The 144179-nt window shown below is 45.0% G+C and overlaps 2 protein-coding genes, 1 long non-coding RNA gene, 2 other non-coding genes and 1 pseudogene across 10 annotated transcripts; 3 read left to right on the forward strand and 3 right to left on the reverse strand.

Annotated features, from left to right (window-relative positions):
- Positions 1-7834: 7834 nt before the first annotated feature.
- Positions 7835-8021, reverse strand: LOC112208890 (U2 spliceosomal RNA). Its single transcript, XR_002943437.1, has one exon. It is a non-coding gene; the product is annotated as a U2 spliceosomal RNA (small nuclear RNA).
- A 7936-nt stretch (positions 8022-15957) lies between these two features.
- LOC134809512 (uncharacterized) lies at positions 15958-21685 on the forward strand. The gene is made up of 2 exons (XM_063806475.1): positions 15958-16980; positions 19455-21685. The coding sequence occupies exon 2, from the start codon at positions 20011-20013 to the stop codon at positions 21124-21126; it is 1116 nt and encodes a 371-aa protein (XP_063662545.1). The 5' UTR covers positions 15958-16980; positions 19455-20010; the 3' UTR covers positions 21127-21685.
- On the forward strand, positions 17071-19020 carry LOC107973023 (serine/threonine-protein phosphatase 4 regulatory subunit 2-like; annotated as a pseudogene).
- A 20073-nt stretch (positions 21686-41758) lies between the features above and the next one.
- LOC107970886 (uncharacterized) lies at positions 41759-59096 on the reverse strand. Of its 2 annotated transcripts, none has more exons than XR_001713893.3 (3): positions 58609-59096; positions 50752-50875; positions 41759-43745 (listed from the first exon to the last, which is right to left on the reverse strand). It is a non-coding gene; the product is annotated as an uncharacterized LOC107970886 (long non-coding RNA). The 2 variants fall into 2 exon arrangements; XR_010155417.1 differs by having other exon boundaries at positions 41759-47555.
- A 2481-nt stretch (positions 59097-61577) lies between these two features.
- On the reverse strand, positions 61578-105790 carry TFRC (transferrin receptor). Of its 5 annotated transcripts, none has more exons than XM_063806476.1 (19): positions 105671-105785; positions 100652-100710; positions 98729-98930; positions 97496-97691; positions 95569-95718; positions 94962-95064; positions 93008-93121; positions 91587-91685; positions 91073-91212; positions 88998-89155; positions 87876-87995; positions 86422-86507; positions 86149-86212; positions 83761-83828; positions 82153-82211; positions 81863-81944; positions 78688-78909; positions 77027-77167; positions 61578-62731 (listed from the first exon to the last, which is right to left on the reverse strand). In XM_063806476.1, the coding sequence occupies exons 2-19, from the start codon at positions 100685-100687 to the stop codon at positions 62678-62680; spliced, it is 2094 nt and encodes a 697-aa protein (XP_063662546.1). In that variant the 5' UTR covers positions 100688-100710; positions 105671-105785; the 3' UTR covers positions 61578-62677. The 5 variants fall into 5 exon arrangements, with proteins under 5 accessions (XP_063662546.1, XP_063662547.1, XP_003310238.2 ...); XM_063806477.1 differs by having other exon boundaries at positions 105455-105718; XM_003310190.5 differs by lacking the exon at positions 61578-62731 and adding an exon at positions 72898-75797 and having other exon boundaries at positions 105671-105790.
- On the forward strand, positions 96385-96446 carry LOC112208793 (U7 small nuclear RNA). The gene has a single exon (XR_002943353.1). It is a non-coding gene; the product is annotated as a U7 small nuclear RNA (small nuclear RNA).
- Positions 105791-144179: the final 38389 nt, after the last annotated feature.

Raw genomic sequence — 144179 nt, forward strand, 5'->3', positions numbered from 1 at the left:
AGCTGGACACGGTGGCTCACACCTGTAATCCTAGCACTTTGGGCGGCTGAGGTGGGTGGATCACTTGAGGTGGGAAGTTCAAGACCAGCCTGACCAATATGGTGAAACACTGTCTCTACTAAAAATACAAAAATTAGCCAGGCATGGTGGCAGGTGCCTGTAGCCCCAGCTACTCAGGAGGCTAAGACAGGAGAATTGCTTGAACCCAGGAGGCGGAAGTTGCAGTGAGCCGAGATTTCGCCAGTGCTTTCCAGCCTGGGTGACAGAGCAAGACTCCGTCAAAAAAAAAAAAAAGAAAAAAGAGCTAAAGCCACATTTCCTGTTGCAGAAAATCAACAGGTAATATCTAAAACTGGAAACATTTTAAGTTATTTAGAAATAAAGAGATAAATGCCAAAAGAAACTGCTAAAAGAGTTGAAAACCATGGCTTCTAAGGACTGGGGAAAGTCAGAGCTATCCTTTATTATAAACCTTGAAGACTATTTGAGTTTTTAAAACTATGCATAAGTATTTTATTGATAAAAATCAAAATTAATTAGAAAAACAAATCTTTTTAGCTTGAAATAACTGGCATTAACATTAAAAAACAGTGGTCAGCCGCGGTGGCTCACGCCTGTAATCCCAGCACTTTGGGAGGCCGAGACGGATGGATCACTTGACCTCAGGAGTTTGAGACCAGCCTCGCCAACATGTTGAAACCCCATTTCTACCAAAAATACAAAAGTTAGCCAGGCGAGGTGGTGCATGCCTGTAATCCCAGCTACTCGGGAGGCTGAGGCAGGAGAATCGCTTGAGCCCAGGAGGTGGAGGTTGCAGTGAGCCAAGATTGTGCTACTGCACTCCAGCCTGGGTGACAGAGTGAGACCTTGTCTCAAAAAATAATGCTGCTTTCTGCCTGCATACTGAGTCCTTCTCATTTAAAAACCAGTTATGTATAACTATGAATATATGACACTCTTTTTACATGTTCTATCATGCAAATGGATTTTTAATTTGGCATGTTGAGATCTATCGTTGCTGAAACATAGTTCATTTTAACCTCCAGAGATACACGATTGCATGAATATACAATTTTTCTCAATCCTCATTCAGGGACATTTTGAGTGTTTCCAATTTTTTGCTAATACAAACACTTCTGTGATGAACATCTTGTATACACATCCCCTTGTGAGAACACGGACGGACCTCTCTTCCAGTTTAACTAGGCCGCAGGCATAATGTGCACTTTCAGATACCGTCTGCAATGCCAAACTCTTTTTCCAAAATGCGTATATCAGTTTTCACTGTCACCATCAGCGTTTATGAGTTTGTGGGAGATTCTTACCTTCTTTTTCTTACATTGATTAAATTTATTATGATGATTTTTTTAGAAACGGAGTCTCACTATGTTGCCCAGGCTGGAGTGCAGTGGCTATTCACAGATGCGATCCCACTACAGTGAGTTTTGACCTGCTCCATTTCTGACCTGGGCCACTTCACCCACTTTAGGCAACCTGGTGGTCTCCCCATCCTGAGAGGTCACCATATTGATGCCGAACTTAGTGCAGACACCCAATCAAAGTAGGGCACAGCTGCCCAGAGCTCCTGGGCTCAAGCCACCCTCCTCCTCAGCCTCCCAAGTAGCTGGGATTACAGGCGTGCACCACCTCACCTGGCAAGATTCTCAGCTTCTTTGAGACCGAGATTGGTGTTTTTCCTTCAGAGCTATTAAAGGCGGCTGTGCTTCCTCTTTTATAGACATTTTTCCTGCAGCCTGAGGCCATTAAATTGGCACTGAGAGTCTGACGCCATCCTTGGGCCTGGTCCTCACTGGTGCAGGGTTTTCCCCAGAGTTTATGCCACCCGGTAAGAGATGGGGTGGTGGGAATCCACGCCCATGGGGTGATACCCTCGGGTCTCTAAGCCTCCCGCATGCACTGACAGACAGCATTTCTGACATTCAGCTCTATTGTTCCCTATTCCTGTTTCTCGTTAGTTTCCTAGAAGGCAGAAAAGGTTGCCCTTCTCCAATGGGAACGCTCAGCGTTTTGATGACTCATCATTTTGCCTTTCATGGGCCTAACGGCACAACCTCTTTGCTACACTGCATTCGTCTCCAGAATTTTCTGTTCCTTTCCTTGAAGGCCACTCTGGAAAGCTTCCAGCATCAAGTTGGACCTGCTCGTGTGATCGGTTCTGATGCTGCTCCCCTGCCGGGCGCCACCCACCTCCTCATCCCGGTCAATTTCGCGAGTTGGAAGGGAGCTCGCCTTTCAGCCCTCCACCTTACCCTGGAAGCATTCTGCATGTTAATTATGTGCCCAGACACTTAACAAATCCTTCCTTCTACAAAGTGTATGCAAAACGCTGCATCCACACCCAGAAGCACTTGCCACACATAACAGAGGGAGCACTTCCGTCACCCAGGAACACGGCTCTGATCAAGGAATTCAAGAACCCAACAGAAAAATACAGAACAGAAACTACTGCGATAAAGCTCTAATACCTTGATTGGAGTGACAGTTACTCTTACATTTTTCAAAATTCATAAAGTTTACATTTAAGATCTGTTGCGGGGGGAGGGGGCGAAGCGGGGGAGAGCATCGGGACAAATAGCTAAGGCGTGCAGGGCTTAACACCTAGGAGACGGGTGGATGGGTGCAGCAAACCACCATGGCACATGTTTGCCTGTGTAACAAAACCTGCGTGTTCTGCACATGTATCCCAGAACTTAAAAAAAAAAAAAACTGTTCATTTTGTTGTATGTAAAATATACTTTAATTTTTTTCTTAATGCAGTAAGGTAAAAGTAGGCAGCCCTAGTAGTGGCCATAGTATAAAATGATAAATAACTGTCAATTTCCTTCCTTCCAGGTGTAGGAAGGTACATAAAATCAAAGATACAGGACAATCCTAGGCATTGGAGGAATAGCAAGTAAAAACCTAATGCTAAATGACGAGTTAATGGGTGCAGCACACCAACATGGCACATGTATACATATGTAACAAACCTGCACATTGTGCACGTGTACCCTAATACTTAAAGTATAATAATAAAAAAAGAGATAAACTTCATGATACATAAAGCATATCTCAATAAAGCTGTTGAAAAAAAGGTAAAAAAGAGCAAGTAAAAATAACAGTTATAATCTGAAAATGTTATATATATCAGGCATTATAATAATGCTTTTTACCTGCATTATTTCAATTAATCCTTGAAACAGTTTTTTGAAGTAGATACTTCTCATTCAATACATATTGACTTTCTTCTATGCGCTCAGTATTGGGCTGGCTGGAAATCCAGGAGTGAGCAAGTCAGATATGGTAGCTGCTGCTTTTTTTAAAAAAGTTTTGAGATGGAGTCTCGCTCTGTCGCCCAGGCTGGAGTGCACTGGTGCGATCTTGGCTCGCTGCAACCTCCCCAAGTTCAAGCAATTCCCCTCCCTCAGCCTCCTGAGTAGCTGAGACTACAGGCGCATCACCACACCCGGCTAATTTTTGTATTTTTTTTTAGTAGAGACGGAGTTTCACCATGTTGGCCAGGTTGGTCTCGAACTCCCAGCCTCAAGTGATCCACTTGCCTCAGCCTCCCAAAGTGCTGGGATTACAGGTGTGAGCCACCATGCCTGGCCTATAGGAGCTGTTTCTAGGAAGCTTAAATTGTTTATTTTATAAAAGAAGAAACTGGCTGGGTGTAGTGGTTCATGCCTGTAATCCTAACACTTCGGGAGGCCAAGGCGGAGGATTGCTTGAGTTCAGAAGTTTGAGACTAGTTAGCCTGGGAGACATAGTGAGACCACGTCTCTATAAAAAAGAAAATTAGCCAGGTGTGGAGGTGCATTCCTGTAGTCCTAGCTCTCGGGAGGCTGAGGTAGGAGGATCGCTTGAGCCTGGGAGGTGGAGGCTGCAGTGAATTGTGATCGTGCCACTGCACTCCTCCTGGGTGACAGAGTGAGACCCTGTCTCAAAAAAGACAGAAGAAACCATGAGAACCTAAGTAAGTTGCCCAAGGACACACCACGAGTTGATGGCAAAGTCTTTTTTTTTTTTTTTTTTGACAGAATCTCACTCTGTCACTCAGGCTGGAGTGCAGTGGCGCCATCTCAGCTCACTGCAACCTCTGCCTCCCAGGTTCAAACGATTCTCCTGACTCAGCCTCCCGAGTAGCTGGGACTATAGGCATGTGCCACCACAACCGGTTAATTTTTTTTGGTTTTTATAGTAGAGACGGGGTTTCACCATGTTGGCCAGGCTGGTCTTGAACTCCTGGCCTCAAGGGATCTGCCTGCCTCAGTCTCCCAAAATGCTGGGATTACAGGCGTGAGCCACCGCGCCTGTCGCAAAGTCATTATTTTTTGAACCAACCTCCTTATAACTTCAAATACTTTACTCTTAACCACCGTACTAAAGCAGTGCTATTTAAATATCCAATATTCCACCTGCTCCTTCACGGTGTCCAGCTCCCTTGCAGTCAGACAGGGCCACGGGACTAGTTCTGGCCAATGAATTGTGAGACATGACATATGTCACTTATTTGGCTGAGGCAATAAAGAGCTCTGGGTGATTCTCCAATCTCTTTTTCTCTCATGATGATGGAGAGTGCTGCATATTCTAGATGCTGCTGTCACAAAATGTGGGAAGTTCAGTCGTCAATGACCCCGCTTAACAATGTGGACAAGAACTCCTGCCAGCTCCGAGAGGAGGAGGTAGCGTGAATGAAAAACAAGCTTCTGTTCTGTTTGGCCACACAGTGCATTGATGAGCCTGGGGAAGAAACGGAAATCTATTCATACGTTGCTGATGGGAGTATAAGTTGGTCCAACATCTTTGGAGGTCAACCTAAAAGTTACCTAACAAAATTCTAAATGCATAAGCCATTTGATCTAAGAAATTCTATTTCTAGGTATTTGTCCTATGGAAAAACCCCCTACTTGTGCACAAAGATAGATAAATAAATAGATAGAAACATACACACGCACACACACAAATCATAGGTACTCTGTTAAACATAACATGCAGTAGCAAAATAGTTCAACCTACTTAGACGTTCTTTAAAAGGGGAATGATTTGTAAAAAGATACCACATATCTATGGAATGTCTAATATCCAGTATTTTTAAAGAATAGATTTATTCATCTAGATATGAATCAGTCAAGATCTGTAATTAAGTGAACAAAGCAAGATGCTATGGTGTATATGTACACTTTTAATTTTACTATTTTATTGAGGTATAATTGATGTGCACTGCACTACACAATTTAAAATAACTTGATGGATTCGAGAGGGGTGCACACTGTGACACCATCCCATCCCCACTATCACATGTCCATCACCTGCAAAAGTTTCTTTGTGCATCTTGGGCGTCTCTCCCTTCCACCACTGCTCACATCCTCCAGTGCCACTACCTGTCACCAGGCAACCAGCGATTTTCTGTCACTATCAATTAATTTGCATTTTCAAGAATTTTATATAAATGGAACCAATAGTTCATTTTCATAGCTAAGTAGTAGTCTATTGTATAGCTATAATACATTCTGATAGCTATCTGGGTTGTTTCCACTTTTTAAAACATATATATTTAGAGGGTACAAGTGTAGGCTTCTTAGTGCACACATTCCATAGTGGTGACGTCTGGGCTGTAGTGCTCCCATCACCTGAATAATGAACATTTTACCCAAAAGGTGGTTTTCCAGCCCTCACCAGCCTCCCACCCTCTCAACTTTTGGGGTCTCCAGAGTCTGCCACTCCATCTGTATGACCATATGTACCCACTGTTTAGCTCTCACTTATAAGTGAGAACATGCAGTATTGCACTCCCTCCCTCCCACCCTCCCACCCTCCCGCCCTTCCTCTCTTCCTCCTCCTCCTCGTCTTCTTCTTTCTTCTTCCTCTTCTCTCTCTCTTTCTTCTTTTCTTTGACTGAGTCTCACTCTGTCACCCAGGGTGGAGTGCAGTGGTGCAATCTCGGCTCACTGCAACCTCCGCCTCCCTGCAACCTCCGCCTCCCGGATTCAAGCGATCCTCTCGCCTCAGCTTCCTGAGTAGCTGAGATTACAGGTGCACACCACCACACCCGGATCATTTTTTTATTTTTTGTAGGGATGGGGTTTTGCCATGTTGGCCAGGCTGGTCTTGAACTCCTGACCTTAAGTGACCTGCCCGCCTCATGACTTTCTGTTTCTAAATTAGTTCATTGTTCCCACTTTTGAGCTATTGCAAATAAAGCTTCCATGAACCTCTGAGCGCAAGCGTTTGTGTGGATGCAAGTTTTTGCTTCTCACGGATAGCCCTAGACATAGCATGGCTGGTCACATATTGGGTATTTATTTAACTTTTAAGGAAACTACCAAATTGTATTCTAAAGTAGTAGGAACAGTTTATATTCCCATCAGCAGCATGCAAAATTCCAGTGGCTCAACATCCTCACTAATACTTAGTATAGTCTGTCTCTTAAATTCTGGCCCTTTTAACGAGCACATAGCGGCATCTCGCTGTGGCTTCACTTGCATCTCCCTGACCACTAACGACGTTGAATATCTTCCATGCACTTAGTGCCCACTTGTGCATCTTTTGTTAAGTCTTTATTCAAATATTTTAAAAATTTAAAAAATTTTGCTTGTCTTATTATTGAGTTATAAGAGATCTTTACCTATTCTGGATCTACATTATTAGATATATGATTTGCAAATATTTTCTTCCCATCTGTGGTTTGCCTTTTCGTTTTTTAAATAGTATCTTTTGAAAAGCAAGTTTTTCATTTTGATGAAGTCTAACCTTTTCTTTCTTTCTTTCTTTTTTTTTTTGTTTGAGACAGAGTCTCGCTCTGCCGCCCAGGCTGGAGTGCAGTGGTGTGATCTCGGTTCACTGCAACCTCCGCCTCCTGGGTTCACGACATTCTCCTGCCTCAGCCTCCTCAGTAGATGGGACTACAGACGCCTGCCACCACGCCCAGCTAATTTTTTGTATTTTTAGTGGAGACGGGGTTTTGCAGCGTTAGCCAGGATGGTCTCGATCTGACCTCATGATCCGCCCACCTCAGCCTCCCAAAGTGCTGGGATTACAGGCGTGAGCCACCGCACCCGGCCGAAGTCTAACCTTTTCTTTTTTTTTGTATTCTACCTAAGAAAGTTTTGCCTACCCTAAAGATTTTCTCCTATGTGTTTTTAATGGAAATTTCATAATTTTAGATTTTACATGTAGGTCTATGCCTTTTTGAATTAGTTTTTGTGGATGGTATGGGGTAAGGGTCAATGTTTACTTTTTTGCCCCTATAGATATCCAGTTGATCCAGCACCATTTGTTACAAAAACTTATCTTTCCCCATTGAATTGCCATGGCACATTTGTCAAAAATCGATTGGCCATATATGAATGGGTTTGTACCTGGACTCTGTTACGTCAATCTATATATCTATTTTTTTATTTTTATTTTTATTTTTGAGATGGAGTCTTGCTCTTTCGCCCAGGCTTGAGTGCAGCGGTGCAATCTTGGTTCACTGCAACCTCCACCTCCCAGGGTCAAGTGATCCTCCTGTCTCAGCCTCCCGAATAGCTGGGACTACAGGTGCGAGCCACCACGCCCAGCTAATTTTTGTATTTTGTTTTGTATTTTTGTTTTACCATGTTGGCCAGACTGGTCTTGAACTCCTGACCTCAGGTGATCCACCCGTCTTGGCCTCCGGAAGTGCTGGGATTACAGGCGTGAACCACCGCACCCAGCCTATACATCTATTTGTTTGCCTGTACCAAACTGTCTTGGTTGCTGAGAGTTTATAAGCTTTGAAATCAGGTAGGTAATACCTCTAGCTTTGTTCTTCTTCTTCTTTCCTTCCTTCTCCTTCTGCTCCTACTTCTCCATCTCCTTCTCCAGGCACCAGATACGGCAACATCAGATTAATGAGTGGAATGGACAGAACAAGCTCCTATTCTATTTTCTTGCTCTAAACGCCCATTTAATATATTGTCCTCAGATAGAGGACATATCAAATACTAAACTAATAATATAGACTACACTTAATCTTTGCCGAAAGGCTGAGAAAGAATTGTTCTTCTTTAAAAAAGAAAAAAAAACAAACAAAAAACACAACTGTTTCTGGCCGGGCACGGTGGCTCACACCTGTAATCTCAGCACTTTGGGAGGTTCAGGCAGGCAGATCAATTGAGGCCAGGAGTTCAAGGCCAGCCTAGCCAACGTGGCAAAACCCCATCTCTACTAAACATACAAAAATTACCTGAGTGTGGTGTCAGACGCCTGTAATTCCAGCTACTCGGGAGGCTGAGGCAGGAGAATCATTTGAACCTGGGAGGCGGAGGTTCCTGTGAGCTGGGATTATGTCACTGCACTCCAGCCTGGGCAACAGAGAAAGACTCCATCTCAAAAATAAATAAATAAACAAACAATACAAAATAAAATAAAATAAAAAATTGCAACCAAGCGCAGTGGCTCATGCCTTTAATCCCAGCACTTTGGGAGGCTGAGGTGGGTGGATCACCTGATGTCAGGAGTTCAAGACCAGCCTGGCCAACATGGCAAAACCCTGTTTCTACTAAAAATACAAAAATTAGCCAGGCCTGGTGGCAGGCACCTGTTATCCCAGCTACTGGGGAGGCTGAGGTGGGAGAATCTCTTGAACCCAGGAGGCACAGGTTGCAGTGAGCTGGGATCACGCCACTGCACTCCAGCCTGGGCGACAAAGCAAGACTCCATCTCAAAAAATAAAAGCTTCTCTAGGCCCTCCATATTTCCATATAACTCTTAGTATCACTTTGTCAATTTATGTAAAAAAGCCTTGAATTTTGTATGGAGTTGTGTTAACTCTATAGATCAATTTGGGAAAATTTGACATCTTAACAATTGTTACTGATTGAATGTCTTTGCCCGCCTCCCAGATTTACATGTTGAAACCTGATACCTAGTGTGGTGGTATTTGGACAAGGGGACTTTGGGAGATGATAAGGCCATGAGGATAGATCCCACATAAATGGGATTTGTGTCCTTACAACAGAGACCCTAGGGAGCTGCCTCCCTCCCTCTGCCATGTGAGGACACAATAAGAAGACAGCTGTCTATGAACAGGAAAGCCAGTCCTCACCAGATACCAAATCTGCTGCCTCAATCTTACACTTACCAGCCTCCAGAACATGAGAAATAAATGTTTGCTGTTTAAGCCACCTATATTGCTGTAGCAGCCCAAACAGATTAAGACGATCATACTGAATCTTCCAATTCATGAGATATATTTTTGCCAATTCAGAAATGTGGTATATTAATTGAAATCTTTAATTTCTCTCAGCAACATTTTGTAGTTTTCAGCATTAAAAATTTTAACATCTTTTGTTAAATTTTTTCCTAAGCATTCCATGTTCTTTAGCACTATTGTAAATTAATTTTTAATAATTATTTGATGCCGTTACATAATACAAATGATTTTATTTATTTTTTTTTTTTTGTAGAGACAGGGCTTTGCCACATTGTTCAGGCTGGTCTTAAACTTGTGAGCTCAGGCATTCTTCCTGCCTCTGTCTCCCAAAGTTCTGGGATTACAGGCATGAGCCACGGCTCCCAACCAAGAATACAAATCATTTTAATATAGCAATCTTGTATCCCGTGACCCTGACAAATTCATTTATTCATTTTAGAAGTTTTTGTAAATTTCTTGGGCTATTATATAGGAGCAATCATAAACTTTGCAAATAAAGATAATTGTACTTATTTCTTTTTTTAAAAAATTTTACTTTAAGTTCTGGGACACATGTGCAGAGCGTGCAGGTTTGTTACATAGGTATACACATGCCATGGTGGTTTGCTGCACCTATCAACCCATCATCAAGGTTTTAAGCCCTGAATGCACGAGGTATTTGTCCTAATGCTCTCCTTCCCCTTGCCCCCAACCCCCGACAGGCCCCAGTGTGTGATGTTCCCCTCCTTGTGTCCATATTGTTCAACTCCCACTTAGGAGTGAGAACACGCAGTGTTTGGTTTTCTGCTCCTGTGTTAGTTTGCTGAGAATGATGGGTTCCAGCTTCACCCATGTCCCTGCAAAGGACATGAACCCATTCTTTTTCATGGCTGCGTTTAATTAATTAATTAATTAATTATTGAGACAGAGTCTCCCTTTGTCACCCAGGCTGGAGTGCAGTGGCACAATCTTGGCTCACTGCAACCTCTGCCTCCTGTGTTCCAGTGATTCTGCTGCCTCAGCCTCCTGAGTAGCTGGGATTACAGGTGCCCACCACCAAGCCTGGCTAATTTTTGTAATTTTAGTAGAGACGGGGTTTCACCGTGTTGGCCAGGCTGGTCTCAAACTCCTGACTTCAATGATCCCCCCACCTTGGCCTCCCAAAGTGCTGGGATTACAGGCGTGAGCCACGGCTCCTGGTCCAATTCTAACTGTTTCTGATCATTATAGCTTTTCTTTCTTTTTCTAATCTTATCACATTGGCTAGGGCTTTCCCAACAATGTTGAAAAGGTGGTGAGAGGAAAGTGGAGCAAGATGCTCAAGTAGGGCCCTCCAGCAATCACCCCCCACCCCACCCCACCCCTGGCCCCACCCACCCCCACCCCACCCCTGCCCAGGACCACTAAACCGAAAACTCTCAAGATGAGAAAGCACCTGCATAAGAACCGAAAATCAGATGAACAACTGCAGTATCTGGTTTTCATATCATCTCAAGAAAAGCACTGAAGAGGACAGGAAAGACGATCTTGAAATGCTAACATCACCCATCTCCTACCCCACGGCAGCAGTCCCACGGCACGGAGAGAGAATCCGTGTGCTGGGGGAGGTAGAGCACAGTGATGATGGGACTTTGCACGGCACGGAGAGAGAATCCGTGAGCTGGGGGAGGTAGAGCACAGTGATGATGGGACTTTGCACGGCAGGGAGAGAGAATCCGTGTGCTGGGGGAGGTAGAGCACAGTGATGATGGGACTTTGCACGGCAGGGAGAGAGAATCCGTGAGCTGGGGGAGGTAGAGCACAGTGATGATGGGACTTTGCACGGCAGGGAGAGAGAATCCGTGAGCTGGGGGAGGTAGAGCACAGTGATGATGGGACTTTGCACGGCACGGAGAGAGAATCCGTGAGCTGGGGGAGACAGAGCACAGTGATGACGGGACTTTGCACGGCACGGAGAGAGAATCCGTGAGCTGGGGGAGGTAGAGCACAGTGATGATGGGACTTTGCACGGCAGGGAGAGAGAATCCGTGTGCTGGGGGAGGTAGAGCACAGTGATGACAGGACTTTGCACGGCACGGAGAGAGAATCCGTGAGCTGGGGGAGGTAGAGCACAGTGATGATAGGACTTTGCACGGCACGGAGAGAGAATCCGTGAGCTGGGGGAGGTAGAGCACAGTGATGATGGGACTTTGCACGGCACGGAGAGAGAATCCGTGAGCTGGGGGAGACAGAGCACAGTGATGACAGGACTTTGCACGGCACGGAGAGAGAATCCGTGAGCTGGGGGAGACAGAGCACAGTGATGACAGGACTTTGCACGGCAGGGAGAGAGAATCCGTGAGCTGGGGGAGGTAGAGCACAGTGATGATAGGACTTTGCACGGCAGGGAGAGAGAATCCGTGTGCTGGGGGAGGTAGAGCACAGTGATGATGGGACTTTGCACGGCACGGAGAGAGAATCTGTGAGCTGGGGGAGACAGAGCACAGTGATGACAGGACTTTGCATGGCACGGAGAGAGAATCCGTGAGCTGGGGGAGGTAGAGCACAGTGATGATGGGACTTTGCATGGCAGGGAGAGAGAATCCGTGAGCTGGGAGAGGCAGAGCACAGTGATGATAGGATTTTGCACAGCAGGGAGAGAGAATCCGTGAGCTGGGGGAGACAGAGCACAGTGATGATAGGACTTTGCATTGCCACTCGGTGCTGCCCAGTCACAGTGGAAAACAACACAGGGCAGCACTCACAGACCCAGCATTTAAACCAGCCCTAGCAAAGACAAATCCTCAATCTCAGTGGTGTGAACCTGAATTCTAGCAAGCCACGCACTGCTGGCTAAAGGGCTCTGGGATCCTAAATAAATTTGAAAGGCAGCCTAGGCCACAGGGACTGCAATTCCTGGAAATACCCTGGAGCCAGTGGACTTGGGGTGCACATGACCTAGTGAGACACCAGCGGGGGCAGCCCGGGGAGTGCTTGTGTCAACCCTCACCCACCCCCAGGCTGTGCAGCTCACAGCACTGGGAGAGACTCCCTCCTTCTACTGGATGAGAGGAGGGAGGAGGATAAAGAGGACTTTGTCTTGCCACTTGGGTACCAGCTCAGCCACAGTAAAATAACTCACCAAGCAGAGTCCTGAAGCTCCCCTGTTCTAGGCCCCAGCTACTGGACAACATTTCTAGGCACATACTGGGCCAGAAGGAAACCTGCTGCCTGGAAGGAAAGGGTCTGTCCTGGCAGCCTTCTTCACCTCCCGACTAAATAGCCCTTGGGCCTTAAATAAATATCAGCAGTAGCCAGGCAGGCAGCACTCACCACAGGCCTTGGGGGAGACTCAGAGCCTTACTGGCTTTAAGTGTGACCCAGCACACCTCCAGCTGTGGTGGCCACAGAAAGAGGCTCCTTCTCCTTGAGAAAAAGGGAGAGAAGAGTAAAGAGGACTTTGTCTTGCACTGGAGGTACCAGCTCAGCCATAGTAAATAAAGCAGCAAGCAGATTCCTGAAGTCCCAGATTCCCAGCCTTAGTTCCTGGATGGCATTTCTGCACCTGCTCTGGGCTGGAAGGGAATCTGCCGCCCTGAAAAGAAAGACACAAGCCTGGCTGCATTTGCCACCTGCTGACTAAAGAGCCCCTGGTGCTTGAAGAAACATCAGCGGTCACCAAGCAGTTCTTGCCACGGGCCTGGGGTGGTAGCGGCCATGGGGAGAGACTCCTGCTTGGGGAAAGGAGAGGGAAGAGTGAAAACGACGCTGTGTTTAACTCGGGGGTCAGCACAACCACAGTAAAATCAAGCACCAAGTAGATTCCAAAAATTCCCAATTCTGGGCCCTAGCTCCCGGAAAGCATTTCGAGATTCACCCCGATTTCTAGACCCACCCTGGGCCAGAAGGGAACCTGCCACCCTGAAAGGAACAAGACAAGCCTGGCTGCATTCACCTCCTGCTCACCAAAGAGTACTTGGGCCCTAAAGAAACATCAGTGGGAGTGAAGCCATAGTTGCCACAAGCTGTGGGAGAGACCCAGTGCTGGGCTGGCTTCAGGTCTGACCCAGCATGGTCCTGAGGAGAGAGGTCATTTCTCTTACTGTCTCCTGTCTCTGAAGAGAAGGAGGAAGTAAAAGCTGAAAAACAACAGGAATGAAGTCAGTGGCAAGACCAGCCGGCGCACTGATGACCAGGCCTGAGGTTAAAGATTAACCCCCGACTCTAACCAGATGTGCTCTCTATAGGTCTCAATCTATCATGACCCTTTCACGTGGACCCCTTAGAGTTGTAAGCCCTTAAAAGGGCCAGGAACTCTTTCTTCTAGGAGCTTCGTTCTTGAGATGCAAGTCTGCCGACGCTCCCGGCCGAATAAAGCCTCTTCCTTCTTTAACCCGGTGTCTGAGGGGTTTTGTCTGCAGCTCATCCTGCTACAGTCCCAGTGCTGGTGGCCACAGGAGTGCTTGTGTCGCCCCTCCCCTAACGCCAGACAGCTCAGCATGGAGAGAAAGACTCCATTTGTTTGGGGTAAAGTGAAGGAAAAGAACAAGAGGCTCTGCCTGGTAATCCAGGGAATTCTCCCAGATCTTACTTAAGACCACCAAGGTGGTCCCTCTATGAGTCTGCAAGAGTCATAGTGTTACTGGGCTTGAGGTGCCTCTAATGCAGATGTGACTGCAGTGACAAAAGACTTAGGTCACAACCCTCAGTTCCCTTTGAATACTGGGAAAGCTTTCTCAAGAAGGACGGGAGGCCGGGTGCGGTGGCTCATGCCTGTAATCCCAGCACTTTGGGAGGCTGAGGTGGGTGGATCACCTGAAGTCGGGAGTTCGAGACCAGCCTGACCAACATGGAGAAACCCCATCTCTACTAAAAATACAAAATAAGCCAGGCGTGGTGGTGGGTGCCTGTAATCCCAGCTACTCAGGAGGCTGAAGCAGGAGAACCACTTGAACCCAGGAGGTGGAGGTTGCAGTGAGCTGAGATTGCACCACTGCACTCCAGCCTGGGCAACAAGAGTGGAACTCCGTCAAAAAAGAATAAGAATAAGGAGGAGGAGGAGGAGGAGGAAGAAAGAGGAAGGAGAAGAAGAAGAAGAAGAAGAAGAGGAAGAAGAGAACAAGAAGAAGCAGCTCAGACTTGGTGGCTCATGCCTATAATTCCAGCACTTTGGGAAGCCGAGGAGGGAGGATCACTTGAATCCATGAGATCAAGACCAGCCTGAGCAGCACATTGAGACCCTGTGTCTACAAAAAATACAAAAATCAGCTGGACATGGTGGCATGTGCCTGTAGTCCCAGCTACTTGGGAGGCTGAGGTGAGAGGATCGCTTGAGCCCAGGAGGCGGAGGCTGCAGTGAGCCATCATCATGCCATTGTACTCCAGCCTGAGTGGCAGAGTGGGACTCTGTCTCAGAAAAAAGAAACAAACAAAGACAGATGGGTACACACAAGCACAGACTGTGGAGATTACAATAAATAACTAATTCTTTAATGCCCAGGCATTGACCAACATCCACAAGCATCAAGAGCATCCAGGAAAACATGACCTCACAAGATGAACTAAAGGAGGCAGGAGTGACCAATCTCAGAGTGATGGACATGTGAACTTTCAGAGAAAACGCTCAAAATGGCTGTTTAGAGGAAGCTCAGGGAAACTCAAGACAACACAGAGAAGGAATTCAGAATCGTATCAAATATATTTCACAAAGAGATTGAAATAGTTTTTAAAAATCGAGCAGAAATTCTCGACCTGAAAAATATCACTGACATACTGAAGAATGCATGAGATCTCTTACCAGCAGAACTGATCAAGCAGAAGAAAGAATTAGTGAGGTTGAAGACAGGCTATTTGAAAACACACAGTCAGAGAAGACAAAAGAAAAAAGAATAAAAAACTATAAAGCGAGAAATAAAATAAAAACAATGAAGCACACCTACAAGATCTAGAAAATAGCCTCAAAAGAACAAATCTAAGCATTAGAGGAGGTAGAGAGAGAGAGATCAGCATAGAAAATCTGTTCAAAGAGATAGTAACAGCTTCCCAAACCTAGAGAACTATATCAATATTCAAATGCAAGAAGATTGTAGACCACCGAGTAGATTTAAACCAAAGGAGACGACCTCAAAGGCATTTAATAATCAAACTCCCAAAAGTCAAGGATGAAGAAAAAATTCTGAAGGCAGAAGGAGAAAAGAAACAAATAACATATAAGGAGCTCCCGTATATCTTGGAGCAGACTTTTCAGTGGAAACATTATAAGCCAGGAGAGAGGGGCATGGCATATTTAAAGAACTGAAGGAAAAAAAACTTTCATCCCAGAATAGTATATCCAGGGAAAATATTCTGAGGTCAGGAGTTTCAGACCAGCCTGGCCAACATGGTGAAAACCCATCACTAGTAAAAATACAAAAATTAGTCGGGTGTGGTGGCACCCATCTGTAATCCCAGCTACTCAGGAGGCTGAGGCAGGAGAATCACTTGACCCAGAAGGTGGAGGTTGCAGTGAGCTGAGATCGCGCCACTGCACTCCAGCCTGGGTGACAGAGTGAGACTCTGTCTCAAAAACATAATCATAGGAATAATAAAGGAAAAGGGCAAAAATTCAAACAACTTAACAGAAACTGGGCAAAAGAGCTGAACCGGCCCTCCACAGAAGAGGAAATGTGGAGGAATGGCTAATGAAAACATGAAGAGGGGCTCAGCCTAACGGGGAGATATCACGTGACACCCACCAGACGGGCAAAAATCCCACAACCCAATCCATGCCAGCGTTGGGGAGAATGGAGAGAAGCAGGAACACCAGGCACTGCTAACGCTTGTGAAGTATATTTCTGCTATGCTTGTATATGAAAGAGTGTGTGTTGTGGGTTATGAGGAAAATTACATTTTTACCTGGGATGAAATTTTAAAACTTGAAAGCTACTGACCAGAAGAAACTTGCGCTTGTGTACAAAAGAAATGCCCAAGAACGTTCCCAACAAAACACAGTCCTAAGGGCCCCAACCTGGCCAAACACTCATCCACGGGAAGATGAAGACATTTCCCATGCTCCCCTCAGACGACGGGAGACCATGCAGCAATGAAAATGAGCCATGTCAGTGTGGGTGGGTCTCAGGGAGAGAATGGAGGACAAAAATAGACATAGAGCAGGTGCTCAGAGCCATGCAGTGTTAGGAGCAGCCACGCAGGAGAATTTCCTCACGTCAAAGTTCAAAACTACAGCCGAGGCAACAGAGCAAGACCCTGCCTCAAAAAGAAAACAGAAAGTTCAAAAACTAAATGGCATATCTTTTAGGGATGTACACACACGGTGAAAGAAACATACTATGAAGGAAAGTGTGCAAATAATAAAGACGAAAGCAGGAAGTGATTCCCTCCGTAGAAGGGAAGGGACTGGGACTCAGGCAGGGCCTCCAGGGAGCATCCAAAGTTATGTCTCTTCAGATTCTACTCCCTAAACTTGGTGCAGGTCCTCTGTGTCCAATGTGTCAATATTCTTTATCTTACCCATACTGTACAAATGCTTTATTTCTATTCAATATGTAGAAGACAGTTATAAACAAGATGCATTCAATAGCAAGGTGGCAGATGAACATCAGGAAGGAACATTCATGAGCTTCCATCCACGGAACCTCACCATGGATACGCTTGTGATCAAGGGCCTGGTCTCCCCTCAAGACACGGTCACAGATCAGAGGCCACACCATCCTAGCAGTGGAGCAGGACCAGCTGGGACAGGGTCCTTCTGTGACACCTGCTGCATCACCAGGCTGGGTGAACGGACACAATTGCCAGAACTCACAGAATAGAAGTATCAGCACCGAAACCTCACAGGAAAAATGGTAAGTTCTAAGTTTCTCCATTAATAGTAACTCTCAGATTAATCTCTGTCATCCATAGCTTCTCCAAGAAATAACTTTTTAGGGTGACGTGCCAGGCGCCATGTTGGAGGGCTGGTGGTAGCGGCTTGGGGAGGTGCTCACTCTGTCGGTCTCACTCTCTCACACGCTTCCCCTGGCTCCCTTCGTTCCCCCCCACCCCACTTGGCCTGCGTGCTGGAGGGTGTGCGAGGGAGTGGGAGGATGTCAGGGGGTGGGGGGAGGCGTTCCGGTCCCCAAGAGACCCGCGGAGGGAGGCGGAGGCTGTGAGGGACTCCGGGAAGCCATGGACGTCGAGAGGCTCCAGGAGGCGCTGGAAGATTTTGAGAAGAGGGGGAAAAAGAAAGTCTGTCCTGTCCTGGATCAGTTTCTTTGTCATGTAGCCAAGACTGGAGAAACAGATTCCGTGGTCCCAATTTAAAGGCTATTTTATTTTCAAACTGGAGAAAGTGATGGATGATTTCAGAACTTCAGCTCCTGCGCCAAGAGGTCCTCCCAACCCTAATGTCGAATATATTCCCTTTGATGAAACAAAGGAAAGAATACTGAAAACGGTCACTGGATTTAACCGTATCCCTTTTACTATTCAGCGATTATGTGAATTGTTAACAGATCCAAGGAGAAACTATACAGGAACAGACAAATTTCTCAGAGGAGTAGAAAAGAACGTGATGGTTGTTAGCTGTGTTTATCCTTCTTCAGAGAAAAACAATTCCAATAGTTTAAATCGAATGAATGGTGTTATGTTTCCTGGAAATGCACCAAGCTATACTGAGAGGTTTAATATAAATGGGCCTGGGACACCCAGGCCACTTAATCGACCAAAGGTTTCTTTGTCAGCCCCCATGACAACAAATGGGTGGCCTGAGAGCACAGACAGCAAAGAGGCAAATTTGCAGCAAAATGAAGAGAAAACTCACAGTGACTCTTCGACATCTGAATCAGAAGTTTCCTCAGTGAACCCTTTGAAAAATAAACATCCAGATGAAGATGCTGTGGAAGCTGAGGGGCATGAGGTAAAAAGACTCAGGTTTGACAAAAAAGGCGAAGTTGGAGAAACAGCCAGTCAAGCGACTTGCAGAGAAATTTCTTCAGTTATGGTAGAAGAAACAGAAGCATCACCTTCATCTCACGATAAAGACAAAGAAAGCCGTGGTACCCGGCAGCGCGTTCAGAAGAGGATGAAGAAGATGAAGAGGAAGAAGAAGGGATTGAGAGACCATCTGTAAAAGGGAGGAGTAATGAGATCCTCAAATTCTTGCATTCGTTGTTTTCGTGAAAGAACTGTACATCATGGAACTCCTTGTAATGCCGACGCTGGGCTTTTCTCCCACCTGTATGCAGTTGCTGCTGAATTTCAGGGGATGTGATTTGAACTACAGAACATCAGAATTCACGAAACTTAACTGTGGAGGTATTTTGAATATAAAATTTAAGTACAACAACATTTGCTTATTTTTAGAGTCTTTTATGACATCAAGAGAAATGATCCCAGAAAGAAAAAACCAAGAAAAAGAATCTGATGATGCCTCAACTGTGAATGAAGAGACTTCTGAGGAAAATAATGAAATGGAGGAATCTGATGTGTCTCAAGCTGAGAAAGATTTACTACATTCTGAAGGTAGTGAAAACGAAGGCCCTGAAAGTAGTGGTTCTTCTGACTGCCGTGAAACAGAAGAATTAGTAGGATCCAATTCCAGTAAAACTGGAGAGATTCTTTCAGAATCATCCATGGATAATGATGACGAAGCCACAGAAGTCACCAATGAACCACTGGAACAAGACTATTTAGAAACATTTACATGCAGTATTTTACACACAGTTCTGGTTTTAACACTGTATAAAACTTTTATGTAAAAAAGTGCACCTTTAGTTTTACAAGAAAAGCAGGTTGTAAAATAAAGTACTTTATGGATAATTCCTGAAAGAGTTGTCCATGTAAGAACTGTGAATATCAGCTCCTCTGGGTCCTGCTTACCTTACCGCTGATTTCTCTTTCTTTCTTTCTTTCTTTTTTTGGTCTGGGCAAATCAGTGGTTTGTATATAGATTTTTTTTTTTTAATTTAGGATTACAGTTTTTAAACTGGAAAGTAATTATAATTTTGAACAGTTTTTTGAGATTATCACATTTAGTTTATACATATGCAAGAAGCTTTTTGTCTTCTGTCTTTCTGATAGCTCTAGCAGTTTTCGTATTTTGGTCATAGTTTCAACATTTTAACATGTGAATAATAGGGTTTCATGCTGGTTTCCAGATTGTATTGTTCGGCTACATACAATGGAATCTTAATATATATATATATATATATATATATATATATATATACACATATATATATTATTCTAAGGGGGAAAATGTTATATTTTTCTGTTTGTATAAGAGATGAATACAGTGGATACTTTTTCTATTGGTAATGATTGAATTCACCTCTTTCAGAAGACATTTTCTTTCTCTTCTGAGTAACTGAAATAAAATCTGGCCTTTGTGAAACCCTGGAAATACCACGACCCTCAACTAGAAACACCAATACCAGCTCCTCCGCGAGTTTCCAGCTCCACAACCTAAGACATCAGAGGCAGCATTGGCTCCTCACGTAGAGTCCAGCTCCGGGACCCTCATATTTGAACCGCAGGACCATCTCACCCCTGGATCTCCAGCTGCACCACACTCAAATTAGAACAACATCAGCTCCTCCCCAGGTCTCCACCTGCACAGCCCTCGAACGGGAACGTCAGCTCCTCCCCGGGTCTCCAGCTGCAGGGCCCTAAAACTAGAACATCAGCTCCCGCCTGGGTCGCCAGCAGCACCACCCTCAAACTGGAACATCAGATCCCCATGGGTCTCCAGCTGCAGAGCCCTGAAACTGGAACATCAGCTCCCCACCAGATCTCCAGCTGCATGGACCTCAAACTGGAACATCAGCTCCCCGCCGGGTCTCCAGCTGCACTGCCTGCAAACTGGAACATGAGCTCCCCGCCGGGTCTCCAGCTGCATGGCCCTCAAACTGGAACATCAGCTCCCCACCAGATCGCCAGCTGCACGGCCCTCAAACTGGAATATCAGCTCCACCCCGGGGCTCCAGGTGCACAGCCCTCAACCTGCAACATCAGCGCCCCACTGGGTCTCCAGATGCACGGCCCTCAAACTGGAACATCAGCTCCCTGCCAGGTCTCCAGCTGCACAGCCCTCAAACTGGAATATCAGCTCCACCCCAGGGCTCCAGATGCACGGCCCTCAAACTGCAACATCAGTTCCCCCCCGGGTCTCCAGCTTCACGGCCCTCAAACTGGAACATCAGCTCCCCACCAGATCTCCAGATGCATGGCCCTCAAACTGGAACATCGGCTCCCCACCGGGTCTCCAGCTGCATGGCCTTAAACTGGAACATCAGCTCCCAGGCCCTCAAACAGGAACATCAGCTCCCCACAGGGTCTCCAGCTGCACGGCCCTCAAATTGCAACATCAGTTCCCCCCGGGTCTCCAGCTGCACCGCTTCAAACTGCAACATCAGTTCCCCCGGGTCTCCAGCTGCACCGCTTCAAACTGCAACATCAGCTCCCCGCTGGGTCTCCAGCAGCAAGGCCCTCAACCTGGAACATTAGCTCCCCCGAACCTGGGTCTCCAGCTCCACAGCCCTCAACCTGGAACATCAGCTCCCCGCAGGGTCTCCAGCTGCACGGCCCTCAAACTGGAACATCAGCTCCCCACCGGGTCTCCAGTTGCACGGCCCTCAAACTGGAACATCAGCTCCCCACCAGGTCTCCAGCTGCATGGCCCTCACACTGGAACATCAGCTCCCCACCAGATCTCCAGCTGCACGGCTCTCAAACAGGAACATCAGCTCCCCGCAGGGTCTCCAGCTGCACGGCCCTCAAACTGGAACATCAGCTCCCCACAGGGTCTCCAGCTGCACGGCCCTCAAACTGCAACATCAGTTCCCCCCTGGGTCTCCAGCTACACCGCGTCAACCTGGAACTTCAGCTCCCCCCCGGGTCTCCAGCTCCACGGCCCTCAACCTGCAACACTGGCTCCCCACCGGGTCTCCAGATGCACGGCCCTCAAACTGGAACATCAACTCCCCACAGGGTATACAGCTGCATGGCCTTAAACTGGAACATCAGCTCCCCGCCCAGGTCTCTAGATGCACGGCCCTCAAACTGGAACATCAGCTCCCCGCCGGGTCTCCAGCTGCACGGCCCTCAAACTGGAACATTAGCTCCCCACCAGGTATACAGCTGCATGGCCTTCAACTGGAACATCAGCTCCCCACCCAGGTCTCCAAATGCACGGCCCTCAAACTGGAACATCAGCTCCCGGCCAGGTCTCCAGGAGCACGGGCCTCAAACTGAAACATCAGCTCCCTGCCAGGTCACCAGCTGCATGGCCCTCAAACTGGAACATCACCTCCCCACCAGGTCTCCAGCTGCATGGCCCTCAAATTGCAACATCAGCTCCCATCAGAGTCTCCAGCTGCATGGCCATCAAACTGGAACATCAGCTCCCCCGCGGGTCTCCAGCTGCACAGACCTCAAACTTGAACGTCAGCTCCCTGCCGGGTCATCAACTGCACGGCCCTCAAACTGGAACATCAGCTCCACCCCCGGGTCTCCAGCTGCACAGCCCTACAACCGGAACATCAGCTCCCTGCCGGGTCTCCAGCTGCACGGCCCTCAAACTGGAATATCAGCTCCCCGCTGGGTTCAAACTATTCCAGTTTGAGGGCCGTGCAGGTGGAGACCCGGCGGGGAGCTGATGTTCCAGTCTGAGGGCTGTGCAGCTGGATACTCGGTGGGGAGCTGAAGTTCCAGTTTGAGGGCCATGCAGCTGGATACTCGGTGGGGAGCTGAAGTTCCAGTTTGAGGGCCATGCAGCTGGATACCCAGTGGGGAGCTGAAGTTCCAGTTTGAGGGCCGTGAAGCTGGAGACTCGGGGGTAGCCGATGTTGCAGTTTGAGGGCCGTGCAGCTGGAGACCTGGGTGGGAACCTATGTTCCAGTTTGGGAGCCATGCAGCTGGAGGCACTGCGGGGAGCAGATGTTCCAGTTTGATGTTCCTCCCTGGGTCTCCAGGTGCACGGCCATCAAACCGGAACATCAGCTCCCCGGCCCGCAAACTGGAACATCAGCTCCCCGCCGGATCTCCAGCTGCACAGCCGTCAACATCAGCTCCTCCCCGAGTCCTCAGCTGCACGACCCTCAAGTTAGAACATCAGCTTCTCCCCAAGTCTTCAGCTGCGTGACCCTCAATCTAGAACATCAGTTCCTCTCTGAGTCTGCAGCTGCAAGGCCCTGAAACTACATCAGCTTCTCTCCAGTTCTGCAGCTGCAAGACCCTCAAACTACAACATCAGCTTCCCTCCAGGTCTCCAGTTCCGTGACCCTAAATCTAGAACATCAGCTCCTTCCTGAGTCTCCAACTGAAAGACCCTCAAAGTGAACAACATCAGTTCCTCCCCGAGTCTTCAGCTGCACGACACTCAATCTAGAACATCAGCTCCTGTCTGATTCTCCAGCTGCACGACCCTCAAACTACAACCTCAGCTCTTCCCCGAGTCTTATGCTGCATGACCCTCAATCTAGAACATAAGCTCCTCTCTGGGTGTCCACCTGTAGGGAACTCAAATTAGAACGTCAGCTCCTCCCAGAGTCTTCAGCTGCATGACCCTCAATCTTTAACATCAGCTCCTCTCCGGATCTGCAGCTCCATGACCCTAAAAATACATGAGCAGCTCCTCCCTGAACCTTCAGCTGTACGACCCTCAAACTACAACATCAGCTCCTGTCTGCACCTCCAGCTGCAGGGCCCTCAAAGTAGAATATCAGCTCCTCCCCAAGTCTTCAGCTGCACGACCCTCAAACTAGAACATCAGCTCCTGTACAGATTTCCAACTGTAGGGCCCTCAAACTAGAACATCAGCTCCTCCCCGAGTCAGCAGCTGCAAGACCCTCAAATTGCCACCTCAGCTCCTCCCGGAGTCTTCAGCTGCACGACCCTCAATCTCGAACATCAGATACTCTCCGGGTCTGCAGCTGTAGGGCCCTCAATCTAGAACATCAGCTCCTCCCGAGTCTTCAGCTGCATGACTCTCAAACTAGAACCTCAGCTCCTCCCCGAGTCTTCAGCTGCACAACCCTTAATCTAGAACCTCAGCTCCTCCTGAGTCTTCAGCTGCACGACCCTCAATCTAGAACATCAGCTCCTCTCCAGGTTTGCAGATCCAAGACCCTCAAACTAGAACATCAGCTTCTCCCTGAGTCTTCACCTGCATGACCCTCAATCTAGAACATCAGCTCCTCTACAGGTGTGCAGCTGCAAGACCCTCAAACTAGAACATCAGCTCCTCTCCAGGTCTGCAGCTGCAAGACCCTCAAACTAGAACATCAGCTCCTCTCCAGGTCTGCAGCTGCATGACCCTCAATCTAGAACATCATCTTCTCTCCAGGTCTCCAGTTCCGTGACTCTAAATCTAGAACATCAGCTCCTCCCTGAGTCTCCAACTGAAAGACCCTCAACGCGAAAAACATCATCTCCTCTCCAAGTCTGCAGCTGCAAGACCCTCAAACTAGAACATCAGCTCCTCCCCAGGTCTGCAGCTGCAAGACCCTCACACTAGAACATCAGCTCCTCTCCAGGTCTGCAGCTGCACGTCCCTCAAACTAGAACATCAGCTCCTCTCCAGGTCTCCAGCTGCACGACCCTCAAACTAGAACATCAGCTCCTCTCCGGCTCTGCAGCTCCAAGATCCTCAAACGAGAACATCAGTTCCTCTCCAGGTCTGCAGCTGCACCACCCTCAAACTAGAACATCAGCTCCTCTCCGGGTCTCCAGCTACAAGATCCTCAAACTAGAACATCAGCTCCTCTCTGGATCTGCAGCTGCAAGACCCTCAATCTAGAACCTCAGCTCCTCCCCGGGTCTTCAGCTGCATGACGCCCAAATTAGAACCTCAGCTCCTCCCCGAGTCTTCAGCTGCACGACCCTCAATCTAGAACATCAGCTCCTCTCCAGGTCTGCAGCTGCAAGACCCTCATACTAGAACATCGGCTCCTCTCCAGGTGTGCAGCTGCACGACCCTCAAACTAAAACATCAGCTCCTCTCCGGGTCTGCAGCTGCAAGATCCTCAAACTAGAACATCAGCTCCTCTCCGGGTCTGCAGCTGCACGACCCTCAATCTAGAACATCAGCTCCACCCCGGGTCTTCAGCTGCACGACCCTCAAACTAGAACATCAGCTCCTCTCCAGGTTTGCAGATCCAAGACCCTCAAACTAGAACATCAGCTTCTCCCTGAGTCTTCACCTGCATGACCCTCAATCTAGAACATCAGCTCCTCTCCAGGTCTGCAGCTGCAAGACCTTCAAACTAGAACATCAGCTCCTCTCCAGGTCTGCAGCTGCAAGACCCTCAAACTAGAACATCAGCTCCTCTCCAGGTCTGCAGCTGCATGACCCTCAATCTAGAACATCATCTTCTCTCCAGGTCTCCAGTTCCATGACTCTAAATCTAGAACATCAGCTCCTCCCTGAGTCTCCAACTGAAAGACCCTCAACGCGAAAAACATCATCTCCTCCCCAAGTCTGCAGCTGCAAGACCCTCAAACTAGAACATCAGCTCCTCCCCAGGTCTGCAGCTGCAAGACCCTCACACTAGAACATCAGCTCCTCTCCAGGTCTCCAGCTGCACGACCCTCACACTAGAACATCAGCTCCTCTCCAGGTCTCCAGCTACAAGATCCTCAAACTAGAACATCAGCTCCTCTCTGGATCTGCAGCTGCAAGACCCTCAATCTAGAACCTCAGCTCCTCCCCGGGTCTTCAGCTGCATGACGCCCAAATTAGAACCTCAGCTCCTCCCCGAGTCTTCAGCTGCACGACCCTCAATCTAGAACATCAGCTCCTCTCCAGGTCTGCAGCTGCAAGACCCTCATACTAGAACATCGGCTCCTCTCCAGGTGTGCAGCTGCACGACCCTCAAACTAAAACATCAGCTCCTCTCCGGGTCTGCAGCTGCAAGATCCTCAAACTAGAACATCAGCTCCTCTCCGGGTCCTCAGCTGCACGACCCTCAAACTAGAATATCAGCTCCTCTCCAGGTTTGCAGCTCCAAGACCCTCAAACTAGAACATCAGCTTCTCCCTGAGTCTTCACCTGCATGACCCTCAATCTAGAACATCAGCTCCTCTACAGGTGTGCAGCTGCAAGACCCTCAAACTAGAACATCAGCTCCTCTCCAGGTCTGCAGCTGCAAGACCCTCAAACTAGAACATCAGCTCCTCTCCAGGTCTGCAGCTGCAGGACCCTCAAACTAGAACATCAGCTCCTCCCTGAGTCTTCACCTGCATGACCCTCAATCTAGAACATCAGCTCCTCTCCAGGTCTGCAGCTGCAAGACCTTCAAACTAGAACATCAGCTCCTCTCCAGGTCTGCAGCTGCAAGACCCTCAAACTAGAACATCAGCTCCTGCCCGAGTCTTCAGCTGCATGACCCTCAATCTAGAACATCATCTTCTCTCCAGGTCTCCAGTTCCGTGACTCTAAATCTAGAACATCAGCTCCTCCCTGAGTCTCCAACTGAAAGACCCTCAACGCGAAAAACATCATCTCCTCCCCAAGTCTGCAGCTCCAAGACCCTCAAACTAGAACATCAGCTCCTCCCCAGGTCTGCAGCTGCAAGACCCTCACACTAGAACATCAGCTCCTCTCCAGGTCTCCAGCTGCACGACCCTCACACTAGAACATCAGCTCCTCTCCAGGTCTCCAGCTGCACGACCCTCAAACTAGAACATCAGCTCCTCTCCGGCTCTGCAGCTCCAAGATCCTCAAACGAGAACATCAGTTCCTCTCCAGGTCTGCAGCTGCACCACCCTCAAACTAGAACATCAGCTCCTCTCCGGGTCTCCAGCTACAAGATCCTCAAACTAGAACATCAGCTCCTCTCTGGATCTGCAGCTGCAAGACCCTCAATCTAGAACCTCAGCTCCTCCCCGGGTCTTCAGCTGCATGACGCCCAAATTAGAACCTCAGCTCCTCCCCGAGTCTTCAGCTGCACGACCCTCAATCTAGAACATCAGCTCCTCTCCAGGTCTGCAGCTGCAAGACCCTCATACTAGAACATCGGCTCCTCTCCAGGTGTGCAGCTGCACGACCCTCAAACTAAAACATCAGCTCCTCTCCGGGTCTTCAGCTGCACGACCCTCAAACTAGAACATCAGCTCCTCTCCAGGTTTGCAGATCCAAGACCCTCAAACTAGAACATCAGCTTCTCCCTGAGTCTTCACCTGCATGACCCTCAATCTAGAACATCAGCTCCTCTACAGGTGTGCAGCTGCAAGACCCTCAAACTAGAACATCAGCTCCTCTCCAGGTCTGCAGCTGCAAGACCCTCAAACTAGAACATCAGCTCCTCTCCAGGTCTGCAGCTGCAGGACCCTCAAACTAGAACATCAGCTCCTCCCTGAGTCTTCACCTGCATGACCCTCAATCTAGAACATCAGCTCCTCTCCAGGTCTGCAGCTGCAAGACCTTCAAACTAGAACATCAGCTCCTCTCCAGGTCTGCAGCTGCAAGACCCTCAAACTAGAACATCAGCTCCTGCCTGAGTCTTCAGCGGCATGACCCTCAATCTAGAACATCATCTTCTCTCCAGGTCTCCAGTTCCATGACTCTAAATCTAGAACATCAGCTCCTCCCTGAGTCTCCAACTGAAAGACCCTCAACGCGAAAAACATCATCTCCTCCCCAGGTCTGCAGCTGCAAGACCCTCAAACTAGAACATCAGCTCCTCCCCAGGTCTGCAGCTGCAAGACCCTCACACTAGAACATCAACTCCTCTCCAGGTCTGCAGCTGCACGTCCCTCAAACTAGAACATCAGCTCCTCTCCAGGTCTCCAGCTGCACGACCCTCAAACTAGAACATCAGCTCCTCTCCGGGTCTGCAGCTGCATGACCCTCAATCTAGAACATCAGCTCCACCCTGGGTCTTCAGCTGCACGACCCTCAAACTAGAACATCAGCTCCTCCCTAGGTCTGCAGCTGGAAGATCCACTAACTAGAACATCAACTCCTGTCTGGGTCTCCAGCTCCATGACCCTCAATCAAGATTATCAGCTCCTCCCTGAGTCACCAGCTGAAAGACCCTCAATGTGAACAACATCAGCTCCTCCCCGAGTCCTCAACTGCATGACCCTCAAACTACAACATCAGCTCCTCGCCGAGTCTTCAGCTGCATGACCCTCAATCTAGAACATCAGCTCCTCTCCGCGTCTGTAGCTAGAAGATCCACTAATTAGAACATTAGCTCCTGTCCAGGTCCCCAAATCCATGACCCTCAATCAAGATTATATCAGCTCCTCCCTGAGTCTCCAGCTGAAAGACTCTCAATGCAAACAACATTAGCTCCTCCCCAAGTCCTCAACAGTGCGACCCTCAAACTACAACATCAGCTCCTCCCCGAGTCTTCAGCTGCATGACCCTCAATCTAGAACATCAGCTCCTCTCCGGGTCTGCAGCTGCAAGAACCTAAAAGTAGAACATCAGCTACTCCCTGGGTCTGCAGCTGGAAGATCCACTAACTAGAACATCAGCTCCTGTCCGGGTCTCCAGCTCCATGACCCTCAATCAAGATTATCAGCTCCTCCCTGAGTCTCCACCTGAAAGACCCTCAACGAGAACAACATCAGCTCCTCCCCGAGTCCTCAACTGCATGACCCTCAAACTACAACATCAGCTCCTCGCCGAGTCTTCAGCTGCATGACCCTCAATCTAGAACATCAGCTCCTCTCCGTGTCTGCAGCTAGAAGATCCACTAACTAGCACATTAGCTCCTGTCCGGGTCTCCAGCTCCATGACCCACAATCAAGATTATCAGCTCCTCCCTGAGTCTCCAGCTGAAAGACTCTCAACGCAAACAACATTAGCTCCTCCCCGAGTCTTCAACAGCGCGACCCTCAAACTACAACTTCAGCTCCTCCCCGAGTTCAGCTGCACGACCCTCAATCTAGAACATCAGCTCCTCTCCGCGTCTGCAGCTGCAAGAACCTAACAGTAGAACATCAGCTCCTCCCCGAGTCTCCACCTGAAAGACCCTCAATGAGAACAACATCAGCTCCTCCCCGAGTCCTCCACTGCATGACCCTAAAACTACAACATCAGCTCCTCGCCAAGTCTTCAGCTACATGACCCTCAATCTAGAACATCAGCTCCTCTCCGGGTCTGCAGCTGCAAGAACCTAAAACTAGAACATCAGCTCCTCCCTGGGTCTGCAGCTGGAAGATCCACTAACTAGAACATCAGCTCCTGTCCGGGTCTCCAGCTCCATGACCCTCATTCAAGATTATCAGCTCCTCCGAGTCTCCAGCTGAAAGACCCTCAACGCGAACAACATCAGCTCCACCCCGAGTCCTGAACTGCACGACCCTCAAACTACAACATCAGCTCCTCCCCGAGTCTTCAGCTGCATGACCCTCAATCTAGAACATCAGCTCCTCTCCGGATCTGCAGCTGCAAGACCCTCAAACTAGAACATCAGCTCCTCTCCGGGTCTGCAGCTGCAGGGCCCTGAAGGTAGAACATCAGCTGCTCCCCGAGCTAGAACACATGTCCCACCTGGATCTCCAGCTCCACGACCCTCACAGAAGAACAGCCACACTGGCTCCTTCATTGTCTTCAGCTCCACAACCTAAGACGTCAGTGGCAGCACCGGCTCCTCCCTGGACGTCCAGCTCAACAACTCTCATAGACTTAAAAGGCAGCACCCGCTCCTCCCCAAGGCTCCATCTCCACCACCCTCGGATTTGAACAGCGGTAGCAACAGCTCCTCTCCAGGTCTTCAGCCCCACGACACTCCCTGAACAATCCCTTCTCGTGAAATTCAGCAGTCAAGAAAACTGCAGCGAAAGTAAATGAATAAATGTTTTGTTTTCAAATCAATGTCTCTTTTATGTTCAGGCAAGTCAGTTAACTATTCTACTTTCCATTAATCTTGCAATCTACTTATGTCCAATGTGAGATAGAAACACACCATTTGAAAACACGTTTAAAAACTTAGTAATTTTTAAAATATGATCACACAGCTGTAGACACGATCTTATTTCTCTCTGCCTGTGCAGAAGTCTTATGAAAATTCAAACTATGAATTAACTTTGTTGAGATTCCCAGAATACACATTAATCCCAACTGTTACTCCCCTCCTTAAAATCTTTTAACACATTCCCATCACCTGAGCATAAATGCCAGCTCCCATCCACAGCCCAAAGTGCCCAGCACGGCCCTGCCCTCTGCCCTGGTCTATGGTCTCCCCTCTTAAATGCCAGCACCATCCACAGCCCACAGTGCCCAGCACGGCCCTGCCCTCTGCCCTGCCCTCTGCTCTGGCCTAAGGTCTCTCCCCTGTGCCGTTCCCTTCCTGACGGACAGGCCTCTGTCCGTTCCTCAAACCACACAGGCTCAGGCTTCACTCCAGGCCTTTGCCCTTCTGTGCCCTCTGCCTAGGGTGCCTTTCCCGGGCTCTGCATCCTCCTCTCAACCCGCTGAGCTCCAGCCTGCTGGTCGCCCCTCAGGTGGATGAACACACGGTGTCCTCTCGCCCCACCAGCTTTTGCACAGGCTCTTCTCTGTGCCAGACACACACCCTCTCTATCGGGGTTTACTCTCTAAATACCATTCATCCTTACAGTCTCCACTGAAATATCGCTCCCTGCCCACCCCCCTCACTTGGACTTAACCTTGATTAGGTTGCCAACCCCCGTCTCCTGACTCCGGGAAGCTAGATGCTCTCCTAGCACTCGGAACTTGCCCATCGCCACATTTGCACACCTGTGGTTACTGGGTTAGGTTGGTGCGCAAGTCATCGCGGGTTTTGCCATTACTATTAATGAACTGCAGCACCGGCTCCTCCCCGTTTCTTTTGTTTTTTTTTTTTTGCCATTACTTTTAATGACTGCTGCACCAACCTATTAGAATCATTTATATTTATCCATCCATCATCTGCCTTCCCCTCTAGAAAGGAAGCTCCATGAGAATAGAGGCCAAATCTACTCAAATCACTCCACCTTCCCAGCACATTGTTTGTCAATAATCATTTACCAGCTGACTGATAGAGAAATGCCTTCCCTGTTGCTGGGATGAGGCACATGACACGCCCCTTTGAAAGTCAATTCCATGGACAGTTAGCATTTGCTCTTCACTCCTGCACCCGTGGCGTGGCTGGGCTTAGGCTGATCTAGTCTGGCTTTGACTCCAGGCTGAGGATGGGAACCATGCCTGCTCCACACGCCTCTCATCCCACAGCCAGAGCCGCCGTTCCCTGGGGCACGTGCATCTCATGGGGAAAATCAAGAGCCTTAGAGGGCAGGCTTGGCAGTGCCCACACATTCCAGGCTTCTGCTTGTGCCGTGTCTGTGAAAATCTCGTTGGCAGAAGCAAGTCACCCAGCCACGAGCAACACCTATGGGATGGATAAGTCCATCCACCCTCCCTCGGGCCCTGGCAAGGTTGTGGCTATGTCATACTCTTACGGGGGGAGTGAAAAATTGAGGCCCAACATTAAATCACCCACGCAAGAAATGTCAGCCTCTGTCCCCAAGCTGGAATCATTCTTCACCAGCGGGTTTGCCTGAGCTGAATTCCCTTTGTAATGGTGTCTGCAGGTTTAGGCCAATGCTGTTCCCCATGGAGGACAGAGAAGCCTCAATGGGCCTCCGTCTGTTGGGAAGAACAAGATACTAGCTTGGTGCAAAACCACCGCAAGCCCCAGGGGGCCCTTGCGCCATGAAACAGGAGAGGGGCAGAGAACTGTGGGAGCTCAGGAAAGCTCACATCCCCAGCCCCTCCCGTGCGTCCCCAGCCCCCTCCCCAGCATGCCCCCATCTCTGCTTCCTTTCTTTCTTTCCTTCTCTTTCTTTCTTTCCTTCTCTCTTTCTCCCTTTCTTTCTCTCTTTCTTTCTTTCTTTTTCTTTTCCTTCCTTCCTTCCTTCCTTCCTTCCTTCCTTCCTTCCTTCCTTCCTTTCTTTCTTTTTCAGGGTCGGGCTCTGTCATCCAGGCTGGAGTGCAATGGCGTGATCTCGGCTTACTGCAACCTTCACCTCCTGGGCTCAATCAATCCCCCCTCCTCAGCCTCCCCAGTGGCTGGGACTACAGGTGCACGTCACCACACCCAGCTAATTTTTTTTTTTAGAGACAGGGTTTTGCTATGTTGCCCAGGCTGGTCTCGAACTCCTGAGCTCGAGCAATCCTCCCACCTCAGCCTCTCAAAGTGTTGGAATTACAGGCGTGAGCCACTGAGTCCAGCCTGCTTTATTTTTCTTTACAGTACTTGGAACCTTCTTTTTTTTTTTTTTTTTTTTGAGACAGAGTCTCACTCTGTCTCCCAGGCTGGAGTGCAGTGGCGCGATCTCGGCTCACTGCAACCTCTGCCTCCCTGGTTCAAGCAATTCTCCTGCCTTAGCCTCCCGAGTACCTGGGACTACAGGCATGTGCCACCACCTCCGCCTGCACCTTGATCTCAGAGACTTCTGGCCTCCAGAACCATGAGACAATAGGTTTCTGTTGTTGAAGCCCCAGTCTCTGGAACACTGTTAAGTAGCCCCGGGAAGCTGGCACAGAACCCGGCCGGCCCTCCTGGGCGAGCTGCTTTCTGCCAGGCTCTGGGGGTGGTGGGTGGCCTTTCACTGATCTCCTCCAGCACTTGACCCTGTTCTGACTTGTATTTTGGGAGTGTCTTTTGTCTTCCTAATGTTGATAGCCTCACACACGTGGCATTGTACTGGCACCCGAGAACCAGCACTCATGTATGCAGCACTTTCAGAAATTAGTTATATTTATGCATGGTCATGGTCATACTCATAAATCTAATTGGACTTCTTTTTTAAGAAAGTGAAACAAAGCCTGAATTCTCCATTGTCGTGTCGGCCTCAGTTCCCGGAGCTGTCCTGTAAGTTCCTTGAAAACAGGTGCACCCAACCTGTACGTGGGACCTCTCAACAGCTGCCTCATAGCCTGGGCCCTGGACAGCTCTGAAGTCAGAGGAGTGGGGCTTCAGTAGGTTGCGCTGGGGTTAAATCCTGGCCGTTACCCACGAGGAAAGACCAATGCAGCAGAACTGTCCCTGAAGCAGCGAAACGTGGTCAGGAGCCATCCGTCAGTGAGAGCCATCCCTTTGGAAGTTCTTCACGGGACAATACGTCTTAGAATTTTTAACACATAGTGACGTGCCACGAGGTGGCTCTCCCGCCCCATTCCTACTGACATACGTTTATATTCAAAGTAGAAACAGAAATCATCTTCTACATAACAAAGTCCTGAAAATCCTCACCGCTCTTAAGCCACGTGGTTCCTCAGCACCGCCTGAGCTGACCCGTCCCAGCTCATGATCACGCAGACAAAGACATAACTGTAGAAGTGTTGGTATTTCATATGTATCAAATTTCATTTTTAAAAGACATTTTTAGGGGGCAGAAATGTTCTAGAACAACTTTTAATGTTCCACAAAAGTATAAATAGTAGAAAAGGAAACTAGTGCATGTGAACTAGGACTCCATGAAAAGTACCCAGTAGTTGAAGCTCCACGACTCCGTGGACAGAAGTTTGCATAAATATTTAAGCGATGTTAATTCCTGAACATATAAGCAAGCCGTGGCAGGTCTGTGGTCAGAGCCCTCTGGAGTCCTTGCTGGGAAGGCGCAGCTCAGGGGGCTCCTGTTACTGGTTGAGGAGGGAAGACATGCCACTCACCTCTCCCAGGGAGCCCCCGGCCACGGACTCTGGCAAGAACAATGGAGCAGAACATAAGGAGCAGTGGCCAGGCAGCAGGTGCACCTGTGTCCCCTCCTGCATCCCCCCTGCATCCCCTGCCCGCATCGAGGCAGCAGGGTCCACAAGCTCTCAGGGGCCACGTGCAGGACACTCCAGGAAGGACCACACAGCCTGAGCTGGGGGCCACAGAGAGAGGACTTAAGGGGAAGGGCAGACACCCCACCCCTCCCCACACCCTGCCCCCTGCCCTCTGCCCCCTGCCCCCGGCAATCACCTGGGTCTGTGGCAGCAGCTGTGGGGACAATGGTAGACGGCAGGACCCAGCCCCATGGGGGAACTTCCTCTCCATGTGGGGTTCCAGCAGGATGGGGCCAGACCCACTGCTTCTTTCTCCCACGTCTTCCCAGCCCTTGGCCCAGGCCTGCCACAGCCATGGGAGTGCACAGCTCAGCAGGTAACTAAATCCCTGGCTTTCTAGCTAGAGAATGAAAATGAGGGTTCCCAGGGAGAAAGGACATTTTAGGGAGATTCAGGAGAGGGAGAGTCTTGGTAAGTGGCGTGTGGCCTCCTGGGCTGCCCTGAGCTGTTCACATGTGGATTTGAGCTCATGGGCAGACCTCAGCCTAGACCCTGGCGGTGCACACACTGGGCACATGCAAACAGCATTGAAGGCTTTGAGAAAGGAACTGGCTGGGGAAATCCAGACCACAAAATGTTAGTTGAAACTTACAGCCTGAATTTAATCGGGTTAATGCTCACTAAAACAAACCAATACAAAATCAACACTCTTCATTGGAGTGAAATAAGATGCAGAGTCTCCTAACATAATATTCATGGTGTCCAGAATGCAATTCAACCTTACTAGGATACGAAGAACCAGGAAAATGGCAACTCACACTGGAACCAGCCAGCCCATGCCCGTACCAAGATGACTGAGATGTTGTGATCTGCTGGCAAAAACCATGAAAATAGCTGTGATAAAACCACTGCAGCCCTAGTCACAAACACTCTTGAAACAAATGAGAAAGGAGACAATCTCAGGAAGGAACTAAAAGATGTAAATATAAACCAAATGGACATCTTAGAATGGAGGGGCAATAAGTTCTTTTTGAAAAAAACCTCACTGGATGGGATTATAGAAGACAGTAAAGAAATATCAGAATGGAACAAAGAGTCTGTGGATTTGAATATAGGTTAATGGAAATTATCCAATCTTAACAACAGAGAAAAACACGAGAAAGGAATGTTTTAAATGAGAGTATCTTCTCATGGAGACTCAGTGTGCAGACCTAGCTTGTAACTCTCCTGCCACTGGAGGGGCAGGTGAAGGAGACCTACATGAAGATGGATTCACAAATTCCAACTAGCAAATATGGGTTCCAGGCAAAGTGTGAAAAGTTAACTATGTACATTTTATTTCCTAGACAGTGATGCACTGTGTAAAATTAAATCACCCCAAATATAATGATAGAGATAGAATAAAAATCAAAAGGCAAAAAGTGAAGCAAACGCCATGCAAACCCTCATCGAAGACAGTGGGATAAGCCACGTTAGTATCAGGCAAAGTAGGCTTCGAAGGAAACAAAATCACCAGGGATAAAGAGAAGAAAAAAATGATGACAAAAGGGTCAAGAAAACAACAATCCTAAATGTGAATTCACCAAATGCCAGAACTCTAAAATACTTGAAACAAAAATTTAAAAACCCAAAAAGAGAAATAGACAAAGTCCACAGTGAGGAATGGTAACACTGCTCTATTAATAAAGATTATACTAAAAAGATGGAAAGTTCTCAATAATGTAGGTTTCGACTTTTTAAAAGGTAGAAAAAGGAAACCAAAATGAATAAAAACCAAACAGGAGGAGGGAAATAATAAAGGTAAGATCAAAAAACAACAAAATTATTTTAAAATACAATAGAAAAATGAATGACACCAAACCTAATTCTTTGATTAAATTTGAATAAAATTGGTGAACTTCTAACAATACCATTGAATAAAAAAGGAAAGGAGGGAGACACAGTTTACCAACATTGAAAAAGAAAAATGGGTCATCATTATAGACACTGCAGACACTAAGGGATAAACAGGGAATAATATGACAACTCCATACACATGAACTCAACACTCAGGTAAAATGGATGGATTCTTCAGAAAACACAAACTCACCCCATGTGAAAGCAATAACCTCAGAGGGTTATTTGTATTCCCAAACCTTTTAACAAAGAAATCTCCAGGCCCATTTTTTTGGCTAAGAAATTCTAATAAATATTTCACAAAGAAATGCCATCAGTTCTACATAATGTCTTCAAAAAATAGAAGAGGAGGACTCCCCAAATTATTTAATGAGGGCAAGTCATCAGGATACCAAATGCAGACAAGGAGCATTCAAATAAAGAAAGCTACAGATCAATACTCTTCATGAATATAGACATAACAGTCCTCATTAAAATGTTACCAAATTAAATCTGGCAATAAACAAAAAGAGTAAAGAGTACCATGCTAGAGTGAAGTGGTGCTATTTACTCCAGGAATACAAGGGTGGTTTGATAGCTTAAAAAGTAAAATCGACTAATGCAATACATCATATTAACAGTTTAAAGAATAAAAATGACATGATAATATCAATTGATGCCAAAAGGCAGTTGACAAAGCAATATCAATTTATGATAAAAACTCAGCAACAAAGATTAGAGGAGAACTTCTCCAACCTGAACAGGGCATCAGCAGAAGGTCTATGGCTGGCATCACACTCAACAGTGAGGGACTCATGCTTTCTCAGTGAGATCAGGCAGAAGATAGGAATGCCCAGATTTTCTAATCCTATTGGACATCACACTTAAAATCCCAGTCAGTACAAGGCAAGAAAAAGAAATAAAATGCATATCGATTGGAGAGAAAACAGCAGTGTCCTTAGTTGTAGATGACATGATTTTACACACAGAAAATCCCAAGAAACACAAAAACTAAATAAATAAATAACTCTCAGAAATAATGAATGAATTTAGCAAAGTAGAATTTATGATCAACAAATCATATTTCTACATTTACGTAGAAAGCCAATCATATTTTTACATAATAGCAATGTATAATTGGAGACTCAATTTTTTAAAAAATGCCTTTGTATAACAGGTCCAAACAATGAAACATTTAGGTATGAATCTTTCCAAACATGTATAGGATCTCCAAGTTACTACAAAAGACCTATGAAGACAATTTTTGCATATATGTATATATGTATAAATAAATGGAGAAACAACATGTTCATAGATTGAAAGACCCAACATGGTAAATACATCAGCTCTCCCCAAATTGATCTGTAGTTTAATGCAATTCCAATTAAAATCCCACAAAAATGTTTAAACCGAGCTGATTCTAAACTTTATATGGAAAGGCAAAAGACAGAGAATATGCAACTTGATACTGAAGAAGAACAAAGTTGGAGAAAACATAAAATTAAAACTACTTTATTTTAAGACTTACTATAAATCTGCAGTCATCAAGACGGTGGCATTTGCAGAGTAGCAAACGTATAGATCCTTGAAACAGAATACAGTGTCCAGAACACAAACATGCCAAATATGCAAAAGGAGTCAATGGAGGGAAGGAGTCTTTCCAACGAACGGTTATGAATCATGTTGACGGGCATGTGCAAATATCTGCAATCTAAACCTCACATCTTATGAATACTTAACTGAAATTAATCATAGATCTAAAATGAAAACTACAAAAGTGTAAACATTTTAGAAGAAAATATAAGGAGAACTCTTCATGACCTATTATTAGGCAAAGAGTTTACTATAATCAGGTTAAAAAATTGATGTACTCCACAAAATGTTTAAAATTAAACTTTGTACTAAACGATATCTCAATTCAATTGCACCCTGGTAAAAAGCCAAGTCTACCTGGACATCTCAGAATCCTCTGCACCAATGTGGAAGGATGCTGGCTTCCCACACCTGCTGTAGTCAGTTACCAGAAACCCAGGGGCTTAAAGCAATCGAAGTTTCTTCTCTCACAGCTCTGGAGGCATGAAGTCCAAAACCAAGGTATGGGCAGGGCCTGCTCCAGTCAAGGCCTCTCAGGTCTGTGGGGTGTGGCGGGCGGAGGAGGCACCTCTGGGACGGTTGCCACATCAGTCACAGCAGAAGCACCCGTGCTTCCCCCAGCATCCTGAAGAAAGTTGAGGAGGAGCAGTCAGCAGCTGTGCCCTGTCTGTTTTAGCAGGAGCCTGAATAAAGGCACAGGTGGCTGCAGCTGCGTCCAATGCCACCAAATGGGGCCTTTGTGAGCCATGGACATACCGAAGGACCTCAGCATCTTCAAAGCCCTCAGACGTGGCAGAAAACCAGTTGGGAGGAATATTTGCTCCCGCACCGACGCGCAGACAGCCTGACGTGTATGAATACAGAGACCGGGGGGTTCCTTCCGAAGGCTGTGTAAATTCCCATCGTGTTTTCAATGGGCATTCATTTAGCAGTCTTGGCTTTATGAATTATAAAAATAAATGCTCTGTTTGTTTTTGTCCCTCAAATGCACTCAGTTAACCTGCTCCTGTCCCCAGAAGGCGATTAACAAACACTTAAACTGCTGGGCAGCTTGGTCATTACTCCAACCCTGCATGACGATGGAACCATCAACACAACTTACTTTGATATTTTTTCCTCCCCAAGCACCAGCTCAGAGGAGGCCAGCAGGCCCGGGCCCCAGGAGCTTCACCTCCTCCTGATGCGATGTGTGACTCTGGGACCTCCTCACACCCCTGGCCCCGCAGCCCCTTCCCCTGCATGCCCCCTCCTGTGAGAGTCTCAGTGACTGTCCAAGAGCACACCTGGCCTTCTCTCTCCATGACCTTCTCCTGGGCTCAGACCAACACAAGGAGAGCCAGGATGGAGAGTTCAGGCCTCAGCTTCCCCTCAGTGTGGCCCCAGGGCCTGGGGTGGTGATTGCCCAAGCCTCCTCAAGTGTGGTGGGCGGGTATTGCTGCTGGTGTTGAGGTGGGGGGGTGTTGGAGTGGATGGGTGTTGATGGGTGTTGTGGTGGGGGAGTGTTGACTTGAGTGTTGTGGTGGGTGGGTGTTGTGGTGGGCGGGTGTGGACTCAGGTGTTGTGGTGGGCGGGTGTTGTGGTGGGCGGGTGTGGACTCAGGTATTCTGGTGGGTGGGTGTTGACTTGGGTGTTGTGGTGGGTGGGTGTTGTGGTGGGCAGGTGTGGACTCAGGTGTTGTGGTGGGCGGGTGTTGTGGTGGGCAGGTGTGCACTCAGGTGTTGTGGTGGGCGGGTGTTGCCACGGGTTTGTCACCTCTTCCTGTCCCAGGAAAGTGCTGGTTCCCAAGAGCACTCCCAGGTAATGGGTTGAGGTTTTCCACTATGGGCCCCAGCACCAGTTCTGGGCCCCAGGAAATTCTCTGTGGACGCTGTGCTCTTACCCCGTGCATGGACATTGAGCTATTGGTAGGTCTTTACAAACAATCCTGGGTCCACTATTCTGAGAGGAGCTGAACTCCTGTGTGAGACGCCACATCGGAAACACCAGGGCCAAAAGCACAGATGGAGTCTTCTTTTGCTTCCCCAAAGGAAGAATGCACAGGAGCCTGGCACTCCTGGAGCTGAGGAAACCCTGAAATGTTGGCATCTGCAGATCCTCTCCAAAAAGAGGTCACCAGTCTCCTAACTGCAAGTCTGACCCCAGCATTCTGGGAGCCAAGAGGGAGAAAGAGTCTGTGGATCTCCCTGCTCAGTAAATTGGCTTTCACTAAATCCTCTCTTTGCATAAGCAGCATTACCCAGTGTCCTGGAGCTTAGAAAAGTCCTGTTTCAATGTCTGAAGAAAATAAATTGTTTCTTTTTCCAAAGTCAGGGAGGAGTATTTGACTGCCAGTGTGGACTGAGGGGTCTTGGGATCACACTCTTCCCAATGTGCTTTGAACCGACCCTCTGTGTCTGCCTCACCATCTCCTCTGCTTATCTAGACACTTGGGAACCCTAACACAAATCCTTCTAGGAGTCTGTGGTGTGGCTCAGCTGCCTCTGTAGGCATCTCTTGGGGTTAAACATTTTCCACTCTGCTAAGGCAGTGCCATCTATTCTTCTGCTTCATCTTCAGAAGACACTGAGCCCTTCCCCACCCTCCCTTCCCCACCCCCCACACCAAGTCCGTGGTGCCCTTGAGGCCACAGGGTTACTGCCATAAGATTTTTGTACTGAGTGTTCTCTCTCCAAGCAACTGTGAGAGATTTCTATGGGCAAGGCCTCCGGGTTCCTGTTAAATCAAATTGTAGTTGAGTGTTGGGTGCTATTCAAGAAGCATCCACCTTTCTCCTTCCTAACAGAGCCCTGAGTTATTCAGTCACATGGTTTGAAACATGGGGTGAGTGCTGGTTGACTTAACCTAACCAGCACCGTCTCACCCTATGTCACAGTTACTGGTTCCAAGGTGGGTGCATAACTGAGGCTCATGCCAGGTGCCACACAGCACTCCCTTGGTCCCCCTAATGGACTTGGGGATGGGCAAGGGCCTGCGTTGTTCCAATTAGAGTCAAATACACGTTGTGCTAAGAGTGTGCTTGTTCATGCTCCCTCTTTGATGAAGAATGCAGCCTCAGAAATTGTTCCTGGAGATTTTGCCACACTCAGAATGATTCTGACTTCACTGAAGGCAGAGCAGAAAATTGGGAAGAGACTGAGTCCTGGGTAGCATCCATGAGCTTCTGTGCTCAGATTCACCCTGAAGCCTGGCCTGCTTCTGAACTACCCACCTGAGTCAATAAATTGCCTTCCTATTAAAGTCAAATTGAGCTGGATTTTTAGTTACTTGCACCTGCAGGTGTTCTGTGAAGCTGGTACTGTGAGTTTGTATCTGAGAATATTTACAGTTTCTCTCATGGTTGAGTCAATCATTTCAAGGATGCTTTGAGGGTAAAAAGAATGATCAATTGTGAAGCAGTGAATTGTGCTGCCAGGCACAATTCATTGGGCAATAGAAAGCCTCATTTCCTGGGCAGTAGAAAGTTTCATTGTACATTAGTTACATATCTTGTTTCTGTCTCAACCTCCTATTTTTTCATATGCAAAGGAGGTAAGGAAGTCCACATAAGTCCAGCAGCTAATATGCCTCTCAGGCATGATCCAAAACAGAATTGAATTATGCAAGCCTTGTTAAAATTCATTGTCGTCATTCATATTTCTGAATATTTAAATTAGAAATTCTGAAAAAGTAGTTTGTTTCAGAGGTAGTTTGTGTGTTTGTAGGTATTTTTTCAGGATCAAAAGTTTATTTTTTATTGTCTGATTGAGTTTAATTTACATATAATAAAATTTAGTAATTTTAAGTGTACAAATGAATGCATTTTGACAAATATATATAGTCATGTACACAACACTACCATTGAAATACATTTCATTACCCCGAAAATTCCCTTGCATGCTGCTGTAGTCAGTGCCCCCTCCACCACAGCTCCTGGCAGTTGCTTTCTTTCACTCTGGTTTTGTCTGAGAATTTGATACAGGCCACGTGTGGTGACTCATGGCTGTAATCCTAGCACTAGACTGAGAAGGGAGGATCACTTGAACAAGGAGTTTGGGTAACATAGCAAAACCCTGTCTCAAAAAAAAATACACACACACAAAAACTTAGCCAGGTGTGGTGGCACACACCTGTGGTCCCAGCTACTCAGGAGGCTGAAGAATCACCTGAGCCTGGGAGGTCAAGGCTGCGGTGATCTGTGATCACATCACTGCACTCTGGCCTTGGTGACAGAGTGAGATGTTGTCAAAAAAAAAAGAAAGAAAGAAAGAAAGAAAGAAAAGCATTTGATATAAATGGAATCATACAGTAAATTATCTTATACCTGGTTTCTTTCATATATTTTAATGCCTTTGAGCTATGTCCATGTGGTTTCCAGTGTGTATGTCATTCTTCTTACGTTGGGCAGTAACCACTGCAGGAATATATTACAGCTTGTTTATCTATTCTGCAGTGATAGACTATTTTAAAAATATTTGGCTATTAAGAAGAAAGTTGTTATGAATACTTATATTCAGGCCTTTGTGTAAACAGATTTTCACTTCTCTTGGTTGAAAACATAGGAGGAATTATTATTTTTTAAGTCATGGATTTTTAAATGATTGTCAGTTACTTTAAAAAATGTAAATTCTTAAATTAAAAAGTTTAGGATGTCTGACAACCCTGACAAAAACAAGCAATGGGAAAAGGATTCCATATTTAATAAATGGTGTTGGGAAACCTGGCTAGCCACATGCAGAAAACTGAAACTGGACCCCTTCCCTACACCTTTCACAAAAATTAACTCAAGATGGATTACAGACTTAAATGTTAGACCTAAAACCATAAAAACCCTAGAAGAAAACCTAGGCAATACCATTCAGGACATAGGCATGGGCAAGGACTTCACAACTAAAACACCAAAAGCAATGGCAACAAAAGCCAAAATTGACAAATGGGATCTAATTAAACTAAAGAGCTTCTGCACAGCAAAAGAAACTACCATCAGAGTGAACAGGCAACCTACAGAATGGGAGAAAATTTTTGCAATCTATCCATCAGACAAAGGGCTAATATCCAGAATCTACAATGAACTTAAACAAATTTACAAGAAAAAAACAACCCCATCAAAAAGTGGGCAAAGGACATGAACAGACACTTCTCAGAAGAAGACATTTATGTGGCCGAAAAATACATGAACAAAAACTCATCATCACTGGTCACTAGAGAAATGCAAATCAAACCCTCAGTGAGATACCATCTGACACCAGTTAGAATGACAATCATTAAAAAGTCAGGAAACAACAGATGCTGGAGAGGATGTGGAGACACAGGAACGATTTTACACTGTTGGTGGGAGTGTAAATTAGTTCAATCATTGTGGAAGACAGTGTGGCGATTCCTCAAGGATCTAGAACCAGAAATACCATTTGACCCAGCAATCCCGTTACTGGGTATATACCCAAAGGATTATAAATCATTCTACTATAAAGACACATGCACACGTATGTTTATTGCAGCACTATTCACAACAGCAAAGCATTGCAACCAACCCAAATGCCCATCAGTGATAGACTAGATAAAGAAATGTGGCACATATAAACCACGGAATACTATGCAGCCATAAAAAAGGATGAGTTCATGTCCTTTGCAGGGACATGGATGACACTGGAAACCATCATTCTCAGCAAACTAACACAGGAACAGAAAACCAAACACCACACGTTCTCACTCATAAGTGGGAATTGAACAATGAGAACGTATGGACACAGGGAGGAGAACATCACACACTGGGACCTGTCAGGGCGGGTGGGGGCCTAGGAGAGGGATAGCATTAGGAGAAACACCTAATGTAGATGATGCGTTGATGGGTGCAGCAAACTACCATGGCACGTGTATAGCTGTGTAACAAACCTGCACGTTCTGCTCATGTATCCCAGAACTTAAAGTATAAAAAAAATATAAAAGTCACAGGATGTTTGTGATAGTATCTATTACACTGATGTTAACATCACATGGTTGACTATGTGGAGACTCCAAGTGAAATTTCTTGCAGTTGTCAGTGCCAGGAAAATCTGTATTTCTGGATAAAACTCAAAAAGTTTAGAAAAACATTCAAGTTTCATAGCCTAGAGGTCTAACACTGGAATCTTTTCCAAATTTAAGGTTTAATGATTTTCTTAAATCTAAAAATAGTAGGTTGCAGATGTATTTAAACAGTGTGCCTAGGTAGTATGTTTATATATTAGGATTAAAGTGGTATTCTAAAGTTTACTAATTCTAACACAGCCTTTATTGTTTCATGGAGACATATCTTTCCGATTCCCAGGATAATTTAAACAATTAATTCAAAGCAACTATTGACTTAGTTCTAGATTGGGATACCTATTTATGCATTTGAAGCTTTAGATATGTATTTCAAATTAGAAACGTGTGCTGGTCATGGAAAGTTGTGACTTAGAGTCTCAGGTAAGTTTTGTTTCCATGTGATCACACTGCTTCCAATTAATGTTATGCCCAGAGCAGACAATTAATAAACACCCTTTGAAGTGAATGAGTGATTAACTGCAAATATTACAATACATCTTCTTAGTGGGCATGATAATTGGACATATTTAGTCCTTGCTGTGACCTAAGAAAGGAATTGTTTTCATTAAATGTTTAATGTCTCACCCTGTTCATGCAGCTGGAGTTACTGATTCAGTTTGATGTGAATTCAGTCTTATAAAAGACCCATCATTATAACCTGCACTTATGCTTCCTACAGTATCGGAACTTCCAACTTGTAGCCAAATAGATATGCTTCATATTCTTAAAAACCACAAGAAATTTCCCTTTATTCAGAATAAACATAGAATTAGATATTCTATTAAACTGAACAATAGGACTCACTGGGAGTGAACGCATACACTATACCACGAATTGCCCAAGTGTCTGAAAAGGTCACTGGACCATTTCGCTCCATGCTGTGCCACGGGCCAACCACGAGGGCTGTCAGTGACTCACTGCGTGGGCCACCCAGGGCATGTGGTGCTGAGGCTGTCGAAGAGCAAGACGAGGCTGTATTTAAACTCAGGCCTCTGCTAAGTGTCAGAACTTGGGCAAGATGCTAAACACTTTAGAGCCAGTTTCCTTTTCTATAATTGGGTTATAACACTCACCCTGTCAGGTTCTCATGTGCGTTGACAAGGCCAGCATGTGACACACCAGGGGCAGAGCTGGACGAGAACCTTCTTCCTCAGACATCAGGGCCCTCATGAGCATCAACAAAATAAGGAGAGCTGTGTCAGGACTGCAGCAGGAACTCAGCAACAATCACTTTCTTTCTCTTGTTTCATCCAAATCATACATTTAAAAAAATAGGTGGGGTTATCATTGATGTTTATATTGATTCCTGGGATCAGACAAATACACCTTTCCTTGTCATGCTGTTTTCTCTTCCCAGATGGTTTGAAGAGCTTCATTTTGGACTTGATACTCCTGGAATGCACATGAGAAAAAGTAGCCAATGATCTGCACATTTCACAGCAGTGTAGCTCTTCATTCACAAACTCAGATAGCAAAAAAAAAACAAAAAAACTTCTTGTATTTTCTAATGAGTTCAGTCTTGACCCTGAGCCATCTCCCCTCCAGAATGGCAGGACACTCCACTCCACCATTGTTGCGGGGCCACAATTTCACTAATCAAGGGCTCCTTGGCTTCTGAAAAATGGGAGATGCACCTCTAATAACCAGTCTAGATTGTCACTGCTCACTTCCTTATTTTCCAATTCCACAGGGGCCCCCAAAGCCCAGAAGATCTCATTTCCGGGCGTCTTATAGACCATGGGAACCTGGTAACACTGGGAACCCCGGGGCCAGCACCCACCTCATGTTCACCCTGTTTCCATCACCTTCTAGGCACTGCTACAGAGCAGTGTTGGGACCCACTGGAGATCTGACTGCTCCCAGCCTGGAAAACTGCCTTCTCTCTCTCCACTGAGCTCATGATATTTCTGCTTTCCACCCCACAGAAATCCTTGAATGAAGCACAAAAGGGACTGGTAGTTACCTGGTGTGAAGCAGAGCTGAGCCTACGGGAGGAAGCAATATTGCAATGGACTCTGTCATTGATGTCACCAGTGCACAAATCTGTTACCACTATGGTCAAATTTTTATATTCACTTTAAGATTATAACTCATTCTGCTCATTGTATTCAATGCAACATCTACCCCAAAAGATACTCAGGCTTTAATTTATGCTTTTCTGTTTACAAATGAGAATTCATCAGCAAATTGAGGTAGCAAGTAGATATTTAGATATTTTTTTAAATTGAAGGCAAAACAGAAGACACATACACATACATCAGTGAAACAGAACAGAGAACCCAGAAACAGAATGAAATGCAGCCAACTGATTTCTGACAAAGGAGCAAAAGCAATTCAATGGAGAAAGGAGAGTCTTTTTAACAAATGGTTCTGGAACAAGTGGGCATCCACATGCAAAAAAAAAAGAATATGTAACAGACCTTATACTTTTTACAAAAGTTAATGCAAAGTAGATATTAGACCAATATATGAAATGTAAAATTTTTAAACTTCTAGAAGATAACATAAGGAAAAAAAATCTAGATAACTTTGGATTTGGTGTTTTTTTTTTTCAGATACAACACCAAAAGCATGATCCACAAAGAAAAAAATTGGGAAGTTTAATTTCATCAACATGAAAAACTTTTGTTTTCAAAAGATACTGTTAAGAGAATAAAAAGATAAATCACAGACTGCGAGAAAATATTTGCAAAATATATCTAAGGATTCATATCTGAAATACACAAAGAACTCTTAAAACTCAACAATGAGAAAACAAACAAAACTGGGCAAAAGCTGAACAGATCTGCAGATGGAAACTAAGTATATGAAAAGATGCTGTATATAATGTTATTAGGAATTGCCAATTAAGACGCAATAAGATACCACTACACACCTGTTAGAATGGCCAAAATCCACAAGAATGAAAGCACCAAATGCTGGTGAGGATGTGGAGCAAAGAGAACTCTCATTCATTGCTGTGGGAATGCAAAATGGCACAGCCACTTTGGAAGACAGTTTGGCAGTTTTTACAAAGCTCACGTAGTCTTGTCATAAGATTTAACAATTGTGCTCCTCATTATTTACCCAATGGAGTTGAAGAGTTATATCCACACACAAACTTGCACACAAATGTTTATAGAAATGTGGGCAGCAAGCCACCCAGGTGCCGATGTAAGAGACCGAGGGCACGAGCTGTTCCAGTGTAATAAAATATGTAAAATAACAAGAGTTATACTAGATCTAGATCATAGACATGATTATCTATGAATATCATTCATCATTAGTTTGTAGCAATTACTCTTTATTCCAATATTATAATAACCCTTGCTCTATAATCATAACCCAGGAAAAGCCAGGCCATACAGAGATAGGAGCTGAGGGGACATAGTGATGAGTGACCAGAAGACAAGGGTGTGAGCCTTCTGTTATGGCCGGACCGGGCCACCAGAGGGCTCCTTGGTCTAGCGGTAACGCCAGTGCCTGGGAAGACGCCCGTTGCCAAGCGGACTGTGGTCTAGTGGTAGCGTCAGTGTCAAGGAAAAACACCCGCTACCTAGCAGACCGGAAAAGGGAGTCTCCCTTTCCCCAGGGGAGTTTAGAGAAGACTCTACTCCTCCATCTTTTGTGGAGGGCCTGACATGAGTCAGGCCCGCCTGCAGTTATCCGGAGGCCTAACCGTCTCCCTGTGATGCTGTGCTTCAGTGGTCACGCTCCTGGTCCACTCTCATGTTCCACTCTGCACACCTGGCTGTGCCTTCTAGATAGCAGTAGCAAATTAGTGAAAGTATTAAAGTCTTTGATCTTTCTGAAAAGAGCATAGAAAAAATAATGGCATAAGCTGTCCTCTCTGTCTCTCTGACTCGGCTGCCAAACAGGGAAGGACCCCCTGTCTGGTGGACACGTGACTCCGTGACCTTATCAATCAGTTGGATGACTCACAGTCTTTACCCTGCCCCTTTTGCTTTGTATCCAATAAATAACAGCGCAGCCTGGCATTCGGGGCCACTACCGGTCTCTGCGTCTTGGTGGTAGTGGTCCCCCGGTCCCAGCTGTCTTTTCTTTTATCTCTTTGTCTTGTGTCTCTTTTTCTACAATCTCTCATCTCTGCACATGGGGAGAAAAAACCCACAAACCCTGTAGGGCTGGCACCTACATAGAAGCTTTATTCAGAATTACCAGAAACGAGGTGACCAACATGTCCTTCAGTAGGTGAATTGAGAAATAAATTCTGGTACCTACAGACAGTGGAATATCATTCAGTGAGAAAAGAAATGAGCTATCAAGTCATGAAAAGGCATACAGGGACCCAAAATGCACATTACTAAGTGAAAGAAGCCAAAAAGGCTACATACTGTATGATTCCAATTATGTGACATTTTGGAAAAGGAAAAACTACATAGAGAGTAAAATATCTATGTAATTACGTGACATTTTGGAAAAGGGAAAATTACATAGATAGTAAGATAATCAGTGGTCGACAGGGGTTGGGGAGAGGAAAGGATGGATGGGCAGAGAGCCCCGGATGTTTAGGGCAGTGAGATCACTGTGTGCGATTTCACCACAACAGTGGACCCACGACAGTGTGCAGATGCCAACACCCACTGAACGCAGACCACAAACAGGTATTAATTACACAAACTATGAACTTTCATAATGAAGTAAATCATGTTTTTAAAAAGTAGACAGTTTTTTTTCAGTTATTGTCTACTTTCTGAAATGGAGATGGCGGAGTGCTTCCATGGTTGTGAGGATAAAAATAGCTTAGAGAATGTAATAACTAAAATAGGTGTGTAAACATTGTTAAACTATTTTACCCTCATTAAATATATTTGTAACTTTTTACAACTGAGCGAGTAGTGCAAACACATTAACATAATTCTCCTGTAGCTCCATACAACTGAGCGAGTAGTGCAAACACATTAACATAATTCTCCTGTAGCTCCACTCAAGTCAGGACTGCAGGGCTTCAGTGCAGGGCCACACAGCTCCACACGCACCTGCCAAACGCAACAGCCTCTTTCAGCGTCATTAAAATATTTCAACAGGAGGACTGGGTTTAGACTCAACCTGTGTTTTCTCCCCTGGAAAACGAAGGTTTTATGAAGCAAGGAAGGTCTTTACTGTCCTCATCCGAAACGCTGAGGCATCTGTGATGTCTGCTGTAAGTGCCACCAGGCTCTCCGCTGAAATCTCGCAACGGGAAAATAGAGACCGTAGATTCTGCTTTTAGAAAGGGGAGAATCAGAAGTAATGTGGAAATGCCATGTCCTCGTTCATAAACATCTTCTTTTACAAATTCCACAAGTTTAGTTACTTTGGGATTAATATGGGCTTATCTTAAAGTGCGTTTATTAATTTAGCGTGAATTGTTCAAATGCATTCTGGATCCTGAGCCGACATCCAGCAATGCTGAGTGTGCGCCTGTGTGAGTCACCAGCCCTGATGAGCCTCAGGTTATTGTATTCATAAAATGAAGGGGCTTAGGCTTGCTGTGATTTTTTAAAAACCATTTTTAACAGTAAAAATTTTTTTCTTGCTACATAAAAATGTACAAGAAAAACTCAGACATTACCAATGATAAATTATAATTTTATCAATATAAATATTTTTGTGAGCTCCATTTATATGACTTAGTTATTATAAAAGAAATAAGCAATATGAGGTGGCCATTACCATCCTTTCCCGTTTTATTTTGTTCATATGCTATTGATAAATCTTGATGTATACAGAAAAGTAGTTTCAAAGAATAATAATTTTTAAAAAGGACTTGTAATTTCAAGAGACTTTAAAAAAAAATCTGCAATTGCTTTTTAAAGGTTCTAAAACAGTTTTCTATGCCTTAAAGCTAAATAACTACAAAGAGCTCACTCTTCTCACATTCTGTATTATAAATATGTAAGTCAGAGAAACAACAGACAAAATCATAAAAACACATGCATGAACAAATGGGCCTTGGTTTACATTTAATTGGATTTGGCAATACACATGGGTTATAGTAGTATTTCTGTGTGTAATTTTACACGAGTGGACTGCTATCAAAATAAAAATCGTCTACAATCTCTTTTCAGTGGTAAATTTGCACAAATGGTAAACATACACATAGAGATAGTGGGAGAAATTTATTTCGTGGCTTGCAAGAAGACAGGTTAAGTTGGGACATTTAATTGTTTCATTAATGCTACATTTTAAATGCACTTGTATGGGCATGGTATTTAAATGTATTATTATGACTTTTAAATGCTCAATGTTACAGATGGAATATTAGAGCAAGTACTAACTTATATCTTCTTTGTGTGTGCTTTGGAGGCATCAGGAAATAATAAGGCAGCCCTTTTCCCTTTTCCCAGAAGCTGTGCTTCTGCAGATTAGATCTCTCTGTAACACACACACACCCATGCACGCATGAGCGCACACACGCGCACGCACACACGAGCACACGCACGCGCACGCACACACGTGCACGCACACACACGCACAACACACACGCACACGCACACACACGTGCACACATACACCCAATATAGCCTTTAGGGTTAAAAGGAGGAAAAGAGAATTTGCCTGGATAACTCTCACCCAGGTATTTTCTGGGGAGATCTAGAATAATCTAAGGGGGTAAGCTGGACTAGCCAATGGGAAATCAAAACAAAGATACTGGAGAGATGTTCCCAGAAGAGGAGCATTCCTAACGGGCTTGGCCCTAGTCACATGCAATTCCCCAGATGTGGTTGGTGTGGCCAAGGTTCCAGCATTTGTCGGCTGCTTTCTTGCCACTTCCTGTGCTGTGAGGAGTATCCCCTCCCCAGTGCCAGGGGCGGTCGTCCTCTAACCCCCTTCAGAGTAAAGGGCCAGCAATTGGCAGTCACAGGAAAAGCAGTGAGACAGGAAGGTGCGGAGCATGAAGTCCCACCATACCGGCCTCCAGCGCCTGGCACAGAATATGACGAGGAACCTCCGTGAATTGGAATCTTCCACATCTTGATATATGGGAGTTTCTGCTAGATATAATTTGACTTAAAAAAGAAAGAAATATGACCTTCTTCACCTAAATATTGTAGAAGAGGTAATGATTGCAACCTGGATGTTTTACATTCTGAGATGCTATTAAACCAATATTCATCACAAATGTATTGATAATTTTCTAGAACAGAAGAGATCCCATCATATTAAATGAAGTGTATCAATTATAAGATGCATGCTAACTCCAGAAAAAGCAAAGCATGAAAAAAATCTGTCTTAGAATGGAAAAATACACTAGTTAAACTATTTTTAACTGGAATTTAAATGCAACATTTTAGGATATGAAGCTGTCAACTCATTTTGAAAACTGCTGGCTCAGATGACCTCAGCGATAGGAAACCTCTAAAAGATCATGAATCTAATCAGGTAATTTTCTGTGCCTTTGCCTGAGAGTCTAGCTGAAAGTGGTGCAGTTTTTACAGAAGAGGAATAACGTGTCCCGAACTGGGAACCCTTCACCGGCCACCACTCCAGGCGGCGCTTCACTGTGGAGCTTTGGTCGCCAGAGGGCTCCAGGGGACTGCTGGGGAAGGCCAGGACATGGAAGAGGGCCTAGAGCCAGGGTTGCCCAGGAGGGGGTAGACCCATTTTGCCAAGCACCTGAGGACCATACCGTACAGGATCCTCTCAAAACCACCCGCACACTAGGTGGGAATAAAGGATAAGAGAAATTAATGTGTGCTTAGCATGTGAGAGCTGACATTCAGAGTCAGCCTGAGCAAAGAGATTCATACGGAAGGACGAAGTGCATGTTGTGAGACAAAGAACACCCAATTATAAGATAGAAAACCTCGGTTCTGGGAAATTCCTGAACCTGTTTGCCCATCCATGAAAGAGTAAGAGTGATACTACCTTCTCCACCTTTTTCTTGTAACAGAACTGCCCGTTTCTTTCGTGCCCACAGCTAAGTGTTTAATAGGAACAATGTGACAAATATAAGGTCATTGCTCTTACACAAAAGGTTCAAGAAAACTGAGAAAGATCTAAAAATTCCCAAAGGAATGATCTTTCAAAGTACAACATCTTAATTTACATAGAGAGAAATAATACATTTTGTCTCAAATAAAGATTTGGCCACATCCTAAGTACAGCATTGAAGAGCAGTTAAGCTATTTCTTCAAAGAAAATATATCAAAATTAAACCTGTACTTTTTGAGTGTGAATTCTAACACACAAACCTGGTGCAATATATTTAAAACAAAGCAGAGATTAATTCATTAATTAATGATTCCCCATCACCATTTTCAGAAAACCCAGTAACTTAGTGCCTTAAGATGTTCAAATCATCCCAAAAACTTGAGTTACTAAATATTTTCAAAACCCTTTCTCAAGCTTTGCTATTCTAGCTTTAGTTGGAAGAAGAAGCTTCCAAGTTAAAGACGGTAGACGAAATACTGACCCAGTTGTGTCCTTTCCCTCCTGAGAAACCATGATGGCTATCCACGATGGAGAGAGAGCAGCGGAGACAAAAAGTGATTTGATGGCCTCGCATCCGTGAGAAGGAGCATCATCTGTGGACCTTCCTGGGGGTGAGGGGCAGAGAAGTGAGGCAGGCGTCAGAAAACAGGAGGGTCAATTAAAATCTGTACATTGACAGTCAACCCTCATTATCCTCCCTCACCGTTACCCGCACCCCACCCCTCGGGTAACCAGTGAGTAGAACACCAACAACCAACAAGCAAGCACCTGCCTTCCAGAGAGGAGAGGAGAAGTTTTTCTCCAGAGAAAGGAAACCATCCAGACCAAAGGCATCACTTACTAACATGCGGAAACCCCATCGACTCCCCGAAGCAAAACCTCTAGACGAGCCTTTCACTAATGATAACACAGACTCATTCTCCTTCATGTGTTACTATTAAATGTGAACAGTGAAGAATCACCACCTAGACAAGCCTTTCACTAATGATAACACAGACTCATTCTCCTTCATGTGTTACTATTAAATGTGAACAATGAAGAATCATCATCTAGATGAGCCTTTCACTAATGATAACACAGACTCATTCTCCTTCATGTGTTACTATTAAATGTGAACAGTGAAGAATCACCACCTAGACGAGCCTTTCACTAATGATAACACAGACTCATTCTCCTTCTTCACGTGTCACTATTAAATGTGAACAATGAAGAATCACCATCTAGATGAGCCTTTCACTAATGATAACACAGACTCATTCTCCTTCTTCACGTGTCACTATTAAATGTGAACAATGAAGAATCACCAGACATTGAAGGGAAACCAATCTCAATGGGAAAAAAGACCAAGGTAAACCGGCAGGCGGAATGATTGTTGAGAACCTAACATCATAGCAAAATAAGAAATAAGAGTTTTATATTATCATTCACTTAGTGGCACTGTCTGAGGTTTCACTATACAAATATATTGCTTTGATATGTGTGTGTGTATATATATATATATATATATATTTTTTTTTTTTTTTTTCTGAGTCTCGCTTTGTTGCCCAGACTGGAGTACAGTGGTGTAATCTTGGTTCACTGCAACCAAGGTCTCCCGGGTTCAAGCGATTCTCCTGCCAATTTTCATCTTTTAAGTGGAGACAGGGTTTTGCCATGTTGGCCAGGCTGGTCTCAAACTTCTGACCTCAGGTGATCTGCCCGCCTTGACCTCCCAAAGTGCTGGGATTATAGGCATGATAGAGTTTTAACTATTAGAAGAAACCAGAGGAAGCTACCATTGGAATAGATGAAACATCAGCAATATATTAAAATATCAGCAATTTCACATGTTCGAGATTATTTTTAAAAAATAAAAAGAGAACAGAATTGATTTAGTTTCTAGGCCAGCAACCAAGGAAAAAGCAAGGAATGGAAGATTTTATAATCGCATAACAATAGCAAGATCTTACATTTCTATTGAGCTTTAAAGATTACAGGCCAGGCGCGGTGGCTCACGCCTGTAATCCCAGCACTTTGGGAGGCTGAGGTGGGCGGATCACAAGGTCAGGAGTTCAAGACCAGCCTGGTCAATATGGTGAAACCCTGTCTCTACTAAAAATACAAAAATTAGCTGGGCATGGTGGCGGGTGCCTGTAGTCCCAGCTAGTCGGGGGGCTGAGGTGGGAGAATCGCTTCAACCCAGGAGGCAGAGGTTGCAGTGAGCTGAGATTGTGCCATTGCACTCCAGCCTGGGTGACAGAGCAAGACTCTGTCTCCTAAATAAATACATAAATAAAAATACAAAAATTAGCAGGGCGGGGTGGCACACGCCTCTAATCCCAGCTACTCGGGAGGCCGAGACATGAGAATCTCTTGAACCTAGGAGGCAGAGGTTGCAGTGAGCCAAGATTGTACCACTGCACTCCATCCTGGGCAACAGATTGAGACTCTGTCTCAAAAAAAAAAAAAAAAAAAGAAAGAAAGTAGAAAAACTTCAAATAAACCACCTAACAATGCATCTTAAAGAACTAGAAGAGCGAGCCAGGCGCGGTGGCTCATGCCTGTAATCCCAGCACTTTGGGAGGCTGAGACGGGTGGATTGCCTGAGGTCAGGAGTTCAAGACCAGCCTGGCCAACATATTGAAACCCTGTCTCTACCAAAAATACAAAAAATTAGCTGGGTGTGGTGCCAGGCACCTGTAATCCCAGCTACTCAGGAGGCTGAGGCAGGAGAATTGCTCGAACCCAGGAGGCAGAGGTTGCAGTGAGCAGAGATGGCACCACTGCACTCCAGCCTGGGTGACAGAGTGAGAATCAGTCTCAAAAAAAAAAAAAAAAGAAAAGAAAAGAAAGAACGAGAAGAGCAAGAGCAAGTCAAACCCAAAATCAGAAGAAAACAAATAATAAAGATCAGAGCAGAAATAAATGAAATTGAAAGGAAAAAAAATCGAAAAAAACAAAAGTTTGTTTTTTGAAAAGATAAACAAAATTGACAAACCTTTAGCCAGACTAAGAAAAAAAGAAAAAAGACTCAAATAGATAAAATCAAAAATGTAAAAGGAGGCATTACAACGGATACTGCAGAGATTCAAAGGCTCACTAGAGACTTCTATGAAAACTATATGTTGCTAATAAATTGGAAAACCTAGAAGTGGATAAATTCCTAGACATATTCAACCTACTGTGATTGAACCACGAAGAAATCCAAAACCTGAACAGACCAATAACAAATAATGAAATCAAAGCCATAATCAAAAGTCTCCCAGCAAAGAAAAGCCCAGGACCTGAAGGCTTCACTGCTGAATTTTACCAAATATTTAAATAACTAATACCAATCCTGTTCAAACTATTCCGAAAAATAGAGGAGGAGGGGATACTTCCAAACTCATCCTACAAGGTCAATATTACCTTGATACCAAGCCAGACAAAGGCACATTTTAAAAAAGAACAAAAGAAAAAAAACTTCAGGCCAATATCTTTGATGAACATTTATGCAAAAATCCACAACAAAATACTAGCAAACCTAATTCAGCAACATATTAATAATATCATTCATCACGACCAAGAGGGATTGATACCAGGGATGCAAGGTAGGTTCAACATATGCAAATCAATCAATGTGATACATCATATCAACAGAATGAAGGACAGAAAACATATGATGATTTTAATTGATGCCGAAAAAGTATTTGATAAAGTTCAACATCCCTTCATGATAAAAACCCTCAAAAAACTGTGTATAGAAGGAACATACCACAACACAATAAAAGCCATACACAACAGACCCACAGCTAGTCTCATACTGAAGGGGAAAAACTGAAAGTCTTTCCTCTAAGCTCTGGAACACCACAAGGATGCCCACTTTGACCACTGCTATTCAACATAGTGCTGGAAGTCCTAGCCAGAGCAATCAAACAAGACAAAGAAATAAAGACATGCAAATTGGAAAGAAGGAAGTCAAACTATCTTATTTCCAGATTATATGATCTTTTATTTGTAAAAACCTAAAGATTCCACCAAAAAACTGTTAGAACTGATAAACAAATTCAGTAAAGTTGCAGGATCAACAACTGCAACTTTGTTGATCAATGCCAATCAACAAAATCAACATACAAAAATCAGTAGCATTTCTATATGCCAACAGAGCAAGCTGAAAAAGAAATAAAGAAATTAATCCCACCTAACAATAACTACAAATAAAATATAATACCTAGAAATAAACTTAACCAAAGATGTGAAAGATTTCTGCAATGAAAACTGTAAAACATTGATACAAGAAATCAAAGAGGACACATACAAAATGGAAAGATATTCCATATTCATGGATTGGAAGAATCAATATTGTTAAAATTTCCATATTACCCAAAGCAATCTACAGATTCACTATCAAAATAACAATGACATCCTTCACAGAAATAGAAAAAATAATCCTAAAATTCATATGGAACCACAAATGACACAGAATAACCAAACTCATCCTGAGCAAAAAGAACAAAACTAAAGGAATCACATTACCTGACTTTAAATTATATTACAAAGCTATAGTGAAGAAAACATCATGGTACCCACATAAAACAGATACATAGATTAATGGAACAGAATAGAGAACTCAAAAATAAAGCCATACATCTACAGTGAACTCATTTTTAACAAAGGTGCCAAGAACATACATTGGGGAAAAGGCAAGTCTTAATAACTGGTGCTGGGAAAACTGGATATCCATGTAAAGAAGAATGAAACTAGACCTCTGTCTCTTGCCATATATGAAAATCAAATCAAAATGTATTAAGTTAAATCTAAGACCTGAAACTGGAAGACTACTAAAAAACAAAACAAAACAAAACAAAAACACTGGGGAAGTTCTCCAGGACGTTGGTCTGGGCACAGATTTCTGTATTATTATTATTATTACTGAGACAGAGTCTTGCTCTCTCACCCAGGCTGAAGTGCAGTGGTGTGACCTCAGCTAACTGCAGCCTCCACCTCCCAAGTTAAAGTGATTCTCCTGCCTCAGCCTCCTGAGTAGTTGGGATTACAGGCACCCGCCACCACACCTGGCTAATTTTTGTATTTTTAGTAGAGATGGGGTTTCACCATGTTGGCCAGGCTGGTCTCAGTCTACTGGCCTCAAGTGATCTGCCCGCCTTGGCCTCCCAAAGTGCTGGGGTTACAGATAGGGCACAGATTTATTGAGTAATACCCCACAAACACAGGCAAACAAAGCAAAAATGACCAAATGGACTCACATTAATTTAAAAAGCTTCTGTACAGCAGAAAACAATCAACAAAATGCACATAAAACCCACAGAATGGGAGAAAATATTTGCAAACGATCCATCTATCAAGGGATTAATAGTCAGAATACACAAGGAGCTTAAACAACTCAACATGAAAAATCTAATTATCTGATATTAATATGGGCAAAAGATCTGAATAGACTTTTCTCAGAAGAAGACCTTCAGATGGCAAACAGGTTATGTAAAGGTGCTCAACATCATTGATCATCAGAGGAATTAAAATTAAAACTACAGTGAGAGATTATCTCGCCCCAGTTAAAATGTCTTTTGTGCAAAAGACAAGCAATAAAAAATGCTGGGAAAGACGTAGAGAAAGGGGAACCCTCATACACTGTTGGTGGGAATGTAAGTTAGTACAACCTCTATGGAGAAGAGTATTGAGTTGCCTCAAAAAACTAAAAATAGAACTACCATATGATTCAGTAATCATCTGCATATACCCAAAAGAAAGGAAATACCAAAAAGAAATCAGTATATCGAAGAGATATCACTATGCCCATGTTTATTGTAGCACTATTCACAATAGCTGAGATTTAGAATCAATCTAAGTGTCCCTCAACAAATGAATAACGAAAATGTGGTGCATATACACAATGAAGCACTATTAGGGCATAAAAAAGTGGCCAGGCACAGTGGCTCATGCCTGTAATCCCAGCACTAGGGAGGCTGAGGCAGGTGGATCACCTGAGGTCAGGAGTTCAAGACCAGCCTGGCCAACATGGTGAAACCCCGTCTCTACTAAAAATACAAAAATTAGCCGGGCATGGTGGTGTGCTCCTGTAATCCCAAGCTACTCAGGAGGCTGAGGTAGGAGAATTGCTTGAACCCGGAAGGCAGAGGTTGCAGTGAGCCGGGATCATGCCACTGCACTCCAGCCTGGCCAACAAGAGTGAGACTCCATCTCAAACATAAATTAATAAATAAATAAAATAAAATGAGATCCAGTCATTTGCAACAATATGGATGAAAATGAAGGACATTATATTGAGTGAAATAAGTGAGGCACAAGAAGACAAACTTCACATATGCTGTCACTTATCTGTGGGAGCTAAAAATTAAAACAATTGAACCCATGGAGATAGAGAGCAGAATCACAGTTACCAAAGGCTGGGAAGAATAGTGGGGGAAGCGGGGAAGAGAATGGGTAAAAAATATAGTTAGATGAATAAGATCTAGTATTTGATAGCACAGTAGGGTGACTATAGTCAACAATAATTTATTATACATTAAAAAAACTAAAAGATTATAACTGGAATGGTTATAACACAAAGAAATGAAAAATTATTGAGGTGATAAATTTTTTAAAAAGTGGTGGGGCTGGAGCCGTGGCTCATGCTTGTAGTCCCTGCACTTTGGGAGGCTGAGGCAGGAGGATAGCTTGAGTTCAAGAGCTGGAGACCAGCCTGGGCAACATGGCGAGACCTCGTCTCTCTCCACAAAAAAAATAAAAAATTAGCCAGGCATGATGGCACGTGCCTGTAGTTCCAACTACTCAGAAGGCTGAGGCGGGAGGACTGCTTGAGCCCAGGAGGTTGAAGTTACAGTGATTGTGCCACTGCACTCCAGCCTGGGGGACAGAGGGAGACACCAGTCTCAAACAAAACAAAACAAACAAACAAAAAATGTAGTAAAAATGGCCATTGTTTCCTTGTTCTTGATTTTATAGATGAACAATTCAGTTTTTTATCATAAATTTTGGATGCTAGCTGTAAGTTTTATTAGGTGCCATTTTATTAGTTTGAGAAAGCTTCCTATTATCCCTAGTTTTATAATGAAACGGTGTAAATCTGCACAAGATGCTATTTCTGCATCTATGGCATGATCATGCATTTTCTCCTTTATTCTGTCAATATGGTGAATTACCCTGATTGATTTTTCATGACTTTATTGATATATAATTTACATACAATAAAAATCATCCTTTAAGGCGGGGCACGGTGCCTCATGCCTGTAATTTCTGCACTTTGGAAGGCCAAGATGGGCGGATCGCTTGAGCCCAGGAATTGGAGACCAGCCTGGCAACATGGCGAAACCCTGTCTCTACAAAAAAATACAAAAATTAGCCAGACACGGTGGCATGCACCTCTAATCCCAGCTACTTGGGATGCTGAGGCAGGAGGATCGCTTCAGCCTGGGTGATGAAGGCTGCCGTGAATGGTGATTGCACTACTGCACTCCAGCCTGGGCAACAGAGTGAGATCTTGTCTCGAAAAAAAATTTTTAAAGACATTAAATTAAAAATATTTAAACAAAGGCTGGGTGCAGTGGCTCACGCCTGTAATCCCAGCACTTTGGGAGGCCAAGGCGGGCAGATCACAAGGTCAGGAGTTCAAGACCAGCCTGGCCAACATAGTGAAAACCCGTCTCTACTAAAAATACAAAAATTAGCCGGGCGTGGTGGCACGTGCCTGTAGTCCCAGCTACTCGGGAGGCTGAGGCAGGAGAATTGCTTGAACCTGGAGGCGGAGCTTGCAGTGAGCCGAGATCGTGCCACTGCACACCAGCCTGGGAGACAGAGCGAGACTTCTTCTCAAAAAAAATAAATAAATAAAAAATTAAACAAAATAATGGTTGGTTGGATGCAGAAAATAGTTTAAAACATTTTTTAAATTAAAAAAATCACTCTTAAAAAGTGAATTCACTCTTTAAAAGTGTACAATTCGGTGGTTTTTAAGACATGCACAGAGCTGTATAACCAGCACCCCTACCTAATTTTAGAACATTTTGTCACTGCAAAAAGAAACCCCATACCCATTAGCTGTCACTCCCTGCTTCCTCCTCATCCAGCCCATGGCAATCATTCATCTACTTTCTGTCTGCGTAGATGTGCCTGTTCCGGGCATTTCACAGAAATCAAATCATACCATATGTGGTCTTTGGTGAAGGGCCTCTTTCACTCAGCATAGTGGGTTCAAAGTACACCCGTGTTGTAGTACTTTATTCCTATTTTTTAGAATGTTTTATTGTGGTAAAACACACATAACATAAAATACACTATTTTAGCCACTTTTAAGTATACAACTCAGTGGCACTAAGTACATTCACAATGTTGTGTAACTCACCACTATTTCCAGAGCTTTCTCTTCATCCCAAACAGAAACTCTGTGCCCATCAAGCAGTAACTTCCCGTTTCCTCTGTACCCCAGACCCTGGCAACCTCTATTTTACTTTCCATCCCTGTGAATCTGCCTAATCTGGGTACCTCATATAACTGGAATCATACAGTATTTGTCCTTTTATGTCTGGCTTATTTCACTTAACATAACGTTTTCAAGGTTCTAAAATACAAAAGGTTCCAAAAATACAAAAATTAGCCGGGCTTGGTGGCGGGCGCCTGTAGTCCCAGCTACTTGGGAGGCTGAGGCAGGAGAACGGCGTGAACCCGGGAGGCGGAGCTTGCAGTGAGCCAAGATGGCGCCACTACACTGCAGTCTGGGCGACAGAGCGAGACGCCGTCTCAAGGAAAAAAAAAAAAAAAAGGAAGGGCAAAAACCGCCATTACTTTTCCGCCAACCCAAATCGTTGGGTGACTCAGCGCATGCGCATTCCTCTGCGGGGCCACATCTCAAGCCACAGGCTTCCCAGAGCCTATAGGAGAGATCCCATATTAATTTAATTTAATTATTTATTTACTTACTTTTTTTTTTAAATTTATTTGAGACAGAGTCTCTTTCTGTCGCCCAGGCTGGAGTGCATTGGCTCAATCAAGGCTCACTGCAGCCTCGACTTCCCCGGACTTAGGTGATTTTCCCACCTCAGTCTCCCGAGTAGCTGGGACTACAGGCGCACGTAACCCCCAACCCGGATAATTTTTGTATTTTTTGGTACAGACGGGGTTTCGCTATGTTAGCCAGGCTGTTCTCGAACTCCTGGCCTCAGGTGATCCGCCTGCTTCAGCCTTCCAAAGTGCTGGGATTACAGGCCTGAGCCACCATGCGGGGCCTGAATTTCAAATTAGGTTTTTCTATTTCTGCAAAAAACACCCCTGGGATTTTGAAAGGGATTTTGCATTAACTCTGTAGATAGGCTGGGCAGTATTGTCATCTTAACAACTACGCCTCCCAATCCCCAACATGGAATATCCTTCCATTTATTTATGTCTTCTTTAATTCTTTTGGCAATGTTTTATAGTTTTCAATACATAAGTTTAAGTCTTGTGCCTCCTTCGTTAAATTTATTCCTGTGTATTTTTAATTCTTTTTGATGCTTTTTTTTTTTTTTTTTTTTTTTTTGAGACAGAATCTCACTCTGTCACCCAGGCTGGAGTGCAGTGCAGTGCAGTGGCACAATCTCACTGCAACCTCCGCCTCCCGGGTTCAAAAGATTCTCCTGCCTCAGCCTCCCAAGTAGCTGGGATTACAGCTGCGTGCCACCACACCCGACTGATTTTTGTATTTTTAGTAGAGACGGGGTTTCACCATGTTGGCCAGGCTGGTCTCGAACTCTTGACCTCAGGTGATCCACCCACCTTGGCCTCCCAAAGTGCTGGGATTACAGGAGTGAGCCACTGCACCCAGCCAGAATTGTTTTCTTAATATCCTTTCGGAATGTTCATTGCTAGTGGATAACAATGCAGCTGATTTTCGTGTGTTGATTTTGTATCTTGCCATGTCTCTGAATTCTGGAGTGAGATGTAACCATTTTATTGTGGATTCTTTAGAATTTGCTACATGTAAGAGCGTGTCTTCTGTGAACAGAGGTGATTTTACTTCTTCCTTTCCAGTTCAGATGCGATTTATTTTTGGCCGAGTTGCTGTGACTACAACGGCTACTACTGTGTTGAATACAAGTCCTTATCTTCTTTCTGATGTTTGGGGTAAAGTTTTAAGAAATTCACCATTGTATATGATATTAGCTGTGGGTTTTTCAGATATAACCTTTATTATTTTGAAGGAATTCCCTTCCATTCTTAGTTTATTGACTGCTTTATCATGAAAGTGTGTTGGACTTTGTCAAATACTTTTTCTGTATCAATTGAGATGATCATTTGGGGTTTTCCCCTTCATTCTATTAATGTGGTGCATCACCTTGGTTGATTTTCCTATGTTGAACCATCCTTGCATTTACAGACTAAACCTCACTTAGTCACAGTATATAATTATTTTGATAAGCTGCTAAATTTGGTTTGCTAGTATTAAACATTTTGCATCAATATTCATAATGGCGGACAGGCACAGTGGCTCAAGCCTGTAATCCCAGCACTTTGGGATTCCGAGGCGGGTGGGTCACGAGGTCAGGAGTTCGAGACCAGCCTGGCTAACACGGTGAAACCCCATCTCTACTAAAAATACAAAAATTAGCTGGGTATGGTGGTGCGCACCTGTAATCCCAGCTACTGGGGAGGGTGAGGCAGGAGAATCGCTTGAACCCGGCAGGGGGAGGTTGCAGTGAGCCGAGATCGTGCCACTGCACTCCAGCCTGGGCGACAGAGCGAGACTGTCTCAAAAAAAAAAAAAGAAGAATTCACCAGTGAAACCATCTGGTGAAGAAAAGGCCAGGTCTTACTGATTCAACCTTAGTAGTTCAGAGTCTATTCAGATGTTCTACTGCTTTATGAGTCATTTCTGGTATATCGTGTATTTCTAGGAATATGTGCATCTAATCTAGGTTATCCAATTTGTTGTATACAACTGTTTATGCTATTCTTTTATAAACCTTTTACTTTCTGTTAAATTGGTAATAATGTCTCCAATTTCATTTCTGATTTTAGTAAACTGAATCTTCTCTCTTTTTTTCTGAATCCACCTGGTTAAAAGTTTGTCAATTTTGTTGATGTTTTCAAAGAAAAACTTTGGTTTCATTGATTTTCTCTGTTTTTCTATTCTCTACTTCATTTATCTCAGCTCTGGTTCTTTATGATTTCCTTTCTTCTAGCTTTCAGTTTAATTTGTTCTTCTCTTTCTAGTTCTCTGAGGTGTACAGTTAGGTTGTCGATTTCAGATCTTTCTTCTCTTTTTAATATAATTATTATTTGTCAATTATGCCTCATAAGAAGAAAAGAATTCTGAGTAAAAAATAAAATAATACAGAATTTGTCAGCTACATAAAAAATAAAACACAGCCATATTTTATTTACAAAAGAAACATTTTAAGTATGTAGACATACATAGTCTAAAACTGAAAGGATGAAAATAGATCATGCAAATATTAACCAAGGGAAAAATTATATGGCTATATTAATATTGGACAAAGTAGATCTAAAGTAGAATTAGAAGATATAAAGATACGCATTTCAAAGTAATAAAAAGATCAATTCCATAGGCAGCTCATAAATTGGTGAATATCTAAAAGCATGAATTTCAGTTATGTAAAGCTTACAGAACTATAAACTGTGGTTTATAGCTTATAACTATAGAAGTAATATACAAGTCCGGTGGGGCGCAGTGGCTCACGCCTGAAATCCCAGCACTTTGGGAGGCCGAGATGGGTGGATCACGAGGTCAACAGATCAAGACCATCCTGGCCAACATGGTGAAACCCCGTGTCTACTAAAAAATACAAAAATTAGCTGGGTGTGGTGGTGTGTGTCTGTGGTCCCAGATACTCGGGAAGTTGAGGCAGGAGAATCACTTGAACCCAGGAGGCAGAGGTTGCAGTGAGCTGAGATCACGCCACTGCACTCCAGCCTGGCGACAGAGTGAGACTCCATCTCAAAAAAAAAAAAAAAAATTAGTAGAAGAAGAAGTAATAATACAAGTCTGCAATCATAGGGGACACTAATCCACTGTTTGCAGTATTTTTCTTTCATGTATAGATTTACAACTATAAATTTCCCTCTTAATGCTGCTTTTGTTGCATCTCATAAGTTTTGGTAGGTATATTTTCTTCTTCATTTATTTATCTTAAGGTATTATCTAATTTCTCTTGTGATTCTTTGTTAGCTCATTTGTATTTAAGAGTGTTAATTTCCAGCCGGGTGCAGTAGTTCATGCCTGTAATCCCAATGCTTTGGGCGGTCGAGGCGGGCAGATCACAAGGTCAGGAGTTCAAGATCAGCCTGGCCAACATGGTGAAACCGTCTCTACTAAAAATACAAAAATTAGCTGGGCATGGTGGCACACGTCTGTAATCCCAGCTACTCAGGAGGCTGAGGCAGGAGAATCACTTGAACCTGGGAGGCAGAGGTTCCAGTCAGCCGAGATCGTGGCATTGCACTCCAGCCTGGGCAACAGAGCAAGACTCCATCTCAAAAAAAAAAAAAAAAAAGAGTGTTAATTTCCATATATGTGTGAATTTTCAAGTTTTCATTGTTATTCATTTCTAGTTTCATTCCATTGTGATTGGAAAAAATGCTTTGTCTGATTTCAGTCTGTTAAAATGGATTAAAACTTGTTTTTGGCCAGGTGCCAAAACAAGTTTGTGTCAAATCTTTTATCACTGTATAATGCCCTTTTTTGTATTTTGTAATCATTTTAAAGTCTATTTTATCGATAATAATACAGCCACTCAGCCCTCTTCTAATTACTATTTGGTAAAATACCTTTCTTCATCATTCTACTTCCAACATTATGTCCTTACATCTAGAGTGAATCTCTTGTTGACAACATATAGATGGATCTTGTTTTTTTTTTTTTAAATCCAATCTGCCAATCCCAGCCTTTTCATAGGAGAGTTTAATTCAGTTACATTTAATATTAGTGATAAAACGATATTTTCTTTTGCCATTTATGCATTTGTTTTTGTATGTCTTACATTTTAAAAATTCCTCAATACCTTCGTTACTGCCTTTTTGTATTTTTTTAAGTGTACTTTTTAAACTCCTGTCTTCATTCCATTTCTGTACATTTTTAAATTATTAACGGTTAACATGGGGGCTACAATTCACATCTTAAATGTATAACAACCTAGTTTTGTTTTGTTTTGTTTTGTTTTGAGACAGGGTCTCACTCTGTCGCCCAGGCTGGAGTGCAGTAGAGCAATCTCGGCTCACCGCAGCCTCCACCTCCTGGGTTCAAGTGATTCTCCTGCCTCAGCCTCCCAAGTAGCTGGGATTACAGGCATCCACCACCACACCCAGCTAATTTTTGTATTTTTAGTAAAGACAGCGTTTCACCGTGTTGGGCAGGCTGGCCTCTAATACTGGCCTCAAGTGATCCACCTGCCTCGGCCACCCAAAGTGCTGGGATTACAGGCATGAGCCACCACACCCAGCCTTAAATTTGTAACACCCTAGTTTGAATAATACCAGCTTAGATCCAATAGTATATACTATGCTCCTATAAATCTGTCTTTCCCTCTTTATATGTTATTGTCACAGATTACTTCTTTATACATTGTGTACTGATTAACATTTGTGCATTTGCCTATTATATAAGAAAAAGAGAAAAGCCACAAGGAATGCCGAAAGTACAATAATACTGGCTTTTATATTTATCCACATAGTTCCCTTTACCACTGCTCTGTCTTTTGGTCTCATGGCTTGAGTCGCTGTCCAGTGTCCTTTCATTTCAGCCTTATACCACTTAGCGTTTCTTGCAGATCGGTTATACTGGTAATGAGCTCCCTGAGCTGTTGTTCATCTGGAAATGTCTTTATTTTCTCCTTCATTGTTGAAGAACAGCTTTGGCAGATATAGAATTCTTGGTTGCCAGTTTTTTTCTTTCAGAACTTCATGTCATCCCCATTGCCTCTGGCCTCCATGGTTTCCAAAGAGAAGCAGCTGGTAATCTTACCCAGGCCCTCTTGAATGTGGCTGGTAATCATCTTACCAAGGCTCCTCTTCTATGTGATGTGATGTGTCAGTTCTCTTTTGCTGCTTTCAAAATTCTCCTATTCTTCCTTTGGGTTTTGATAACTTGATTATATGTCTCAGTGTGCATTTATTTGAGTATATCCTACCTGAAGTTCACTGAGCTTCTTAGATGTGTGTATTCATGGTTTTCCTCAGACTTGGAAAGTTTTAACCATCATTTCTTCAAATGTTTTTTCTTCCCGTTTATCTCTGCCTTCTTCTGGGACTTTTATAATATACATGTTGGCATGTTTAATGGTATCCCACAGGGACCTCAGGCTCTGTTGTTTATTTTTCTTCATTCTTTTTCCACTCTGCTCTTCAGATTGGATAGTTCATTGTTTTAGAGACAGAGTCTCACCCTGTTGCCCAGGCTAGAGGACAGTGGTGTGATCATAGCTCACTCTAATCCCCAACTCCTGGCTCAGGCAATCCTCCCACCTCCACATTCCAAGTAGCTGGGACTATAGTACCTGCCACCACACCTGGCTAATTTAAAAGAAGAATTTTTTTTTTTTTTTTTACAGATGGGATCTTGCCATCTTGCCCAGGTCTCAATTGATCCTCCTGCCCCAACCTCTCAAAGAACAAAGATTACAGGTGTAAACCACTGCACCTGCCAGACTGGGGAGTTTTAATTTTCTTATATTACAGTTTACTGATCCTTTCTTCTGCCTGCTCAAATGTGAACCCCTAGATTGATTTTCTTTTCTTTTCTTTTCTTTTTTTTTTTTTTTTTTTTTTTTGAGACAGAGTCTCATTCGTCACTCAGGCTGGAGTGCAGTGGCACAAACATGGCTCACTGTAGCCTTGACTTGACAGGCTCAAGCGATTCTCCCACCTCCTCAGCCCCCTAAGTAGCTGAGACTATAAGTACGTGCCACCACACCCAGCTAATTTTTGTGTTTTTTGTAGAGCTGGGGTATTGCCGTGTTGCCCAGGCTGGTCTCAAATTCCTGAGCTGAAGTGATCCACGCGCCTCAGCCTCCCAAAGTGCTGAGATTATAGGCATGAGCCACCATGCCCCACCCTATAGCAACTTTTTTATTTCAGTTATTTTATTTTTCAGCTCCAGATTTTCTATTTGGTTGCTTGTAATAATTTCTATCTCTTTATTGATATTCTCATTGGTTCATGTATAGTTTTCTTGATTTCCTTTATTTTTTTTCCATAGTTTCCTTTAGCTCATTGACATATTTAACACAGTTGATTTAACATCTTGGACGCATAATTCCAGTGTCTGGGCTTCCTCAGGGGCTAATTTCTGTCAGATTGGTTTCTCCCCCTCTCCGTGTGTAGGCTACACATTCTTGTTTCTCTGTTTTGTAATTTCCTCATTGAGAACTGGAAATATTTGAACACTGTGTTGCAGTAACTCTGGAGATCTAATTCTCTCAGTCCTCAGGGGTTGCAGAACCTTGTTTATTGAGTGTTGGAGCCATCCATTGTGACTTTTCCGAACTATTTTTTGCGAAGCATGCCTTGTTATGTGTGGTCACTAAGGTTTTTGTTCTATTACCTCAGCAGTCACCTTCCCCAGTCAAAAGCAGCAATCAGCCATCAAAATACAGAATCCTGAGGTTTGGAAGACAAGGTTCTTATTGCCCACCCCGGCTTCCGGAAGCCACCCCAGGAATGGAGACCACCCTTCTCTCAGCTGCCTGCTGTGGGGCTGGGAAGTGGGGATTTGAGGCACTACCGACAAAGCCAAAAATTGGGTTCTCTCCTGGATGTTGCACATGTTCAACTAGACTCCAGTTCCACAATAATGACTCGGAACAGTTCCTGACAACGCAATGGTCGTTAAGTGGAAAGATGGCTTCCTGGCACTTCCTAATATACCACCATCTATGACATCACTCCATTTCTTTTCATTGCCAAAGCATATTCCCTTGTGTGCTTACATCATATTCCCTTGTGTGCTTACATCATATTCCCTTGTGTGCTTACATCGTATTCCCATGTGTGCTTATATCGTATTCCCTTGTGTGCTTACATCGTATTCCCTTGTGTGCTTACATCGTATTCCCTTGTGTGCTTACATCGTATTCCCTTGTGTGCTTACATCGTATTCCCTTGTGTGCTTACATCGTATTCCCATGTGTGCTTACATCGTATTCCCTTGTGTGCTTACATCGTATTCCCTTGTGTGCTTACATCGTATTCCCTTGTGTGCTTACATCGTATTCCCTTGTGTGCTTACATCGTATTCCCATGTGTGCTTATATCGTATTCCCTTGTGTGCTTACATCGTATTCCCTTGTGTGCTTACATCGTATTCCCTTGTGTGCTTACATCATATTTTGTTTATTTGTTCATCTGGTGATAGACTTTTGGGCTGTTTCCAATTTGAGGCTATTATAAATAATGCTGCTATGAACATTCCCGTATACATTTTTATGTGGACATGTTTTCATTTATCTTGGATATATACATACGCATGGAATTGCCAGATATACTGATTTTTTAATGTTAAACTACACTTGCACTCCTGTAATAAACTCTACTTGGTCATGATATATTATTGGATTCAATTTGCTCGTATTTTGTGAAGGATTTTTGCACATATATTCATGAAAATATTGGTCTGTAATTTTTGTTTTTATACTATCTTTGTTAGTTTTGGGCATGTTATGTTGGCTTCATAACAAGTTGGACAATTGTTCCTCCTCTATGTTCTAAAAAAGTTTGTGTAATTGAGTTGTGAGGTGGGGTTTCGCTCTTGTTGCCCAGGCTGGAGTGCAGTGGCGCAGTCTCAGCTCACCATAACCTCTGCCTCCCAGGTTCAAGCAATTCTCCTGCCTCAGCCTCTCAAGTAGCTGGGATAACAGGCACGCACCACCAACGCCCAGGTAATTTTTGTATTTTTAGTAGACGTGCGGCTTCACCATGTTGGCCAGGCTGGTCTCGAACTCCTGACCTCAAGTGATCCACCCATCTTGGCCTCCCAAAGTGTTAGGATTACCGGCGTGAGCCGCTGCGCCCGGCGTCGTTACGGTTTTGAATTACACCTATGTACACCTGTCTTACTGAACACAGGAAAGAGATATTCATCACAAATCTATGATGGTCATTACATTTATTTCCTCAATCAATAAAAGAGAAATAACACGTAGGAAAGATGAGTTACTATTCCCGAGAAACAACCAATCAAGAACATATCGAATCCAAACTAATGATGTGAAATATTAGTTCTCATGTCAGGAATGTGATCCTGCTTTTACTTGAGTGAAATTAAAGTGTGGAAATTGGCCGGGTGCGGTGGCTCACACCTGTAATACCAGCACTTTGGGAGGGTGAGGCAGGCGGATCACCTGAGGCTGGGAGCTCGAGACCAGCCTGGCCAATATGGTGAAACCCCGTCTTTACTAAAAATACAAAAATTAGCCAGGAATGGTGGCGGATGCCTGTAATCCCAGCTACTTAGGAGGCTGAGGCAGGAGAATCGCTTGAGCCCAGGAGGTGGAGGTTGCAGTGAGCCACCTCTGTACTCCAGCCTGGGTGAGGGAGTGAGATGCTCTCTCCAAAAAAAAAAAAAAAAAAAAAAAAAAAAAAAAAAAAAGGAACAAAAAGTGTTAAATTTGAGGTCAAGGAGAAGTGGACCACAATTTTATATAGGTAATATTTTTGTGATGGAAGTAAAATAGACATGCAGATTTAAAAATAATAATTGTATATATGGGTCTACTCAGATGTCCTGATTTTACGTTAATTTTGGTAATTTGAATATATCAATAAATTCGTCTACTTATATTTAAGTTGTCAAATTTGGGGACATAAAGTTGTTCAGAGAGCCAGACGCAGTGACTCACACCTAGAATCCCAGCAACTCGAGGCTGAGGTGGGAGGATCACTTGAGGCCAGGAGTTCAAGACCAGCTTGGGCAACATAGCAAGAGCTTGTCTTAAAAAAAAAAAAAAATTAAGGCCGCTACCGCCGGCCTGTGCCCGCCTGTGTGGCGCGGGCCTGGAGGAGCCGTCGTGGGCTTGGGTGGAGGCCGCTCCTGTGGAGGGTCGTCCTGGCTCACAGCCGCCATCATGCTAGCGCTCATCTGCCGCCTGCCGGACGGTCCCCTTCGCTCGTCTGGAAGGAGATGGAGCTGATGCTCGTGGGCTGCAGTACTCGGGCAAGGCCACCTTCGTCACTGCCATCACGTCAGGTGAATTCAGCGGAGATATGACGGCCACAGTGGGCTTCAACACGAGGAAAGTAACTAAAGGTCATGTCACAATAAAGATCCGGGACCGGCCGGGCGGTGGCTCACGCTTGTAATCCCAGCACTTTGGGAGGCAGAGGCGGGTGGATCGCCTGAGGTCAGGAGTTCGAGACCAGCCTGGGCAACACGGTGAAAGCCCCATCTCTACTAAAAATACAAAAAATTAGCTGGGCGTGGTAGCGGGTGCCTGTAATCCCAGCTACTCGGAGGCTGAGGGAGAAGAATCGCTTGAACCCGGGAGGCGGAGCTTGCAGTGAGCCGAGATCGCGCCACTGCACTCCAGCCCGTGTGACAGCGACGAGTCAAGGCTATTGTTTACAGGATAGATGCTGCAGATCGTAAGAAGATAGAAGCTTCCCGAAACGAGCTACATAATCTTCAACAAGAGCAAAACTCCAAGTCAAAAACAAAAAAAAATTGAGACTTGTTTTACCACCCAATGTATTAGTCCATTCTCACATTGCTTTAAAGAACTACCTGAGACTGGGTAATTCATAAAGAAAAGAGGTTTAATTGGCTCATGGTTCCGCCGGCTACACGGGAAGCATGACTGGGGAGGCCTCAGGAACTGCGCCATCATGGCAGAAGGCAGAGGGGAAGCAGGCGCATCCCACACGGCTGGAGGAGGAGGAGGACAGCAAAGGCGCTGCGCACTCTGCAACTACCCGATCTCGTGGGATCTACCATGACAGCAGCAAGGGGGCATTCCGTCCCCGTGATCCAACCACCTCCCACCAGGCCCCCTCCTCCAACACTGGGGATTACGATTTGAACTAAGATTTGGGCAGGGACACAAATCCAAACCGTATCACCCAGTATATGGTCTATCTTGCTGAATATACCACATATACCTAAAAAAAAGTATATTTTGCAGTTGTTGAATGTGGTGTTCTACAAATGTCAGTTAGATTGAGGTGGCTGATACAGTGGTTCAAATAATTTGTCCTGATTTTTTTGGTCTAGTTTCTCTATTTACTGCTAAGAAATCGGTGTTAAAATCTATTTTAATGGCAGAATTTTCATTTTTTTCATGTATTTTAAGGTGCATACGTATTTATAAGTCTGCTATCTTCCTGAATGGCTCTCTTTACAATTATAAAATATTCCTATCTTTACGGTACTATCTGTTCAAAGTCTATTTGATCTTATATTTATATAACCATTCCAGTCATAGTATGCTAGTGTACATATTGTATTTTTTCCCCTTTCAATTCATCTGTCTTTAAAGTTTCTTATAGGCAGCATATAAATGGGCCTTGATTGTTTTTTAATCATCAGTCTTGATTAGAATGTTAACATGTCAATAATGTAATTATTGATATGGCTGGACTCAGCATGCCACTTTACCAGTTTTTTTGTTTGTTCCTCTTTTGGTTCCTGCCAATTCTTTCCCTTTTGAGGTCACTTCTCCAAGTTTTACTCCCCTCCACTGTTTGCCTACCTTTGTTTACATGTCAGGTTTGGGAGAGTTTTCCCCCCGTCTTACTGAGCTTCTGGCTGTAAGCAGCAGGAGGGATAGGTTGTAGGAGGCTTATGTGGTGACCATGGAACCAGAGCCCCCATATATGCTTTTAGGAAGATCTGGTATAGAATTCTCATTTATGCACAGACAACTTTGAAAACGTATATAAGAAATCGGTAAATGGCCAGGCCCAGTGGCTCACACCTGTAATCCCAGCACTTTGGGAGGCTGAGGCAGGTGTATTACTTCAGTCCAGGAGTTTGAGACCAGCCTGGGTAACAAGGCAAAACCCCATCTCTCAAAAAATACAAAAATTAGCTTAGTTGGGCATGGTGTCGCCTGTCTGTAGTCCCAGCTACTCTCAGGAGGCTTAGGTAGGATAGCTGGAATCCAGGAGGTGGAGGTTGCAGCAAGCTGAAATCATGCCACTGCAATCCAGCCTGGGTGACAGAGCGAGACCATCTCAAAAGAAAAAAAGAAAAATTGGTAATTGTGGAGATTTAGAGGGATGATAACTCTGGAGACTAAGAGGAAAATACTTTTTAATACAGACTTTTCTGCACTTTGACCGTATGTGAATATTTTCAAAAAAGGCATTAAAAATTATACGAAGCTGGCCAGGTGCGGTGGCTCATGCCTTTAATCCCAGCACTTTGGGAAGCCAAGGCGGGTGGATCACCTGAGGTCAGGAGTTCGAGACCAGCCTGGCCAACATGGCGAAACCCCATCTCTACTAAAAATACAAAAATTAGCCGAGCATGGTGGCATGCACCTGTAATCTCAGCTACTGGGGAGGCTGAGGCAGGAGAATCGCTTGAACCTGGAAGGCAGAGGTTGCAGTGAGCTGAGATCACGCCATTGCTCTCCAGCCTGGGCAACAAGAATGAGACTCCATTTCAGAAAAAAAAAAAAAAAGAAAAGAAAAGAAAATTATACAAAGCTGTCCATTTGGGGCGGATTAAGCATGAGGCAGCTTAAAGGGCAAATGCAGCAAACTGCAAAGGCTTTATTTAACTCAGCACCTAAACCTGTTGACAGCCACAAGGAAGACATTGGTATCTGATATTGAATTCTAGGCAAAGCTGTCTTGCAGATAACCAGGTGTTTTACAAATATTTGTTTAGGACAGCTTCCTAACCTTCTTTCACATAGGCAGTTTCTCCTGTAGAATACAGCAGTTTAATAATCATCTTGCTTCTCAAGGGTATGAATGTGGCTAATTTGGACACGGGAAAGCTGGGGCATAGGTGAGGCAATTAGGCTTCCAATTCTAGGGGCCACAATTTTTGTGGCCATACTTAAGAATCCTGGCTGGCACTCATAGCAATGAGATTCAATTGTGTAATGGATTTTTTGGTAACCACACGGTAGAAGGCCAAAATAAGAAAACTCTCAACAATTACGCCTTTTGCTATAGAGCTGGTGTCCACTAACCATGTGGCTACTGAGCACCTGAAATGTGGCTAGCCAAAACTGAGATGTGCGTTGCTTGAAGTACAAGGGAGTTTGAAGACACGGTATGGAGCACACCTGTAATCCCAGCCTCTCAGGAGACTGAGGCACAAGAATTGCTTGAACTTGGGAGGTGGAGGTTGCAGTGAGCTGAGATCGCACCACTACACTCCAGCCTAGGCGATGGAGCGAGACTGTCTCGGGGAAAAAAAAAGAAAAAAAAAAAAAGGCAGAGCGTGGTGGTGGCTCACACCTGTCATCACACACTTTGGGAGGCCAAGGTGGGCAGATCACTTGAAGTCAGGAGTTCAAGATCAGCCTGGCCAACATGGTGAAACCCCATCTCTACTAAAAATACAAAAATTAACCAGGCATGGTGGCCCACACTTGTAATCCCAGTTGCTCAGGAGGCTGAGGCAGGAGAATCACTTGAACCCAGGAGGTGGGGGTTGCGGGGAGCCGAGATAGCGCCACTGCACTCCAGCCTGGACGACAGCAAAGATTCTGTCTCAAAAATAAATAAAATTACATATGTGGTATATGGTGACAATATATTGTATATTTAGAAATTGCCAATAGAGGCTGGGCATGGTGGCTCACGCCTGTAATCCCAACACTTTGGGAGGCTGAGGCAGGCGGATCACCTGAGATCAGGAGTTCAAGACTAGCCCGGCCAACACGGTGAAACCCCATGTCTACTAGAAATATGAAAATTAGCTAGGTGTGGTGGCAGACACCTGTAATCCCAGCTACTAGGAGGCTGAGGTAGGAGAATTGCCTGAGGTGGAGGCTGCGGTGGGCTGAGATCACCCACTTAGAAGACAGCAGCAATCATGTACCTTGGTATTTACCTAAAGAGCTGAAGACCTATGTTCACAGAAAAGATATACACACAGGTGCTTATCAGTTTATTCATAACTGCCAAAACTTAGAAGCAAGATTACTTAGTAAGTAGGTGAGCTAGATAAACTATGGTAACTGCAGACAACAGAATATTGTTCTGTGCTAAAAAGAAATGAGGTATCATGTCATGAAGACATGGAGGAAACAAATGTTATTGCTTAGTGAAAGAGGCCAATCTGAAAAGGCTATATTCTGATTCCAACTGTATGACATTCTGGAAAAGGTAAAATTATGGATATAGTAAGATCTGTGGTTACCAGGGCCTTATAGAAGAGATGGATGAATGGGCAGAGCACAAGATTTACAGCAATAAAAACTATTCTGTAAGCTACTAGAATGATATTACATATTTGTCAAAAACCGTAGAACAAACCCTAACGTAAACAGTAGACTAATGATGCTGACGGTGCTAATGGTGCACCCGTGTAGGCTGCCCATTGTAACAAATATGCCGCTCTGGCGCAAGCTGTTGACAGTCATGGAGGATGTGTAAGTGGCAGAAACAGTGGATGTGTGGGAATTCTGTTTAATTTTGCTATGAGCCTAAAACTGCTCTTTTTAAAAAATTTATCTAAAGAAATGACAACTCAGTGTTTAAGTATTTTATTAAATCAGACAAGGAATCTCCACACTGTTGCACATAACAGCTTTTATACAATGATAAGGACATATCATTTGTTTACAAAGAAAGTCTAAAATTTCAAGAACATTCAAAGAGCTAACACAGTAAAGGTCATGCAAGTTCTAGAATAGTGAATCATGACAGAACTCATTCATCTTATCCTTTACCTCCAAAAGGCCCATCTCCTTAACGAGAAGACATCTCAAGACCAGGAGCTTGTCACTAGTCTGATATTTCATTCAGGAATATTGAGCCTGTTAGCACGTACTGGCTTGACAGGAAGTAACTCAACCCTAACTGTAGAAAAGGGTTTTCTGAAGAGACTCACTGCTGCAAAATGCATGCCCTGTATTCATACTGTGTTATACGATGAACATGCCACATGCTTTCATTTAAGTACGTGTGCGTAACACCCGAACCAGGAATCTCAGCTATGACCTTTTCACTTAGCTACGCTAAATGTCAGTCCAAGATAAAAGAGGAGATTAAAGATAAAACTGAAGATTAAAGAGACTGTGAGTAGTGACACATTCAAGTGAGGCTGTAAATCTAGGTAAGTGACACTAAGAACCTGAAGAGACCCTATGAACTTTTTCCTAGGAGGCCGTTTCCAACTGCCCTATGACAAACAGCTGATCATCACGTTTATAATGATGGTTCACTCACGGAGCTTCGAACTTATTCATACCTACATTTAATTGATCACCACGAATGGGTAGGCAGACGTGTCAGACCTTCAGGGGACTCTCCTTCCCCACACCCCCCAAACCTTCTATACAAAGTCCCCCTGCTTTAAGTCAAAAGGTCAATTCTGGATTAAAACTTGTCCGCACTAAGTTTATAGGAGGTAACATGCAAATAATGTGATAAAGTTAAAATGACTTGTCAATAGCAAACATTATAAATGTATGCTACTATCTCATTAAGTAGAGGACCTGGAGAAACCATAAAGGTAACAAAAACCCAAGCTAAATTTCAAATTTTGTAGTAATTTCATTTTACAGTGGTTGAATTTACCCACCAAATGCTTAATGACCACAAAATGTTTCTGCAACTAAAACTAAAAGATAGGGAATTATAGGAGTTGGGATACATGTTAGATACTAACGATCTTCAAGCTTTGAAGATGTCATTGCATGAAGAAAATTATGGGAAACACTGTTCCCGATAATTACTTACACCCTTAGTGTAACATATGGAGATCACTGTCTCCGATACAGACACTGTGGTAGGTAAAAACTACCTTGTTCTTTATACATTATGGAAGACACTGCTCCCGATAATGTGTTAGGATTGTGACAAAGGTACTGGAAATTTTGCAAAATGGGAATTAGAGTTACACCTTGGATAAACTGAGCTATAAAATTTTGCAGGAGTACTACCACAGCCTTTAAGTGACATTTATTTATAACTTGGTCACAATTCATTGCATTTAGGAAAACTAGCATTCTTATCTGGTCAGCGCTCGCTTCTTAGCAAACCCTAATTAAATTTAATTCATCTCTAAATCTTAGCTTCAACTTTATTCAATTACATTTGGCTGACGGCTGTTTCTAAAACCCTTAAGTGTTGACCATAAATGCAAAACTTCCAGTATCTGTTGGGTTTTATTAGCAGATGCTGCTTTTATTTAAAAAAAACCGACAGTATAACTGTCATAATTATGGAAGGCACTGCTTCCGATAATTATATTCTATAAAAAAAACACCATTTATAGTGAACTCTGTCACTGATAAATAAACAATAAATATCTCAGTGCCAAAAGGACAGAAAGCTCTCCCCTAAGATTAACACTTTGGCCAAAATTTGGCAGCATATTATTCTTTAAAGTCTGACAAACTGAGTCTGCAACTAAACACCTGAAACTGGTTCTCTTTCAATGTGCTTTGGAAGAAACAAAAATAACAAAGAACTAAATGGAGGCTTATGGGGGAAGGGACAGAGGAAAAGAAAATATACTAAGTCTTTGGCTTCTGGTCCCCTCTTTTCATAAATGACACTGAGGTTAACATATTAAGGCCTTATTCCTGCAATCAACAGTTGAACCTCATTTTATCCAGCAGAAGGACCTCCATTTCAGACCTCATTGGCAAGAAAACAAGCCCATCTCTTCTGAAAGTTAACTGTTTCTTTCAGGAATGAGGAAACCAGCTACATTCCTTATGGAAAGGCTTAGATCTCATTTGGAGAAGGTCTTTCAACCTGGTATCTCCTATTTAGCATCAAATGAAGTTGGAGGATCACTCAAAGTAAGCGACCACTTACAACCTTCAGCAGAGACCAGCCCTTAGGATTCAGAGAGATCATTCACATAACTGGTTTCTGACATTTTCATTAACAACAACAGGAAAGAGGCAGTTCCCATTACAAAGCACTTAAAATTCTAGAGATAGGGGAATATTCCATCATGGACATTTTTTAAGTGGTTATTCACTTTAACTTGAAGTACAGGTTATCTACCCTGTATTAAAAGCTGCTGCCTAAAGACATCTAGTAGTACCAAGATGATGGGATGGAATTTTAACATCAGGTTTTGTAGCCCTACTGAAAATTTAGCACGATCAGCACAAGTCTAGAAACCAGACTACCCTGCTGTTCTCATGGAAGCTATGGGTATCACATTTAAAACTCATTGTCAATGTCCCAAACGTCACCAGAGAGGGCATTTGCAGCTCCCTGAATAGTCCAAGTAGCTAGAGCCAACTGGTTTCTGAACAGCGTTTCATTAAAAGCACCGTTATTTTGTTTACGCAGTTTCAAGTTCTCCAGTAAAGCTGGCAGCGTGTGAGAGCCGGAGCCCCAGAAGACATGTCGGAAAGGAGACTCTTTTGGAGATACGTAGGGAGAGAGGAAGTGATACTCCACCTACGAAAACAACACACAAGGCAATTTACACAGCCCTGTGACTTTTGTAGTAAAACAACGGTTCACTTCAAATGTAAAATGTCCCAAATTTAAGAATGCTGATCAGACTTTTTTTTTTTTTTTTTTTGACACAGAGTTTCGCTCTTGTTGCCCAGACTGGAGTGCAACAGCGCGATCTCGGCTCACCGGTACCCTCCACCTCCCAAGTTCAAGCAATTCATGCTGGGATTACAGGTGTGAGCCACCGTGCCCAGCTTTTTGTTGTTGTTGAGACAGAATTTCGCTCTTGTTGCCCAGGCTGGAGTACAATGGCGCGATCTCAGCTCACTGCAACCTCCACCTCCCGGGTTCAAGTAATTCTCCTGCCTCAGCCTCCTGAGCAGCTGGAATTACAGGCAGGCACCACCACGCCCAGCTAATTTTTGTATTTTTAGTAGAGATGAGGTTTCTCCATGTTGGTCAGGCTGGTCTTGAACTCCCGACCTCAGGTGATCCGCTTGCCTCGGCCTCCCAAAGTACTGGAATTACAGGCATGAGCCACTGTACCCAGCCAGCTGATCAGACTTTCTACAGCAGAGTAAGGAAAAAAGAATGCTGAGAACCAGGCTAATGCTAATCTTCTAAGGTTAAAATTCTAAAGGAGGCTGGGCACAGCGGCTCACGCCTGTAATACCAGCACTTTGGGAGGCCAAGGCAGGTGGATCACTTGAGGTTGGGGGTTCGAGACCGGCCTGGCTAACATGGTGAAACTCCGTTTCTACTAAAAATACAAAAAATGAGCTGGGCGTGGTGTTGGGCACCTGTAATCACAGCAACTCGGGAGGCTAAGGCAGGAGAATCACTTGAACCCGGGAGGTGGAGGGTGCGGTGAGCCGAGCCCGTGCCATTGCACTCCAGCTTGGGCAACAACAGTGAAACTCTGTCTCAAAAAAAAAAATATTTTTTTTAAAGGAAACTGATTCATTTTACAAAGGAAAACTTTAAATGTGTTCAGATTCTTTTCCCCATTGGAGCATACATGGAAGTTTTACAGCAAGTCTCTTCCAAAAAGACTAGGTTTGACTAAGTTCTGAATTAGACAGCAGAAACAGAAAATGACAGCTAAACCATTAATGCTCCCTTCTTAAAGGAATTCTAGACTCCTAGAGTTTGTCCACTTTGCAGAAGTGTAAGATTTATCAGTTATTTTACACATACTTTAGTTCCTCCTTTCCCAAAAGTTCACTTACTCTCATGACACGATCATTGAGTTTCTTCATGACAAATCTGTCTGTTTTCTCAGCATTCCCGAAATCTGTTGTTAGTCTGGAAGTAGCACGGAAGAAGTCTCCACGAGCAGAATACAGCCACTGTAAACTCAGGCCCATTTCCTGAAACAGACATTATTCGCTATGAGAAGTTTTATTTCTAAGGACATTCTTTTGTATGCCTTTCTAATTTAACGTGCGTTAAGTAAGATTCTGATAAAAGGAACTCGCAGATAAGCTCAAGACTCCGAAAGCACCTTGCACAGGGGTTCCAAGCTCTATGGACTGTGATATACACTCACATTTGAGCCCAGCATGTAAGAAAACCATTCTCATTAAGAAATTGAACATAATTATATAATTCTATGCACTATATTGTTTCCAGTTCAATTCTCCTTTTGGGGGAAAATGTCCCTATAGGGGAAAACATTTTGGTTCAATGTACTTCAGGATTTAGTTATTTCCACCTGGTAAGTTCCATTTTCAACAGTTACAATTAGTTTCAAGAAAGACATAAGATGCCGGGCGTGGTGGCTCATGCCTGTGATCCCAGCACTTTGGGAGGCCGAGGTGGGTGGATCACCTGAGGTCAGGAGTTCAAGACCAGCCTGGCCAACATGGTAAAACCCCGGCTCTACTAAAAATACAAAAAATTAGCCGGGCGTGGTGGCCGGCACCTGTAGTCCCAGCTACTCGGGAGGCTTAGGCAGGAGAATGGCGTGAACCCGGGAGGCGCATCTTACAGTGAGCCGAGATCTCGCCACTGCACTTCAGCCTGGCCAACATGGTAAAACCCCGGCTCTACTAAAAACACAAAAACTATCTGGGCATGGTGGCACACGCCTGTAATCCCAGCTACCTGGGGAGCCGAGGCAGGAGAATCGCTTAAAGCTGGGAGGTGGAGGTTGCAGTGAGCCGAGATCATGTCATTGCATTCCAGCCTGGGGGACAAGAGCGAGACTTCATCTCTCAAAAAAAATAAAATAAAAATAAAAATAAAAAAGATATAAAAAGATTTGGTTGTCAGTGATTTACTTCAATTAAGAGATCTGTTAAAAATCAACTCCTAGTACCATAAAACAATCTGGAAGCTACTTTAATATTAGTTGTATTAATTTATTTAGAGATGGGATTTTGCTATGTTGCCTGGGCTGGACTCCAGCAATCCTCCTGCCTCAGCAGAAGTAGCTGGGGCTACGGGTATGCACCACCTCACCCTGCTTATCAGTTTCATTTAATAGAATATTTGACTTTTAGATGCGCAGATCACTACGAGATGGAATCCTGCTAGCTGTGCTGTCTTTCCAGCCGGGTCACGCCCGAGAGGCACACAGCCCAACTCCTTGCTGAGATCTTCATATTCCGTGTCCTACTGATGGGCTGCCTGGGAGACATGAGTGACAGAAAACCTGACACTGCTCTGGATTCTGAAACACCTGCTGAGCTCTGTCCTAGGTCTCTAATCCACAGCCTCCCGACTTCTCTCAAACAAGTTACCAATTCTACATACAATTATACCTCAGTTCACTTTAAAATGTACTATGGCTACAATCACCCTTCCAACAGGAACACACAGGAACACATCACATTTCAAAATACTTGACATTCAGCAAAATAAAAACGTAATTGGAATCAGTGCTCACCTTTATGTCTGCTCTGTATTGGTTCAGATCCCTCACAAATGAAAGCAGTTGGCTGTTGTACCTCTCATAGTCCAGGTTCAATTCAACATCATGGGTTAGTTTAATCACGAACTGACCAGCGACCTCTGCAGCTGCTCGTGCCACTTTGTTCAACTCAGGAATCCTCTCAATCAGTTCCTTATAGGTGTCCATGGTGGTACCCAAATAAGGATAATCTGTGTCCTGCAAGAAAATGCGAGGCTATGGTACTCACGTGAGTTCTAAGAGCAAGAGCCTCACATTCTGGCTTCGCCATCGAGGTAACAGTGACTACAGTTCCACCCTTGCTTCTAACATATTCCTACCGCAATTTACCCCAATTTTATCTCATTATCTGCTGCTTTAAGTACATTCTTGCTACTTCTCTCAATCTAACCTACTCCTAGAGTGACTACTTTCTTCCAGGTCCTATAGAATCCCTGTTCTGTCGTATCATATGCCCTGAATAGACTTCTAGCCAAATTCCTTAAGGCTGTATGTTTTTCTCTCTGGGAAGTTTGGGCCTTTATCAATGAAAAAAGAGAAGATACATGAAACATACCTTGAGACGAGGCCTCTCTCTGTCACCCAGGCTGGAGTGCAGTGATGCAATCACGACTCCCCACAGCCTTGAGACAAGGTCTGTCTGTCACCCAGGCTAGAGTGCAGCAATGCAATCACGACTCCCCGCAGCCTTGAGACAAGGTCTCTGTCACCCAGGCTGGAGTGCAGTGATGCAATCACGACTCCCCGCAGCCTTGAGACAAGGTCTCTGTCACCGAGGCTAGAGTGCAGCGATGCAATCACGACTCCCCGCAGCCTTGAGACAAGGTCTCTGTCACCGAGGCTAGAGTGCAGCGATGCAATCATGACTCCCTGTAGCCTTGAGACGAGGTCTCTCTCTGTCACCCAGGCTGGAGTGCAGTGATGCAATCATGGCTCCCTCTAGCCTTGAGACGAGGTCACTCTGTCACCCAGGCTGGAGCGTGGTGATGCAATCATGGCTCCCCACAGCCTTAAGCTCCTAGCTCAAGTGACCCCCCTGCCTCAGCCTCCCAAGGAGTTGGGACTACAGCTGGCCACTGGGCCAGCTTAATTTTAAAAATTTTTTGTAGAGATATAGTCTAGGCACGTTACCCAGGCTGGTCTCACTCCTGGCCTCAAGTGATCTGCCCACCTCAGCCACCCAATGTGCCAGAATTACAGGTGTGAGTTACTGCACCCAGCCTGAGGAAAATACTGTTCAGCTGGACTGTCCAATAGACAGCCACTGCTCAATCACTCAAGAAATTCAGCCTTGGTTTTTTTTGTTGTTGTTGTTAGACGATCTTGCTCTGTTGCCCAGGCTAGAGTGCAATGGCACGATCTCGGCTCACTGCAACCTCTGCCCCCCGGGTTCAAGCGATTCTTCCACCTCAGCCTCCTGAGCAGCTGGGATTATAGGCATGTGCCACCATGCCCAGCTAATTTTTTTGTATTTTTAGTAGAGATGGGGTTTAACCATGTTGGCCAGGCTGGTCTTGAACTCCTGACCTCAAGTGATCTACCCGCCTTGGCCTCCCAAATACTGGGATTACAGGTATGACCCACCACACTCGGCCAAGCCTCATTATTAAAACTCATAAAGAAGTTTTAGCAATAAACTCAAATGTTAATTAAGCTAATTGAGATTAACAAGTCTATGTTAAAACTGATAATGAAGGAACACGCAATAATTACATGTGTATAACTTTTTTTTTTGAGACAGGGTCTTGCTCTGTCACCCAAGCTGCAGTGCAGTGGCTCCATCTCAGCTCACTGCAACCTCTGCCTCCCAGGTTCAAGCGATTCTCCTGCCTCAGCCTCCTGAGTAGCTGGGGTTACAGGCACACGCCACTATGTCCGACTAATTTTTGTATTTTTAGCAGAGACGGGGTTTCACCATTTTGGTCAGGCTAGTCTCAAACTCCTGACTTCGTAATCCGCCTTCCTTGGCCTCCCAAAGTGCTGGGATTAAGGGAGGAGACCACCCCTCATATTGTCTTATGCCCAATTTCTGCCTCCAAAGAAAGAAGAAGTAAAAACTAAAAGGCAGAGGTGGACAGCCCAGCGCTGCTGCACCCTGGTCCTGGTTAAAGATCGAGCCCTGACCTAACCAGTTATGTTACCTATAGATTCCAGACATTGTATAGAAAAGCACTGTGAAAATCCCGTCCTGTTCTGTTCTAATTACCGGTGCATGCAACCCCCAGTCACGTACCCCCTGCTTGCCCAATTGATCACGACCCTCTCACGCAGACCCCCTTAGTTGTAAGCCCTTAAAAGGGTCAGGAATTGCTCACTCGGGGAGCTCAGTTTTTGGAGACGTGAGTCTTGCCAAAGCTCCCAGCCAAATAAAGCCCTTCCTTCTTTAACTCGGTGTCTGAGGGGATTTGTCTGCGGCTTGTCCTGCTACAGGATTACAGGCGTGAGCTACCACATCCAGCACAAGTGTATAACTTCTTAAAACATTTTAAGCACTGCAGTAAATTTGGTCTCAAAGTTGACACAAGAAGATCCATGGCCAGGTGTAGTAAGTAGCTCTTGCCTATAATCCAAACAGTTTGGAGGCTGAAGGGGGAGGACTGCTTGAGGCTGCAGTGAGCCATGATCGGGCCACTGCACCCCAGCCTGGGTGACAGAGCAAGTCACCATTGCCCAAAAAAAAAAAAAAAAAAAAACCCAACAACTAAGATATGTGCAAGTTGTCAAAATCAAAATGGAGTCACTAGTGTTAACAAAAATGCAACCCTGAAGAGAAGGGTCTCACCCTTGTATGTCTGATAACAAGGATTAAGGGTTTTTTTTTCCTTTTTACAAAAACTACAACCTTACACAAAGGCCACTGCAACCTTGCACCAAAAAACTTCTCTCGTGAGAAAATCTGCCTAGCAACTGCCTGTCAACCTTGGACTGGTGTCATCCTTGTTATTGATCTTGGTAGCCAAGAATAATTACCTCAAAGTAATTTTGTAATCCTCGTCATTTGTCCTTAAAAACTTGTTTTCCTTTACCCCTCTGAATATGTACATAGTTGACTATAGCACAGGCATTCCCATTGCAATGCCCTATTCCCAAATACAGGTCACTTCCTTTTAGAGAGCCTCTCTCCACTTGTCATTTAAATGAACAGACTTACCTCGCAAAAACAGAAAGAAACTGCTGGGATTCCAGAATATGCAAGGAAAGGGAAAGCAGCATTGTCTAAAGTGAGTTTCTCACTGCAAAGACAAAGAATGTGTCTTTAGAAAGTGTTCTAAAGAATAGACTGTTCTATCGTGCTAGTCCCCCCATCCAAAATAAATTCTTTAGCTGAATATCTTTAGGTGTAAGTAAGTTCAATGCAAGGACAGATTTAGATTCTACCTAATGTAGTAGGTAGAATCTCTGCTTTTCTATTAGTTTGTTCATTCACTTTTCTCAACTTACACTTTGCTGGCCCAGTTGCTGTCCTGATATAGAAATTGCCCAGTAACCGGATGCTTCACCTGTAAGATAACAAATTATCATTAAAACTAACCTTTTGGAACTTATTTATTCAGGCTAGTCACTAACATGTTACTCTATAACAATTTGTAAATAAAAAACTTGTATTATATCTTCTTGAAAAGAAATTATTTATGATAGTTAAAACAATCTCAACTTTAAGTTATTACTAACTAGGCTCATGTTGTCAGTTCCTTTAGTTATGGTGAGGAAAAAATGTTTTCTTCTTAATTAACATTTTAAAAGTGGGCCTAGGCCGGGTGGGGTAGTTCACACCTGCAATCCCAACACTTTGGGAGGCCGAGCTGGGAGGATCACTTGAGCCCAGAAGTTTGAGACTAGCCTGGGCAACACAGCAAGACTTTCTCTCTTAAAAAAAAAAAAAGGAAAAAAAAATGAATAAAAGCTGGGTGCGGTGGCTCACACCTGTAATCCCAGCATTTTGGGAGGCCAAGGTCAAGAGATCATGAGGTCAAGGGATTGAGACCATCCTGGCCAACATGGTGAAACCCCGTCTCTACTAAAAATACAAAAATTAGCCAGGTGTGGTGGTGTGCACCTGTAGTCCCAGCTCCTCAGGAGGCTGAGGCAGGAGAATCGCTTGAACCCAGGAGGTGGAGGCTGCAGTGAGCCAAGATCGCACCATTGCACTCCAGCCTGAGTGCTGGAGGAAGACAGAGGAAGACTCCGTCTCAAAAACAAACAAACAAACAAACAAAACCATGGTGGCTTACGCACAATTGTAAAAGCCCTCTCTGGGCTTCACACTATGCCTATCTTGTTTCTGGTTTCTTCCTTCTAGTGCATCTTATGCCACCAACCTAACTGGCAAATTCATGATCACCTTGCTTGAGATCCTATAATCCCTAGTATCTCTTGGATCAAGGCCAATGTCTGCTATCTGACCTGTTTCTAACTTTACTCACTCCAATATACAGCCTCTAATCCCATTAGGCAAATATTTTCTTTTTTATTTATTTATTTATATATTTTTTTAATTATACTTTAAGTTTTAAGGTACATGTGCACATTGTGCAGGTTAGTTACATATGTATACATGTGCCATGCTGGTGCACTGCACCCACTAACTCGTCATCTAGCGTTAGGTATATCTCCCAATGCTATCCCTCTCCCCTCCCCCCACCCCACATAGGCAAATATTTTCTTTCACATGCTCTCCCTCATTCAAAACTATGGTAATTGTTTATTCAATGAATATTTCCTCCAGCCTTCTCAAAGTATAGTTCAAGTTTATTTAAGCCTTCCTTAGCATTGTGACTCTACAGACAATCCCCTGTGGGCCCCTGCACTACAGCTTAGGCCTCATGGCATTTTGTTATATATTCCTAAATAAACAACATATTCTTTAAGATTGGAGCCCTCATCTCATATGGTTCAATAGGCAAGTATCCCTTAAATAACGCTGCTATAAAATTTATTCTCAATTCCTATTTTTTGTTACTGACTACGGTTTACATATCAGTGTTTTTTATCTCAGGTTGGTTCAACAAAAATTAAGTCATACATTTTTGTAATGAGGTATATACTCACATTTTGCATTGTTTTCTCAATAAGCGTATACAACAGTGGGCTGGCAGAAACCTTGAAGTTGCTGGTACCTGAAAATAAATTGTTTTATCATTGCCCCTTCTCCATTCCGGTAATTTTCAAACTGCTACTTCTACAACTATAAGTACTTGACAAATAAGACAGTAATCTAGATCAGTGGCCCTGTGCAACAACTATCCCATTCATCAAGTAAACAAAAGTAATTTTGGTATCAAGCTCTTTAGCAACTAAGCTAACTTGACTCAAGTGGGCTCGTACTACTCCTTGAGTTTGCATACTTTAATCCAAGTCACCTTTTTTAAAAATATCAGAGCAGTTAGGCCGGGCACGGTGGCTCACGCCTGTAATCCCAGGACTTTGGGAGGCCCAGACGGGTGGATCACAAGGTCAGGAGATCGAGACCATCTTGGCTGGCACAGTGAAACCCCGTCTCTACTAAAAATACAAAAAATTAGCCGGGTGTGGTGGCGGGCACCTGTAGTCCCAGCTACTCGGGAGGCTGAGGCAGGAGAATGGCATGAACCCGGGAAGCGGAGCTTGCAGTGAGCTGGGATGGCGCCACTGCACTCCAGCCTGGGTGACAAAGCGAGACTCCGTCTCAAAAAAAAAAAAAAAAAATCAGACCAGTTTTAGGTTCAGCAGCAAAACTAAGAGAAAGGTACCTAGAGGTCCCATAAATCCACTGCCCCCACACATGTGCAGCCTCCCCCATTAGCAATTTCATGTTTAACTTTCTGGTTCACCCAGGTTAGAGCTATACATAAGTATGCTTGCTATACTCAGCACATTTTGCGGCAAACATACAACAGGGAAATAACTAACCTAGAGAGGTTTAATTGTAACTCTTTCCTTTTTTCCCCCATGTAGACATTTCACTATTCTCAGCTCATCAGCTACATCTGCACTTTCTTTTTTACCCCATTCCTGTTGAATGTACAGCTGCACTTTAAATAACATTCAAACCCTTTTGTCAATTTTCTGCTGCCAGTGAACATTCAAACTCTTCTAGAAGTTTCATTATCCAATATTTCTATCAGTGATGCCACAACGTAACAGGATGTGAATTACTCTCTAAGTACCATTCTATATGGCATAGTTTAGTTTCTTCTCACCTCAATATAGTCCAGACTTATGGTCCTAAAACTTTAGTCCATCAGAATTACCTGTAATGCTTGTTAAAGTTTTTTGTTTATTTGTTTGGGTTTTTTTGCTTCAGGATACTTTGTCCTTAAGAAAATAATAGGTTTTTATTCCCCAAGGGTTGCCAAAAAAAAAGCCCAGTTTTTTTGTTTGTTTTTTTTGAGATGGAGTCTCGCTCTGTCGCCCAGGCTGGAGGGCAATGGCGCCATCTTGGCTCACTGCAACCTCTGCCTCCCGGGTTCAAGTGATTCTCCTACCTCAGCCTCCTGAGTAGCTGGGATGACAGGTACTCGCCACCACACCCGGCTAATTTTGGTATTTTTAGTAGAGACGGGGTTTCACCATGTTGGCCAGGCTGGTCTCGAACTCCTGACCTCAGGTGATCCGCCTGCCTTGGCCTCCCAAGTGCTGGGATTACAGGCGTGCACCACTGCGCCCAGCCCAAAAAGCCCAGTTTTTAGACCAACACTCCCATTTCTGACTCAAAGGTCTGGGGTAGACATGACAGTTTGCATTCGTAACAGTTCCTAATGCTACTCATCTGGGGGCCACACTGAGAACTACCCACTGCTCCAGACAAGCAATTGTGCTCACTGTGTAACTTGACAGACTATTTAAAGGAAGGTTAAGATACAGGCTGAGGGCAATGGCTCATGCCTGTAACCGCAGCATTTTGGGCAGCTGAAGTAGAATGCTTGAACTCAGGAGTTTGACACCAGCCTGGGCAACATGGCAAAACCCCATCTCTACAAAAAAAATTAGCCAGGTGGCTGAAGTGGGAGGATCACCTGAGCCCAGGAGGTCAAGGCTGCAGTGAGCCAAGATTGTGCCACTGCACTCTAGCCTGGGCAATACAGTGAGACCCTGTCTCAAAAAAAAAAGCTTTCTTCCACTTCAAAGTAGTTTATCTGGCCAGGCACAGTGGCCCACATCTGTAATCCCAGGCCAAGGCAGGCAGATCGCCTGAGGTCAGGAGTTCGAGACCATCCTGGCCAACATAGTGAAGCCCGTCTCTACTAAAAATACAAAAAATTAGCTGGGTGTGGTAGTGAGCACCTGTAATCCCAGCTACTCAGGAGGCTAAGGCAGGAGAATCGCTTGAATCTGGGAGACAGAGGTTGCAGTGAGCCGAGATCGTGCCATTGCACTCCAGCCTGGGCGACAAGAGCAAAACTCCATCTCAAAAAAGTTTACCTGAATTCATAAACAGCTAATGAAAGGGATACTTACCAAGAACCGCTTTATCCAGATTAATGTAAGTGAAAGCCTTTAAATGCAGGGACGAAAGGTATCCCTAGAAGAGAAGGGAAAACACTAATAAGTATAAATCTGTTTATTTATCACATACAGTAGCATTAGGGATTCATTTTCAATTCTGGACTCTATTGAGACTAAACGCAAAGGCAAAAGTGGTAAAATCAAACCTATAAAAACATCACTTCTGGAGAACAGCCTAAGCCCACAAGCTCGTGTCCGATATGGGAATGGATGATAAAGAATTACCTCCAGCCATTCAGTGGCACCAACCGATCCAAAGTCTCCAGCACTCCAACTGGCAAAGATAATGCTTCTGCTGGGCTGAAACCCATCTGAGAGAGAAGAAAGTTAGCTTTACCTTAGGAAAGGTTATACACAGACAAGGATGGAAGGTATCCCACTTAAGATGAATCAGAAGGTCTAATTCCAAGATAGCAGATTCCAAAATCTTTTTTTTCTGAGCCAAAAAAGAAAAAAAAAATACTAACAAAATCTTTTTTTGAGACCCCAAGAATAAAAGAATAGGAATAATTTTTTTTTTAAAGTAACCTACAAAGAGCAAGATAGGAGATCTGCAAATAAGATTTTGAGTACATAGCAGGGGCCAGTAGTCACCCTTTCACAATTTCATTCTTGGAGTTCCTTAACTTCTGGACCCAGAGATCACTGAAAACAGTGTAAGCATGATGATGCACATCTTGAGAAAAATCTTCATAGAGGTAAATCCGAACATTGGATTTTTAAAAAATAATTCTAAAATAAAATAAAAATTCACAAATTTAAGTTACAAGAAGAGTTTGCAGAGAAACTACATTTGTGACAGCACCTTTTGAGGTTACATGTATCACGCTGCCCTCCATCCCTCCCACTTCCCTCACTGTATCTTTTTCTCCATTAATGTACTCTGTATTAAAGTTAAGCATTGCAGTTTGCCCTATGACCCAAAGATTCAAGAATGTGACGTGATTTTGAATGTGTGGGTGGGTAGGAGTGTGAAAGAGTGGAAAGTAGGACAGAAAGGCTCAAAAATTAACAAAAGAGGCAGGGCACGGTGGCTCACTAGCAGCATTTTGGGAGGCTGAGGCGGGTGAATCACTTGAGGTCAGGAGACCAGCCTGGCCAACATGGCGAAACCCTGTCTCTAGTAAAAATACAAAAATTAGCTGGGTGTGGTGGTGGGTGCCTGTAATCCCAGCTACTCAGGAGGCTGAGGCAGGAGAATTGCTTGAAGTCGGGAGGCAGAGGTTGCAGTGAGCTGAGTGAGATCACACCACTGCACTCCAGCCTGGGCAACAGAGTGAAACTCTGTCTCAAAAAATGAATAAATGAATAAACAGAACAAAATTTCAATAGCTGTTAGGCCTCAGTACATGAGTAGAGAGGTATGCTACTGCTTTCAAATAGATTGCTTAGGGACTATGATCCACCTTATCACTCTGGATCCACCACACTAAGCACTAGGGCTCAGTAACTCCGCTGTCTCAAAGAAACTGGTGATTTCTAGCACAGTTAAGACACTTCATGGAAAGCTGTTTCAAAGGAAAAGGCAGCTACAACAAAAGACAATCTGCCTTGTATTTAAGAACTAGAGTCTAGCATGAGAACCACAGGAATGCAGGCAAAGTGAGCAAAGCACAGTATAACATCTAGAACTGTATGCAGTGCACCAATATTCAAAGGAATCAAAATTTGTACTCTACCTTTTAAGACCATATCTGAGAACATCTGGGCAAGTTTCAATAGGAGAGCTGTGCCTACACCGGATTTTGCAGCTCCAGGGCCCCATGCATCTCTCTGGGCCCCAACTACAACATAGTGATCTTTAAAAAAGAAAAAAGAGGAAGAAAGAACTTATATAATCAGCTTCTAAACTTTTCTAGAATTAGCACATCAGTAGAAAGGTAAAAGCACAGTATATGTATTAAGGATAAAAGAGCCTTACTTCAAATCTGACTAAAAACTCTGGGAATTAAAAATTCACATGAGAATATTAATTTCACCTTACTAGTAGAGCTACTTTTTTCCTACACTACTAATTAAATTTACTGACTACTTAAGTCCAAGGACTTATTTCTTAGTAAGTGCTGGCTATTTGATTGCATTTAAAGTTAACTCCAGGGACTGGCAAACTACAGCCCGCATGCCCATTCACTACACACAGTCTGTGCCTGTTTTCTTGCTCCCACAGAGTTGAACAGCTAAAAGAGAGACTGTATAGCCTGCAAAAGGTTTATTATCTGCCCCCTTAAGAAATTTGCTTATCACTGGTCTAGTCAATAACTTAGAATAGATTTTCTAGTCATAATGGTCAATTTTTAACAAGAATTTCCTAGGGCCTTATTACCTCCCAATAAAACTGACACATAGGCTGGGCGCAGTGGCTCACGCCTGTAATCCCAGCACTTTGGGAGGCTGAGGGAGGCAGATCACCTGAGGTCAGGAGCTCTGACCTCATGGAGCCTGACCAACATGGAGAAACCCTGTCTCTACTAAAAATACAAAATTAGCCAGGCGTGGTGGCGCATGCCTGTAATCCCAGCTACTGGGGAGGCTGAGGCAGGAGAATGGCTTGAACCTGGGAGGCGGAAGTTGCAGTGAGCCGAGATCACACCACTGCACTCCAGCCTGGGCAACAAGAGTGAAACTCCTTCTCAAAAAAAAAAAAGAAACTGACACATAAACAATTAACTTTAGGACAGACAAGATTGAGCACTTCATAAAACCAAGCCAAGCCAGCATTCCTACACTCCCTCCTTCTCTAGCCACATCCTTAGGAACAGAAAACAAAAAAAAAGCGGAGGCGGGGGGGGGGCAGTCTTCACCTGGTTCTACAAAGCCTTTAATAACTCCAAAGATGTTAAGAATTTTTATCTCTTTCAGCACATTGCTCACAGTGAGCTTCACATTCTTGCTTTCTGAGGTTACCATCCTACATGTAGAGTCTGTTTTCCAGTCAGAGGGACAGTCTCCTTCCATATTCCTAGAATCAGAAAGCAGGCGTAAGTTCTGAGTTATTGTTCCTTGCCCAGGGTTTACTCCTGTCCAGTGAAGTTACAGATTAAGAGGACATATAAACAAAACTTACTCTCAGCCCAGCGAAGTGGCTCACCCCTGTAATCCCAGCACTTTGGGAGGCTGAGGCAGGTGGATCACAAGGTCAGGAGTTCAAGACCAGCCTGACCGACATGGTGAAACCCCGACTCTACTAAAAATACAAAAATTAACTGGGCATGGTGGCATGCGCCTGTAATCCCAGCTACTAAGGAGGATGAGGAGGAGAATCGCTTGAACCTGGGAGGCGGAGGCTGCAGTGAGCCGAGATCACGCCACTGCACTCCAGCCTGGGCAACAGAGCACAAGTCCTGTCTCAAAAAAAACAAAACAAAACAAAACAAAATAAAAACAAAAAAAAACTTACTCTCTAGTAGTGAACCATTTGCGTCTTACTTTGATCTGCAGGCAGCCAATTGGAAACCATTAATTAGGCAATATTTTAAAACACTTCTCTAACTATGCCTTTCTGCCAGACATACTTACGTAGTTTATATTTGGAATACATACCAAGATGGACTCAAAATGAAGTTCTTCTAATATATAAAAGAATATTAATACATTTTTATGTTTCCCAACTGTCACCACTAACAAGGATAGTACACATTCTTAGCTCAGTTATAAAAAGTATTCCTCAGCTGGGTGCGGTGGCTCACGCCTGTAATCCCAGCACTTTGGAAGGCCGAGGCAGAATTCCTTGAACCCAGGAGGTGGAGGTTGCAGTGAGCCAGGATCACGCCACTGCACTCCTGCCTGGGCAACAGAGTGAGACTGTCAAAAAAAAAAAAAAAAAATCCTGTGCTTCCCCTATCTAATTCCTCTGTGTTACCCAAATAATAGCTGCTCCTAAGGGGGCTTACTTACATAAATATAGGTTGAAACATTATTACTCCCCTACTACATAAGGATAAGATGGGACGCTGGCTTCACAGGTTGGTTACGATTTGTAGGTGGTAGGCAGAATGAGTCAAAAAAATCACCTATGCTAAATGCCTCTTAGCGTTATCAATAGTCATGGTATGTTACACACTCCCCTATGCTAAAGGCCTCTCAGCATGATCAACAGTCATGGTATTTCATATACTCCTTATATACAGATGTTCTTCATTTGAGACTATCAAGTAGAATATATTTTCACTATCCAATTATGTTAAAGAAACAGGATCAGAGAACCTATGTCATACAGGAGATAAATGCTTTCATAAAGGCCTGAAACTAGATCTCCATCCTGTAATAACAGGAAATGATAAATATGTCCACATCCAAATCAAAATTAATGCTACGTACTCTAATGGAACTGGGCTCTGTTTTTAAAGAGAGACACTAACGTTACAGGGAGGATATCCAGAGGAGCGAGCCACAACCATAAATGGTTTCTCTGGAAACCATCGTAAGAAGCAAGGCTTCTCAATCTATAGACAAGGTAACTGGAATCATACCGTATTGCTTAGAAGAAAAATCCAGACAAATGGATGTTTCGGGGAATAGGATTTTATCCCAATATGAATTCTAACAGATTCTCTCTACTAACTGAATGGGCTGCTATAGGCATCGTGCTTCAGCACAGAAGTACTTGAGCAGAAGCTATGCCAGGAATCTTGCACAAGGAATTCACTGGGTTTATAAGTCTCCTTATTCTCCTGTGTTTATAAGTCCAAAGTCCATTATTAAGATCTCTTTATAGAGAAAAATTCATTTTTATCTGTACCAAGGTAACAGCTAACCATCCTCCAAATTCCCAAATGTGGAAAATTATCATCATGTTTAACATTTTAATCAACATATTACCGTTCTTCCCTAATCATAAAACCTCACTATGCAAGACCGCTTTCAAATAAAAACTTACCCAAACAGCTTTTCTGCAGCAGCTCTGGAGACTGTCTGGACAGGTATATTAGGCAATCCTGATGACCGAGATGGTGGAAACTGAGTGTGATTGAAGGAAGGGAATCCAGGTGTGTAAGGGTCACCTGTCCCCAGATGAGCCTAGGAAAACAAAAGAGCAATTCACTCCATCACATACTTCCTCAAAACCTCTCTTTAAGATTCAGGTTTGGTATAAGGCTGCAGCCCAACCTTAGTTTACCAACTTGAAGCCTCAAAAATCTGAGTGGCTCTACAATGTGACTCCTGTTTTCATGGCATATGGAAATTCTCAAATTCAAGGCACTATTGACAAAGTACTTTTAGCAACAAATAATAAAGCCTCAAAGTCAATGTAATCTATCTTCTTGCTTACTGCTAACGCCCTCCCAGAAAAAAGAGCGGTTAAGGAAGACACAGTGCTATTTCTGCTAATACAGGAATCCAAGAACAACTCAAGGAACTCAAAACAGTGATTTACTCAAGAAGTAACTCACATGTCCAAAGAATGAAAGTTCTGCGTTAACAATGGGAAATTTAGTCTGGTCCATGTATATCAACACACCAATTGCATTTAAGCTTTCAGCATTTGCAACCTAAAAGAAAACATATAAAGCTCAGAAAATGAAGATCTGATCATACGAAATGAGAATACATCCTGGACATTATGCTAAAGGCCAAATGGTTACAGAGGACTAAACTTATAATACTTCCAAATATTTCAAATTGTTTATCTGGTAATTTATTAATTGCTTCCTGAAAAATTAACTCACTTATTTGCAAAATAAGAATAACGGGCCGGGAGTGGTGGCTCACGCCTGTAATCCCAACACCTTGCAAGGCTGAGACAGGGGGATCACGAGCTCAGGAGTTCGAGACCAGCCTGGCCAACATGGTGAAACCCTGTCTCTACCAAAAATACAAAAATTAACTGGGCGCAGTGGCTGGCGCCTGTATTCCCAGCTATTTGGGAAGCTGAGGCAGGAGAATCGCTTAAAACTATAAGGCAGAGGTTGCAGTGAGCCGAAATTGCGCCACTGCACTCCAGCCTGGACGAAAGAGCAAAACTCCCTCTCAAAAAAAAAAAAAAAAAAAAGAATAACAAAGGCCAGGAGTGGTGGCTTACACCTGTAATCCCAGCAATCTGGGAGGCCAAGGCAGGTGGATCACCTGACATCAGGAGTTCAAGACCAGCCAGGCCAACGTCGTGAAACCCTGTCTCTCCTAAAAATGCAAAAATTAGCCAGGCATGGTGGTGGTGGGCACCTGTAATCCCAGCTACTCAGAAGGCTGAGGCAGGAGCATCACTTGAACCCGGGAGGCGGAGGTTGCAGTGAGCTGAGATCACGCCACTGCACTCCAGCCAGGGTGACAAGAGACTCCGTCTCAAAAAAAAAAAAAAAAAAAAAAGAAAAGAAAAACAACAAAAACCCATCTAAGACAACCACTTTTTTGAGTCTCACTGTCACTCAGGCTGGAGTGGCACGAGTCACATCTCACAACCTCCAGGGCTCAAGCAGTCCTCCCACCTCAGCCTCCTAAAGTGTTGGGATTACAGGTGTGAGCCCTGCCACTTTTTTAAAAATGCAGAAATCACCACTGTCTTTTGATATGTTCCACTCTAGTTCCTTGTGTATGTTTGACTATTAATTTTCCTTTTTATAAAACATGCTTTTAGCTGAATTCTGTATATGCGTAAAACTGAGTTATACAGAGAAATAGCTTTCACTTAACCACTTCTGATTAGGTAAGTGGAACTTACTTCATTTGTTGAGCATTTTAATAAATTATATTATCTGGTATGAGAGTTTAAGATTGCTGATTTTCAGAATGTAAAAATATTAACAAGAAATATCACTTACCTGAAGAGTAAGATACCAAAAGTACTGTATTTAATATTATAATAACTCATACTCACCTTTTCTGCAAAGGTGATTTTCCCTGCTCTGACAATCACTATAGATCCATTCACAGGAGTGTGTAAATCCTCAAAATCTTTTTTAGTACCAAAATTAGCATGGACCAGTTTACCCTAGAACAAAGACATTAGATTTAATGAGCATTATGGTATCGGAACAGCTCTAAAATCTTGAGACAGAAGAGTGTTATAGATCAAACCTAAGACAGGCAACCCAAGTAAGAGATAAAAGGAGGCCAAGGCCTAAAAAAGACATGAGTTCTAAAAAACTTTACAACTTTTAGGTCAGAGCTATTGGAATAAAATCAAGATTTTTGGCCTCCTATGTCTTTCATGCTTTTATCCCATGCTGCCTTTCATCTGAAGGGCATTTAGATTAAAGAGGCCTATGTAGGCTGGTCATGGGACTGGAGGCCTGGAACAATCTTAGCCTTGAGGACATCATAGAAATAGGTTTTAACTGAAAGGTCTGATAATAAATCTGTCCCAAAATTAAAACACCATCTATTACAACAAAGTGACTTGCATACACCAACTTTAGATGTGTCATGATGTTCCTAAGCTCATAAGAGTCCAGATGAACAGCCATAAACTGACACTAACAACCAAGCCCTCAATACAGAAAGCTTGAAGTTGAACAAAAATCTTCAATGTTCTTTAACAGAACAACCTACCCACCTCTAAACTCCTGGCTTATAGGCAGCCAGGCAAAGGGATAAAGCACAAGTATCCAGAAAGGCAAGGAATCAACACAGAACTGCACCAGCCCCGAAAGGTATCCACTAGAGATGCCCCTGACTTACAAAGGTATCCACCAGAGCCTGACTTACAAATGTGATTTTTTTTTTTTTTGAGATGGAAGTTCGCTTTTGTTGCTCAGGCTGGAGTGCAATGGCGCAATCTCCGCTCACTGCAACCTCCACCTCCTGGCTTCAAGCGATTCTCCTGCCCCAGCCTCCCAAGTAGCTGGGATTACAGGCACCCACCACCACGCCTGGCTAATTTTTGTATTTTTAGTAGAGTTCACCACGTTGGCCAGGCTGGTAGCTCTGACCTTAGGTGATCCGCCCACCTTGGACTCCCAAAGTGCTGGGATTACGGGCGTGAGCCACCACGCCCAGCCACGAATGTGATTTTTAAGCTGAAAATTATTCTATCTATCTGTTCTCTATTTCTGTGTTAATTTGACTATATTTGCCTAAATTTAAAAAGATCAAGGGCTGGGCGAAGCAGCTTCCTCCTGTAATCCCAGCACTTTGGGAGGCTGAGGGTGGTGAATCACTTGAGCCCAGGAGTTTCAATTCAAGACCAGCCTGGCCAACATGGCAAAACCCTGTCTCTACCAAATAATAATAATAATAATAATAAAATAAAAAATAAAAATTAACTGGACATCTCAGCTACTCAAGAGGCTCACTTGAGCCTGGGTGGTGGTGGAGAATGCAGTGAGCCAAGCTCACGCCACTGCACTCCAGCTAGGGCAACAGAGTGACACCCTGTCTCAAAACAAAAATAGAAAAAGATCAAGCATTAACGAATCAAGCTAAGACTAGGCCCCAGCCAAGATGGATATTTACATCTGTCCCCACAGGGAGGATATGCATTTGTTTAGCAAATACTACTATGTATGTCAGCCATTCTCCAAAGCTCTGCAACATGGCAGTAAATAGAACTAACCCATGGTTCTTCATCTGGCTCACATTCTAATGGAAACAAAGGCATAGATAATGTCAGCTGCTAGCAGTACTATAAAGAAAAAATAAAACAGGACATGGGGAAAGTGATTAGAGAGAGAAGACAATGCATGTTGACTGTGTCATTAGAGGGTTGAAAACCAAAATATCTCATGATCATTTACATTTTACAGGTAAATTTATAACTCCTAAGAACAGAAAAGATGAGTTTTGAATGATTCAATAGGGAAGAGTCTCATGCACTGTTTTGCCTTACTTACAGTAACTGTTGCAGCCTTACTATACGCCACATAACCCCCAGGATTCTCCACCAGGTAAACAAGGCTACCGTTCTTATCAACTATGATCACCGAGTTTTGAGCGCTGTTAAAAAGATTAAGTTAAAATAAGCCTAAGGTCATCCTTCCAAAAAACACAATAGCTTACATTTAGTATGTCTTGCATTATTTGGCTTGAGGAAATTTACCTCTAAATCTTAAGCTTGATTTTTATTTTAAAAACCTTTGGGCCGCATGCGGTGGCTCACGCCTGTAATCCCAGCACTTTGGGAGGCCGAGGCGGGCTGATCACCTGAGGTCAAAAGTTCGAGACCATCCCACCTCTACTAAAAATACAAAAATTAGCTGGGCATGGTGGCATGCGCCTGTAATCCCAGCTGCTCTGGAGGCTAAGGCAGGAGAATCACTTGAACCCAGAAGGCAGAGGCTGCAGTGAGCAGAGATTGTGCCACTGCACTCCAGCCTGGGCAACAGAGCGAGACTCCATTTCAAAAAAACACCAACAACACTAACCAAAAGTCTTTGCTATATTTAGCACACCTGAAAATAGCTACTTGTATAAAAATAAGTTTACCATCTTTCAACATACCTGTCTTTGACCTGAATCTTAACAAAATGTTGATCACGCCAGACTTTGCTGAGTTTAAATTCACGAAATTGATTTTCAACATACAACGCAAGATTTTCATCTTTTTGAGATCCAGCCTCACGAGGGACATATGAATTTTCATTCAGCAGCCTGGAGGAGAAAATGCCTTTTAAATGAACTTAAGTTTACTTTAAAATAAACATTTAAGTCAAGGATTAAACAAATTGTTTTGAAAGCAAAATATTATCCCTCATAATTCAGATAAATGAACTGTGACCCAAAACTTCTAGACTGACCAGAATATCACAAAAGAAAAAAAATTTTGCCCCAAATCTTGTAACTTCAAAGCTTCTTTACCCACTACAAAGCACTCCTTCAAGAGCCTCATCATAACACAATGTATCTGCTTAGGATAGTTTTAGGGGAAATGAGTAGCTTCCAGATCTACTATAAAATCTAAGATAGTAATACTGTGCTGAACAGAGTGCATAGTTTCAATTCTCACCTACTTGTGAAGCATCTGAATACCCTGAAGCAGAACTGCTCCTTGGTCCGATCTCCCATAGTTCTTTCTATTTACTCAGCATATTAGTTCTTACATTTTTGTGGGGTGGACTATACTCTCACTTTACGCATAAGGTCTGGTGTATAGTAAATAAACACAAAAGCATCAACTAGATGAAGTAGAAAATGCCATAACTTAAGACTAAAGAATTATAGTACCACTGTAACTGTAGGAAGCTTGCAAAAAGGAAAAGATAAATTTATTCTTTGCACAGAGGCATGTATGTGCAAAGATAGTAAAACTCTATGGACAAGTGTTACAGCTCTTTTAGAATTTGTCTAGCATGCTTTCTAGTTTTTGCCAGAAAGCCCATTACAAATAAAATAAATAAATAAATATAAAATAGAAATTTGGCCAGGTGCAGTGCCTCATCCTGTAATTCCAGCACTTTGGGAGCCAAGACAGGAGGATCATCTGAGGTCAGGAGTTAGACACCAGCCTGGCCAACATGGTGAAATCCCGTTTCTGGAAAAAAAAAAAAAAAAAAAAAACCCACAAAAATTAGCAGAGCATGGTGGTACAAGCCTGTGATCTCAGCTACTCAGGAGACTGAGGTAGGAGAATTGCTTGAACCTGGGAGACAGAGGTTGCACTGAGCTGAAATCGTGCCACTGCACTACAGCCTGGGCAACACGTAAGACTCCATCTCACAATAAATAAGTAAATAAATAAAAATCTAAGAACAGACCGGCCTGGGAGACATGGTGAGACTCCATCTCTTAAAAAAAAAAAAAAAAAAAAATTAGCTGGGTGTGGTGCTGCGTGCTTATAGTCCCAGCTACTCAGGAGGCTATGGTAGGGGGATGAAGCTGCGGTGAGATGAGAGCATGCCACCGTATTCCAGCCTCCACCAGAGGGAGACATTGTCTCTGGATACTGACTGGCCTAGGGGTTAATGGGTGAGTATCACAGAAATTAAGAAGCCCTAGAGACTTAAGGCAGGCAGTTACCCATGATCAAGGAGATGAAAAAGGCTACTTCTGGCATGTGTTGCTTCCTAAAACAGAGAAAAGCTACTGATGTCCTTGTCAGCAAAGCAGAGCTTAGTACAACGTTACAAGAGGTTAAGAAGAAAAATCAGAGCCAGAGAATGACAGCAAGCAATAAGCTACAAAGATAGGGAAAACATCAAGGGCCTATTAATTTTTTAAGAAAAAGGAGACTCCCCAGAGAAGTTCTACCTTTTTCCCTACCAGTATAGTTTCAGTTTTTTACAGGCCCCTTCCCCTCTTTAGCTAAACATGACAAGTCTTGTCTTCTCTAACAAGCCATTCCCTGCAGTGTCACCATTATTGTTTCCCCGTGGCCTGTCATAATTCCTGAATTACTTTTCTAGATACTTGCACAGCAGCTGGCACTCACTTGATGGTGCCGGTGAAGTCTGTGCTGTCCAGTTTCTCCGACAACTTTCTCTTCAGGTCATCCCAATATAAGCGACGTGCTGCAGGGAAGTCCTCTCCTGGCTCCTCCCTCACTGGAGACTCGGTTCCTGCCAGTCTCTCACACTGAGTTTTTGGTTCTACCCCTTTACAATAGCCCAAGTAGCCAATCATAAATCCTAAAGAGACAAAGTTCCAGAGCTGAACTCAGAATTTCATTTGTAATCTATCCCTGTTAATCTGTTAATATTTTCAGGTAAGCCTTGAAAATACTGGTTTTCATCAAATTCTAAGTAGTTTTAAAGTATATAACACATCTCAGTTTTGTATACTTTAAACCACTTAATAAATTATATACTAGCTTTATTTCAAATAGCTACCTATTCAAAACATAGGTAGTTTTTTCCAAAAGACCCCCTTGAAACATGAGACTGAGCTGCTGCACCGCCAGTGTCCTGCGGATATTTTCTAGCGTAGCATTTGCTTCCTGGTGGAGTGGGAGCAAACAAAAAAATACATAAATAAAAAGAAAACACTTGCACGTCGTATTGAAATAATTCATGGGTCTCTCTTTCCAACCAGATTAAATTCAATGACAGGTATAGAATCTACTCATGATTGTCTTCCTAGTGGCACTTAAAAAGGCATAAAGTGGATGGGAAAGTGGCTCATGTCTGTAATCCCAGCACTCTGGGAGGCTGAGGCGGGCAGATCACGAGGTCAGGAGTTAGAGACCAGCCTGACCAACATGGTGAAACCCCGTCTCTACTAAAAATACAAAAATTAGCCAGGTGTGGTGGTGCACGCCTGTAGTCCCAGCTCCTCAGGAGGCTGAGGCAGAAGAATTGCTTGAACCTGGGAGGCAGAGATTGCAGTGAGCCGAAATCACGCCACTGCACTCCAGCCTGAGCCACAGAGTGAGACTCCATCTCAAAAAAAAAAAAAAAAAAAAAAATTAGCCAGGTGTGGTTGTGGGCGCCTATAGTCCCAGCTACTCAGGAGGCTAAGGCAGAGAATCGCTTAAACCTGGGAGGCCGAGGTTGCAGTGAGCCAACATGGTGCCACTGCACTCTAGCCTAGGCAAGAGAGTAAGCCTCTGTCTCCAAAAAAAAAAAAAAAAAAAAAAAAAAAAGGTACAAAATAACTATATGCTGAGCTGAAATAACAGACTTCCCAGAGTTGGTTATAGAAAACATTGAAGTTTGGTCATTCTCACCAATCAAGAAAAAGACGATCACAGCAATAGTCCCATAGCAGATACTTCCACTACACCTTTTTGGTTTTGTGACATTGGCCTTTGTGTTATTGTCAGCATTTTCTTCTTCATCTACAGCAAGTTTCATCTCCACATGACTGTTATCGCCATCTACTTGCCGAGCCAGGCTGAACCGGGTATATGACAATGGTTCTCCACCAAACTGTTTTGCGGAAAAAGGCATGATGAAGAACAGGCACAGGAATGTTTAGGAAACACTCGTTTAGGTATATGCTTGTTATTGGGCCATTACTATAACTTGCTATATATTCCTCAGGGTGTTCTCCTTTCAAACCAACACTCTTCCCTGGGCCCAGTCAAGGGCTAGTTCACACTGGTCTTCTCAGTCAGTCTCTCCTTTTTTGTAAATTTTTTTTTTTTTTTTTTTTTTGAGACAAGGTCTCCCTCTCTCTCCCAGGATGGAGTACAGTGGTGTGATCACAGCTCACTGCAGCCTCAAAATCCTGGGCTCTACTGATTCCCCCACCTCAGCCTCCTGAGTAGCTGGGACTAGGGGCACAAATCAGTTCAGGATACTATGCAGTAACCCAGACCATGATGCTGGTGGGAGCAAGGGAGCAAGAATAAAACAAAGTTATAAATAAGCAGAAATTCTGACTAAGCATAAGATAGAAGACAGAAAAGAGAGAATAGGCCAGACACAGTGGCTCATGCCTGTAATCCCAGCACTCTGGGGGGGGCCGAGGCAGACAGATCATTTATGGTCAGAAGTTTGAGACAAGCCTGACCAACATGGTGAAATCCCCTCTCACTAAAAATTCAAAAAAAAAAAAACCACTAGCTGGGCATGGTGTCGCACGCCTGTAATCTCAGCCACCCAGGAGGCTGAGGCAGGAGAATCGCTTGAACTCAGGAGGCGGAGGTTACAGTGAGCTAAGATTGCACACTGCATTCCAACCTGGGCAACAGAGCCCAGGCTGAGACTCCATCTCAAAAAATAAAATAAAAATAAATAAATAAATAAATACAAATAAGAGAGAATTGAGGTCTAGACAGAGTGTTAAGAGTTAGGCTCCTTCTCGTCATGGCCTGGATGGCTGTTCTTTTTGTATGTTCTTTCAGCTTTCACTCATACTGTCTACTCAATGTTTCTTAAAATTTCATTTTTTTTTTTAAATAGAGATGGGCTTGCTACGTTGCCCAAGCAAGTCTCAAACTCCTCAACTGATCCTCCTGCCTCACCTCCCAAACTGCTGGGATTGCGGGAGTGAGCCACCACACTTGGCCTCATTCAGCCTTTGCTTTTTTTTTTTTTTTTTGAGACGGAGTCTCACTCTGTTGCCCAGGCTGGAGTGCAATGGCGTGATCTCAGCTCGTTGCAACCTCCGCCTCCCGGGTTCAAGCAATTCTCCTGCCTCAGCCTCTCAAGTAGCTGGGACTACAGGCATGCGCCATGACACTCAGCTAATTTTTTTTTTTTTTTTTTTTTTGTATTTTTAGTAGAGACCGAGTTTCACCATGTTGGTCAGGCTGGTCTTGAACTCCTGACCACAGGTGATCCACCCACCTCAGCCTCCCAACGTGCTGGGATTACAGGCGTGAGCCACAGCGCCCCACAAGCCTTTGCTTTTTACCTCTCCTACTAAAACATTTTGATCAGGGCTTTAATTCGTCTTATCTACTAAGCTGTCCCCATCTACCACACCCAGAACCACTCTGAGAATTCTTCCAAGACTTTCCATAATTAACCCTACTGAAGGCTGAACTCTTTGTGAGATCAGTTATGCCTCAAGACTACCAATTCAAATGTAAATGAATACCTGATAATAGATTGGGGTTATTATTTCATGCTTACTCAGTTAAAGTCATGCTTGTATATTTCACATTCTTGCAGACACAGAAATACAACTGAAAATATCTTACCAAGTTAGAGAATGCTGATCTAGCTTGATCCATCATTCTGAACTGCCACACAGAAGAACCTAGGTATCAGAATAGAGAATTATTGAGAAAGATACTACTGTATCAGATTAGTGAGCTTTCTATTACCAGGCTAAATGATACATTAAATTTTTAAAATACATTATCACTTTTCTAGAAAAGGTATTTAACCATAGTTTACATGACAACTAAATTAAGTGGGATCCTTTTTAAAGTTTGTTATATACATAATTCTTTTTTTTTCTTTTTGTAGACACAAGGTCACCCTATGTTGCCCAGGCTGGTCTTGAACTCCTGGCCTCAAACAATCCTCCCACCTTGGCCTCCCAAAGTGCTGCAATTATAGGTACGAACCACTATGTTCCGAGTAGACAAAAGTGACACATACTGCCGAGCGGGGTGGCTCACATCTGTAATCCTAGCACTTTGGGAGGCTGAGATGGGTGGATCACCTGAGGTCAGGAGTTCAAGACCAGCCTGGCCAACATGGAGAAACCCTGTCTCTACTAAAAATACAAAAATTAGCCGGACGTGGTGGTGGGCGCCTGTAATCCCAGCCACTCGGGAGCCTGAGGCAGGAGAATGGTGTGAACCCAGGAGGCGGAGCTTGCAGTGAGCCAAGATCGCGCCACTGCACTCCAGCCTGGAAAACAAGAGCAAAACTCTGTCTCAAAAAAAAAAAAGAAAAGTGACACATACAAAAAGACAAAATTAAGACTAAATCAGACAAGACCAGTTATGCTACAAATACCACAAACCATCTCCAGTGGGAAGGGGAAGAAATCCTGATCCTGACTGAATGAATAGTTCCTACAAGTGATTCGATCTTTGACACAAAAAGATAACACGAAACACAGATTACGCTGTTTTACAGATGAAGAGGCCAGTTATTAGAGAAACTAAGTGGCCTGTTCAAGGCTGAAAACTGATAATCTAAGCGAAGTTAAATGGGTTACTGGGTTATAGAAATTGTGTTATCATCTCTGGAAATTTAAGACATTAACCTTAACTTTTGTCAAAGCAAAATACATCTCTGTAATCAAAGTCCTAAGTTAAGTTAAAGGCCTTAACTGAAATCTGAATTTTCCAGTTAATTTGGTTTGAGGGCATCTAGATACTTGAAAATGACATGATCCGGAGATTTGCAAAATGGACATTTATTGGATACCATTTTAAAGCTTTTCCTATATACGAGTACACTTAGGGCATATTAAACACACACATGGCACAAAGCAAGCTGTGAGGTATATGCAAATTGTAAAGCAAAGGGTATTATAACTGGCATTAAGAAAAAGCTTTCTGGCCAGGCACGGTGGCTCATGCCTGTAATCCCAACACTTTGGGAGGCCGAGGCAGGTGGATCATGAGGTCAGGAGTTTGAGACCAGCCTGGCCAAGGTGGTGAAACCCCATCTCTACTAAAAATACAAAAATTAGATGGGCGTGGTGGTGGGCACCTGTAATCCCAGCTACTGGGGAGGCTGAGGCAGGAGAATCACTTGAACCCGGGAGGTGGAGGTTGCAGTGAGCCGAGATGGGACCACTGCACTCCAGCCTGGGTGACAGAGTGAGACTCCATCTCAAAAAAATAATAAAAAAGAAAAAGAAAAAGCTCTAAAACCTATTACAAAAAATTCTTTTTAAATTCAAGCTTTAAAAACCAGTGTCCATATGCAATAGACCATATTCTTAGAAGCATAATCTTTTTTTTTTTTTTGAGACAGAGTTTCGGTCTTGTTGCCTAGGCTGGAGTGCAATGGCAGGAGCTCGGCTCACTGCAACCTCCCCCTCCCGGGTTCAAGCCATTTTCCCACCTCAGACTCCGAGTAGCTGGGATTACAAGTGCCCACCACCATGCCCAGCTAATTTTTGTATTTTTAGTAGAGACGGGATTTTACCATGTTGGCCAGGCTGGTCTGGAACTTCTGACCTACGGTGATCCACCCACCTGGCCTCCCAAAGTGCTAAGATTAGTTACTTGATAAGAACATCCCAAGGAAATCGAAGGCGTGAGCCACTGCGCCCAGCCAGAAGCACAATCTTTTGCCCCTTCTGTTACAAAAAGCTTATCACTACCACTCCACCAGAACAGTAAGGACCCAATCATTAGAGCCAGAACTGGAAGGCCCCACCCTGAACCAATTTTAATCATCCTTTTCTAGGAAAAAACATCTTGCAAGTTTTAACACTCATCTGAACCATCATTCCTCAAGTTTTCTTGTTTTAAATTAATTTTAAGAACACAAAGCGATGGCCGGGCATGGTGGCTCACACCTGTAATCCCAGCAACACTTTGGGAGGCCGAGGCGAGCAGATCACCTGAGGTTGAGAGTTTGAGACTAGCCTGACCAACATGGAGAAATCCCATCTCTACTAAAAAAATACAAAATTAGCCGGGCATGGTGGTGCATGCCTGTAATCCCAGCTACTGGGGAGGCTGAGGCAGGAGAATCACTTGAACCTGGGGGAGGTGGAGGTTGCGGGGAGCCGAGATCACACCATTGCACTACAGCCTGGGCAACAAGCGTGAAACTCTGTCAAAAATAAATAAATAAATAATAATCTAAGCTACTTGTGTTATCTTTGGTGTTCTCAATGGTGACTGAAAACAACAATTCAATTTCTCACATTAATAATGAAGCTCAGGTAGGCAAAACGTAGCCCCACGTTTTGAACCATGAAATGGAACACATTCACTGCCTAACAACTTCACTACCCTCTATTTTCTCCAAAATCAGACAGAATCCAGCCCCTGTTTTTACCCACCAACATTCTTCTCTGTTCCTTGAGGTCCTCCTCATTTCTTCCAGGTTCAGCTCAAGGCTTCATCTCTATGAAGCCTTCTCTGACTGACTTCCCTATCCTGTAATAACTGGTATTGAACTACCTGATAATGAGTAAAAATATTGTCTTTAACAGTACTGGGGCATGCCTGATGCATGAGATTCCAAATGATATGAAAAATATAATGAAAACATTGGACCAGGAATCTTTTCCCATCCCCATCACTCTTCTGGTTTAGTAGGGAGTTTTTTTGTTGTTGTTTTTGAGATGGCATCTCGCTGTCGCGCAGGCTGGAGTGCAGTAGCACGATCTCAGCTCACTACAACCTCTGCCTCCCAGGTTAAAGCGACTCTCGAGCCTCAGCCTCCTGAGTGGCTGGGATTACAGGTGTGCACCACCACGCCCAGCTAATTTTTGTATTTTTCGTAGAGACGGGGTTTCACCATGTTGGCCAGGCTGGTCTCGCACTCCTCACCACAAGTGATCCACCTGCCTCGGCCTCCCAAAGTGCTGGAATTACAGACGTGAGCCACCATACCCGGCTAATTTTTGTGTTTTTAGTAGAGACAGGATTTCACCATGTTAGTCAGACTGGACTCGAACTCCCGACCTTAGGTGATCCGCCTGCCTTGGCCTCCCAAAGTGCTGGGATTACAGGCGGGAGCCAATGCGCCCAGCCGAGGGTCATTTTTAACTAGCATTGTGATCGATTCAGGTTTAGCTGGGAATCTTGCTCCATGACATTTAAATACATTATCAGAGGCAAGTAACTGCCTCGCCTTAGGGCAGAGTTAGCCAAACTGCTGTCTATCTAACAATCTTCAACACAGGCTAGGTTTACAGCCACCATTACTTGATAAGAACATCCAAAGGAAATTGAAGGATGCTATGCTATATATAACCTTGCAAAATCGATGACAAAAATTATCTTAACTCTGAGTTTTCTTGAGAAGCATATTGTAACCCAAAATTCAGGGCCGGGGGGCGGGGGGAACCAGCAGGGTCCACAAGTACTCTAGACAGCCTAACCTTAATTTTCACAGTAAGCTTAGCATATAAGCATGGGGTAGCCAAATACAATTTCCTACTTTAATCCTCTTATCAACGGGGAAGAAAATGGAAAAAGCTGCAGAATCCAGTCCCCCGGGTAAGTGAGGTCTCTACAAGCAGTAAGCAGAGGGAAAGCGTTATCCGAAAAGAGCCGAATCAGAATGTATTTTCTTACCCACCCTCCCAACCTTAAAAGAACTGTCCAGCAGAATGTGACACAATCGGCCTCTCCGGCGCCCATCAATCCAGCACAGCCCTCTGACCACACCGCTAATCTCCAAGTATCTTTCACAAATAAGTCACTCCTATGGCTCCCGTCTTGTAGTGAGAACTGCTAGCAATATTCTTAATGTGAACACCTGCGGCGTTCAGTCGGATTCTGCCTTGAGACAACAGAATCCACACACAAGGCGAACAGGCAGAGCATGGCAAGATCAGGTTGTACCAGAGCCGAAGGGTAAGTTTACAGAAACCCGTATCTACTTAATGCCTGTAACACGCTAGTAACCGAATCGGGGACAGCTTTGTCCCTTTCCGCAGTGAGAACGGGGCCCGCCCGGAGCCCGGGGAACCGAAGGTTTAGGAGCCCAAGGTCACCCACGAATCCCAGCCGTTCCCTGGGGCGACTTCCTGGAGCAGCCACGTGTTCCCCCGGCGCCGCACGCCGCGCAGCTGCACCTTGGCTGCGCCCGCGCTCCCGGACCCGCAGCTCGGAGCCGGCGCACTAGGGCCTGCAGCCTTCAAGGGCGAGGACCCGAAGTCCCCGGGGCTGAGAGCGACAGTGGGGGTACACCTGGTCTCGTCATTCGTCGCTCTGTGACCGAGGAGGCGGGCAAGAAGGCAGAGAGAAGGGAAGGGACGAGAGGCGAAGGGACGAGAGGCGAAGGGACGAGAGGCGAAGGGACGAGAGGCGCAGGGACGCCTCTGCGCACAGCCGCCCGACCCCGTGTACCTGCAGCCGCTCGAGGCGCCGCCACAGCCCCTTCCCCACAGGCTCGCGGCCCCGCTCCATCCCGGCCGCCCCGCCTGGGGCCGCGACCGCTTTCCCGCTCCCCGTGCGGCTCCCTATGGCTGCTGGACAGCACCGGAGCGGCCGCTCCAGCCAGCCCCGCAGGATGAAGGGAGGACACGAGGGTCGGTGTAGTTCTAGAAGCCCGCAGTCACTCACACTAGCGCGTCTTCCGTCCCGAGCCGCCACCCGATATCCCGACGCTCTGAGGGGATGGCGGCCCCTAACCGGCGGTTTATAGCCTGGCCCCGCCCCCGGCCCCCAGGGGGGCTGTGCGTCACTTCCTGAGGCACGTACGCTCCGCGAGGTGCTCTGACAGATCGCCCGGGGGGCGGGGATGCGCGCGCAGCGGGCGGGGCCGTCTGCGGAGGGCGCTGCGGGCGAGGCGAAGGCCAAGGGAAAAGGCGCCAAGGCAGCAGGTGCCCCGAGGAGCCGCGCGATGGGCGCACTGGCCTCTGCCTCGGCGCCTTCCTCCACCCTGGTAGCCTGGCAGCCTCCGCCTGACCTTGACCAACCTCCAGTCCCTGCAGTGCTAGGTCCAATCTGTTGACGTTGACGCTTAAATGTTGGATATTGCACTGCGGCAGTGCCTTGAAGTGTACGTGCAGGATGGAATGTTAGGTAACTATTAAAGCCACTCTTGTGAAGATGTATTTTGCAGCCTCAGAAATACAAAAAGGAAAAGAAAAGCAAAATGCAAATTTTTATTCAGAGTGTATACAAGCTGCACTTTAACCAAGACTAGCGGAGTGCTTTGCGTAATGTTTAATGCATGAGGGAATAAAAGGGAAAATAGAAACAAGTGACTTAATAGGGTGATAGGATTGTAGATTAACTTTCGTTTTCATTGCCATCGCTGTTATTGGATTGTGCAATGAATAACAAATAAATAAAATTCAATTCTTGTCACTGTTTAAACTCTTTCCAAACAATCACACCCTCTCCCTCCCTCTGGTCAGTAACCAGCAGGCCAGGGAGGTAGTAGCTACAATGCAAGAAAGCAACCCATACCTTAAAAAGCATTGCACATAAACTGACCTTCAGGCCCGTAGGGACACAGAACAGCCCTTTAAGAAGCAAATCCGTTTCTGGGCCTTGGGCTTTTACTCTTCCCTTTATTTTTTCTGCTCTAAGATAGAGAAAGTACTTGGGATTCTCACCGCCTTTCTCTTTACTCCCATTCTCTAAAATCTCTCTCCCCAAAGAGAAGTGTTTAAAAGTCATATGAGTTGCCAGGCGCGGTGGCTCACGCCTGCAATCCTAACACTTCGGGAGGCCGAGGTGAGCGGATCACGAGGTCTGGAGTTCGAGACCAGCCTGACCAATATGGTGAAACCCCATCTCTACTAAAAAATTTTCAAAAAAAATTAGCCAGGCATAGTGGCACGCGCCTGTAATCCCAGCTACTCAGGAGGCTGAGGCAGAAGAATCGCTTGAACCCAAGAGGCGGAGGTTGCAGTGAGCCAAGATCGTGCCATTGCACTCCAACCTGGGCGACAGAGCAAGATTCCATCTCAAAAAAAAAAAAAAAAAAGTCATATGAGCAGGAGCATTGCTGCACCTTTAATGATCTAATCAGGAAAAGGTTAAGGATGCACATCCACAGAGGGCCTACCTTAACATTCAGACACCAGGCCTGCTCCCCTGTGGTGTTCCTTCTTTATTTCTTTAATTATTAATTTTATTTATTTTTATTATTATTATTTTTAAGACAGTGTCTTGCTCTGTCACCCTGGCTGGAGTACAGTGGCATGATCTCGGGCTCACTGCAACCTCTGCCTCCGGATTCAAGCGATTCTCCTGCCTCAGCCTCCCAAGTAGCTGGGACTACAGGTGTGTGCCACCATGCCAGGCTAATTTTTGTATTTTGAGGAGTGACGGGATTTAATCATGTTGGCCAGGCTTGTCTCGAATTCCTGACCTCAGGTGATCTGCCCACCTTGGCCTCCTAAAATGTTGGGATAACAGGCATGAGCCACCATGCCCAGCCTATTTATTTTTTATTTTTAATTTGACGCAGGGTTTGCTATGTAGCCCAGACTAGTCTTGAACTCCTGGGCTCAAACAATCCTCCTGCCTCCGGTCTCCCAAAGTGCTGGGATTACAGGCATGAGCTAACATGCCTGGCTTTCTGCCTTTCCTTGACTGAAGTATCTTTTAAAAAGAAACAAACAATGCTGGTATTTGCAGGTGAAAATCTTATAGCCTCATGGAGGACATAGGTTTAGGCGGCCAGATGCGATGGCTAATCCCTGTAATCCCAACACTTTGGGAGACTGAGGCAGGTGGATCTTCTGAGGTCAGGAGTTCAAGACCAGCCTGGCCAGCATGATAAAACCCCATCACAACTAAAAATACAAAATTTAGTCTGGCGTGGTGGCGCACACCTGTAGTCCCAGCTACTTCAGAGGCTGAGGCAGGAGAATCGTTTGAACCCGGGAGGGGGGTGGCTGCAGTGAGCTGAGATCACACCACTGCCCTCCAGCCTGGGCAACAGAGCAAGACTCTGTCTCAAAAAAAAAAAGAAAGAAAGAAAAGAAAGAAAAATATGTTTAGGAGACATTTAGAGGCCAGGACCATTTGGACATGAAAATTCAAATCTCAAAAATTTATATTCACTAAAATAAAACCATAAACGTGACACTAAAGAGGCTATCAATTATATTTTTATTTTTATGCTGTTATTAGTATTAATAGACACTGCAATTAAAGTCCACTTATTAACACTTTTACTATTTATTTATTTATTTTTAAACAGTCTTACTCTGTCACCCAGGCTGGAGTGCAGTGGCGCCATCTCGGCTCAATGCAACCTCCACCTGGGTTCAAGCGATTCTCCTGCCTCAGCCTCCCGAGTAGCTGGGATTACAGGCACGTGCCACCACGCACGGCTAATTTTTTGTATTTTTAATAGAGACGGGGTTTCTCCATGTTGGCCAGGCTGGTCGTGAACTCCTGCCCTCATGATCTGCCTGCCTTGGCCTCCCAAAGTGCTGGGATTACAGGCGTGAGCCACCGAGCCTGGCCTAATTATTCGAAATTATTATTGGAAATTATTTAATTTCCAACCCTCCACAAACTATTCCATGAGGCTTACCTCATCCTGGAACTAAAACTCTTGCAGTTCTTCTGCATCGTACACAGAAATACTAGAAGTTTCATAAAGGGAAGGAGGTTGGCAAGGAAAAAGATACCATGAGCTGTGGGGAAAAGAAAAGAGCACAAAGCCTGGAGGGCCAAGAAGCTGGAGTTCTCAACTTTCCTGAGCCTGGGTTGTACCAGCTCTAAAATGGGAATAAAGGCTGGGCACGGTGGCTCACACTTCTAATCTCAGCACTTTGGGAGGCTGAGGCGGGCGTATCATTTGAGGTCAAGAGTTCGAGACCAGCCTAACCAACGTGGTGAAACCCCATCTCTACTGAAAATACGAAAATTAGCCGGGTGTGGTGGCAGGCACCTGTAATCCCAGCTACTCAGTAGGCTGAGGCAGGAGAATCGCTTGAACCTGGGAGGCAGAGGGTGCAGTGAGCTGAGATTGTGCCACTGCACTCCAGGCTGAGAGACACAGCAAGACTCCTTCTCAAAAAATAAAATGGGAATAAAAATACCTCATTCCAAAAATACCTCTTTTAGGGTCTAGAAGACCCTAAAAGCAATGACTGGCACATCATAGACTGTTGGTCAGCATGGTTGAATCAGAGTCCTCGTGGGGCGGAGTGGGGTCAGGTAGGAACGTGACGTGGAAGATGTCTGCAGACTGGGATGGATGTGGGCTCATGAAGAGGAAGGATGAAGGCATTTCAGCAGAGGAGAACCGCCACCTGAAGGCTCTGTAGTGAGAAGGAGCCTGTGGTGTGTGTTAAAATTCCTAAGGAGATGTCTGACAGCTAATTCAGGGGAATTACTGCTGGAAACAACAGTGCAGGATGATTAACGGCAAAATTCTGCCTCCCTCTCTTTTTTCTTCACCAAGAGATGAAAGCAGAAGTCTTGCTTTTTGGTGAGAGAGAACTGGCAGGAAAAGCAAACCAGATAAGCCACTTACCTAGTGAAAGAGCCCCAGCTGGCAGGGCATGGAGGCTCACGCCTGTAATCCCAGCACTTTGGGAGGCAGAGGCGGGAGGATCACTTGAGGTCAGGAGTTCGAGACCAGCCTGGCCAACATGACAAGACACTGTCTCTACTAAAAATACAAAAATTAGCCAGGCGTGGTTGTGTGTGCCCATAATCTCAGCTACTTAGGAGGCTGAGGCAGGAGAATCGTTTGAACCTGGGAGGCGGAGGTTGCAGTAAGCTGAGGCTGGGCCACTGCACTCCAGTCTGGGTGACAAAGTGAGTCCGCCTCAAAAATAAGATGGAAAGCCCCCGCCTAGAAATTAGCAACTTGTCCCAGTGGGACTGTCACCCACTGTGCTGCGGAAACATGGGCGTCAGTCATGGCTCTGTACTTCATTTTCCCTGTCTGCCATGTGGAAATAATATCCCTTTATTGCCTTCATTCATTTACCAGTGAAATAAAAAGTAAGAAAACTTATTAAACTACATGTTTATACAAATTTAAGGTGTTACTAGTGCAGAGCCCAGTCTAAGTGAGTAAATGTGGTGGTGACGGGTCGAAGCTTTAAAAAAAAAAAAAGAAAAGGAAAATTTTTTTTTCTTGCTCTGTCACCCAGGCTGGAGTGCAATGGCGCAGTCTCGGCTCACTGCAACCTCCGCCTCCCAGGTTCAAGCGATTCTCCTGCCTCAGCGTCCTGAGTAGCTGGGATTACAGGTGCCTGCCACCACACCCAGCTAATTTTTGTATTTTTAGTGGAGATGCGGTTTCACTATGTTGGCCAGGGTGGTCTCGATCTCCTGACCTCGTGATCTGCCTGCCTCGGCCTCCCACAGTGCTGGGATTTCAGGCGTGAGCCACCGCGCCCGGCCCTTCAATGGCTTTTGAATGCACCTACTCCAGAAAAAGTGACTTGGTCATTGATAATAGTGGATACAGAAAGGTAATGCCATCATTATTTATCGAGTACTGTTATGTGCTGGAAAAGGACGTGTAAAGAGGTAAGAAGCAAGTCTGTACCCCTGAAAAGGCAAACAATGTAGCTGGGGAAGCATAATGTATATTTATAAGAACTTATATTTAAAGGCCAGGCCTAGTGCGGTGGCTCATGCCTCTAATCCCAGCACTCAAGAGGCCAAGGCAGGAGGATCGATCGCTTGAGGCCGGGAGTTCAAGACCAGCCTGTGCAACACAGTGAGACCCCCTATCTCTACAAAAAAAACTTAAAAATTGCCAGGTGTGGTGGTGCTGCCTGTAGTCCCAGCTACTCTGGGGGCTGAAGTGGGAGGATGGCTGGAGCCCAGGAGTTCAGGGTTACAATGAACTGTGATTGCACCACTGCACCCAGCCTGGGCAACAGAGCAAGACCCTGTCTCAACTAATAATAATAATAATAATAAATATATAATGCCAGTCACTGTGGCTGTAGTGAGCCGAGATTACATCACTGCACCCAGCCTGGGCAACAGAGCAAGACCCTGTCTCAAATAATAATAATAATAAATATATAATGCCAGTCACTGAGGCTGTAGTGAGCCGAGATTGCACCACTGCACTCCAGCCTGGGCAACAGAGCAAGACCCTGTCTCAAATAATAAGAATAATAAGAATAAATATATAATGCCAGTCACCGTGGCTCATTTCTGTAATCCCAGTACTTTGGGAGGCCGAGGCAGGTGGATGGCGTGAGTACAGGCATTTGAGACCAGCCTGGACAACATGGCAAAACCCCATCTCTACCAAAAATACAAAAAATTAGCTGGGCATCTGGAGGCTGAGGTGAGAGAACGGCTTGAGCTTGGGACGCTGAGGCTGTAGTGAGCCAAGATTGCATCACTGCACCCAGCCTGGGCAACAGAGCAAGACCCTTTCTCAAATAATAATAATAACAATAATAATAATAATAAATATATAATGCCAGTCACCGTGGCTCATGTCTGTAATCCCAGTACTTTGGGAGGCCGAGGCAGATGGATGGCCTGAGTGCAGGAGTTCGAGACCAGCCTGGACAACATGGCGAAACCCCATCTCTACCAATAGTACAAAAAATTAGCTGGGCATCTGGAGGCTGAGGTGAGAGAATGGCTTGAGCTTGGGAGGCTGAGGCTGTAGTGAGCTGGGATTGCATCACTGCACCCAGCGTGGGCAACAGAGTGAGACTGTCTCAAAAAAAAAAAAAAATCCCACAAAAATACCATTAATTTGCCAACTTTGTAATAGAGTTACAAAGTTGCCACTTGCTCTTTCTGGGGTCCTACCTGTGGCCCAAACAGCAGATGAAGTCTCTTAGGTCAGCATTTCTCAAACGTTTTTTACTGCATTTCATGGACAAACGTCCATCTTACTTCACAACTCAGTACACCCATGTGTATGCGTGTGTATACACGTGTATATTTCCTTCAGTACACCCATGTGTATGCGTGTGTATACACGTGTATATTTCCTTCAGTACACCCACGTGGATGCGTGTGTATATATGTGTATATTTCCTTGAAACCCAAAGTAAAAGTTTCATGAAATAATACCCTTGAGGTGTGGAAAGCCCTCCAGAATTTTCTATTCTATTTAATAGTAAAAATGCTAATTTTTAACCCATTCAATTGATTTCCCAATGGGCCGTAACCTATTTTTGAAAAGCATAGTCCTAGGCCATTTCCTCTCTCAGAGCACAAGACTTTTTAGTGAACAGGATAAATGACTTTTTAGTGAACAGGATAAATGACACTCAAAGTTAAATTTCAATTCCCAAGGTTTCTCCCTGTTCTTTCTGCTTGTCGCTGTTTCAACTTTCTACCGCCCTACATTTCAGCAAATATTGGTTACGGTTTTTTTGTTTGTTTGCTTGTTTGTTTTTAATGAGTTGGGAGGCTGAGTTAGAAGGCAGAGAGAAAGTCTTTTCCATCTTTATTTTTTTTGAGATGGAGTCTCACTCTGTCACCCAGGCTGGAGTGCAGTGATGCAATCTCGGCTCACCACAACCTCTGCCACCTGGGTTCAAGTGATTCTCCTGCCTCAGCCTCCTGAGTAGCTGGGACTACAGGCGCACCACCATGCCTGGATAATTTTTGTATTTTTATTAGAGATGGGGTTTCACCATGTTGGCCGGGCTGGTCTCGAACTCCTGACCCCGGTGATCCACCCGCCTCAGCCTCCCAAAGTGCTGGGATTACAGGCGTGAGACACCACACCCAGTGTTTTCATTATTTTTACTTTTTTAAATTTCTTAAAATAAAATATGTAGAACGAGGGTCTCCCTATGTTGCCCAGGCTGGTCTCAAACTCCTGGGCTCAAGGGATCCTTCTGCCTCGGCCTCCCAAGGTGCTAGGATTACAGGCTTGAGCCACCATGCCCGGCCTGAAGTCTTTTCAAATGCTGTCAAATAGCTGCACACACTCCGGTCAGTGAGGGCAGCACCCTGCCTGTCACACGGCTGGTCTTCACAGCAGCTTCTACAGAAATCACTCTAACCTACCTTCAGCTCTGACCATAGCTCCTATTTAACATGCCGGATGCATTTTATTTTCCTTGGAATCCTAAGCCTCGGGCAATCACTTTAGGACCGGAGTCATAAAATAAAAATGTGGAGCTCTGCCACTTTGGAACAGGATGCAACCTAGAAAAAAGGCGGGTGGACTGTCAACTCGTAGATTTGAGGTTGATACTATTTTCCATTTTATTTTGCATTTCTTTTTCTCCACCCTCAGTTTCCTGTCCTTATCCTGCTGACTCAATTATTTTCTTTCTCCATTGCCAAACGGAAGGTCACCCACGAGAACATGGAATAGGGGCAAGATTCAGATTAATATGGAGGAGTTTGCTCCCATTTTATAGCAAATGGAAAGGTTACTTAGGACAGTGAAAGATAACTAATTTTGTTTTGTTTGTTTGTTTGTTTGTTTTCTTTTGAGATGGGGTTGTGCTCTGTCACCTAGGCTGGAGTGCAGTGGCACGATCTCAGCTCACTGCAATCTCCACCTTCCGGGTTCAAGTGATTCTCCTGCCTCAGCTTCCTGAGTAGCTGAGATTACAGGTGCCCACCACCATACCCAGCTAATTTTTGTATTTTTAGTAGAGATGGGGTTTCACCATGTTGGCCAGGCTGGACTCGAACTCCTGACCTCAAGTGATGCACCCACCTTGGCCTTCCAAAGTGTTGGGATTACAGGCATGAGCCACCATGCCTAGCCAAAGACAATTTTTAAATTGATTACAAGGACATTTATGCCAACCAGTACAGTGGTCTAAGTTGAAGTTTTGAGTAGGATATGAAGTTCTGTTTAGTCCCATTCGGAGGCAAAATAGAACTCACTGCATAATAGAGTTTCAAGTTCAGAAGGAACTATAACTAATGTACTGTCTCTGACCTATAATAGGTGCTCAAAAAATGTATGTTGAATTAATTCAACAAAATTCCTCTACTTCACCTCATCAGGTGGTTATCTAGTGTCTCCTTGACCTCTCCAATGGGAGCAAATCTATAATTTCCCAAAGCAGAAAGACCTGGGCAGTTCGAACTGTCAGAAAGTTTTTATCTGGGCCAGGTGCGGTGGCTCACATCTATAATATCAGCACTGTGGGAGGCCAAGGTGGGCAGATAACCTGAGGTCATTCAAGACCAACCTGGCCAACAGGGTGAAACCCCATCTTTACTAAAACTACAAACATTAGCTGGGCATGGTGGCGCACACCTGTAATCCCAGCTACTCAGGAGGCTGAGGCAGGAGAATTGCTTGAACCCAGGAGGCGGATGTTGCAGTGAGCTGAGATCGCACCACTGCACTCCAGCCTGGGCGACAGCGTGAGACTCTGTCTCAAAAGAAAAACAAAAGTTTGATCTACTAAACTAAATTCTCTCTCCCTCTTCTATACATTAATTATTTTATATATATATATATTTTTAAATAGATATGGGGTCTTGCTATGTTGCTTAGGCTGGTCTCAAACTCCTGGGATCAAGCAGTCCTCCTACCTCAGCCTCCCAAAGTGTTGGGATTACAGGTGTGAGCCAACACGCCCATCCTATAAATTAATTATTGTTTGAAGACTGCTCTCCTGTCCACAGCTGTCTTCTCCAGCTAAATATCCAAATCCCTTCTAATGGTTACCACAGGGCGTGATTCCATGTCTCCCCACCCACTGGTCACTTTGTGGTTTTTTTGTGTGTTTTTTTTGTTTTTTGTTTTTTGTTTTGAGACGGAGTTTCGCTTTTGTCGCCCAGGCTGGAGTGCAGTGGCATGATCTCCGCTCACTGCAACCTCCGCCTCCCATGTTCAAGCGATTCTCCTGCCTCAGCCTCCCGAGTAGCTGGGATTACAGGCACCTTCTACCACGCCGGGCTAATTTTTGTGTTAGTACAGACGGAAGTTTGCTGGTCTCGAACTCTTGACCTCAGGTGACCTGCCCACCTTGGCCTCCCAAAGTGCTAGGATTACAGGCATGAGCCACCGCGCCAGGCCCCACTGGTCATTTTTGGAAGTATAGTTTGGCCAATCCAGAGGGGGCAGGAACATCATTCCCCTGTTGTAGATGCTGCAGCTTTTGGTGGCCATCTGTCTGCCACCATATTCACTACCTTAATAGCCACTGTCTATTGTTAACTTCTGTTGAGTTTTCAGCAGGGTTCAAGAGAATAGATCAATCTTTGGAGCAGAAAGACCTGGGCCCCAAATCTAGTTTTGCCGTGTACTAGTACCCTCTATGCTCCTTTTATCATGGAGAATGTGATATCCAGGTACTGTTACAGTCTACTATAGCGTATGAAGAGGATCTGTCCCCGCTTATCACCAGTCTAATTCAGCTGGAGGTGGAAAAGAGCCTGATCTATTTGGCTAGGAACATCCTTGCCTTGGAGCTGAATAAAAATAGCCAAGGTTTATTGTACATCTACCAGGTGCTCCATTCTAGCGCCTTTAAACATATGAGCTCATGCAATCCTCAGAACAATTCTTAAAAATAAATTCTTAAAAAAAATTAAAAACTCTTAAAAATAAAGAGGTAATCCCATTTTCAGGTGTGGAAACTAGCTTAATACAGAAGTAAAGTAACTTGCCCCATGTCACATGGCTAATAAATGGTGACAGCAAGAATTCAAGCCTAGGTCATCTAGCTTCTAACCTGGCCCTAAAAAATTCCACTACACTGCCTCCTTACAAACCCAAGCATGACACAGACTGACTGCACCACCCACATGGCTCTGCAGACACCTCCCCAGGGAAGAATTTCTATTCAAGAGGTACAGGGACCATCTAGGTGGAACCATTTGAGAAGATCTAGTATCTGAGGGATCTATTTTTTTTCACTTCAGATTTAAGTTAATTTCAAATTTTGGATTCATATTCCTATGTGGGGAATCCGAGATATTTCTTTCTTTTCTTTCTTTTTTTTTTTTTTTTTTTGAGACAGAGTTTCGCTCTTCTTGCCCTGGATTGTGCAATAGCGCCATCTCAGCTCACTGCAACCTCTACCTCCTGAGTTCAAGCAATTCTCCTGCCTCAGCCTCCCAAGTAGCTGGGATTACAGCCATGCGCCACCACGCCCAGCTAATTTTTTTTTTTTTTTTTGAGACGGAGTCTCTCTGTGTCACTGAGGCTGGAGTGCAGTGGTGTGATGTCGGCTCAGTGCAACCTCTGACACCAGGGTTCAAGCGATTCTCCTGCCTCAGCCACCTGAGTAGCTGAGATTACAGGCAAGTGCGACCACACCTGGCTAATTTTTGTATTTTTAGTAAAGACGAGGTTTCACCATGTTGGTCAGGCTGGTCTCGAACTCCTGACCTGATCCACCCGCCTCGGCCTCCCAAAGTGCTGGGATTATAGGCGTGAGCCACCGCGCCTGGCTAGAATCCCAGATATTTCTAAACATAAGAGTTTGTAGTACAACTGATGCTCCAGAAATCTAGGTACCATTTGACAGAAATGCAGTGCATTCATATTGTCCCTGCAAGCTAGCTCATTTGCTTAAATTTCCAGAATGCGTACCTACCTTTGATAAGGAGAGTTATTGAATTGATAAAATTATCGTATGAATGTATATATATTAAACATTGTTTCTGGGCGCATGGCAAAACCCTGTCTCTACAAAAAAATACCAAAAAAAAAAAAATGCCAGGCATGGTGGTACACTCCTGAAGTCCCAGCTACTTGGGAGGCCGAGGCGGGAGGATCCCTTGAGCCCAAGAGTTTGAGGCTGCAGTGAACCGTAACTATGCCACTACACTACACTGGGAACAGAGTAAGAGCCTGTCTGAAAAATAAATAAATAAATACTTAAAAAAAAAAAACTTTGTTTCCAAAATATAAATTAGTCAGTTTGGTTTTTCTTATTTGCATCTTTATCTTTCTTTCTTTTTTTGTAGAGACAGGACCTTGCTATGTCGACCAGGCTGGTCTTGAACTCCTGGCCTCAGGCTATCCTCCCGCCCTGGCCTCCCAAAGTGCTGGGACTGCAGGCATCAGCCACTGTACCCCGCCTCTTATTTGTATCTTCTTTTGACATCTGAGCTTGCAACTCTCACTTATGTCTGAGTTTCCCTTCCTGTATGGCTGGGACCTTAAGCAATAATACTTCTGATAAACTGTGCGCCAGATGGCCAAACATTGCCTTAAAAAAATGACTAAGAAAGAGGCCTTTGAAAAGAACATTGTGAAGTGGGGATGACTGATGATGTAAATAGGAAAAATGAACAAATGTGTGAAGAAAACATTTGCAAACAGACGTCTACATCTAAATCCCAAGTCAGCAAATCTAGTATTCAGGAAAAATACCAAATCGGCAGAAACTTTTTGGTTTCTTCAGCTTTAATATACACAGTAGACAAATTTTCCTTTGGTTTGGAAAATGTTCCTGCCAAAACTTGTATTTCTTATACATGGAAATGTGGTCAAGGAGGCAGCTGTACAGTGGTTATATTTGTGAGAGCTGGACTGGCTTCCCTTGGTTCATCTCACACAATCCCCTAAGTGGTAGGAAGACCCATATCCCAGGGCTGGGGTGCCCAGGTGTCAGAGTGCGGTAACGTTCGCTGAGCACCTATGGTGTCCAGGTACTGAGCTGGGAACTTATATTTGTATCATCTTACTTTGGCCCCCAACAATTCTGTGAAACAGGTATCATACCTATTTTATAGATGAATAAGTAGAAGTGTGAAGAATATAAAAGGATTGGCTGAAAGTGGCACAGCTTTTAAATAGCAAGACCCTAACTTCAGATCTCTGTGATTTCTGTTTTTTTTTTTTTTTAAATAAATGTTAAGAGATATAGCGATGGGGATCTCACCATGTTGTCCAGGCTGGTCTCAAACTCCTGGGCTCAAGCAATCCTCCCTCCTTAGCCTCCCAAAGTACTGGGATTACAGGTGTGAGCCACCATGCCTGGCCAGGTTTCTGTATTAAAACCACTTTTTACTATATCTCAGGTATGGAAATATGAAAACACTGTTGTAGCAGGCGGGTAGTTGAAGCTCTGCACTCAGGGTAGGCTGACGTACTGCCAGGCTCTGACCAGGACCTTACAACAATACCCATCCTTGGAAGGTTTGAGTCAACTTTATAGCTGAATTTGATGCCAGGAGCACAAAGCAAAAGATCCCCATATATAAAGACAAGGTTATAAGGTACAGTGTGCCTGGTACAACTATCTTCCAGAATGCTTCCCAGAAGTAACATAGCTGGGCACCCTGGCACATGTTTATACTCTCAGCTACTTGGAGGTGCTGAGGCAGGAGGATCATTTGAGCCCAGGAGTCAGAGGCCAGCCTGAGCAACATGCTAGGAAGGGGGGCAGGCTTCTCTGATGAGGTCGAGCCCAAGTAGGCAATGACAGCAGAGAATTCCAAAGGGAGAGATAGTTCTGGGCCCGTGAGCCAATCCTGCTAGCCAGGTCCCCTCCAACCCCCTATTCCAGGCAGACCACTTCTGTGTCAAGGTCTGAAATCCAGCCTTGACTTTATTTTATTTATGTATTTTTTGAGACAGCTCTGCTGTACAGGCCAGAATGCAGTGACATGACCATAGCTCACTGTAACCTCAAGCGATCCTCCTGCCTCAGCCTCCCAAGTAGCTGGAACTACAGGCATGTGCCATCACATCTGTCAAATTTTAATTTTTTTTTGTAGAGATGGAGTCTCACTGTGTTGCCCCGGCTATTTTTGAACCCCTGACATCAAGGGATCCTCCAGCCTTGGCCTCCCAAAGTGCTGGGATTACAAGCGTGAGCCACCATGCTGGGCTAATTTTTAATTTTTTTTTGTAGAGACAAAGTCTCACTATATTGCACAGGCTATTCTTGAACTCCTAAGCTCAAAGGATCTTCCAGCCTCCTCGGCCTCCCAAAGTGCTGGGATTACAGGTGAGAGCCAGCATGCCTGGCTCTAGCCTTGGCTTTATTAAGGTACAGGCAGGTTTTCCTGCAGGTAGTAAGATGAATAAAGGTTAGATTGGTTTTGAGATCCAGATAGAGGCTAGACTCTAGCCTAGCGCTTCTTTTTTTTTTTTTTTTTTTTGAGACAGAGTCTTGCCCTGTCGCCCAGGCTGGAGTGCAGTGGCGTGATCTCTGCTCAGTGCAACCTCCACCTCCTGGGTTCACGCAATTCTCCTGCCCCAGCCTCCCAAGTAGCTGGGATTACAGGCACATGCCTCCACACCCGGCTAATTTTTGCATTTTTAGTAGAGACGGGGTTTCACCATGTTGGACAGGCTGGTCTCGAACTCCTGACCTCATGATCACCTCAGCCTCCCAAAGTGCTAGGATTACAGGCATGAGCCACCACACCCAGCCTAGCCTAGTGCTTCTTAAACATTCATGTGAGCCCCATGCAGTGTCACATCTATAATCCCAGCACTTTGGAGGCCAAGGCAGGAGGATTGCTTGAGCCCAGGAGTCCAAGGCTACTCTGAGCTATGATTGTGCCACTGCAGCTAAGCCTTGACTACAGAGTGAGACCTTGTTTCTTAAAAATATACATATTCATATACATATATTATTTATTTTTATTTATTATTTATTTATTTATTTTTGAGAGAGAAAGAGACGAAGTTTCACTCTGTCGCCCAGGCTGGAGTGCAGTGGCGCAATCTCAGCTCACTGCAACCTCCACCTCCCGGGTTCCAGTGATTCTCCTGCCTCAGCCTCCTGAGTAGCTGGGACTACAGGCACCCACGACCACGCCCGGCTAATTTTTGTATTTTTTGTAGAGAAGGGGTTTCACCATGTTGGCCAGGCTGATCTCTAACTCCTTACCTCAAGTGATCCACCTACCTCAACCTCCCAAAGTGCTGGGATTACAGGTGTGAGCCACCATACCCAGCCCTTAAAAATATTTTTTTAAAGAAACTTTAATGTGCAGATAAGTCCCATGGAGGGGGCGTGTCAAAATGCAGATTCTGATTCAGAAGTTCTGGTGGGGGTCCAAGACGGTGTTTCTAACAAGCTCCTAACTGATACCCAGGCTGCTGCTGGTCTGAGACCAACCCTTGAGTAGACGTTAGAGGAAGAAGTTTTTATGAGCTGTTTCTACAACACTCCCCACAGAAAGGGCACCCTGTGTGGCCAGCTGGCATGAAAGTGGTTTCTGCTTGGCAGCTATTTTTAGGTAGCTGTAATGCATTCTATGTTTTGCATTCTAAGCTTTTCAGTGGACCAGGGCGATCCCTCGGGCTGTCCCAGCTTCAGCGACGGTCCCTAAGACCATTCAGCTACTTTGCAGCCACTGCACAACTGCCAAACAATCCACTCATCCTGATCTTGAAACAATTTTCCCTCCTGAGAAGACACCAGACCTCAGCAGGAAGACTTGGCCTGCACAGCAGTTCTCTTACACCACACGAATTAATAAATAGGCCTCATGAATCGGGATTTTGTGCCCTAGGGTAGCGAATTACCTGATGACTCTGGTGAACTGACGAAACTGAGTTTGTGAAACTGTGAGCCGGAAGAACAGTCTACAGCTGTCGTGGACTCCCCTGAACCGCTGGGAAGACGCAGCTCAACAGCCAGTCCACACGAACCCTCCCCTGAACCCCTGGGAAGACGCAGCTCAACAGCCAGTCCACACGAACCCTGCTCTGAAACCTCTCCTGCAGACTGGGCCTGGGCTAGAGAAGAACAGGAGTTTTCTTTTTTCCTTTTTTTTTGAGACGGAGTTTTGCTCTTGTTGCCCGGGCTGGAGTGCAGTGGCATGATCGTGGCTCACTGCAACCTCTGCCTCCTGGGTTCAAGTGATTCTCCTGCCTCAGCCTCCAGAGTAGCTGGGATTACAGGCGTGCACCACCACGCCCAACTAATTTTTGTAATTTTAGTAGAGATGGGGTTTCACCGTTTTGGTCAGGCTGGTCTCAAACTCCTGACTTCGAGTGATCCACCCGCCTCGGCCTCCCAAAGTGCTGGAATTACAGAGATGAGCCACCGCGCCAAGCTGTGAATTGATTTTTTAGTGAAACTTCAGGGAGCCAAGGACCTTGGCCCCCACAGTACCATCTGGATTATTGGGAACAGGTGCAAAATATATAGGGCCAGCGAAAACTCTCAAAGGAATGATTGACATTATAAATTTAGAGAGGAAGGACTCCCTTCCTTTCTGTGACAACAGCACTTTAATGTTCCAAAACAGGATGTCCTTGGATTTGGTTTTAATGCTTATGTATATAAGGTTAGCTATTGCCAGGAGACTGATAAAATTAATCAGAGTCCATCTCTCCCTTCCAGGCACACCTTTACTTTGCTACAGTTTCTCATGGCCATAAATCCATTAGAGCAAGAAACAGCAAGATTAGTAGAGGGCCATAAATTTAGATTCTGGGCCATTTTACCTGATAAGTCTTTTTGTTCTTTTCTCTTTTTTTGAGATAGGGTCTCACTCTGTCACCCAGCCTGGAGTGCAGTGGAGTGGCCATGGCTCACCGCAGCCTCTACATCCCAGGCTCCAGCCATCCTACCTCAGCTTGCAGCTGGAACTACAAGAGCACGTCCCCACCCCTGGCTAGTTGTTTTGTAATTTTTGTAGAGACAGGATCTTTCTATGTTGCTAGGGCTGGTCTCAAACTCCTGGGCTCCAGTGATCCACCCACCTTGGCCTCCCAAAGTGCTGGGGTTACAGGCGTGAATCATCATGCCCAGCCAGAAACCAGTCTTAAAAGACTGTATACTATAATGATTCTATTTATATGACATTCTGGAAATGGTGAAATTATAGAGACCTAAAATACATCAGTGGTTGCCAGAGGCTTGGAGAATGAAGTATAGGCTGAATAGGTAAACCATATATGATATTTTCGGGCAGTGAAACTCTTCTGTATGGTACATGAGACTGTGCATTTGTCAAAACCCATAGAACTGGCTGGGTGTGGTGGCTCACGCCTGTAATCCCAGCACTTTGCGAGGCCAAGGCAGCGGATCACTTGAGGTCAGGAGTTTGAGACCAGCCTGGCCAACATGGTGAAACCCCGTCTCTACTGAAAATACAAAAAATAGCTGGGCATGGTGGTGGGTACCTGTAATCCCAGCTACTCAGTAGGCTGAGGCAGGAGAATCACTTGAACCCAGGAGGCAGAAGTTGCAGTGAGCCAAGATGGCACCTCTGCACTCCAGCCTGGGCGACAGAGTGAGACACCATCTCAAAAAAAAAAAAAAAAAAAAAAAACTTTAGCTGGCTGAGCGGCATGCGCCTGTAGTAAGGTGAAGCAGGAGGATCCCTTGAATCCAGGAGTTCATGAGCTATGATCATCCCATGGCACTCCAGCCTCCGTGACAGAGCAAAACCCTGTCTCTAAAACAAAACAAAACAAACAAACAAACAAAAACCCATAGAGCACAAATTTCTCTACAGCACAAATTTCAACCTTAATATATGCAAATGTTAAAGCGGGAGTGGGAGGGTTCCCAGGATGGAATGCAAACTGTTATAAAGAACCTCACCATGCTACAAACATGACCTAACATCCAAGGGGAAGGAAGGGAAGTGCTGGCGTTGAAGGGGATGGAAGGGAAGTGCTGGGCGTTGAAGGGGAGGGAAGGGAAGTGCTGGGCGTTGAAGGGGATGGAAGGGAAGTGCTGGGCATTGAAGGGGAGGGAAGGGAAGTGCTGGGCGTTGAAGGGGAGGGAAGGGAAGTGCTGGGCGTTGAAGGGGATGGAAGGGAAGTGCTGGGCGTTGAAGGGGATGGAAGGGAAGTGCTGGGCGTTGAAGGGGATGGAAGGGAAGTGCTGGGCGTTGAAGGGGATGGAAGGGAAGTGCTGGGCGTTGAAGGGGATGGAAGGGAAGTGCTGGGCGTTGAAGGGGAGGGAAGGGAAGTGCTGGGCGTTGAAGGGGATGGAAGGGAAGTGCTGGGCGTTGAAGGGGATGGAAGGGAAGTGCTGGGCGTTGAAGGGGAGGGAAGGGAAGTGCTGGGCGTTGAAGGGGAGGGAAGGGAAGTGCTGGGCGTTGAAGGGGATGGAAGGGAAGTGCTGGGCGTTGAAGGGGATGGAAGGGAAGTGCTGGGTGTTGAAGGGGATGGAAGGGAAGTTCTGGATATTGAAAGAGAAGGAAGGGAAGTGCTGGGTATTGAAGGGGATGGAAGGGAAGTGCTGGGTATTGAAGGGGATGGAAGGGAAGTGCTGGGTATTGAAGAGGATGGAAGGGAAGTGCTGGGCGTTGAAGGGGAGGGAAGGGAAGTGCTGGGTATTGAAGGGGATGGAAGGGAAGTGCTGGGTATTGAAGAGGATGGAAGGGAAGTGCTGGGCGTTGAAGGGGAGGGAAGGGAAGTGCTGGGCGTTGAAGGGGAGGGAAGGGAAGTGCTGGGTGTTGAAGGGGATGGAAGGGAAGTGCTGGGTATTGAAGGGGATGGAAGGGAAGTGCTGGGTATTGAAGGGGAGGGAAGGGAAGTGCTGGGTGTTGAAGGGGAAGGAAGGGAAGTGCTGGGTATTGAAGGAGAGGGAAGGGAAGTGCTGGGTGTTGAAGGGGAGGGAAGGGAAGTGCTGGGTATTGAAGGGGAGGGAAGGGAAGTGCTGGGTGTTGAAGGGGAGGGAAGGGAAGTGCTGGGTATTGAAGGGGATGGAAGGGAAGTGCTGGGTATTGAAGGAGAGGGAAGGGAAGTGCTGGGTGTTGAAGGGGAAGGAAGGGAAGTGCTGGGCGTTGAAGGGGATGGAAGGGAAGTGCTGGGCGTTGAAGGGGATGGAAGGGAAGTGCTGGGCGTTGAAGGGGATGGAAGGGAAGTGCTGGGCGTTGAAGGGGAGGGAAGGGAAGTGCTGGGCGTTGAAGGGGATGGAAGGGAAGTGCTGGGCGTTGAAGGGGATGGAAGGGAAGTGCTGGGCGTTGAAGGGGAGGGAAGGGAAGTGCTGGGCGTTGAAGGGGAGGGAAGGGAAGTGCTAGGCGTTGAAGGGGATGGAAGGGAAGTGCTGGGCGTTGAAGGGGATGGAAGGGAAGTGCTGGGTGTTGAAGGGGATGGAAGGGAAGTTCTGGATATTGAAAGAGAAGGAAGGGAAGTGCTGGGTATTGAAGGGGATGGAAGGGAAGTGCTGGGTATTGAAGGGGATGGAAGGGAAGTGCTGGGTATTGAAGGGGATGGAAGGGAAGTGCTGGGTATTGAAGAGGATGGAAGGGAAGTGCTGGGCATTGAAGGCGAGGGAAGGGAAGTGCTGGGCGTTGAAGGGGAGGGAAGGGAAGTGCTGGGTATTGAAGGGGATGGAAGGGAAGTGCTGGGTATTGAAGAGGATGGAAGGGAAGTGCTGGGCGTTGAAGGGGAGGGAAGGGAAGTGCTGGGCGTTGAAGGGGATGGAAGGGAAGTGCTGGGTGTTGAAGGGGATGGAAGGGAAGTGCTGGGTATTGAAGGGGATGGAAGGGAAGTGCTGGGTATTGAAGGGGAGGGAAGGGAAGTGCTGGGTGTTGAAGGGGAAGGAAGGGAAGTGCTGGGTATTGAAGGAGAGGGAAGGGAAGTGCTGGGTGTTGAAGGGGAGGGAAGGGAAGTGCTGGGTATTGAAGGGGAGGGAAGGGAAGTGCTGGGTGTTGAAGGGGAGGGAAGGGAAGTGCTGGGTATTGAAGGGGATGGAAGGGAAGTGCTGGGTATTGAAGGAGAGGGAAGGGAAGTGCTGGGTGTTGAAGGGGAAGGAAGGGAAGTGCTGGGTGTTGAAGGGGATGGAAGGGAAGCGCTGGTCTAAGTGACTTTGGAAATAAGTGAAGACTATAAGACTAAAAATAAAAGGAACTGTACATAAGCACTGAACTCTAATAGCAAAATTGTTTCCCATGGGGATATGGGTTAACAACTGTGAAACCACTCTACATTGTGCTGGGATTGAATGGATGGCAAGCCAGGGAGCCAGGTAGCTCACCGTTGTCTACACACACACACACACACACACACACACACACATACACACTTCTCTCTTGCTTATATTAATGTGTATATAAATATACATACATTAACAACTGTGTGTGTGTATATATACACACATATAAATATATATGCTAATAATCATGTATGTGTTTATGTGTGTGATGTATTATACAAGAATCATGTATGTGTGTTACATACATGATAGTTAATGTATATATATTTATATGTGTGCACCAGTTAGTACACACATATAAAAACTACAAAGCAAGTCGGCCAGACATGGTGGTTTATGCCTGTATTCCCACACTTTGGGAGACCAAGGCAGGAGGATTGCTTGAGCCTATTAGTTCGAGACCAGCTTGGGCAACTTGACAAAACCCTGTGTCTACAAAAAATACAAAAATTAGCCAGGTGTGGTGGCAGGTGCCTGTAATCCCAGCTCCCGAGGAGGCTGAAGTAGGAGGATCACCTGAGCCCAGAGGGTCAAGGCTGCAGTGAGCTATGACCGCACCACTGCACTCCATCCTGGGTGACAGAGTGAGACCCTCTCTCAAAAAAAAAAAAAAAGTATGAAAAAGAAAACACAAGCATAGAGAAAGTCAAGAAAACTGAAGCTGTCTTTTTGAAAAGACCAACAGAACTGACAAAACAGTCTGGCGCTCACACCTGTAATTCCAGCACTTTGGGAGGCTGGGGTGGGAGGATCACTTGAGGCCAGGAATTAGACACCAGCCTGGGCAACAGAGCAAGACTCCTGACCCCCAAGTCTCTACATGAATTTTTTTGTTTGTTTGTTTGAGATGGAGTCTCACTCTGTCGCCCAGGCTGGAGTGCCCAGGCTGGAGTGCAGTGGCGCGATCCCAGCTCACTGCAAGCCCCGCCTCCTGGGTTCACGCCATTCTCCTGCCTCAGCCTCCCGAGTAGCTGGGACTACAGGCACCCACCACCGCGCCCGGCTAATTTTTTGTGTGTTTTTTAGTAGAGATGGAGTTTCACCATGTTAGCCAGGATGGTCTTGATCTCCTGACCTCGTGATCCGCCCACCTCGGCCTCCCAAAGTGCTGGGATTACAGGCGTGAGCCACCACGCCCGGCCGAAAATTTTTAAAAATTAGGCATAGTGGAAACCTGTAGTCCTAGCTACTTGGGAGGCTGAAGAAGGATTGCTTGAGCCGAGGAGTGACCAATGATCAAGCCACTGCACTCCAGCCTGAGTGGCAGAGTAAGACCCTGTCTCGATTTTTTAAAAAACTGACAAATCTTTTGCTAAACTGACCATTTTAAAAAGAGAAAAAGTGGCCAGGAGGGTGGCTCACGCCCGTAATCCCAGCACTTTGGGAGGCCAAGGCGGGCGGATCACGAGGTTAGGACATCAAGACCATCCTGGCCAACATGGTGAAAACCCATCTCTACTAAAAATAGAAAAAAAAATTAGCTGGACGTGGTGGTTGGCACCTGTAGTCCCAGCTACTCGGGAGGCTGAGCCAGGACAATCACTTGAACCCAGGAGGTGGAGGTTGCAGTGAGCTGAGATCGCGCCACTCCACTCCAGCCTAGCGACAGAGCAAGACTCTCTCTCAAAAAAAGAAAAAAAGTTCAATATATGAAAATCAACAATGAAAGAGGACATCACTATATACCTTACAGAAAAAAAAATAAATAAAAGGTGGCCAGGTACAGTAGCTCATGCCTGTAGTCCCAGCACTTTGGGAGGCTGAGGCAGGCAGATTGCTTGAGCCCAGGAGTCTGAGATCAGCCTGGACAACATGACAAAACCCCATCTCTACAAAAAATACAAAAATTAGGCAGGTGTGGTGGCACAGGCCTGTAGTCCCAGCTACTCAGGGAGGCAGAGGCAAGAGGATGGCTTGAGCCCTGGAGGTTGAGGCTGCAGTGAACCCTGACGGTGCCCTGCACTGCAGCCTGGGTGACAAAGTGAGATCCTGTCTCAAAAAATAAATAAATAAAAATAGATTATAAAAGAATACCATGAATAACCATATGCCAACAAATTAGATAATTTATATAAAATAAAATGGGCACATTCCTTGAAAGACACAAATTTCTGAAACAGACAGAAGGAGGATATCTAAATAGACCTATAGACCTACAGCAAGTAAAGAGATTGAATTCATACTGACAGTGGCTCACACCCATAATCCCAGCACTTTTCAAGGCCGAGGCAGGAGGAGCACTTCAGCCTATGAGTTCAAGTCCAGCCTAGACAATGTAGCAAGACACTGCCTCTAATACAAAAATTAACACTAAAACAACAAACACACTCAACAAACTAAAAGGAGCTACCTCAATCCAATAAAGGGCACATACAAAAAAAACCTACAGCTAACATACTTAGTAGGGAAAGACTTTCTCCCTACCAAAACAAAGATGTCCACTCTCACCTGTTCAACACTGTGAAGGAGGTTCTAGCCAAAGCAATTAGACAAGAAAAAGAAACAAACAGGCTGGGTGCGGTGGCTCATGCCTGTAATCCCAGCACTTTGGGAGGCCGAGGCGGGTGGATCAACAGGTCAGGAGTTCAAGACCAGCCTGGCCAACACAGTGATACCCTGTCTCTACTAAAAATACAAAAAATTAGCTGGTCGTGGTGGTGGGTGCCTCTAATTCCAGCTACCAAGGAGGCTGAGGCAGGAGAATCCCTTGAACCCAGGAGGCAGAGGCTGCAGTGAGCCGAGATCGTGCCATTGCACTCCAGCCTGGGCAACACGAATGAAACTCCATCTCAGAAAAAAATAAAATAAAAAGAAACAAAAGGTATTCAGATTGGAAAGGAAGAATTGAAACTATCTCTGCTTATAAATGATATGATTTTATATAGAGAGAATCCTAATGAATCCACCAAAAAGCTACTAGTATTTACATGTATATTTCCCAGCTCTGTCCACTTAGAGGCCCCAGAAACAATATCCAGCTAGCAATGAGAACACACCCAGTGCCCAGGTCTCGGTTTCTAATACCATTCCCCAGTACAGAGGACCCTGGTTTCTAATACCATTCCCCAGTAGAGAGGACCCTGGGTTCTCATACCATTCCCCAGTGCAGACGACCCTGGTTTCTAATACCATTCCCCAGTAGAGAGGACCCTGCTTTCTAATACCATTCCCCAGTACAGAGGACCCTGCTTTCTAATACCATTCCCCAGTACAGAGGACCCTGCTTTCTAATACCATTCCCCGGTGCAGAGGACCCTGCTTTCTAATACCATTCCCCAGTACAGAGGACCCTGCTTTCTAATACCATTCCCCAGTGCAGAGGACCCTGCTTTCTAATACCATTCCCCAGTGCAGACGACCCTGCTTTCTAATACCATTCCCCAATACAGAGGACCCTGGTTTCTAATACCATTCCCCAGTACAGAGGACCCTGGTTTCTAATACCATTCCCCAATACAGAGGACCCTGGTTTCTAATACCATTCCCCAGTGCAGAGGACCCTGGTTTCTAATACCATTCCCCAGTAGAGAGGACCCTGGGTTCTCATACCATTCCCCAGTACAGAGGACCCTGGGTTCTCATACCATTCCCCAGTACAGAGGACCCTGGTTTCTAATACCATTCCCCAATACAGAGGACCCTGGTTTCTAATACCATTCCCCAATACAGAGGACCCTGGTTTCTAATAACATTCCCCAGTGCAGAGGACCCTGGTTTCTAATACCATTCCCCAGTAGAGAGGACCCTGGGTTCTCATACCATTCCCCAGTACAGAGGACCCTGGTTTCTAATACCAGTCCCCAGTGCAGAGGACCCTGGTTTCTTATACCATTCCCCAGTGCAGAGGACCCTGGTTTCTAATACCATTCCCCAGTACAGAGGACCCTGCTTTCTAATACCATTCCCCAGTGCAGAGGACCCTGCTTTCTAATACCATTCCCCAGTACAGAGGACCCTGCTTTCTAATACCATTCCCCAGTACAGAGGACCCTGGTTTCTAATACCATTCCCCAGTACAGAGGACCCTGCTTTCTAATACCATTCCCCAGTACAGAGGATCCTGCTTTCTAATACCATTCCCCAGTGCAGAGGACCCTGGTTTCTAATACCATTCCCCAGTGCAGACGACCCTACTTTCTAATACCATTCCCCAATACAGAGGACCCTGGTTTCTAATACCATTCCCCAGTACAGAGGACCCTGGTTTCTAATACCATTCCCCAATACAGAGGACCCTGGTTTCTAATACCATTCCCCAGTGCAGAGGACCCTGGTTTCTAATACCATTCCCCAGTAGAGAGGACCCTGGGTTCTCATACCATTCCCCAGTACAGAGGACCCTGGGTTCTCATACCATTCCCCAGTACAGAGGACCCTGGTTTCTAATACCATTCCCCAATACAGAGGACCCTGGTTTCTAATACCATTCCCCAATACAGAGGACCCTGGTTTCTAATAACATTCCCCAGTGCAGAGGACCCTGGTTTCTAATACCATTCCCCAGTAGAGAGGACCCTGGGTTCTCATACCATTCCCCAGTACAGAGGACCCTGGTTTCTAATACCAGTCCCCAGTGCAGAGGACCCTGGTTTCTTATACCATTCCCCAGTACAGAGGACCCTGCTTTCTAATACCATTCCCCAGTACAGAGGACCCTGCTTTCTAATACCATTCCCCAGTGCAGAGGACCCTGGTTTCTAATACCACTCCCCATTGCAAAGGAACCAGCCTCCCTGGAGAAATGCCTGATTTCTTTTTTTAGTTTTTGAGATGGGGTCTCGCTCGTCATCAGGCTGCAGTGCAGTGGCGTGATCTCGGCTTACCTCAACCTCCGCCTCCTGGGTTCCAGCGATTCTCCTGCCTCAGCCTCCCGAGTAGCTGGGATTACAGGTGCCCACCACCACACCCAGCTAATTTTTGTATTTTTGGTAGAGACGGGGTTTCACCATGTTGGCCAGGCTGGTTCAATCTCTTGACCTCATGATCTTCCCGCCTCGGCCTCCCAAAGTGCTAGGATTACAGGTGTGAGCCACAGTGCCCGGCCCTGATAGTTTTTTTTTTTTTTTTTTTAGGAAATAAACTTGTACCAGAAGAAATGGCTGATTCTAAGCCTGGGTCAGGAAATATCCAATATGAACCTGGAGCATCTTCTAGTGCCAGAAAGTAAGAAAGAGCTCAAAGAACAAAATGGTGGGGATATGTCTATGGACACAGAAGCCAACTACGGAAGCTCCCAATGGCCAAAGCTGGAGCAATTTAATCTACGGAATGAAGAGCCTAATACAGATTATATCCCAAAGTATAAAAAACAAATATCCGTGAGACCCCACTGCCATAAATAAGTGATTGCCTAAACAAATAAATGAGGACGAATAGGCAACTCTCTTGTACGGTGGAACTCTAGATGATATACTGACATTTATCATGGAGGAGGAGGGGCATAACTCCCTACCGCTGAGGCAGGAGTTGCATAGAGTGACTTCCTACTAAAGAGTATAGTACGGAAAGCGGAAGAAAGGCCGGGCACGGTGGCTCGCGCCTATAATCCCAGCACTTTGGGAGGCCAAGGTGGGTGGATCACGAGGTTAGGAGTTCGAGACAAGCCTGGCCAACATGGTGAAACCCCATCTCTACTAAAAATACAGAAAATTAGCCAGGCATGGTGGCAGGTGCCTGTAATCCCAGCTACTCAGGAAGCTGAGGCAGGAGAATCGCTTGAACCCAGGAGGCAGAGGTTGCCGTGAGCCGAGATTGCGCCATTGCACTCCAGCCCGGGCAATAACACGAGACTCCATCTCAAACAAACAAACAAACTAAAAAGAAAATGGCACTTTATCTCTGTGGTTTTCCTCCCCAAAACCCCAAACCCCAGTCTAATCATGAGAAAAACATCAGACAAATCCCAGTTGAAGGACATTCTACAACATGTATGACCAGTACTCCTTAAAACCGTCAAGTTCATTTAAAAAAAAGAAGGGCTGGACGCGGTGGCTCACACCTGTAATCCCAGCACTTTAGGAGGCCGAGGTGGGCGGATCACCTGAGGTCAGGAGTTCGAGACCAGCCTGGCCAACATGGTGAAACCCCGTCTCTACTAAAAATACAAAAATTATCCGGGTGTGGTGGCTCGAACCTGTAGTCTCAGCCACTTGGGGGGTTGAGGCGGTAGGATTGCTTGAGCCCAGGAGGCAGGGGTTGCAGTGAGCTGACATCGTGCCACTGTGTTCCAACCTGGGTGGACAGAGTGAGACCCTGTGTGAGAAACTTACATTTTATTTTATTTATGTATTTGGTTTTGGGATTACAGGCATGAGCCTCCGCGCCTGGCCGAAACTTACATTTCAGAAGAGCGTAAGGAGACCTAATGACTGAACGTGATATGGCATCCTAGCTGAAATGCTAGAAATAGAACACTGGGTAAGAACAAAGGTAACCCAAATTATGTATGGTCTTCAGAAGACTGTATCGATATTGGCTCATAGGTTTTGATAAATGTACCATAGTAATGGGATAACAATAGGAGAAACTGAGTGTATGGGTATATGGAAACTCTATATTTGATCGATTGATTGATTGAGATAGGGTCTCACTTTGTTGCCCAGGTTGGAGTGCAGTGGTGTGAATATGACTCACTGCAACCTCAACATTCCGGCCTCAAAACATCTTCACGAAGCTGCCCAAGTAGCTGGGAATACAGAAGCATGCCTTGCCAGTTTTTACAATTTGTGAAGAGATGGGGTTTCTTTGTTTTCTTTCTCTTTTTTTTTTTTTTTTTTCGAGACAGAGTCTCACTCTGTCACCCAGGCTGGAGTGCAGTGGTGCGATCTCAGCTCACTGCAACCTCCGCCTCCCGGGTTCAAGCAATTCTTCTGCCTCAGCCTCCCGCGTAACTGGGATTACAGGCGCCCGCCACCACACTCAGCTAATTTTTATATTTTTAGTAGAGATGGAGTTTTGCCATGTTGGCCAGGCTGGTTCCAAACTCCTGACCTCAGGTGATCCACCCACCTCGGCCTCCCAAGGTGCTGGGATTACAGGCGTGAGCCACCGGGCCTGGCCGAGATGGGGTTTCAACATCTTGTCCAGGTTGGTCTTGAACTCCTGGGCTCAGGTGATTTTCCCAACTTGCCCTCCCAGTGTGCTGGGATTATAGTCCTGAGCCTCCGGGCCCAGCCATCTCTACACTATCCTTGCAAATTTTTTGTAAATCAAAAATATTCTAAAGCAAAAATTTATTGAGAAAAATATACACATACATATCACATGTACACACATACACATAGTTGCAGAAAAAGGAACAGAAGAAAAAATAGTTTAAAAAATCTTTTTGTTTTTCCATTAAATATTCTTTAATAAATATGTACTACTTTGAACATAAAAAATGCTTTTCTTTAAACTATGAGAATAGAAAATGCTTATTTGTTTGAAATGTAACCCTGGCTTTCTCTTTCTACTGTATTCTACCCATTACTATTCTATATTTTGTATTTTATTATATTATTATTGTTTTTGAGACAGGATCTCACTCTGTCACCCAGGCTGAGTGCAGTGGCATGATCACAGCTCACTGCAGCCTCGACTCCCCCAGGCTCAAGTGATCCTCCCACCTCAGCCTTCTGAGCAGCTGGGGCTATAGGTGAGTGACACCACACCTGGATAATTTTTTGTTTTTTGTAGACAGGGTCTTACCATATTGCCCAGGCTGGTCTTGAACTCCTGGGCTCAACTGATCCTTCCACCTCAGCCTCCTGATTAGCTGGGACTATAGGTGCGTGCCACCACATTTGGTTCATTTCTTATGTTTTGTACACAGGGTCTCGCCATACTGCCCAGGCTGGTCTTCAACTCCTGGGCTCAAGTGATCCTCTCACCTCAGTCTCCCAAAGTGTTGGGATTACAGGTGCGAGCCGCTACGCTCAGCCTTTTTAATTTTTATTTATTTATTTATTTGAGTCAGAATCTAGCTCTGTCACCCAGGCTGGAGTGCACCGGTGAGATCTTGGCTCTCTGCAACCTCCGCCTCCCGGGTTCAAGCAATTCTCCTGCCTCAGCCTCCAGAGTAGCTGGGATTAGAGGTGCCCGCCACCACTCCCAGCTAGTGTGTGTGTGTGTGTTTGTATGTGTGTGTGTGTGTGTGTGTGTTTAGTAAAGACAGGGTTTCACCATATTGGTCAGGCTGGTCTTGAACTCCTGACCTCGTGATCCACCCACCTCTGCCTCCCAAAGTGCTGGGATTACAGGGGTGAGCCACCACACACAGCCAGCCTATTTTATTTTATTTTATTTTATTGAGACAGGGTCTCGCTCTGGTGCTGGAGTGCAGTGGCATGAGGTTGCTTACTGCAGCCCCAACCTTTTGCGCTCGAGTGATCCTCCCACCTCAGCCTTCTGAGTAGCTGGGATCACAGGCACGTCCTGCCATGCCCAGCCAATTTTTAGTTGTTGTTTACAGACACAGTCTCTCTTCCTAATGCAGTCTCCCTTAGTATCTCACTGGTCTTTAAGTAAAAAAGAAAAAATTTAAAAATTGGAATAACAAAAGATATGTGGTCTCCCTGTGTTCCCCAAGCTGGTCTTGAACTCCTGGGCTCAAGCAATCCTCCTGCTTCGGCCTCCCAAAGTGCTAGGATTACAGGTGTGAGACACTGCACCTGGCCTACTCTTCTATAATAAGAGTCTCATCTTTCTCTTATGTTGAACGTGATACAGATACTGGGTTCTTTTTAACTTTTTTTTTTATTTGAGACGGAGTCTCCCTCTGTCGCCCAGGCTGGAGTGCAGCGGCGCGATCTCGGCTCATTGCAAGCTCCGCCTGCCGGGTTCACGCCATTCTCCTGCCTCAGCCTCCCGAGTAGCTGGGACTACAGGCGCCCGCCACCACGCCCGGCTAATTTTTTGTATTTTTAGTAGAGACGGGGTTTCGCTGTGTTAGCCAGGATGGTCTCGATCTCCTGACCTCGTGATCTGCCCGCCTCGGCCTCCCAAAGTGCTGGGATTACAGGAGTGAGCCGCCGCGCCCGGCATCTTTTTAACATTTTTTAAGGAATTCTTACTTGCCATGAGCCAAGGAATGCACAGAGACTAGATTCCCATGGACAGCTCACTCCTACCGAACACATACAATGGGACACACCTGTGCTGGGTGAAAGGCGCAGCCTAGAGGGCTGGCAGGTGTTGGGTGAGGCTCAGGTTTCAGGCTGAGGGGAGGAGGGTCAGCTGGCAGATCCTCAGCAACTCTGTTTGGCAGCCTCACGGGGCCACAGCCCCCCTGGAGCTCTTGGTTCCCCCAGGGTCAAACCAGGTCTCAGTCATGGAGCTAGGATCAAGCTTTCCTACCCTCCTCAGTAGGAGGCCCTCTTCTTCCCAGGAGGGAGAGCTAGGGGAAGGGAGATAGTGGAGGGTGAGGGAACGGCATTTGCATTTGTGAGCAGTGCCCTGGAGCTGCATGCTGGAGATAAGAGAAGGCCCCTCCCGAGGCTGGGAGCAGAGGGAGCTGCAGCCTGAGGCTTGGGCAGGACAGGTGAACCCAGGTTTCCCAACCACTGAATCACCCTTTGCCCCACCACGCACATGCGCTCTTGCGTGTGGACGCATGTGCACACACACGCACACCCCACATCTTCCATGTGGCAATGTGTCTAAGCCCAAGATCCTGGACAGCCCAGACACAGAACTGCCATGAGAACCCACAGCAGTCCCACTCGGGAGCCCTCATCAGCACTGCTGAGTGCCAACCGAACAACAGTGAGAACGAGAACACAGACCCTTATCCTGGGACCACACAGTTGGCTTCTCAAGGCTTCATGAAATTCTTCTTTTTATTTTTTTCTTTGAGACACAGTCTTGCTCTGTCACCCAGGCTGGAGTGCAGTGGCGTGATCCTGGCTTACTGCAACCTCTGCTTCCCAGGCTCAAACAATTCTCATGCCTCAGCCTCCCAAGTAGCGGGGACTACAGGCATGTGTCACCACACCCAGCTAATTTTGGGGGTTTTTTCTTCTTTTTTTGAGACAGAGTCTCGCACCATCACCCAGGCTGGAGCGCAGTTGTGCGATCTCGGCTCACTGCAACCTCTGCCTCCCAGCTTCAAGCAATTCTCCTGCCTCAGCCTCCCAAGTAGCTGGGATTACAGGCACCTGCCACCACCCGCTAATTTTTTGTATTTTTAGTAGAGACGGGGTTTCACTATGTTGGCCAAGCTGGTCTCAAACTCCTGACCTCGTGATCCGCATGCCTCAGCCTCCCAAAGTGCTGGGATTACAGGCATGAGCCACCGCGCCCAGCCTAATTTTTGTATTTTTAGTAGAGATGGGGTTTCTCCATGTTGGCCAGGCTGGTCTCAAACTCCTGGCCTCAAGTGATCCGCCCACCTTGGCCTCCCAAAGTGCTGGGATTACAAGTGTAAGCCACTGTGCCTGGCCTAAATTCTTCTTTAGCATCATGCAATCTGCCTTAATTGAGAAATGTTATCACGAAAACCCACATGAAACTCAATATTGCACTTACTGTAGGAGCTATTATTGGAAGCTAGTGATCCTGAGAACTTGCCTAGAGTTTCAGTGCAAGAAAAGGCTGGCTTCGGCTGGGTGCAGTGGCTCTCGCCTGTAATCCTAGCACTCTGGGAGGCCGAGGCGGGTGGATCATGAGGTCAGGAGATCGAGACCATCCTGGCTAACACGATGAAACCCCGTCTCTACTAAAAATACAAAAAAAAAAAAAAAAAAAAAGCCGGGCGTGGTAGCGGGCGCCTGTAGTCCCAGCTACTCGGGAGGCTGAGGCAGGAGAATGGCGTGAACCCGGGAGGCGGAGTTTGCAGTGAGCCAAGATCGTGCCACGGCACTCCAGCCTGGGCGACAGAGCAAGATTCCGTCTCAAAAAAAGAAAAAAAAAAAAGAAAAGGCTGGCTTCTCCTGATTAATGGTCATCTTATTTTTGACACAATTTGTAATAACTTTTTTTTTTGAGACAGAATCTCGCTCTGTTGCCCAGGCTGGAGTGCAGTGGCGTGATCTCGGCTCGCTGCAAGCTCTGCCTCCTGGGTTCACACCATTCTCCTGCCTCAGCCTCCTGGGTAGCTGGGACTACAGGCACCCGCCACCATGCCTGGCTACTTTTTTGTATTTTTTAGTAGAGACGGGGTTTCACCATGTTAGCCAGGATGGCCTCGGTCTCCTGACCTTGTGATCCACCCGCCTCGGCCTCCCCGAGTGCTGGGATCACAGGCGTGAGCCAGTGCACCTGCCACGTAGAGCCTATTTTCTTATCCATAAAACAATACCTACTTCACGGGGTTGTTCTGAGGATTAAGACAATCTATGTAAAATAATTAGCCAATACACAGCCTACAGCAGTGCTCAGTAAATGGTAGCTGGTATAACAATTATGGGTTTCTTGTTTGTTTGTTTGTTTGAGATGCAGTCTGGCTGTTGCCCAGGCTGGTCTTAAATTCCTGGGCTCAAGCAGTCCTCCCACCTCGGCCTCCCAAAGTGTTGGGATTATGAGCACGAGCCACCACATCCGGATAAAGGAAGTCCCTGTCCGGGATCACCTGAGGCTAAAGAGAGCTGCGTCACCCAAGGTCATGCTCCCCCTAGGGACAGCTGCATTCCTGACAAGGGCCATCCCAGCTCCAGAGTCACTCCTATTGAGAGATTTGCTGAGGCCTTTGTTTCCTGAGCTCCAGGCCAACGTCCCCTAATCCTGCAGCCCTGCCTCCTCACAGGTATTAATCTTGAGGGCATTTTTTTTCTTTCTTTTTGGGCGGGGGGCGGGGGGGGCACGAGGTTTTGCTCTTACTGCCCAGGCTAGAGTGCAACGGCACAATCTTCACTCACTGCAACTTCCAACTCCCGGGTTCAAGCGATTGTCCTGCCTCCGCCTCCTGAGTAGCTGGGGTTACAAGCATGCGCCACCGCGCCCAGCTAATTTTGTATTTTTAGTAGAGATGGGGTTTCACCATGTTGGTCAGGCTGGTCTTGAACTGCTGACCTCAGGTGACTCACCCACCTTGGCCTCCCAAAGTGCTGGGATTACAGGCATGAGCCACAGTGCCCGGCCTCCTGAGGGCATCTTTAATAAACTTCCTGATCACAAATCTCCCTCTTGGTCTGCTTCCCAGACACCCAACCTCTGTCTGTTGTAAGGAGAGGTTATTAAATGGCCCTGTCTCTGACAGTCTAATGTATTTCTCTCCACAATGGCATGTACCCTCCTAGTTCCCCTGAGAGTACACTGTCTTCTTGGGGATGCATCTAGACCTGGTAATTTCTAGAAACTGATCGAAGTTAGAGACTGGGAGAAAATACAGAAATCCTAATCATGGCCGGGCGCGGTGGCTCACGCCTGTAATCCCAGCACTTTGGGAGGCCGAGGCGGGCGGATCACGAGGTCAGGAGATGGAGACCATCCTGGCTAACACGGTGAAACCCCATCTCTACTAAAAATACAAAAAGTTAGCCGGGCATGGTGGCGGGCGCCTGTAGTCCCAGCTACTCGGGAGGCTGAGACAGGAGAATCGCTTGAACCCGGGAGGCGGAGCTTGCAGTGAGCTGAGATCGCGCCACTGCACTCCAGCCTGGGCAACAAAGAGCAAAATTCCGTCTCAAAAAAAACCACAAAAGATTACAACTCCAAGACCAGCCTGGGCAACATGGTGAAACCCTGTCTCGACAAAAACACAGACATTAGCCTGGTGTGGTGGTGTGTGCCTGTGGTCCCAGCTATTCAGGAGGCTGAGGTGGGAGGCAGAGGTTGCAGTGAGCCAAGATCATGCCACTGCACTGTAGCCTGGGCGATGGAGCGAGCCCCTATAGTAACAAAACAAAACAACAACAAAAAAATTCCACAAACGACTAAAGAGGAACAAACCAAATCAGACTTCTCAGAAGTAGTTGGCACTGAACTTTTCAAAGGATCCTTACCAAAACCGAGCTTTTTTGTTTTCCCTCTGAAGTCTCATGTTAAGCAAGAGGGGAAAACCCAGTGTCTGCCTGGGGTAAGAAAAGTCGCAAAAATCTTCAAAGCTCATCAAGGTTTTAAATGTTCACAGTAATGAGTTTCTTCTTTTTTTCTTTTTTCTTTTCTTTTTTTTGAGATGGAGTCTTGCTCTGTCGCCCAGGCTAGAGTGTAGTGGCATGATTTTGGCTCACTGCAACCTCCACCTCCCGAGTTCAAGCGATTCTCCTGCCTCAGCCTCCCGAGTAGCTGGGACTACAGGCACCCACTACCAGGCCCAGCTAATTTTTTGTATTTCTAGTAGAGACGGGGTTTCACCGTGTTAGCCAGGATGGTCTCGATCTCCTGATCTCATGATCCACCCGCCTCGGCTTCTCAAAGTGCTGGGATTACAGGCGTGAGCCACCACGCCTGGCTCCAAGTTTCTTCATGGAGCTCTACCTGCAAGGATCTGAGTCGAGAGGGCACACACACAGGAGGCAAATTCATGACCTGAACCAAGGCCCATTCTCCTGAGAGACTTTCAGGTCACTGACGTAGCTACAGATATTGGGAAAAAATGCATCTGTAGTAGTTCAGTTGAGGAGAGGGGATGGGCGGCAGTAAATCTTACGGGGCTCAGGGGCAACTATTCCAAATTTCCAGAGAGGGTCCTCACAGTCTGTCATTGCATATACATCAAATGTAAATGTATCCTTAGGGGGGTTTTTGGTTTTGTTTTCAGAGACAGAGTCTCACTCTGTTGCCCAGGCTGGAGTGCAGTGGTACAATCACAGCTCACTGCAGCCTTCAACTCCTGGGCTCGAGGGATCCTCGCACCTAAGCCTCCTCAGGAGCTGGGACTATAAGGGCATGGGCCACCACACCCAGCTAATTTTTAATTTTTTTATTTGTGATATGGTCTTGATCTGTCATCCAGGCTGGAGTGCAGTGGCATGATCACAGCTCACTACGGCCTTGACCTCCTGGGTCCACCTCAACCTCCCAAGTAGCTGGGACTACAGGTGCATGCCATCATGCCTGTGTTTCATTATATATATATATATAGAGAGAGAGAGAGAGAGAGAGAGAGAGAGAGAGAGAGAGTAGATATGGGGTTTCACCATTTTGCCCAGGCTGGTCTTGAACTCCTGGGCTCAAGCAATCCTCTTGCCTCAGCGTCCCAAAGTGGTGGGATTACAGGAGTGAGCCACCACACCCAGAGAATTTTTAAATTTTTTGTGGCGATGGAGTCTCGCTCTGTTGCCCAGGCTTGTTTCAAACTCCCAGCCTCAAGCAATCCTCCCACCTTGGCCTCCCAAAGCACTGGGATGACAGGTGTGAGACACCATGCCCAGGCATGAATGTGTCTTTAAACATACCTTTTACTTTCTTTTTTTTTTTTAACCGTAGTCATAATAGCTATTTACTTGGGTAAAATTTTCTCAGAATATTTTTGGTATGTGGGGCAGAGGGAGAGCTAGCAAGTGAGAGAAGCTGTCTTTTCAGTACAAAGAGCTCACAGTACTCCAGTCTCCACTGGAAATTCCATCTTTATTTTTAAAGGAATCTGGTCATGAGTCTGTTGACCAAGCACATCCTGGTAATCTATTGTCAGATGAGAAGTGTTCTGGATTTCCAACTTATACCATGCATGATAGATGCTGAGTTTCAAGCATAAAACTACTCTAGTTACCAAGATCATACTGCTTTTATGTTGATATAACTTAATTTTATTATTTGCTTCACCTCCCACCAGAATCACTTATTTGCTCACTTTTCTTGTCTATGCTCTAGAATGCACTTACTGCTTAAGCGGCATATTATATGAACCATCCTTTTACATTATAGTTTATTAAAAAGTGGCTTTTGCCGAGTGTGGTGGCTCATGCCTGTCATCCCAGCACTTTGGGAGGCTGAGGCAGGTGGATCACGAGGTCAGGAGATCGAGACCATCCTGGCTAACATGGTGAAACCCCGTCTCTACTAAAAATACAAAAAATTAGCCGGGCGTGGTGGCAGGCACCTGTAGTCCCAGCTACTCGGGAGGCTGAGGCAGGAGAATGGTGTGAACCCGGGAGGCAGAGCTTGCAGTAAGCCGAGATTGCGCTACTGCACTCCAGCCTGGGCAACAGAGCGAGACTCTGTCTCAAAAAAAAAAAAAAAAGAAATGGTTTTTCTTTTTTCTTTTTTCTTTTTGAGACAGGGTCTCACTCACCCAGGCTGGAGTGCAGTGGCGTGAACTTGGGAGCCTCGACATCTGGGCTCAAGCCATCCTCCCACCTCAGCCTCCCGAATAGCTGGGACTACAGGCACACACCATCACACCCACCCTGCTAATTTATATTTTGTAGAGACAGGATTTTACCATGTTTCCCAGGCTGGTCTTGAAGTTCCAGGCTCAACTGATCAGCCCACCTTGGCCTCCCAAATTGCTGAGATTACAGACGTGAGCCTCTGCGCCTGCCCAAAGCAGCTGTTCTTTTGCAAGGATTTATTGGTCTGTGGTGCCTCTCCCTCAGTACCCTTGCGTGGTTCTTTTCTTTTTTTCTTTTTTGTTTACTGGAGCTACCCACCATGAACTATTGGTTGGTTATTTATAAAAATATGTTTAGGTTTATGCACATCATTATATTTATTTGCCCACGTGGGCCCCTTGAGCATCAGAGCTTCCTAAAGCAGGATCTTTGAAGGCCATCTCATCCCTCCTCATCATGTATGGATACACAAACCGAGGTCCATTGAGTCCTTTTGAAGAAGGATAGCTGCAGCTAGCTGAAGGCCAAGGCAGGTGGATCACTTGAGCCCAGGAGGTTGAGGCTGCAATAAGCTGTGTTCTTGCCACTGAGAGAGAGACTCTGCCTTAAAAAAAAGTGCAAGCTGCAAAGTGGTTGCCTTTTGCTGAGGAGGTGGGTACTGGGAGCAGCAGGAATTGACTGGAAAGAGGCATGAGGACACGTTCCTTTTTTTCCCTTTTTTATTTTTTATTTTATTTTTTGAGACAGTCTCGCTCTGTCACCCAGGTTGGAGTGCAATGGTGCGATCTTGGCTCACTGCAACCTCCACCTCCCAGGTTCGAGTAATTCTCCTGCTTCAGCCTCCTGAGTAGCTGGGATTACAGGTGCATGCCACCATGCCAACTAATTTTTGTTCCCTTTTCTATTTTTTACATGTAATAATTATATATATATATATATGTATGTATGTATTTTTTAAGTGCTATTTTTGTTGCATTAAGAGTATGGCTCCCCAGGGACCACAAAGGCCTTTTAGAAGCCTCCGTATGTATTTATAGGTTATCAACAACAACAACAACAACAAAAAACCCTCTGCTGAAACATACGCAATAGTGATTTAAGAATAAAAGGAATTTTTCACATTGGATGAGAAAGAACTTCCCAAGTTAGTTGCCTTTACAAATTCAAACATGACGGGCTATCAGCTTGGAGTGTTTTTTAAGAGTGACAATGGTAGGCTTATGGTAAGCCCATTGTTTGACATGACCCAAACATGGCCTGGTAATTTTGACCATGTTCACAGCAGTGGTAGAAGCAACTAGCCACACAGTACCGTACTTGTTCTGAAACACCAATCTCTACTTGTGAAAAAGTAGAGGATCATTGAAGGATCTTAAGAAAAATTTCTGGACCATAGCATATCTCTGCAGCAAAAGAAAAGTAACATATTTGAATGTAAACAAAAACCTGAGACTCACCCCCACACCCCACCAATGCTCACCACACTCATAAGAAAGGAAGTGAGAATGGGAACCCCCAAAGGCCCACAGAACCTGTATACAACTGTCTTTCTCTGTGAAAACAGATCAGCCCCAGAACCTCTATACGCCTCTCTATGTGAAAACAATAAATCAGCCCCAGAACCTATATACACTTGTCTTTCTCTGTGAAAACAATGAATCAGCCCCAGAACCTATATACGCCTCTCTTTCTATGTGAAAACAATAAATCAGCCCCAGAACCTATATATGCCTCTCTTTCCATATGAGAACAATAAATCAGCCACAGAACCTATATACGCCTCTCTTTCTATGTGAAAACAATAAATCAGCCCCAGAACCTATATATGCCTCTCTTTCTCTGTGAAAACAATAAATCAGCCAGAGAACCTATATATGCCTCTCTTTCTCTGTGAAAACAATAAATCAGCCAGAGAACGTATATACGCATCTCTTTCTATGTGAAAAGAATAAATCAGCCCCAGAACCTATATGCGCCTCTCTTTCTATGTGAAAACAATAAATCAGCCCCAGAACGTATATATGCCTCTCTTTCTCTGTGAAAACAATAAATCAGCCAGAGAACCTATATATGCCTCTCTTTCTCTGTGAAAACAATAAATCAGCCAGAGAACGTATATACGCATCTCTTTCTATGTGAAAACAATAAATCAGCCCCAGAACCTATATACGCCTCTCTTTCTATGTAAATACAATAGATCAGGATGCCAGAAAATATGTGATTGTCCCCTTCACATTACCTTCCTAATTAATGATTCAAAACTTTAGCAATCCATAATTTTATTTTTTTTCCTTATACAGGGCCTACCCTGCTTCTAGATAATCCCACAACAGATACTAAATAAAACCTTACACAATTGAATGGAAGGAAGGAAGCTTTGTTTGTGTAGTACCTGAGTGAGTTTAGAGAGTACAAACATTGCCCACAACTGAGTATAATAGATATCACGAGCATCTTCCCTATATCACCTCAAACATAAAAATAAAATGCCAGGAGATTTAACGATGTGAATGGGAAAGTCCAAATTATAAGCCTTTTAGAAAAAAACTAAATAGAAAAATATCTTATTACGTTGGGATAGTAAATGATTTTTTCCTTTCCCACCCCCCACTTTTTTTTTGTTTGTTTGTTTGTTTGTTTGTTTGGCAGCCTCCTGAGCCAGAGTAGGCTCAGAGACTCCAGTTTTTTGTGTTTTTGTTTGTTTGTGTTTTGAGACAGAGTCTTGCTCTGTCACCCAGGCTGGAGTGCAGTGGCGTGATCTTGGCTCACTGCAACCTCTGCCTTGTGGGTTTAAGCGATTCTCCTGCCTCAGCCTCCCGAGTAGCTGGGATTACAGGCACCCGCCACTACACCTGGCTAATTTTTTGTATTTTTAGTAGAGACGGGGTTTCACCATGTTGGCCAGGCTGGTCTCGATGGTCTCCTGACTTTGTGATCTCCCTGCCTCGTGATCCCTCACCCTCCCAAAGTGCTGGGATTACAGGTGTGAGCCACCGCGCCCGGCCCTGTTTTTGTTTTTAAGTAGAGATGGACCTCGGCCTCGCAAAGTGCTGGGATTACAGTTGTGAGCCACCATGCCTGGCTGGAAGTGATTTTCAAAATCAGACATAAAATGTGCAAGCCATACAAGAAAATTATTGATAAATTTTATTCTATTAAAACTCAGAATTGATATTTATTAAAAGATTCCATAAAGAAAGCAAAAATCAAGCTACAAACATTTTAACATACATAATCAAAAAATTATTTGTATACAAAATATGTTCTAATTCTTTAAACCATTTATGTGTGTTATATACACTATTCTGAAAACAAAAACCAGCACCCAAGACAGACAAAGCGTGTGGAGCTAGTGTGGCTAAGTTGAGGCGGGAAATTAATGCTGCAACAAAGTTACTGACTGTCTCCAACCTGTTTTGTGGTGTTACACGTGCGTAATAATAGCTCCTTCCTCATAAGGCTCTCGGAGCTATAAACCACAGTGTGTCTAAAATACCTTGCCCAGGGTCTGGGACGTGGCAAGAGCTCAACCAATGGTGAATGGTTGGAACTATAAATAAATAATCGTGTCAGAGCCGAGTGGGAATCAAATTCAGCTCCTTAAGTCCTCCATGACCTAGACAGGATTGTTCCAGACCATGTGGCAGAAGTTAAGGGGCCTTGGCAATGAAGGGAAGAATGCCCACACTGTTTCTCCTGTTCCTTCCTCTTTCTGTCCCTGAGGCAGTAGCTGTTTACTCCAAACTGAGTCTCCCACACATATCCAGCAGGGCTCAGCCTCAGGGGATCCATAGGATTCTGGGGGTGGACCTTTGGGAGGAGAAACCATCTCAACTAAGACACTTTCCTCTCTCGTCAGCAAAGATATTCAGAGATGGATAGCCGACTTACATTTTTATTTTCTTCATTAATTAATTTTTTTTGAGACAGGTTCTCTTTCTGTCACCTAGGCTGGAGTACAGTGGCAAGATCACTGCTCACTGCAGCCTCAACCTCCGGGGCTCCAGTGATCCTCTTGCCTCAGCCTCTCAAGTAGCTGGGACTACAGGTGTGATGCCCAGCTAATTTGTTTGTTTCTTTGGGTTTTAGTAGAGATGAGGTCTTACCATGTTGCCCAGGCTGACCGTTCCGTGTCAGCCTCGCAGAGTGCTGAGATTACAGGCATGA

The sequence above is a fragment of the Pan troglodytes genome, chromosome 2 (assembly GCF_028858775.2).
Source record: "Pan troglodytes isolate AG18354 chromosome 2, NHGRI_mPanTro3-v2.0_pri, whole genome shotgun sequence".
NCBI classification, from domain to species: Eukaryota; Metazoa; Chordata; class Mammalia; order Primates; family Hominidae; genus Pan; species Pan troglodytes.

Coding starts and splice junctions, on each gene's coding strand:
- TFRC (XM_003310190.5), bottom strand. CDS start 100,687: ATGATGGATCAAGCTAGATCAGCATTCTCTAACTTG. Junction 87,996..88,997: donor TAAAGGCTTTGTAGAACCAG/GTGAAGACTGCC, acceptor TCTTTTTTAAAG/ATCACTATGTTGTAGTTGGG. Junction 81,945..82,152: donor AGCAACTGGGCCAGCAAAGT/GTAAGTTGAGAA, acceptor TTGTCTTTGCAG/TGAGAAACTCACTTTAGACA.
- LOC134809512 (XM_063806475.1), top strand. CDS start 20,011: ATGGCCCTCAAACTGGAACATCAGCTCCCCACCAGATCGCCAGCTGCA.